This window comes from Epinephelus lanceolatus, chromosome 20, assembly GCF_041903045.1.
Source record: "Epinephelus lanceolatus isolate andai-2023 chromosome 20, ASM4190304v1, whole genome shotgun sequence".
NCBI lineage: Eukaryota > Metazoa > Chordata > Actinopteri > Perciformes > Serranidae > Epinephelus > Epinephelus lanceolatus.
In genome coordinates this window covers 36843887-36988065 of record NC_135753.1, presented here as the reverse complement: position 1 = coordinate 36988065, position 144179 = coordinate 36843887, and the positions used below count along the sequence as shown (strand labels likewise).

General features: G+C 42.8%; 2 protein-coding genes across 2 annotated transcripts; one reads left to right on the top strand and one right to left on the bottom strand.

The window, feature by feature from the left end:
• Window positions 1–11186: 11186 nt before the first annotated feature.
• On the bottom strand, window positions 11187–11927 carry LOC117264831 (gamma-crystallin M3-like). Its single transcript, XM_033639114.2, has 2 exons — window positions 11602–11927; window positions 11187–11508 (listed from the first exon to the last, which is right to left on the bottom strand). Exons 1-2 carry the CDS (start codon window positions 11869–11871, stop codon window positions 11230–11232), a joined length of 549 nt encoding a protein of 182 aa, XP_033495005.2. The 5' UTR covers window positions 11872–11927; the 3' UTR covers window positions 11187–11229.
• Window positions 11928–31116: 19189 nt separating this feature from the next.
• Window positions 31117–121607, top strand: tgfbr1b (transforming growth factor, beta receptor 1 b). Its single transcript, XM_033639338.2, has 9 exons — window positions 31117–31221; window positions 82385–82636; window positions 86121–86390; window positions 91533–91763; window positions 94410–94577; window positions 97271–97427; window positions 109892–110016; window positions 110161–110291; window positions 121052–121607. Exons 1-9 carry the CDS (start codon window positions 31158–31160, stop codon window positions 121175–121177), a joined length of 1524 nt encoding a protein of 507 aa, XP_033495229.1. The 5' UTR covers window positions 31117–31157; the 3' UTR covers window positions 121178–121607.
• Window positions 121608–144179: the final 22572 nt, after the last annotated feature.

Genomic DNA, 144179 nt, shown 5'->3' with positions numbered 1-144179 from the left:
CATGTCTGTGTCGTGCATACTAACCAGACCTCCACACCTGTCCACCAGCCCTCTCCATCTCATCAGATGACCCAGTCCCCTGCCCACCCAGCTGATAATCAGTATCAGTGTACTGTCAAAGAGGGCAACTATTAGTTATTGCCTTTTTCTCAGGGATTCTTCTCTGTAAATCTGCTGCTGTTACAATTTTACAGGAGGGACTGCCTGTGAAATATTCTGCTGTTTCATAGTCATGATACTCCACATTTTCCAAATCCACTGGCGATGTTCAGGGGTCTCATTTATAAAACAACGCGAAGGAACCACACTGAAATATACATACGTACAAAATCCAAAAATGGTGTACACCAAAATATATTCTCCGTCTAAGTGGCGTACGTCTTTTTGAGGACTCGTTTTGTGTGCATGCAGTGTTTATAATTGAGACCGGAGGAGTTTATCCCAGCATACACTGAGTGAGAGACAGAGTGCACCAAGGACAGGTCACCGGTGTGTCACAGGCCTGACACAAATAGACACACTTTCACACCTATGGGCAACTTAAGGTCTCCGATTCTCATAACCTTTGGACTGTGGGGGCAGGTCCCAGCCAGCAAGTGGATTTAAACTTGGGACCTTTTCATTGACCTTCTTGAAAGTCCTACTGAGGATTTAAACAGGCTGGTTAGATGTTGTCTTCCTTATGAATCAAGTTAAACAAAAGAGCATCAAAATTACATTGACAACCCTTCGCTAGTGATGGCCTCATGAAGCCTTATGAAGCCTTATGAAGCATTGTCTGAGCCCACTAGATGGCGCTCATGGTTTAAAGAGAGAGGCTCACACAATAGCAATTCAGTGTGCTTTCAACCTTTTGTTGAACAAAAAGCGCCATCTAGTGGGCTCATAGAATAAGGTAAGTGCTTCATGAGGCTTCATTTGGCCATCACTACCCTTCGCTCCATATTAAAGAGGTCTGAGGATACAGGTGAAGCGATTTCAGATGAATTACAGGTGAGTGGATTAAGACATGTTCCATTAATGCTGGACTTCAAGGTCCTTCAGTTTAAAGTCATCCATCGCCTGCATTTCTCCATTCCCTTCCTTGTCCGTTACATGTGACAAGTGTAAATCAGGCGTGGGGATCTTAGGTTACCTTTTCTGGTCTTGCCCCAAACTCAGGAATTTCTGGGTGGACATTTTTCAATTGTACAGTAACATAAGCCCCGTCTCCACCAAACCCTTTCAGTCCAGTACCTCTGGAACCAGCAGTAACCCTTCAGACGTGGTACCTAGACCCTCGGTGTGTTCAGACAGTCCTCTTAAATGTGGGCGGGGTTGTTGTCACTCACTGCTCCGTCCAGCACTCGCTGTATTTCCTCATCAGCGGTGACACAGATGGAAGTCTGCACCTGGTTTATCGTCCACAGAACGAGGCTGCACGCCCACATTTTCACAACAAAATAGAACAGGCTGCAGTGAGAGTCTCTCTCCATGGGATATTTAAAAATAGCAGCTTTGTGCATTTAGTCCTTCTCAGGCAAGCTCAGGGGTTTAGTGTTGCTGTAGCCCACAGGAACAACGCTCGACGGCAGCAAAACATCCTTTATCTAACAGTTAATGTCAAGGTTTGAATGTGATGTTCTGTTTCCTGTTTTATTTTGAAAGTCTGTTGTTTGTCTCCCCATGTCCTGTCAAGTTTCCTGCCGCTCTGATTGTCCGATTGCTTTCGCCTGTGTCTCATTATCTCCCCTCTATCTCCTCCTTCATGTGAGCTTTCCAGTGTTCTTCCCAGTGTGTATTCCTCGTGAGACTGACCTTTTTGTATTTAGATTTGGTTACCTCTGCCTGTGCTGACTGCCTTTTGTGTACCGACCCTGACCAGATTAAAAACCCTGAACTTTGGATTTCGTCTCTGTCTGCATTCGTGAGTGAGTCTACAATTGTGTCTGATAGTTCCAGCTTATTAATAAAACTCTCCACAGTATGAACAGTGGTTACATGAGCCTCAAAACCAGACTGCAGTGTTCACAGCTCCACATTTTAGTACCAGATCTGTGTGCTAGGTACCTACAGTACCTAACTGAACTGAAACGGACTGTACTGCTCTGTGGAAATGAGGCTATACAGTACATAGCAAACAGTTTATAAACTCTGACTCTTTCCCCTGCATTACAGCAAGCTCTTACGTTTGGTATCGTCATAGCAAAAAGAGTTATTTGGTTCCTGCTTTACAGAACGGCTAAATGACACGGTTTCTTGTCTACATCTTCAAGAAGTCTGCCACACTCTGTCTAACTCCCTCATTAAGTTTTCTTAAACTCTGCGACCCTTTATTGAACATATCAAATGGTGAGGAGTCAAGCTGACGAACCACATTGGACTGTACGCTGAGCTTCGATCTGCCAGGACACTTTGTCTCCGTTGGACCTTCCCAGATCGCCCATGGTCTTAACCTTCCTGTGGACATGGTACGAACTGGCGTGTATTTGTACTGTTTTTCATATCGCTGGTAGTATGTTATCCTTTACCTTATAATTTCTTACAAACATTAATATTATTACTTTGTTTCCGTCGTCGTTTTCTTCAGTTTTTGTCTGTCCTGTATTTCTTATGTCTGTGTTTTTGCATTGTTAAAGTGTTATAAACTCAGAAATAAAATCTCTTTAAAATAAAAAGCATCAAAATAAAGCTTGCCCATTGAAAAAAAAAGGATCCCAGGAGAGATCCCATCAGAACTCCCTACAGAAATCCGGAATAAGCCCCCAGCGTCCTCACATCCTAGAAATACCCGCATTATAAAGTCACATTCCTTGTATGTACGCTTCCTTTACCCTGCCACTTCAACAGATCCAGACTCAAGAACATAAAACAGATTTTTGATGAAACAACAGACCAGTATGAATAATATCAAAGTAAGTGTGAACATATTAAAGTTTCATTGATGTACAGCGTAGCTCTGCACACTGGAGGAGCATGTGGATATATCTTAACTTGAGCATTGCCCCTGAGGCCTGAAGAGTGAAAACAAACTTTTTACATCAAAAGAAAATATAAAATATTAATAAAAATAATACATTTTATCTCTGTAGCACTTCAAAAAAGAAGTGAGGGAAAATGTCTGAGCTGTTGGAAGAGAGAATTTAGAGGGAAGGAATGGAGAGGGCCATGGTGCTTGGGTGAGAGGGGTGAGAGGGGTGAGAGGGGTGAGAGGGGTGAGGAGGTTGGTGTCGGTGGATCTAAGGATGCAGGAAAGAGTATATCAGTGCAGGAGATCAGTGAGGGAGGACGGGACCAGGTTGTGATGGGATTTGTGGGTGAGGGGGAGAATTTTTAACAGGCTTCTTTGCCGGATGGGGAGCTAGTGGAGGTTTTGAAAGGACTGCGGTGATGTGATCTCTGGTGTGGGAGTGGGGGAGCACACGGGCAGCTGCATTTTGGATGTGTTGTGGTACGTTGAGGATTTTTGTGGATGTGCATTGTGAGCTAGTGAAGGTGTCGATTAGTGATTTAGCAGCTGAGAAGGCAAGGCCAAGAGGTTTTTCTTTTCAGATGAAAAAAGGCAGTTTCTTCTTGCAAAGTTTGAGTGGCGTTTAAAGGACAGGGTTTGACCAAAGATGGCACCGATCTACGGCTGTGTGTGGGAGCAGGAACAGTGGAGTTTCTATGAAGAGGGAGAAACTGGCAGGATTTGTTGAGGGATTTTGGGCCAGTGATGAGGATTTCAGATATGACACGGTTGAGCTTGAGAAAGTTTGCTCGCATCCAGGATTTTATATTCATGAGGCTGTTTGTGAAGGTGGAGTGAGTGGTGGCAGTAAGTGGACATGTAGAGCGGGGTGTTGTCTGCATAACAGTGGAAACAAAGCTTTGATTTACTTTATTTTCACAGACAAGAAACAATAAATTGTGAAGACAATAAAGCCTCCACAAAAATAACATTTTAAGTCCTGTGTGTGATTTATCCTGGCTTCATATGAGCAGAGGAAATCTCCGCTAGCTGCTAGGCTAATTAATGCAATGTAAAATGCCATAGGCTTGTGCTAATAGCGTTAGCATGTTGTATTTGTGGGGAAAATGTGTCCAGATAAAGACAAGTGTTTGTCTGTGAATGCTGCGAGTTATAGTGAAGCTGATTTGTGTTTGAAATTGTCTCTATTAAGCCATGTTTAATGTGTGTTTAATGTGTGTTTAATGTGTGTTTAATGTGTGTTTAATGTGTGTTTTGAATCAACTAAACTTTACAGCACTTCACTGAAACTCCGCTGTCGACTATTGTTTTGGAGGTGTAACTGCAGAGTGACACAGACTCACCACAGCACAAGTATAAATGCTCACAACAGCGTAGGCTACGACGAGGGTAGGGAGTGTTAAATCCCCCTTAAGGGAGTAGGCATCAGAGGAGAGGAGGAGGTCATTAGTGACTTTGATACGGGTGGTTTCTGTGCTGTGTTGGGATCTGAAACCAAATTAAAATGCTTCATAGAGTTGGTTGGATTCCAGGTTTTGAGTTGGGAGGCAACATCAGTAGAGACTGATCAGGGATCCAGCCCAGGTGAAGCAGCCAGGATTCAGTAGTTGTGGCAAGCAGCAGGCGGGCAGGCAAGTCAGTGGTGTTTGGATCAAGTAGTTCAGGCGACCGGAAACAAACACAGTAATATATGTGGAGCAGGGCTGGCCCAAAGTGTTCTGGTGGTTAACAGAGTATCACAGCAACAAAAAAAACCAAAAAAACCCATCAGGCAGCCAGAGCGCCCCACGTCCCCCCAACGTTAACCTTTCAGTGAAACCTGGAGAAGTACATAAACAACTGCTGGTTATTTTATTATTAACTTGCTTGATTGTTTAGTTTCATATTGCTTTGGTAAAGTTTTGAGGACTCTTGCTCACACAGAGTTGTTTCGTTCTGGAAAAGGGCAAAAATCAGTGGTTCTCAACTTGTTTTGAGCCAGCGCCCCACGATCCATCATCCAGGTCCCTTACCACCCCCGTTAATTCAAACGTAGGCTAATTGTCTGACCTGAATATTAATGTTGATTATTATTCTGTGTTAAATCATTCAAAAAGCATCTCACTGAATGCCACATAACTTTTGTTACTTTTACTTGTGATGGACAGTACTGGTAAAAGTAAGTGTTTTTTATATTTTGGTTTTGAGCGTGCAGTTCAGCCAAAAAGCCATTAAAACTGTTCCGAGCAGATGGAAACCCGAATAAACAATCTCTTGACAGCGCTGAGTTTGCCTTCAGCTATATAATTTGCATGCACCAAGAGTGAACAAACAAGTTGCGTATTCATTATTATATAGATGCATTCAGGCGCTGCAGGAGTTTCTGACAGTCTATAGAAATGAAGACAGATACTACGCATCACCAATCACACAGAAGTCTAACAATTCATATTTAATGTAAATCAGTTCTCGCTCTTACGTCAGAACAAGTCCTGAAAACTGAACAGTGAAATGAACCGAGGTGATGTCAGAACTGCAGGACTTTGCAAGTCGAATTAGCACTTGGACTCGACACGAGATGTGAAGGCTGTCTGCTGGAAGCTGAAATCTTGGATAATGATCGCCTGGAAGATTTGGTGTTGAAAAATAAATAGCTGGATGACTGAACCTAAAGAAAAACCCAGAGGGAATACTGATGAGAGGAGCACCTGCTGACCAGAGTCAGATGGTGGTTTAATTACTATACAGGCAAGACATCTAATAATTCAAGCCCTTAAAAACATGTTTCATTACAAAATTAGTACGGCATTAATGTAACTTGACATTAAGTCACAAACAGCTTTGATGAAAACAGACATCATCTTCTGGATATTAGATGAATGGATGATCCTCTGACAGGCGTGGAGTGTGTGTGTGTGGAGTGTGTGAGCAAAGGTGTCGGGATTTTAAAACCTTTCATTTTTTGTTTCAGGGAATAACATTTTCCTATTTTGTCACCAACAGTTTAAAGAGTTAAGATATACAGTGGCTGCAAAAGTCTGGGCACCTCTGGTCAGAATTTCATTGACTGTGAGTAGTTAAGTAGAAGAACTGATTTCCAAAAGGTATGAATTTAAAGATGACACATTTCTTCTGTATTTTAAGCATTGCCTTTTTAATTTCAGATTTTAGTTTCAAAATGACAATAAAGGAAAAGGGCCTGAAGCAACAGTTTGGGCACCCTGCATGGTCAGTGCTCAGTAGCGCCCCCTTCTTCTAAACACTTCTTGTGTCCAGCTCAGAGTCTTTCAGTTCTTGTTTGGAGGATTTTCAGCCATTCTTCCTGCAAAAGGCTTCTAGCTCTGTGAGATTCTTGGGCCGTCTTCATGCTCTGCTCTTTGAGCTCTATCCACAGATGTTTAATGATGTTTAGGTCGGGGGACTGTGAGGGGCGTGGCCAAACCTTCAGCTGGCTCCTCTTGAGGTCGTCCATTGTGGATCTGGAGGTGTGTTTAGGATCACTGTCCTGTTGTAGAAGCCATCCTCTCCTCATCTGCAGCTTTTTTTACAGATGCTGTGATGTTTGCTTCCAGAATGAATCCATTCTTCCCTCTACCTGTGAAATGTTCCCCGCGCCACTGGCTGCAACACAAGCCCAAAGCATCATCCATCCACCCCCGTGTTTAACAGTTTGTTCTCCAAACATACCTCAAAGTTCTGTTCTACCTTCATCAGTCCACAGGACTTGTTTCCAAAAAGCATCAGGCTTGTTCACATGTTCCTTTGCAAACATCTGACGCTGAATGTTGTGGTGAGGACACAGGAAAGGTTTTCTTCTGATGACTCTTCCATGAAGCTCATATTTGTCCAGGTGTGTCTGCACAGTAGAACAGTGCACCACCACTCCAGAGTCTGATCAATCTTCCTGCAGGTCTTTTGCAGTCAAACAGAGGTTTTGATTTGCCTTTCTAACAATCCTACGAGCAGCTCTCTCACAAAGTTTTCAGCTTGACCTCCACAGTTCCTGTTAACTGCCATTTCTTACTGACATGACCAACTGAGGAAACAGCTCCCTGAAAACACTTTGCTATCTTCTTATAGTCTTCATCAGGTCTTTTAGTTTTCAGAATGCTAGGCAGCTGTTTAGAGGAGCCCATGGCTGCTGGTTGTTGGGACAAGGTTTCAGGAGTCGGAGTATTCATAAATATTTTTAAATTTGCATCAGCTGGAGCCCTAACAAGCTCATTAATGTCTGAGACCCTGGTAAAAGTTGTCTGAGAGCTCAAATGTCAAACTTTTGCACGGTGCTCCTTTCAGTTTTTTTCACTCTACAACTGTACCAAACAAAATTAATGCACTAATCTTGCTTAAAATGTCGATAAGCAGACATCTTTAACTTCATGCCTTTTGAAACTCACTTCATCTTCTATTTAACTATTCACAGTAAACAAAATTTACCCAGGGTTGCCCAAAGTTTTTGCCACTGTATCCGGAGCTGTCAGTCCTTTTTACATTCAGACTTTATAATATCTCTGAACTGTAACTTCCAGATATACCTCAAAAAGCAAAGCTGTTAGAGTGGAAGAGGTAAAGCACACTACACGTGTCTGAGTGAGTGAAACTACAGCCGGAGCTGTCGTGTTCAGTCATCAGTCTGAGAGCTTGCACTTGACACGTTGGTATTCTCATAATTGTCTTAATGTACTAAAGTGGGATTTGGTATTTCTGAGTTAGAGACAGGGGTGGGGTGAGTTTGTCATGCGGTGACTGTGAGTGTCCAGGGTGTCATCTTCTCCTTCACGGTCCAAGATTTAAAAAAACAGCAGTAAATGAAAACACAGACGCTCGTGTTGTTCATTTGGAGGAGCCAAGTTAGCTCCGCATGATTTAATCAAGGCGCCCTTGGCTCAGCATGCATAATTAAGCATACTCTTCTGACCTAGAACCGAAACCTCTTTATCCATAGCATATCACTCAGTCAATTATTCAAACATTACTTGTCTTACTACAAATTCTGCTGCTGTTTTTCACTGTGGACTAAAAGGCGTGTATGACTTGAAGAAGAAGTATCTAAAATAGGTTGTAATATAAAGTATGATCTTGAGTGAAGTAGTTACATATGCAGTTGTTTTAGGAGGCTCTGTTGTATTGGCAAACTTCCCTTATGATGAAATAGATTATAATATGGTCAACATGTCAGTATTAAGTTGGATAGTCTGCAAACAGCTTGTGTAACAAGTAAAACATATTGATGATCTAAATGCAGGCGGCAGGGACCAGACTGGCCGACCCGTATGCTCTCACTCAGTGGATGGATGATGTCACAGGAAGCCAATCTTACAAAGGAGGACCACACTTGTTTGTTTTGCTATGGAAGCTAACGTTAGCTAATGTGCTAAAAAGTTAGCGTTGCAGAGAAATCCAATCTTCCTCTTAATCCCTCCCCAGTTTCTGATGAGGTGGACATGATAACCCTTAATACACATAACCTTATTCATCCCTACAACAGGAAATACTTTTTCCCTAACCTGATATGAAGTGTGCGCTGCACATGTGAGCATTTTTGATGATGGCCTCCGTCCAGTCCTTTGGTCTTATCACATTTAACCATAGTTGTCTTTGTTTTTGTTGACGGGCAGTGGCGGCTGGTTTTGAGCCATGACTCCTTCTATTCTGGCTCCCAATAACACAACAAGACAAACACATTTTAACACTCTTATGTAGCCTACAGCCCTGTGGGGGAGGGGCAGCTGCACCTCCAGCTGATAACATGATGTCATCGTGACATCGGCCCTAAAAGAGTCTATATTTTGAGCTGGTGTATTTACTGCTGTCATGTCATCGTGGTCAGGACTCTCCTCTAACAGGGAGTTTTAATCTCAGTGAGGCATTTCTCCTGTTAAACGATGTTACATAAAATAGATGCAGTTTGTAGTAAATGAGATACAACTCTGCTCTGGGCACCAAAGAGGTAAATCAGTCCTGAGTTAATGGCTGACAATTTTAAGAACTCACCTAAGTGGTGCAAGTAGTGATGTGAATGGAGAATGTAGTGTCTTTAAGCTTTTGTTGTGGTCTTTCTAACTTTGATTTGATATCTGATATTTGACCAGCGCTGCTTCCACCAAACCCTTTCAGTCCAGTACCTTTGGAACCAACAGTAACCCTTGAGACATAAGGCCCGTTTCCACTGAAGAAGTTCCTGGTACTATTTGGGGGGCAGGAACTACCACAGGAACGTCCTCTCGCTTGGCCCTCTCAACCGCCATGTCTCCACTGAGAGAGCGGAGTAGGAGGAAGGTTCCTGTAAAGTTACCGGGCTCTGGATGTGACGTAATCGTTGCGCGACCATTTTGACCGGGGCGACGTAGGGACGCCGTTAGCCAATAGTGGTGTCTGTAATAACTCACTAAATGGCCTGTGAAAAAAATATTTTTTTCCAGCGGATGTCTTAGTTCCAACATGATTGAGCTAACTGGAGTAGTTTCATGTCGTATCTGACAACAGGAGGCTTTTAACAGATGACGTCCTGATGTTAGCTTTGCTGCTGCTGTTAGCTGTCCCTGTCAGCTGATGCTTTCTAGACATTGTGATTTCCCAAAACTGAATAAATACCACACATAGCAACACAAAACTGCTTTGCTAGCTCAATCATGTTATAACTAAGATATCCGTTGGAAAGAATAATTTTTTCACAGGCCATTTAGTGAGTTTTTTTTACATGGCGGCGAAAGCTATATGAACGAGCTAATCCTCGTCTGCTGAGTTTTAAAAATGCCAGCTATTTTGTTGCTTTCTGTTGACGTCACATCCCTCCTTGAGTATATCCAATCAGCACCAAGTAATCCCCAAGCCCCAGCCAGGAGTCTCTCGGGCCGTTCTGAGTACCTACTGCGAGGCAGGGACTTGTTTAGCCCCTGTAAAAGTTCCGGAACTCTGTCCTTCGGGGGTGGTTCCTGTGGTGGAGACACGCACCAACCGTAAAATTATCCCGAAGTTCCTGCGGTGGAAACGGGCCTATGGTACCTAGACCCTTGGTCTGTTCAGACAGTCCTCTTAAATGTGGGCGGGGTTGTTGTCACTCACTGCTCCGTCCAGCACTCGCTGTATTTCCTCATCAGCGGTGACACAGATGGAAGTCTGCACCTGGTTTATCGTCCACAGAACGAGGCTGCACGCCCACATTTTCACAACAAAATAGAACAGGCTGCAGTGAGAGTCTCTCTCCATGGGATATTTAAAAATGGCAGCTTTGTGCATTTAGTCCTTCCAGGCAAGCTCAGGGGTTTAGTGTTGCTGTAGCCCACAGGAAGTGAGGATTAGAATATATGACCTTCACATAATCCGCTCCAAATTAATCTATATTTTTAAGTCACCTCATGCATGGAGTGACAAGTTTACTAATAAAACTCTCCACAGTATGAACAGTGGTTACATGAGCCTCAAAACCAGACACAACTCAGCCCTGAGCAGAGTGACCGTCCTCTACTGACCAATCAGACTGCAGTGTTCACAGCTCCACTTTTTAGTACCAGATCTGTGTGCTAGGTACCCCAACAGAGGGGGGACCAAACATGGGGACAGTATGGAACACTTCTGTTGGGACCATCCACAACTTTTCACAGTGGAAACAGAAAAAAATGTGTACCGAACTGTACCTTACTGTTGGGTGGAAACGAGGCTTCAGAGGCAGTAGGAAGAAGAGGAGGGATATGATTTCTTTCACAGACTGTCTGTCTCATACTTCTTTTAGAATGTAGTGACATTTTTAGCAAATGTGACTCTAAAGGCCTGAACATACTAGGGCGGAACGTATGCGGAGCGGACTCGGTGGAGGTCCGCCCGGACCAAAAGTGGACGTCCGCAAGCCCTATGCGCGCAAAGCTCAGATTTTACGACCACGTGGACTCTGCTCCGCGCACCAGTGACTGCTCAGCATGTATTTTTCACATCGACGCGCAAGAATTGTGGGTAATATAGTGTGCTTCACAGACATTTTTACAGGAAACTACAGCACGGAAGTGCGCTCGACTATGGAAGCCCGAATGACTGACTGAAAGTGTGGCTTTAAGGGCAAAGAAGAAATGTTGATTACAAACCCAATCACAGATAGTCATTTATAAAAACGTGAAGACTTTACTAATAATCTAAAAGTGATTTATTTTTGCTTTTATCTTATCTTACTAATTATATTTGATGAACTATTTTTGACAGAGGCTCCTGCGCGACATCAAGGACTTGCCTGACATTAAACAGAAAATGATCATTAGAGCAGAAATAGAGCAGAAATGAATTTATTTCATGAAACATTCAGTGAACATTTACATGCAGGAGTCCATGATGCGCCTCATGCTCATGAACCTCATGCCGCTCATGCCCATCTCCCTGAAGCTCCTGTACTCTCCGGGCCTCAGGTACATCATCCTGCCTCTGTAGTGGGGCTGCTCATACATCAGCCAGTGGCCGTCCATCACGTGGCAGGACATGCAGTCAGACATGCGGTAGCGGTCCATGATGCTGTCGCAGTCGTCCATCAGCTCGTGCATCTGACCACCAAAGTTCTCCCTCTCGTAGATCCTCATCCTGAACTGGCCTCTGTGCTGTTTTTCAAAGAGAACCAACACAACGTAATGTTTTAATATTAAGTTTCATGTGCGATGTCACCCTCAGTAGAGTGCTAGTTTTCTACCTACCATGGGGATCATACGGCAGGACCTGATGCAGTCCCTCATTCCCATCATGCTCATGTAGTCAGCGTACTCGCCCCTCCTCATGAAGTACTGGTTTCCCATGAAGTTGGGGCGGTCGTAGACCATGAAGCAGCCGCTCTCCACCCTGCAGGAGTGACACCTGTTCAGGTAGGAGCTCATGTCAGAGCAGTCGCTCATGCACTCATAGGAGCGACCCTGGAAGTTCCTCTCCTCGTAGAAGATGATCTTGCCCCTCATGTTCATGTTGCTCATGTTGGCTGAGGACGTGCTGTTGCTGTTGCTCCTGAACTGCCTGTCTACCTGCTTTAACCCTTTCCTTTTATACCTGACCAAAGAGTCACCACACCCCCCGGAGAATGCCTCCACTCAGCAACTTGCTATTGAAGCCAAAAGAATGCAGCGGTTACATCCATTTTTTGTTTTTCAGCGCCTGGGTACCTCACAGTCTTTAGAAACAGGACAGAAAACACTCCCCTCAGGGCTCTTAATGTGTGAATAGGGTTGTTGTTTGTTTGTTTGAGATAAACAAAAGGAAAAGGCAACAATGAAGACTGAACAATTAACAAAAGATTTTTCAGACAAAAAGAGAACAAGGTGTTAGCTGCTGGTGTTGTGTTGATTCAATGTTGGCGTATGTATGTGTGTGTGTGTGTGTGTAGGGGAGGTGGTTAACTGAGGGAAAGCGTAGAAAAAGAAAAGAATAAATAAAAAAGCAAAACCAAACAGATGTACGCTATTGAACCCAGCAAACATTCTTCTGTGGAAAAGAAAAGAACGACTGATAAGAAGAGGTTCAGAAAAGATTCAAAAGAAAAAGTTTGTTCATCGACTATTTGAAGACGTTGATTGAACATTAGACCATATTTCACTGTGATCTGCAACAGTTTGAGTTTTCATCCTCTACAGTGTGCAAATCGTACTCTACCCAGTGAGCACCAAGCGGGATTTCTAGTTGAAAACTGGTTGATATTCAGTCTGAACATCTAAGACCTCATTTCAAACAGCTAAAATGAAAACACAATGACGATGATACTGATCAGTGTGTGAGGTATTTCTCCAAATTCACATTGCACTGGTGGGTGAAACATGGTCTGCACAAAGACCTAATATCAACGTACTTAATGTTTAACATAAAGTGTCATAAATGTGGTCGGTAAAAAAAGAAGCTATCCAGCCGTAGCTACACGTAACGGCGATTCCTCCGATGTTCACATTCAGACACACATCTGAATTTTGGGGAGATACGCAATTACCAACTTTATGGGGTGTAACGGAAAAGTAATGTAACAAGTGTAACGAATTACTGTTGACAGGGAGCAATCAGTCAAGTAATTTTATTACTTTTGTAAAGAGTAATGAGTAATGAGTGATATATTACATTTTTTGAGTAACGAGCCCACCACTGCATTTTATACAGCGTCAAAACTTTTTTGAAATTTTAACATCCACAACTCCCGCCTCCCTCCAAAGGCCTACTCCCCCCTCCTCCATTACGTCCTCATTACGTCTATGATAGATGTAGCCATTGGCATGGTAACGTTAGATACACGGAAGAGGAGAGCGAGTGTAACGTTACAACCAAGACAGTCAAACGCAAAGTTTTAAAACTCAACCGGAGTCAGTGATGACTGATGAGTTTTAGAATAAGGTTACAGTAGGCTAACATTACAGAGTAGCGTTAATGTTACTAGTAAATGGAAACGCACAAGTAAGATATCGTTAATGTTTCAGAGGCTATGCTACAGTAGGCTAACGTTAGCGTTAACGTTACTAGTAAGTGGAAACACACAGGGAAGATAACGTTAATGATTCAGAGGCTACGCTACAGTAGGCTAACGTTAGATGGTAGCTTTAACGTTACTAGTAAGTGGAAACGCACAAGGAAGATAACGTTAATGATTCAGAGGCTACGCTACAGTAGGCTAACGTTAGATGGTAGCTTTAACGTTACTAGTAAGTGGAAACGCACAGGGAAGATAACGTTAATGATTCAGAGGCTACGCTACAGTAGGCTAACGTTAGATAGTAGCTTTAACGTTACTAGTAAGTGGAAACACACAAGGAAGATAACGTTAATGATTCAGAGGCTACGCTACAGTAGGCTAACGTTAGATGGTAGCGTTAACGTTACTAGTAAGTGGAAACACACAGGGAAGATAACGTTAATGATTCAGAGGCTACGCTACAGTAGGCTAACGTTAGATAGTAGCGTTAACGTTACTAGTAAGTGGAAACACACAAGGAAGATAACGTTAATGATTCAGAGGCTACGCTACAGTAGGCTAATGTTAGAGAGTAGCGTTAACGTTACTAGTAAGTGGAAATGCACAGGGAAGATAACGTTAATGATTCAGAGGCTACGCTACAGTAGGCTAATGTTAGAGAGTAGCGTTAACGTTACTAGTAAGTGGAAATGCACAGGGAAGATAACGTTAATGATTCAGAGGCTACGCTACAGTGGGCTAACGTTAGATAGTAGCGTTAACGTTACTAGTAAGTGGAAACGCACAAGGAAGATAACGTTAATGATTCAGAGGCTACGCTACAGTAGGCTAACGTTAGATGGTAGCGTTAACGTTACTAGTAAGTGGAAACACACAGGGAAGATAACGTTAATGATTCAGAGGCTACGCTACAGTAGGCTAACGTTAGATAGTAGCGTTAACGTTACTAGTAAGTGGAAACACACAAGGAAGATAACGTTAATGATTCAGAGGCTACGCTACAGTAGGCTAATGTTAGAGAGTAGCGTTAACGTTACTAGTAAGTGGAAATGCACAGGGAAGATAACGTTAATGATTCAGAGGCTACGCTACAGTGGGCTAACGTTAGATAGTAGCGTTAACGTTACTAGTAAGTGGAAACACACAAGGAAGATAGCGTAAATGTTTCAGAGGCTACGCTACAGTAGGCTAACGTTAGATAGTAGCGTTGACGTTACTAGTAAGTGGAAACACACAAGGAAGATAACGTTAATGTTTCTGAGGCTATGCTACAGTAAGCTAATGTTAGATAGTAGCGTTGACGTTACTAGTAAGTGGAAACACACAAGGAAGATAACGTTAATGTTTCTGAGGCTATGCTACAGTAGGCTAACGTTAGATAGTAGCGTTGACGTTACTAGTAAACACACAAGGAAGATAACGTTAATGTTTCGGTCCAAATGAAATGATTGGTCGGAGTTTTCTTAGAATCATATGCGAATGGTGTAATTATGAGTTTTTATTTCTAGTGGAATTCACTTATATTTCAGTGTGCCATCAGCTTATTAATATCATTTTAACCTAAACAAAGAAAAGCGTAAAATTTCCAGAAAGGTAAGGGTTGTTTTAAAACACAGAAATATATTTTATACAAACATCACATTTTAGACATGTAGTAGCCTCATGATGGGTCCAACATTAACCCCGCTACATTGAAAAGATGACCTCTACTAATTAACTAATACGTCATATTTAAAACGACCAATCAGAGTCTGTGAATTCAGCGGTGCATGCTGGGTGGTTTCTGTCCGTCAAAGAGATCATTGACTGCCTGTGTGATCAGCCAATTGAAAAGCAGCTGGGGGAACTGAACAGTTAGGCCACAGTGATGTATAAGTCCTTTTAGATTATAATAACACTTAACATTCAGCTGATGCTGTTTTACAGAGCAGTAAATACAAGCGCAGTGGAGTGAGCACAAGATCTGCAACTTTACGAGAGCAAAGGACACAAAACAGCACCATTACAGCAGAATATAGCACAGTTAAAGATAATAAAAGAGAAAAAGTTTAAAGTGGTCTTCCCAGAGTTTAAACCTGTGGATAAAATGTCTTATTAGAAAATAAAATTACTTGTTAAATCACGTATTTTAAAATACACAAATACAAGGTGTTTTTTTCTTTCCAGCAAAACAGAAATTACAGAACACTCTAAATTAATTAATTTTAAACACATTTAATTGAAACACTGCCTATCTCTGGTGCATTCATATATTCACAGTGTGAATCTAATTATTCATGCCTACCATGTAATTCACTGAACAGGTGTGAGTTGAAATCAAAGCGTCTCTCTTTAGTTAGCATATTTCCCCCTGCCCTGCTCACTGTTAAATACCTTTTACATTACAGCGTCTGAGAGCCATGCATAATGTAAATGGATATATCCTCCACTGTCGGCAGACTGATTACCCCCGCTGCAGTCCCATCTGGTAAAAGAGGTGTTAAGCATAATATGCCACTTTTAGCTTTAGAGGAAAATGTCATCTGGAGAATATCGAGGTGCTTTCAGTCTGCCTCCTTCCTCTGCCCCCTGCCATCCATCCACACTCTTAATATTCATCTTCAGGATCTGCACAGAGATTCCTCAGAGTGTCGTTTAGCGGGAAGGTTTGTGAAGCTCCCACCTCCCAGCGAGGTTATTAGTCATGAGGAGAAGTATGGAAGATGATTCCATATATCAGTTGCTCTTCAAAGCAAGTAACTGCAAAGGCAGCATACAAGGAACATGATCCGAAAGGCGAGGGCCCTGCCAGGGAATTAATGCTGTGCCATGAAAAGGTGTTAAATGCTCCGCCTGAGGGCTACTTTGGTACGGGACCCCTTTGCTGCCTGGTAGAATGTTACACAACACTGTTAGTTTGGATGAAATACTGCCAGAGCCACTGTATCTCATCTGTCGTTAAAGGAACGAGACAACAAATAAAGTCCTGCGAGCAGCTGATCATACTCATCATTCTGAGGGCGGCGATAGGCCCAAAGCTGTGAGGTTCATCCTCTGGTGATCAGCAAACTGTGTCAATCTTAAACTCTGATATTTACTTACATTTTTATATATTTGATAAGATGGCTCTATTCTGTGGGTTGCTTTTAATGAGCTTGTAACAGTGTTAGTTTTAGAGTTAGTTTTAATCTTGAGACCAAATTGCCTTTCAGCTTTAGTCACACAAGTTTTAGTCGAAATTAGAGTCCAGGTGACAGGTTGTATAAAATAATGTGTGTGTCATGTCTCCAGCAGTGTGTGACAGGTTTAAGGGCTGATTTACGAGCACACACTTAAGCCTAGGTCACATTACACAATTTTCACCATGATTTTGACGTCGCAGAGGATCTTGAGAGCCACCTTGGGTCGGAGGTGAGTCGGCAGATGGTCTGCTACGAGTCCTCACGTGTGAACAAGTCTACGAGCAAGTCGCCCCCTCGTCTGTGACTGGGACTGGATATCTGGCATGCTAGAAAACTGGAGAAGTGTGACACGACTGACAAAGGCGGGATACGTCCCACGTCAGCACGCAGGAGGACGGATGAAATGTGAGGACAAGCCACAGGGTTGCCAGGTCTTTAGCCGCGAATTTGGGCTTGTTTCTAAAGTGGAGTTGCTTATTTGGGCTTGCTCTCTAAACGTCACCTTCCTCTATATATATCCATCTAATAAGTTATTTAAACGCATGATAGTCGCTTCTTTTGGGCTTGTTTCCATAGCCCTGGTTACTTGTTTCTCTCCCAAGATCTGGCAACACTGACAAGCCGGCAAGCAACAACGACAACAATGGCGCCGTCCACAGGATCACGGGGAGTGCGCTGTGTTTGGACCCAGGACAATAAAGAATACCCATGCCTTTATGATGTGTCGCCTCCAAGTTTGGTGAAGTCACCGCGTTATCTGGGGCTCTGTTGGCGAGGGCTCGGTGGAGAAATCTTGTGGTGTGCACACACAGGTCGTAACACAGTTGGCGAGACTCCCGCTGTCAGAAACATACGTTGCCAGGTATGAACACTCAAAAGATTACGATAGTCTCTGCGACGCAAAATCAGGGTGACAATCGTGCAATGTGAACTAGGCTTTACTGATCATCATTTGAAAAGCTCAACATCTCTCTATTTATGCTCTCAACAAATAACTAACGTGAGCCAACTAGGATTTGTCCCCAGGTTCATTGTAAACTCTGACTTATCCATGTGACTGTTAAGAAGCAGAAACATAACTTGTTTCTTCATGTGCAACATGTTAGTCTGGAGGTTTAAACTGGTGTCCTCTCACAGAGTTGGTGATTCAAACTAAACTTTCATCTCTGTCAGAGAAAACTGATCTGAGTTCAGACTGTTTACTTACAGCACAGCTACACTCACAGATAACTGAGCCTCCTACCTGCCTGTCAAACACCATCAGCCCACAAACCTTCTCCAGTCTGGACTGAGTGGACTCCTGTGGGGTGAAGCTGTGAAGGCTTCAAGCGGAGCTAGCTGCTAACAGCCACCACTGCAACTAACAAACTCCACAGATCCATTCAGCAGCTCCACCATCCACAGTCAGACACACACGGCTGATTATTTACTGCTGAGTTACAGCTCACAACTCGCACCAACCCAAACATCCTGGTGCAGACTATTTACTGGAGTTTACCAGCCTGTTGATCATGCTGCATCTGAAGATAATTGCAAGCATGGTTGTTCTTGACTTCCAAAGTCCGATAGTCCAGCACTGACATTTCGTCTCGTCTCATCAACGAAAGTGAAACATAGACTTTTTCTTAGTTTTTATTATCTAGATCTGTTTTCAGCTTGTTGTCGTCTCATTTTCGTCACAGAAAAAAAGTGGTTGACATAAAGTTTTCATCATAGTTTTCATCAACAAGATGAACACTGGCTGGTAATTAGTGATGGCCAAATGGAGCCTCGTGAAGCATTTTCTTTATTCTATGAGCCCACTAGATGGCGCTTTTTGTTCAACAAAAGGTTGAAAGCACACTGAATTGCCATTCTTTGAGCCTCTCTCTTTAAACCATGAGCGCCATCTAGTGGGCTCAGAAAATGAAGACAATGCTTCATGAGGCTTCATTTGGCCATCACTACTGGTAATGTGAAATTCAAAATTCAATTAAAAAATGTTTGTTTCCAAATCTGCGGAGATGTCATCAGAATTCTGTTGGCACAGATTTCGTGGGCCTGCTGTTGCTATATGAAAACAATAACTGATATGAAAGCAAGAATATTTTTTAGTAGCTCTCTTACGCAGCCTGCACCTCTGAGCCGTTAGTTTGTTGGTGTATCTGATTCAGTCTCACACATTAATGTCACACAGACTGTCAATCAGATTTATTACATGACACATTTTTTTCAGCAGCTGGAATCAAGTTTGATGGCGTAACATTTCAGGTATCCAAAGCCTCAGTTGTAAATCACAAAGGTTCCCCACAGTGCACGGTTACTGAGCATATTGTAAGTTCTTATAACCTCCAGACCTCTGTGTATTTACACCCCACTTTCCACATGTAACATTTAAAGATATATAGTTAAATGTCTGACGTGTCGGCTGTTTATTTTATGTACTGTGTTGCTTTGCTAGTGTCTTTAAACCAAATCTACCATCATGGAAGCTGAGCTGTACTACTGTGGATGGGGCCACAGCAAAACGTACTTCAGCCACCTAAACAATCAATAACAGACACTATATTTGGGATATCTTCTCTGCTCTACCTTACACACTAACCAATCAAGACAGCGGTACACCAGCAGCTCCCCTGGTCTGCATAGTAAAATGATTTTGAGATTACGGCTTGAGACCTACAACACTGAGTGCCTGTCTTCGTTCCTCGATGACCTCTGAAGACTTGTGCCAGGTGGGGAAAAGGGGCGAATGAGGCATCCATCCCTCCTTCGTCTCTTTTCTGCTGCTCCTCCTGAGGGTTCCTCTTCCATCCCGTTCTCGATGAAGGGAAATACATTGTACGCATAAGTAGTGATGGCCAAATGAAGCCTCATGAAGCACTGTCTTTATTTTCTGAGCCCACTAGATGGCGCTCATGGTTTAAAGAGAAAGGCACAAAGAATGGCAATTCAGTGTGCTTTCAACCTTTTGTTGAACAAAAAGCGCCATCTAGTGGGCTCAGAAAATAAAGAAAATGCTTCATGAGGCTTCATTTGGCCATCACTACGCATAAGTATTAAGGTCAATCGTGGAAATGCTTGTCCATATGGGCACAGCCCTCCAACCCAAGGGTGAGAGTTACAGATAAAAACTAATGTCACGCAAGCTAAAATTCAGATATCGTGCTCTGCAGACCATAATGTTCACCTTTTGCTGAATAAGAAATATTGATGAACAGACGACCTTCTCTCTCTTTCCTGAATCAACAGTCTAAAGTGCAACACACACCGCCGCCATACGCCGCGCGTCAAAACGCCTGCCTCCATTATATTCTATGAACAAACCCACACTGGCGCCGCTCTGCTTCAGCCCACTGCTCTATTTCCAGCGCGGCCAGCTATACGAGAAAAGCCTTTTATGTACGTCTCGGCGGCCGTAGTATCAACTCTGGTTGCTTCAAATTTTTAATAAGACGATTTTGATAAGAAACTCACCCGTGAAATCCAAGTTGTTGTTGCCTCAAAGTTTTTCCTCTTCTTCTTCCATTACTAGCAGTTGGCAACCGTTGGCAACTAGTGTAGGTACAGCCACCTAGCGGGCTGGGGTGGGAAATACACTTTAGTGTTGACGGTGCCGCTGCGCTGCGCAGCGCTGCTAATGTGTGTTGGGGGGCAGCACTTGACAGCCACAGCGCCGCACCGGCGGCAGTGTGTGTTGCACTTTAGACCTCGATCACACAGACAAAGTTTTGCAACCTGCAAAATGCTGTCTACAAAAAAAAAAAGTTGCGTTTTTTGCCACTCAAACTGAGAAACTAAGAAAACACCTTTTATTGTTGCCAGGCAACCACCCCATCACCCCCTTACCCTAACCTTCCAGTGTAATCAATGTACCGATTACTTTGGCTAGCTAAATCAACCTAATTATTTGAGAGGCTGTCAGCAGATAAACAGAGATCTGTGTGGGTACATGAGACCCTAAAAAAGAGGCTGGATCATGGGGAGTACCACCAGTTGGTCCAGGAGCTTCTCCTCCATCATGGACGTTTACAGTACTGCACTTATCTGCTGTTTTCTATTGACATGGTGCTAACTGTGCTTTGTAAAGTCGTATAGCTCTGGGTATCCAGCAACCACTACCACCAGTTTCTCCTCCATTGTTTACCAACTGTAAACTTGTTGTCGGGACCAGCACAGAAGCCCCGCCTCTCAAATCATCTCATTGGACAATGGGGAAAAAAAGACGTGGGACACTTTTCCGCTCTGAGTTGAAGTTGTTTTCAACTCAAGAGTTCAGAGCACTCCAGCAAAAATGCCAGGTGCCTAGAGAACAGAAATGCAAGGCAAATAGCAACACAACAACAGTGAGCAAAAAGCTTCATTCTCATTAAAAACAATTATAAAAAGCCGCCTCCAGCTGCTGAAACACTCTCTGTGTGATCAGGGCTTAAGTGTAGAGAATGTTGTGTGCTGTACAGATTGTAAGGCACTTTGACACAAATGTACATAAACTGATTTCATCTATTTTCATCAAGTCATAAATTAACTCATGCAGTAAGAACAGAAAAATACAGAAACAGAATAATTTTAAAAGGAGGACCGGTCCATATTCACCCCATCCTTCACAATTCAGAGCTTAAATAGATTACAGTAAAACCTAGAAAAGTGCATTCAGTCGAGTGCAGCCAGGTGGCAGAGCGCCACCCACACTGATCGCAGCCACCGCAGACAATTCATGTAATTCCTGCAGAAGTGTCCCTTCCCAGAATTTAGATACACACCTTGTAAATTTGTGAAGGGGCCAACAGCACGTTGCACAGAGCAGATCGATTTCATTTTTAATAACCAAAACAAAGGCACGAATCTTTGATCCATTTCATACATAACTGGACTTTTAACAGAATTAACTTGTTTGTGGGCTACACCCCAAAGATATAAGAAATAACAGCAATAAACAAAATAAATAAATGAAAGCATTTAACTACATAACTTGTGTTAGAAGCACAAATATCACCACAGACACGAGAGGTCTTTGAGCATACCGTCATAAATGTGCACACAAATATTAGGCTTATTGTTCCACTAGTTTCCGTGATTATCTGCACACAGACAGATACACGCGCTCACACACACACACACACACACACACACACACACACAGCCAAATGTATGACCCCCTCCAGGCTTACGGCTGGCAGTGATAAAAATGGGGAAAAGGCGAGATTAAATTTAGCATCCAAGAAGAAGTCACATCATTCATTTAACTGCTGAGTGAAACGTTCAATATGTAGCTCAGCAGAGGAACGCTCAGCTCTTGCAGGGAGGCGGATATATATCATTTGTTTCCTGAGAGGAGATGGTGTCGGAGTCTTTCACAGGGCTGGGTCTGAGTCTAAAATAAAAGCGAGTGAGTGGTATGACTGGCAGAGCTCCATCCACACCACCAGATATCAGGGCGGAGTCCCAGAACGACCCCTGGACAGGGCACAGTCTGTTCCCTTTAGTTAAACACTGTGTGTGCGTGCGTGTGTGTGTGTGTGTGTGTGTGTGTGTACTGAAGCCGAGATCTGTATTCCAAAATGATAGGTGATTTTTCCTGTTCAAACATTTCCCTTTTTGCCCAAGATGAAATAGTATTTTCTGTATCTGATGATTCCAACTGAAAGCTCCTGTTACAGGATTCAGCCCAGATTTATAAAAATACTTGGACTCTAATCTGTCAATAATTCAACACAAATCTTACTGTTTTTTTGTTTTTCATTTCAAACCATCGTGCAACTAATTTGAACTGGAAAACAAAAACAAGCCTCAGATTGAAGTGCACAACACAGATGAAGTCATTCTGCTCCTCAAACATTTGGAAATGAAAAATATGGATTAAGCCAAATATTTACTTCCCAATAGTGATTGACGGTATGATGCATTTATGAGTCGACATCAAACCCTCGGCCTTTGATTTGGAATTTCTCCCGCTCTCATCGTCCCTCAGTCGTTTCAGTGTGTTGGAGTAATTCCTTATTGGACTTGCCTTTTTGTAGCTTGAGAATGTTGTGGCTAAAATATAGTCTGCATGTGAGAGACAAATGGTTTCAGCTCCACACCTGGTCCTGTGCAGGGACAGATATAAGTGGTTTAAAATACAAATGAAAGTAAAAAGAGGTGCTTGATTGAATGAGAGCAACGTCTCATCAAAGCAGAACCTCCAGAGGAATAAATTTTCTGACTGAGGTCAGCTGCATATGCACTTAACCAAAGTAGGACAGAAGTTAGTTTCAAATGGAGACTCCAAAAAAGGAAGTCAAAGTGCTCACAGAGACAGAGCTAATGTTTAGCAGGGTCACCATCTTAGCTAAATACAAAGTGCAGCTGATGCTGATGGGAACGTCATTAGTTCTGCAGGTATTTAATCATAAACCAAAGTGTTGGACACATTCAAATGTTGAACTGATGTCACCAGGAGAAAATGCTCTGAGGATTTCATCCCGGTACCTAACAGCAGTCAGGGTACTGTTGGCTATGACATGAAGGTCTGTGTGACCCTCCAAGGATCTGCCTCCCCAGACCATCACTGACCCACTGCCATACTGGTCATGTTGGATGATGTTACATGCAGCAAAACGTTCACCACGGCATCTCCAGACTCTTTCACACCTGTCACATGTGCTCAGTGTGAAGCTGCTCTCATCTGTGGAGAGAACTGGGCGCCTGTGCAACCTGATTGGGCTGCAGGTACGGCCTCATGCTACCAGTAGTGACAAGGACACTAGCAGGAGACCAAACTAGAGAAGAATCAGTCAGGAAGGATAAGGAGAGAGCAGCTGTCTGTGGACACCACATGTAAAACCATTCCTTTTTTGGGGGTTGTCTCTAACTGACTTCCTGTTACACTGTGACCTTTAAGTGTTCCCTTCATTTTTTGGAGCTGTGTAGATAAGCTGACTTTGTCATCGGGAGGTGGAGGAGATGGTGAACGGTACGTCACCAGAGCGAGACGTCTGGCAAGCTGCAGACCGTGGTTTGAGACCAGCAAACAGCAAAATCCGGTTGTTTAATTTGTGAGTCTTTTCTTTGTGTTCAGCAGCTTTTCAGCGACGCATTGGTGTTTTTCAGCAGAAATAGTGCCATAAAAAGTGGCTGTTTTTACTGAGATATCGCTGTGTTTCCTTCTGGGCCTCCAAAAACTGGGTATTTTAAGCTGAAACACGTTTTTTTTCCGAATCATGACCAAGCGATTTTTAACCCTATACCTTACCGCACGTTAACCAGAGCTTTGTTGAAACATAAAGTTCCAATGTGCAATGGACAATGCTAGGGATGCATGGAATTTTTATGGATATCCAACATGCCGATATGTAACAAGTCATTTGGCCGATACCTGATATCAATAATGATATGTCCACTTTTTTCCCCACCAAGTCGGGCGGGTGGGACGGATGGCGGATGGCTCCAACAACCACTGACTTTGACTTGGGAGGCCAGTGTTTGCTTCCTGTAAAATCATTGAGTCTGTTCTTTTTTCCCTAAACCCGACCACATTGCTGAAGGCAATAAAAAGTCAGTGTTGTACCGATGTAGTGCTTTTATTTTGAAAGAGACTGTATGCAAACTGTACATTTCCTGTGAAAACAGAAGTGTATTTTGAAAATAGACAATGTATGTAACAGGCTGAAGTTGACACGGCGTCCCAGAACGTCAACAACCAACACACCCAGGGTACCTTGCCATTGTATCTGGATGTAGAAAGTCCATGACCAAATGTTGATATGTGACGAGGTCGGAGTGAGGATGTGTTGGTTAGTCAGACATACTAATGAGGTTTTAAAGTCAAGACACTGGCATCATATAAAACTAGATGACCTCAGGCATCCATTGCTACAGACCATGTCATGCTATCTTATCGGTAAGATTCGGTATAACGCTTTAAAGTTTGCCTAAATTTTGGCGAGGGAACAACTGGCGTGGCCGTTTTTCAAAACAGTGCACTTGACTATTTTTGCAAATTTACGTCTCCTTTAGGAATTAAATATTTAACATATTAGATTTAGGCCTATTTGTTCACTGATGTTTTAATCTTATGATTTAATGCCTTGCAGTAATTTCTTCAATTAATATTTGATTTTACTTTCCTCTGATCTTTTATCAGAGGGCTCTATTTTTCTCTCATTTTGTTTTTTAAAGTACAAAGAGAAATAATTGTCTGTCTGGTTTGGGAGGAAATGTTTCTCTGTGTTTTGAAATCGCTGTCTGACCTTTTGTGATATGTAATCATATTAAAACAGCCTGGATGAGTCTGTTACACTGGATGTAGACATGGCTGTTAGCAACACATCCTCACTGTGACCTCGTCACATATTGACGTTTGGTCATGGACTTTCCACGTCCACATATGACGTCCAAGGTACCCTGGGTGTGTTGGCTGTTGACGTTCTGGGACGCTGTGTCAACTTCAAAATACACTTGTTTTTTCACAGGAAATGTACAGTTTGCATACAGTCTCTTTCAAAATAAAAACAACGTCAGTACAACACTGCGAATTAACATTTTTTTCCTTCAGCAACAAACACACATGGTTGGGTTTATGAAAAAAGAACAAGTTTGGCTTTAGAATCTTTCGGGACATGGACACCGCTCTCTTGGGTGAAAGTCAGTGTTTGTTGCCCCACTCAGAGTTTCGGCGCCTTAACTTTTGTCCTGGTCCCGCCAAGTTTCCCCCTGAAGCCGGCATTTTTCATTAGTTTCTGATGCCACAAGTCACTGCCCACGCGCCGAAATTCGCCGACTTCGGAGTGAGACCGCGCTCTTGTTATGTGGAATTTATACTTCTGCATTGAACTGATGCTGTCGCCTGACGTGCACCTCCCCAGAAATGTAACTACACGTCGTGGCGACGCAGACCTTTTGTCTGTCTCTGTAAGCTGAAACCATTTCCCTCAGTGGAAACAAAGCTTTGATTTACTTTAATTTCACAGATAAGAAACAATAAATAAAAATATGGAGATGTGAACGTGGATGACCCGTTTTCCGAAGGTGAGTGACAACCAGGATGGAGATGTAGATGTATGACAGCAGAAGATGGTGGAGGAATCGAGGACCCAATGAAGGACTCTAAAAAAAAAAAAACAGCCGGGAAATCAATTGTTTACAGCTCTAAACAGTTCTACGCCGTCCCACTTGAAGTCGGAGCTCGTCAATCGTCTCGTCTACATCTGTGTTCAAGTCTGTGTTAGATTTCTGACTTATGACTCTGTTTTTATCAACCAGTTTCTACCTGTTTTTTTTCCTCTTCTTGCATCTACACACACCACGCAGCATCGGTTGAGGGGACACGCAGAGAGAGGTATAAAGTTAAGATGATTACTCGTATCAGTTTTTATCACACTGAAAACAACACGTAACAACTGCCACCCGAATTAAAGGGACAGTAACACAAATAACCTGGGGTTTATTAACCCTGGATACAAAGACAATAAAGCCTCCACAAAAGGCATTTTAAGTCTTGTGTGTGATTTATCCTGGCTTCATATGAGTAGAGGAAAAGTCTGCTAGGTGCTAGGCTAATTTATACAATGTAAAATGCCATAGGCTTGTGCTAATAACGTTAGCATGTTGTATTTGTGGGGAAAATGCGTCCAGATAAAGACAAGTGTTTGTGTGTGAATGCTGCGAGTTATAGTGAAGCTGATTTGTGTACTTGTGTTTGAAACTGTCTCTATGAAGCCATGTTTAATGTGTGTTTAATGTGTGTTTAATGTGTGTTTAACGTGTGTTTCAAATCAACTAAACTGTAAAAAAAACACTCTGCCGCCAACTAGTGTTTTGGAGGTGTAACTGCAGAGTGACACAGACACACCATATGTTTCACAAGATGCCAGGTGCAGAGCAGAGACCAGGTGTACACTTTCATAGAGCACACTGTCCCACAAATAATCAGAGTAATTATTGATCTGTGTGAGCTATATTATGTGATCACATGTTGCAGAGGTGTTTCAATCATTCTCTGTCGGACTGTCGTGCACAGGAAATAATGAATTAATCCAGTGAGAATGCACCGTGGGTGAGATTCATCATTGACTGTTGACTCGGTCTCAGTTAGTTGAGGTGAGGCTTCAGACTAATGGAACACAGAGATCCTCCTGAATGAGGGTGCCAAAGCAAAATGAATGCGATCGTATTAAAATAACTAATGAAATAGAGCTTTTGTCATCTGTCCTTGCTCATGACCTTTAACCTTCCTGCTCCAGACGGAACCATCAAAGGGTGAAAATGTACTTCCTGAAGGCATTTTTATCTCTCCGATTAACCCTTCAGCCACGTGAGTTTATTCTGAAAATACGTTTTCTCTCTCTGTCCTTCACTTCCTTTCTTTGCACCTTTTTTTTTTGCAACATCATTTTATGTTCATAGCAAAATGCTCCCTGACCTTTCCACTACTTACTGTGGGTTGTTTGTAATTTTGTGATTAAAAATCAGAGCTTTCTCCACCATCGCACACATTGCAAGTCACTGTGGATGAATGCGTCAGCTAAATGCCAAAATTGTAAATGCAAATGAGACAGGTACAAGCATGAGAACACGGGCAGCATTTGATTACTGCTAAGAGCAGCTGGCGCCTTTGTGTGTGTGTGAGTGACAGTGTGTGTGTTTTAGGGGGGTGGGGTTGTCAGAGGTGCCTCTCCATTTAATAACATCTGTTTGAGTAAATATAATATTTAAGGGTTTAAATAAGTGTCTTTTAGCATCGCGTGATTCATCTGTCTCCTGTAATACGCTGCTCCGTTTGTTTGACCAGCAGTATAATTCTTATTCTCCATCTTTTAGGCAGAGCTACAATAAATATGCATGAGAGTGCACCAGTGTGTGTGTGTGTGTGTGTGTGTGTGTATGCAGGGCCATGCGGGGCTCAGTTGGACATTAAATAATAGGCCATCATCAATCTCTGTCACACTCTCCAGGGACTAAGGAGGGTGTGTGTGTGTGTGTGTGTGTGAGTGTGTGTGTGAGTGTGCACGTCGGAGGGAGGGGGAAAGAGGGCCTGGTCAAGTGTGTGTGTGTGTGTGTGTGTGTGTGTGTGTGTACACTCTGCGAGATGGAGTAAATGTGGATGAGACAAAGGAAGGGTTATAGGCTTTAGAGCTACGCACGAGGGATGTGTTCGTGTGTGTGTGTGTGTGTGTGAGCTGCTGGGATGGTGTAGGGCATCTGTGTGTGTGTGTGTGTGTGTGTGTGTGACTGACATATGGACCATGCACACAGGGTTAGCCACAGCATGTCATTGAGGATATCTTATCAGGGAGGAGAGGCAGCAGTGCGAGTGCTCTCTCTGTTTGCTGATGTTATTATTATGATATGTTTCCTCAGTCAGAGCCACGGTGACATGTTCTTTCTGTCTGGCAAAATCACATGAGTGTCACCTTCCTCGCTGTTGTCCTCTGGCACTAAAAGTTGTTCCCCCCCCCCCCTCACAAAGACTACTTCTCTGTGGAGGATTCTTTTTAAAGCGCAGCTGCGTGAGCGATGACGAGAGAAATCGTAAAAATCCCGTTGAGCCTGTGACTGTACTGAAGTTTTCCTTTGTGCTCCTGACGGCTGAAATGCTGTTAATCTCGTTTCCAGTGTAAAAGTTGTGGATGGTACCAGTGGATGCATTCTGTGCTGTCCCCATGTTTGGTCCCCCCTCTGTTGGGGTACCTAGCACACAGATCTGGTACTAAAAGGTGGAGCTGTGAACACTGCAGTCTGATTGGTCAGTAGAGGACGGTCACTCTGCTCAGGGCTGAGCTGTGTCTGGTTTTGAGGCTCATGTAACCACTGTTCATACTGTGGAGAGTTTTATTAGTAAACTGTAACTATAAAATGAAAGGATGTTTTGCTGCCTCTCACAGCAGCTGGAGTCTGAGAAAAAATAACTTCATTCACTGGGCCGACTGCCGGCAACTTTTAAGGTGGAACGTTAACTTGTAAGGTTACTCAATGCATGAGTTGATGACGTGAATCCATCAGCACACCTTAAATTTCACTGTGACAACTTTGACCATCACTTTAGTTTCTATATGACACACACTTTTAGTAATGACTTTAAAAATATAGATTAATTTGGAGCGGATTATGTGAAGGTCATATATTCTAATCCTCACTTCCTGTGGGCTACAGCAACACTAAACCCCTGAGCTTGCCTGAGAAGGACTAAATGCACAAAGCTGCTATTTTTAAATATCCCATGGAGAGAGACTCTCACTGCAGCCTGTTCTATTTTGTTCTGAAAATGTGGGCGTGCAGCCTCGTTCTGTGGACGATAAACCAGGTGCAGACTTCCATCTGTGTCACCGCTGATGAGGAAATACAGCGAGTGCTGGACAGAGCAGTGAGTGACAACAACCCCGCCCACATTTAAGAGGACTGTCTGAACACACCGAGGGTCTAGGTACCATGTCTGAAGGCTTACTGCTGGTTCAAAAGGTGCTGGACTGAAAGTGTTTGGTAGAAGCGGAGCTATTGTGTGCCTCTTGGATAACAGGTGAAACGTTGCCAAGAAACTCAAGCGAGTCCAGTTGCCTACGATGCAGCACTTACAATTTCCATGACCTGAATAACTGAGAATCTTCACCAACCAGCAACCAATCTGTATCCATCTGTAAAAAATGCCACCTCTGTGTTGCTATGTGCCAGCATGGATCAAAAAGCAAAAGGCATGTGAGGCCTTTATTTCTGAGGCATTTCTGGGTTTGAAAAGTATGAAAACAAGACTTGGTCAAATAGCTGTTGCGGTCCAGCCAGAAAGAAAGACACAGAAAAATCTGAATCGGCACAGCAAAAAATGTTTTTGAATATTTCCGAGTTTTGCATGAATACTGGCTGTGTCTGAAATCCCTCACCACTCACTACATACTCCATTATATGGTGCGGTCACCATTTTGTAGCGCCCTCCAAATGTATTATTATACCCTGTACAGTGGACTCAAAGTATCCCACAATGCACTGTGAAAGGTAGTGTACAACCGTCATTCAACAAGCAATTTTTTTGCCATGGAATAAACTGTTAGTTTCATACATAGTTTTCTATTTCATACTCCTATTCTTGCTTCCCATAATTCGAATATAAATTGTATGTATATAAAATATATGCTATTGTAAAATATTTCTGATTATGATTTTGATTCTGATGAATATATTCTGTCAGTCAGCCATTACACAATTCAACCTTAATTTCTGCTGAATGCCTCTGTGATTTAATGACACTTTGCATAATTATAGTGTGTGCCAAAGAAAGGCAAGCAAGCATATTACAGCATGAATTATGATCTTTTCTCTGAAGATGATTTTATTCAAGATACTAAACCCTCCTGCAGTCTGCACCGTATTTTTTGCTATAAAATTTTTTTTGCTGTAAAAAATACAATAAAATAAAATAAAGTAAAATAAAAATAAAATAAAATACATTTTAATTTAATTTAATTTAATTAAACTAAACTAAGCTAAATAAAATAAAATAAAATAAAATTAAATTAATAATTGATAGATTACTGTATGAATAAAAACAGGGACTTACTCATTAGCTTGAACACTTCTGTCCATTCAGAAGTTGTGATTATGGTTCAAACGTGGGCATAAACTGAAAGTCACATTCACAAAACATTAACAACGTGCAACAAATAATATATTCTCATATATAGTCGTTACTCAGTGGAACATACAGCATGCAGCTGTCAGTATGAACCGGTTCACTCTTGATTTGTGCGGCATGCCTGTGCCATTTAATGGTACTTTACATAGTGTGTGCCAAAAAAGGCAAGCGGGCATATCATATCATGAATTATGTCCTTTCCTCCAAAGACGATTCCTTCTGCACTCTGCACTTTATATTTACACATTTTTGAGATGCCCTGCTCAAACACAGTAAATAAAAGAACGTGCTCTTCATTCATTTTATAAAACTGGCCTCCTTGACCTGCGTTTGCAAACATCAACACAGAGCTGGCATCTCTTACAGATGAATAAGGACTGATTGCTGACTGAAGTGTTGTGCAAAGAGGTGTCACGTAGCTGCACTGAAGATTTATTACTGAGGTACAGTAATTTCTATCAGCTCTGAATAGCTTTGTTCTTTTTGTTTAATGCCGTTAATTCAATATTTATGAGATCTGTGCTGACTGTTGTGATAAATGAAAACCTGTGACACATCTGCAAGAGGGGACTTCTGCTGTGAGGAGGAGGTGATGATGAAGCTCAAGAGTCTTTTATTGTGTCTTAGCGATGGAGATAAACTGTGTAGTTGTGATCAGACACTTTCAGTTCAGGCCTGTGTGTATTTTTAAGATATGAAACCTAAATGTGTCCAAGCAAATGGGAGAAACTGTAAAATATAATTATATGTAATGATATGTAGTTTAAGGAGCTGTTAGTTCTGCTGATAAACTAAAAGGTGTCGTGTGCTGATAAATACCTGTGATATGAATGTGAGTTAATCAATGTGTAGTTATTAATTATAGTGAACAGCAACAGTGTTTGTTTACAGCAGTGCAAGAGTTGCTCCAGTGGGGCGGGGTGTGGCAGCTCTCTCCGCCAATCAGCATCGAGCTTCTCCCGAGAAAGCGCTGGAGAGGCGGGACTTGCGGCGCCATGAGCCAATCAGCGCCTACCTTCCTCAGCGCTGGGAGAAGTTAGCACTCGACTGCCAGTCTGGTCCGTAGCCACGATGGATGCAATACCATGCCTTCTGTTCGTCCTCCTGTTCGGGACAAGGGTACAAGAAAATAACGGTAAGTGTCCTCAAGCGGGAAACACTGAGTTGGGGTTGATATTTGTCGCGTGTTTCTCGGAAGTTACTCTCGCGGGTCCGAGCGGTGCCGCCAGAAACGCTCTTTGTTCAAGAAGCCTGAAGAAGCAGAGTGTGTCTAACTAAGATGGCGCAGGGTCGGCGGCCAGCCTGCTGCTGCCTGTCTGAGGAATGTTTATTGTCTGGGGGGGAAAAGGAGCACGGAGCTAAAAGTCACATCGGGCTCCAAAGGGCCGACGGCTGTAGCTCGGGAGCAAAGCTGGCCTCTGCTCGGCTACATTTCGGGCACAGCTTTGCGTTTGTGCTCTGCCAACAAAAGAGTCCCGAGGAGCGGTGCTCAGTTTGGCAAAAACAAAGTTGGCAGCATCACTAAGTCGATGTTTGCTTTTTGTCAAACACTGGTTGTTCATTTACTTTGCGGTCGGAGCGTGTCCCCGGGCAGCTCTCCTGGAGTTAAACTGTAGAAGTTAATGTTACCTGAATGCCTCTGTGTAGTTCACGGGTTACTGTTATCTCAACATCACGGTTGTAACTTAGTCATTATTCTCCTAACATCCCACGGCAGTGACGTGTAGCTCAGCGGGGTTTGTGTACAAGCTGTGGAGGAAAGTAGCCAGGTGAAGCCGTCACTGTTTCCTCCAGCTAGTATTTATGCTCGACTCTAAATGTCCCATCTGCATCCTCGTTAATGAGCAGTTGGAGATGTTAACTGGTGGTTTAACTTGCTATTTAATGCTCTGACACTGCAGCATCACGTTAGTCTGCTAGCTTTAAATCTGCTGCGAGCTGCAACAGAGTTTGGATATTTTTAGTCAAGGTTTGCAGCCGGGGGAATTATTACAGTGTCTCTCCTCAGCACAAACTCAAAATGTGGCAGATTTTAATGCAGCTTCGCCCCATTGAAGTCCTTAAACGCACCATCTAAACTGCACATCATTTACAAAACTCGACTTTGAGCATAGCTTTGCAGAGACAGTGACACAGTGTGTTTGCAGCTGAAATGATTAAAGCACTGTACATAGTCAGGAGTCTCCTAAAGATGGTGAGTCTTGTGTAATGGGGTGTTTATGGTCACAGATAAGCTGTATTGAATTGGATTCATCATTCACAGCCTCTGATTAGCGCTGCAACCATCCATGCTCAGTGCACTGAGGTTTTTATTTCTTATTCCTGCAACGGGAGCTGCGTCTCTTTGTTCCAGTGGTCAGCACATTGCAAACTGAGAAGCCTCTGTTTTATCATCGATAGCCGATAGTGTTTTCTTCCTATTGACTCACTGACTCACGCGTTTCCTTTGTGTGACATTCCTTTGTGTGTGTGTGGAGAGAGAGAGAGAGAGAGGGAGATGATGAGTGGAGGAGCATGCTTTTCAAACGGCATACATAAAGATCTCATCACAGCCTCCCCATGCCAAAATCAGGGTCGTGTCCTCATATACCCCGTCGCTGCCTCGGATGCAGGCTTGTTATTAAATTGATATGTTGGCTCAAGGACACACAGGAAGGGAGGGAATTCTGTCGTCTTTGTCCAGCAATGGGATTGTCATGGCGTGGGTCCATGGTCGGAGCTGCATCATTTACATCAGAAAAGAATCCAATATTTTACATGCAGTGGTGTGTTTATGTGTATAAACACAGAATCAGTGCAGCACATTTCAGATGAGTGAAATAAATAACCTAGGCTGCGTATCATATTTATAAACATCCACAGATGATTTAATCAAAGAGCACCAGGTGTTATTGACTCTCTAACGTGTCACGTTGCTGTTCGGCGTTCAGCACCACACCCCTGCAGCTCACACACACTTGCTTCAGCAGCAGCATTCACATACACAAAAGCACCCGCACACATCCGAGTGCTGGCAGCGGGCTAAATTGGGTGGTGTCACTATTACTCTCCTCATCCTACCAGCCTCAGTCATCCTCCCGCCTAATAGGCTCTGTCCTCGTGCTCTGTCACTAGTCGTCCCCCCTCGCTCCCTCAGCCCTCCCACCCTCCAGTTTCATTTGTCTGCTCCGAGTCTTGTGCTTCTCCCCTGCCCCCTCCAGGCGTAGTAAGTAAACGGGCCGCATTTAGCTGGAGTGGCTGGTCTAAAAGATGAGTGTTGTGTCAGCACTCTCAGACTAATGCAAGCCACGGTCGAGGGAAGGGCTGTAATGGTCTGTGTGTTTGTGCCCGACCATCGGGGTTCACGGTTTGGTGCACGTAGCCATACACACAGAATGCATGGTACGCAGATTGATGTGTATAATGCTGAGCTAAGTTCACAAGTACAAGCTCCACCTAGAAACTTTTATGCCGTTAGCAACATGTGCTGAGGTTAGCACAACAAGCTCATTGGCGCGCAAGTCAGCCACGCTACGGCAAGCCCAAATTTAATAGCAAAAGTAGAAGACCTGCCTGCGGGTTTGAGGCCATGAATTTGCATTTCCTATGATTGCAAAGACACGACACACCCTACTCTGCTATACTCTGCTTCTGATTGGCTCACCCTGACAGTGTTACCCAACCTTAACTAATCTCACTCCCCATGTCCAAAGACCCAGACACACCAAACTGACTCCAGAGACTTAAACGCCTCAAAAAATTGCACATGAACACACGGCTAAGACTGAAGCTGACCAACCAGCACGTTTCTGTGCCTGCGTTAGAGGCAATAACTTTCCACGCCAGCCGACGGCGGTAGTCTGTATTCTTCATTCAAACAAGGGAAACAGGAAGACCGTCTTGATGCTAGTTAGCCAGTTAGCACATGAACCACGCAATACAGTGTTGATAGATTCATGTTTACTGTGTGCCAGCGAACAACACAAACCATCATGAAATGTTCAATGGAGGCTAAAGAGAAGTAATCTGACCTTATGTAACAAGTTTGTTTCGACCTCACTCCCTCTGGATATTAGCGCTTCGTTTACTTTCCTCACTTCAGTGTCTTTTCTCGAAAAAAGACGGCAGTGGTGTGGGTTTTGGATGCTCAGTGAAGGCCCAACGTTCACCGATGGCTGACCAACATCTTGGGCCTTTAACCTGACCAATCAGAGGGAGAGTAGGGCGGCTCGTCCCTTTGCAATCCTAGGAAACATAAATTTCCTTCCCGGTCACCTACAACAGCAACGTAAAGAGAGTTGTGTAGAACAGGAGGACGGTGTGTCAGTGTTGCTCCACCGTTGAAGGTCTGCCAACGGAAACACATCCAACATGTTAACGCACATTCGACTGCATCACTCAGACGTGACAGTCAACACTCCTCCTAATGCACAAGCTTTAATTTTTTTCATCATTTTGTGTTTTTAATTTAGTAGAATAAGAGATGCTTTTCAGTTTTAAAGCCTATTGTGACCTGTTACCTTGAAAGTGTGTGTTCAGTGTTCTATAGAAGTGTTGCTTATTTTTCTAATTAAAATAGTTGACCTCAGTTGCCAGTGGGCAAAATGTCGCCTCAGTCCCCCGACAGAGGATTTTGTCTGTCTGCTCTGACACTGGCACTGCTGTCTGTTCATAATAGATTTAAATAAACGTATCCTCATGCATTTGGGTTTTTCTTCCCGCTGAACTGAACTTGCACTGATCCGTGACTTCAGTGTGCCGTTAAAGCCGTCCCAGTCTGTCCTGACTGTCCCAGACAACAGAGGATGTGACGGATCGCTTTGGGATGTCGTGTTTTTTGGCTCCTCTTGCTCTGGTGTTGCTACTGGTCATGAAATTGCCTGGTAACTTTTATTTTAGGGACATATATCCAACAGTGTGTCCCACTTAGGATGCTGCAAAGTGTACACTCTAACAAAGATGGTGCAATGTTTTGGCAGTTTGAATGCAAGAAAGGAACAGGAAGTGACACGTGCAGAAACTGCAACGAAGTGCGTCACAGTCATGGGAAACACTTTTCTCATTTCTAGTGTCACTTTTCCTCAAAAAGTTAGTCCAGTGTTTTTCAAGAGATGCATCACTTAATTTAATCTCCTCTTTTTTTTTTATTGTGTGTTAACATGTGCTGTAGTAACCCAACAACGATCAGGTTATTGGTGAATCACTGTCAGGTGTTGTGGTTGTAAACATGTCCCAGAAAGCCAGATGGGCCCTTATTCCAGTTTTGGGATACGCCACCTGAAGTATTAAACTTAAAACTGAAGGGATTAGGCAATTAATCGATTAGTTAGTTGACGTACATTTACCTGGCAGCTCATTTGTTAATTAAATCTCCAGTTTCCGGCAGCATTTTTTACACTTAATAGTAAACTGAATGTTAAGGATGCACCTAGCCTTGCGTCACCAGGCTCTTCACGTACGACGAGGAGCCTGGTTTTCATTCACTCTGAATTTTGTCTGGATTCTGGTCCCGGTCTAGAGAGCGGATCCGGAATTCACCAAATTCACCAAAGTAAAAGTGTTCACCAAAGTAAAACTTTAAATTCTGGCGCACCATCGATTTACAATAAAAGAAAAAGGTTAACTTAATGGCTTGGGGCTTTTCTTGTAAATTATATTCTTTAAATTAAAACGTTTCACTGCATTTTTATTAGGTTGGTACTTTTATTTTGACGGAAAGGTGCATCCATCGAATTCCGGATCCTGTCTCTCTCGCCCTGGTTCCGGTTCCTTACCAAAACGGCCACTAAACGGCCCCAGACTAGGATGCACCATATGACTTTTTTGCAGACTATGCCAATATGTAACAACTCATGACGGATAACTGATACCGATATCCACATATCCACTTCTTTCCCACCTAATTTTGAAGTTTCTTTTGTAGTCTCAGGTACGATCATATTCGGGTGATGGTTTACATGAGCACAGAGAAATCAGGTTATTCATATTTCCCGTACACATCCCAGTTTCTTTCAGAGTATTCCAGCATTGTATTCAGGTTTCTCATAACCGAAATGTGGTGTTTACATGCCCAAAAGCCTGACCATAAACTCATAACAACATGTCCATGTGACCTCACTTACAGTGATTGAGTTTTGTGATTGATTATTTGAGAAAAGAATCAGCAGACTGATCTGTGATGAAAATAAGTCGCAACCCAACTCCACTTCTTCTGATAATATAAAGTTTCAGGTGTATCGTCACTCTTTGTTTTCTGTTCCTGGTGACCGCATGCATCGATTCAAGCAGCCAGAAACCAAATATTTTGTTTATGAATCAGGTATCTCAGTCAGTGTAGACATGAATGGCTGAGATGTTGAATCGGGCAGGTTTTTCATCTTCAAGTTAAATGTCATGTCCCACATACGATTAAAACAAAGGCGCTAACGTACGTGTTAATTCATTCATCGTGTGTATCGTGGCCCGACTAAAAACCCTGCATTTTTCGTCGCATACTGTCTTTTTGAAGCGTCTCTTTTTTGTCTTTCTCCAGTAGCATTCAGAGTGAAGTTAGCAGTAGTTTAAAGTGTCAGCTGGGGATCACGGCCAGTCACTGCTACTTTGAAATGTATTATTAATGCAGTAAGATTCATTGAATCCTCCGGAGATGTTACTGTACGCTGAAACTGCAAAGGAAAGTGACTGATTGATGCAGCTAAAAGTGGTCTGTAGCCTGAGTAATTGAAACCAGAGGGTTTTCTCCTTCAGAAAAACAGCAACAAATCAGGAAGGAATATTTTTCAGTGAGGTAACGGTCAGGGGATTTTTCATCAAGGCCACTGTGGGAGCTCTGCTTTCTCTTTTCTGTATGTTGTGTTTTTTATCTTGATACTGTAAAAATCCCACAGAGACTGCAGAGAGTCCATCTTTTGCACTTACTTTCATCTGCACCATATTCTCCCGAGCTGCTGGGGGCCGTTTCTGTGTCTGTTTTGTGTCGTACAAAAATGCTTGTGTAGCGTTGTTTTTCTGGGTGTTGTGTGCTGCTGCTGTCAGTACTCGCGGTGGAGGAATGCCAGGCATGCGGGTGACCCTGGACGCCCGTTGTCCCGGCCCAAGGAACCACGACTAATTTGAGAGGTTGTAGCCATGCCAGTGACCATCGGATTCAAAGGCACCAACGCGTTAATGAATGGCCCCCCACTCTGCTCTCCTTCATGGGGAGGCCAGGGAATCACAAGCTGTACTGCTGATTCTATAGGGGTGGGAATCTCTGGGAACATCACGATGCGATTTGATCCTGTGGTTTCTAATCTGATTCAAATTCTTGATTTAGTGAAGAGAAAAAGGGCGCACAGATTTCCGTCTCCTGCTCCGGTATCGTGTGTGCCACTGAAATATGAAGCATAAATGGCAATTAATATAAATGGTCTGCACCCTTTTTATTTTAAAAATCATGAAGTAATTAATTTAAAGCACCTCACAGTAAGAGAAAATACAGCGAGGAGCAGGCGGAGCTGCTCTGTGTTGTTATTAACGTTATGCCTCCAGCAGTGGAGAGCAGCCTTTCTGCTGCACTGAGCGGACGCAGGGTTTTCAAGGCCAAGCTCAGCACAGTTATGTTTTTCTCCCCTGTCATTTTTGTCAGGCTTGAATTGATCAGCCATCGATCAATATATGAAAATAGTTTAGTTTCAGACTTTGCTGTGGCCTCTTTGAGATTGTATTCAGCATAATAGTACCTTATTATCAAAGTAAAATGAAGTGAAACAAATGTATACGTGGCACAAAAAGGCAGTTTAGATTTTGACCGTTACAAAATATGCTTGGCTGATGGATTTTTTTCTGTAGCAGTCCCCTTGGCTGGTGAGTCAACATGTGCGTCCAAGAGCCGACGCTGTAACCTCCCCAGAAATGTTAGTACGTGTTGCGTCGAGGCAGGCGTCCTATGTTTATAAGCTGAAAACCATTTCCGAACAAATCTTGTATTTACTTTAATTTCACAGATAAGAAACAATAAATTGTGAAGACAATAAAGCCTCCACAAAAATAGCATTTTAAGTCTTGTGTGTGATTTATCCTGGCTTCATATGAGCAGAGGAAATCCCTGCTAGCTGCTAGACTAATTTATACAATGTAAAATGCCATAGGCTTGTGCTAATAACGTTAGCATGTTGTATTTGTTTGGAAAACGTGTTTAGTATCAGACAGTTGTTTTGTCAGTGAACCTTGTGAGCTGTAATGGAGCTGAATTTTGTAACGATGCCTTTGTTAAATGTTGCTGTTGTCCCTGGCTTCATATGAGTAGAAGAAAAGTCAGCTAGCTGCTAGGCTAATTTATACAATGTAAAATGCCACAGGCTTGTGCTAATAACATTAGCATGTTGTATTTGTGGGGAAAATGTGTCCAGATAAAGACAAGTGTTTGTCTGTGAATGCTGCGAGTTATAGTGAAGCTGATTTGTGTACTTGTGTTTGAAAGTGTCTCTATTAAGCCATGTTTAATGTGTGTTTAATGTGTGTTTAGCTTTGTTCACTATAAATGAGTATTAGGCGAAGGTAAATTATAATTTCCTCATGATGTGTTTAATGTAATCCTGTAAAATGTAGTTTTTGGGGAGAAACTTAATACAGTTGTTTTCAGGGGAAATTTGTTGATGCTTTCACAACAATATAAAACAGATATTAGTGAGGGAGTTATGATATACATAATAAAAAGCAATTATTTATTTTTTATCAAGTGAAAGGTTGTTTCATAAATTTGTATGATTGAATTTGGGCCCAGGTGGTGTAATGAAGGGCTTAATTAATTAGTTCAGTTATTGTTTTATAGTGTTCATGTCTTTGTTTCCCTGGCACAGAAACAGGAATAAATAACAACAAAAACAAAGCAGACATCAGTGTAAAAACACAGGTATCAGCTTTGGGACAAACTGTCATTTTAAAAGTCGGTATCAGCCTGGAATTTCAAAATCGGTACACCAGTATTTCCTGGTGTACTGTCTGTGCTGCATGTGCTGAATGCACCGACTTAAAGCTCAGTGATGTATTATTGTACTTGTGAGCTCAGTGATGTGAGACGGGGCAGCAACAAAGAGAAGTCGCTGGAACATTTCTTTTCTAGATTTGGATTTGTGTCAGAAAAAGTGTCCCTGTCTCAGACATGAGGGCCGAAGCTCTCAACCAAACTATAGCACAGGATGTGACCCTGCGTGAACTCGTTTGCTCAAATGAAGCGTATTTCACTGAATGTCATCATGCGGCTAAGTGTGATGCATTTGTGCAACAGTTTCAGTTAAGTGGCTTCATACTGAAAAGAGCCCTCTAAGGATAAAGGCATATAGTTAGCCAGTTTCTGTATTTGTATTGATTCCGTGAGCGTTCTAATTTTTGTGGCTTTTCAGGCCGTTTAAAGGACAGCCAACAATGTTCTGCAGGTGTTGCAGACATTCAGCCCAAAATGTTGTCAGTGTCTTTCAAAACTCAGACAGCTCTGCACAGAGGTGAAGGGTGCAACCTTGAGTTCAAAGTCCCAATATTGCTTTAAAAGAATCTTCCACAGGGTGATTTGTAATCCAGACACATACTCACAGTGGGATCTCGTATGCCAGCTCCCAAACTAATGTAGAGGTTACAGCTGAGATTGATTGCTGAATGACTCAGGTTATTACAGTAAGTTTAAATGCGTTCTTTAATTTCTTACACTAAGCTGATTCATGTTAAATTAGCGATGGAGGCGACTCTCTTAGATCGGCATGGTTTCGTTTATCTCTTTAGTTTCATACATGAAGAGAATCAGGAGCCGACAGCACCACTGTAGAGCAGAGCAAAAGAAACACCAAGTGCATTAATGTCAACAGCAGCTTTCAGAATTTCTTTCCTCTTGATAAAGTGGTCAGACAGACAGACAGACAGACAGACAGACAATCACTGCCACCATTTTCCTCCACTTTTAATTTAACAGCTCTAGCTGAAGGCGGTCCATTCCATTAACTTCTCTGGTGCTCTCCTCCCCTGCCTCCTCCACTATCCCTGCTTCAGGGCTTCTCTCTGTACGTGTGTGTGTGTGTGTGTGTGTCTGTATATGTGCGCCTGCCTGCCTTGGAAGTGACGTAGTCATTTATCTGAGACTGCCCCGCTGCCTGCTGGGCCTGTTCAGCTTCAACCGTGCTGTGTAATGTGCTGTGTGTTCTCCCACCTCCCTCACCACCTGCCTGCAGGACATCATGTGTTGGATGAGCAGCAGCTTTTTGAAGCATCCACGTCCCACACATCAGCATCGATAACTTCCCCGTACCCTTTCCCCGCCAAGTCGAGAGAGTCATTCTGGCCATCACTCTTTCATTCGAACTCACGTCACGTTATCACGATATTTGCAATATTTCGACTTGTTGATATTATGACATCATACTGTTACCCATGGCAACAACGAGCATGGCTGGAAGCAAAATATTTCCGACCCTGCAGTAGTTCCAAAGAGGAACCGCTTTGTGGCGTCGCTCTGCTGATAACAACCGGTGGACGATTGATTGGAGAGCCTGTAGTATGTTCGAGTTTGGGTGAAATGGAGCTTGTGAGAACTTGGCCCAAGTCCAAGACAATTATAACCGAACCTGACAGACTTTCTGATTGTTAAGTCCGAACCCGACCCGAGCCTGACGCAGTTTGTTACCTGACGTAGTTATTATGGACAGTGTGTAAATGACCATCAGAAGGCTGCTGTTACACACATTCAAACACAACTCGCACAGCAGCGCAACACGGCACAGTACACACTGTTGCGTTCAGGCGTTGTCACGTAAAAAACAAATTCCAGCACTTGAATAGTCCACAGCAGCATGTCAACTGGGCCGAACCCAAACAAAATGTTTGATTTGTTATCTGATTACTAGCCACGCACTGGTCCATACATGTAATCCTAATTAACCAAAGCGCTCTCTGTGTGCTCGGTTCTCACCAAAACTGCCATAGAATCCAATTGAACTGGTCACCGTTCGTTTGGTCAGCAAATCTGCTGTGTCTGTACTGTGTTCTGGTGTCATTTAGGAGCACACTTCGGCTCCGCTGCTGTCTGTATCGGATCGCACACAATCTACAGATGTGTTCACATGTGCGTGTGAATGCTCCAACTTTTGCGGCACCGTTTACAGTACAGGATGTCAGCTGATGTGCTAAAATATCACTTGCTGACTGCTCACCAGAGGGAACTTATTCTCATGCTGACACTGTGGTGATGAGCTGCTCAATATATTGTAATCGCTCTGCTTCAGATTTTGGTTCGGCATCTTCTTTAAGTTTCTATTCAGCCCTGAAACCTCATTATATCCATGAAATCTACTTTGTTCTTCTATCAGGCCCTTTGGCTGGTGAGTCAAGAAGTTAATTTTGGACGCTGCGCATTAAGGAGCGAAGATGAAGTCATTTAAAGTTCCTGTGTCGTCTTTCGGCTTGTCTCAGTGAGCAGAGATTGAAAAGGGAAGCCACACGTTTGTTTGTCGGTGAAACCCACCAGCTGCACCACCAGATGACTGAGAAACAAACTGAAGGCTGGAAGAGGAAGAATAAACAAAGGAGAACCTTCCTAGGGTGTGTAAAGGGATGCTGTTGTACCTGCAGTTCTGCATCCATCGACATGTCACAGTATATCATGATATCTGGTTCTCAGGTGCATCTGTGTTGGAGAGTGTTCTCAGAAACGCCCGATTTGGGGCGGTGTGGACCACACACAGGTGTAAACCAGGCCGTCCTGTATGAGGTGCCGTAACAATGAGCTGGAGCATCCTTTCTGTTGGAGTGTGTTCGGCTCATATTGAAGCAGAGGCTCATTGTGACAGACACAGCCTTGCCCTGTCTTGCTGGCAGCTTCGTAAGGAGAGAGAGGCTGTACAGTAAAGTTGTCTGTGTTAGGAAACAGTGAAGAGAGAGGACATTTGGGAAATGATGAGGCCGATTGTTTTGTTGGACTCCTTGATCAAGGACTCTGCTTTGAACTCTGTCTATCGTAACTGACTGTGCGTGTATGATTGTGGGGGTGTGTGTGTGCATGGTGTCTGGATGGAGCAGCTGGCAGGGTGCTGGCTGTCTAACCTTTAGATCAGGCTGCTGCATATTTATAAGAGCAGCCGCCCAGACAGATGTACGGCCTTCTCCTCCCCTCCCATTCTCAATCTGTATGGTAGGAGCAAAACGGTGCCACAGATTTATTCCATCTTTTGTGATAAACAGCCGGGCTGCAGGCTCACACACGGTGTTCATGTACACCGTATTCAGACGGCGAATTGCAGACGATGCAGCTGTCCGCAAATTCTGCTTATGCTCAAGTGCAAATGCAACACAGGAGCAACACTGAGCGCCTCTGTGATTTGTGCATCAATTGTTAGGCTCCCTATATTATTTAGAGAATCAATGCACACACACACATGGAAGGACACACTAATACCTCCATGTCAGAGTCACACCACCATCCTGTCCTGTCCTGAGAGGGTGGCATGTTGCTGTACATCCCTGGTTACCTCTGCACTTCCTGTCTGTGATTCCCGTGCAAAACTGGCAGTTGATCCCCAGTCTGCCCAGTGTCAAGGACAGTGTGTAGCATCTGTTATAGTGCGAGCCACAGTTTGGTTTACACCACGTCGCTGAGCTTTGGCCCCAGCTTCGACCTGCGAGGACAAACAGTTCAGCGGGCCAGATAGCAGCCTCTGTGTTTGTGTGAGGGGGAGGTTCATCCGGGTCTGGGGCAGTGGGCCCCTTCACCCAACACACACACACACACAGACAGAGCTCGCATCTGGTGTGGACAAAGGGCTGGCCATAATGGAGGTGGAAGGCGGTGGGGTAGATGGAGCGGGTGGGGCCATGACCTATGGAAATGACTCTGGGAGCTGAAAGGTCCGCCTGAATGAGGAGGAATCAACTCACATAAAATGATCTAAGGAACGCAGTGGGGGCAGGGCAACATGTGGACGGTAACGTGTGTGTGCGTGTTGGTATATTTGCTTTTACAGGGGGTCTATCATCTGGAGGTGGATATATCAGGAGATATCAAAACGATTGCTCCTAAAGGTAGAGCAGTGTCACCAATCTGTCGTCTCACCTTAAACACCACCCAGTGCAGGACACTGCAGTGAAGCACCTCCAAGATGACAGTCAAACAAGCCCTCACTTTTTTTTTGCAGTGCATGTATATACTAGGCATTACGGTAAGAGTTTGTAAGAACTGCCTTCAAAATAAAAGCGACCTTCCTGTGAACAGAAGGCATTTTAACATCCACTCAGTAACTCAGTCAGTCTGTCAATAAGCAATAAAATAAATATTAAATGATAAATAAAATGACTGATAATGTAAGAACTACTGCTGACAAACTATCTCAGATAAAAGTTGAATTGAGACCAATCTGACAGTACACCACCTCAGTGTCACTTGTACCCCCCCCCCCTCTGTTAAATGGTATCTCCCAGATGCACTACGTCATCAAACCATGTGATGTTTGGTATTGCCGGATTCAGGAAGCTCTCAACTTTTCAAAAATAACATCGTTTTTCTTTTATTTATTCTGTATTTCGCACCAGAGCAGCCTAAACACACAAAGTCCAAAATCGCGATGAGTGGTGACAAGTCATGTTGTGCCATTTATTGACGGGAAAAGTTAAAGGATTACTCGCAATCTTATGTGGAGCTGTTAGTGGACACGTAGATCTTTTATAAAAGGTAAGAGTCTCACTCCTACCACTATTTTTGGCTGAGATAACCCGTCTAGAAAGTGGGATCATAACTTTCACGTTTCATATGGCTTTATTTGGTGATATTTTATGGTGTTTCTGTGTCATAAACAACATCAGCTATCATAATCACACCTGATTTCAATAAGGTACAATGTTTGAAGCTGGCTACTGGCTGGCTCAAAGTACTGTTTTGAAGCCGAGAGACCGACTTGTCATTTGGAGCTCCGCCTGGATCTTTTCATGGTAAAAACACTGTAGAATGGTCATACTTTGAGCAGTCTTCTTCAAATTTGAAACAAGTGTTCATTGATAGTGTGCCTACAGCCCCACAGTGTCATTTACCTGCTCAGATGAAGCCACAGACAGTTATTCATCCTGAAAAACATTTTTATTTTATTTTAGTCAAAATCTTCAATTTTGTACTGACTTCAGAGGCCCATTACTCTGTCTCTGTATCACCTAGAGTGTTTCTGACACTTTCACAAGAAACTTCAGAGAGTTTTCTTTCTGGCAAGACCTCATGCATGCATGTAGTCAGAGCGGTTCAGAAGCTACAGTCGTTTTAATTTGGGTTTTGCTCCAAAATGGGGGTGGAGTGCAATTAATAACCTTTTTTCTGGCCTGTCTGTGACGTCAAATGTGACACACCAGTTAAAAACAAAAAGTCATGCTTGTGCTGCAGAGCAGTGCACGTAGCTGTCACGTAGGGCTGCACGATTAATCGTAATAAAATTGTGGTCTCGATTCATATGCATATGCAATCTAATTTTTCAGTGACCGCGATTCTGCCGGCCCCGCCCATGCCGGGAGTCGGGACATCATCTGCATGAAAACAAGCGCTCCCAACGACACAGCGTTACACCATGTGATGCAGAGCTACAGCCGTCTCCCGACTGCTACTACAGTCTCTGTTTGTGCCTCATACAGATCTGCTGGTAAAGTTAACTTAGCGTTAGCAAGTGTGATAAAAGACGGCAGAGAGGCGACGTTGTGCAAATAAACCAAAGATTTATTAATTCTCTGTAGCAGTAAACACATGGGCCGATAAAAAAAATGTGTTAACTAACTATGCTAAAGCTTTACAAGCTATTCAGGGCTGCCGACGATAACATCAACATGACAAACAGCAAGGCTACGGCAAGTTAATGTACTGACACTCCTCAGACACACACACACACACTGGACAGCCTCTCAGTCCTTAGCCGCTAACGTTAGCTCATGTACAACACAGGAGGTACTACACAGAAACTTTTACAAAGGGTCATAATGTGCTTCTAGTGACTGTCAAATCGCCAGCGAAAGATGTTTACACTGCGGACACGGAGAACAGCATGTTGCCTGCTCTCATGGGACAAAGATCCTCTGAGAAGAAAGACGGATCACTCTGCTCTGCCACCAGGAACAAAGTGGGGGGCAAAGATCCTCTCTGAGGAAGAGGGCTCACTTTGCTGCAGGGTTCACCAAAACGTTTTTTCTTCTTTTGTTTTTTCTTTTAATAAATTGAACACACATTAAAGAACATACAAGATCCTGTAGAGAATTAATACATATAATACAATACAATAAACATTGTCAAATTAAAGGAAGAGGATTTTTTTTAAAGGCAAATAAAATATTGGGGATTTATGTAAAAATATACATAGAGACATATAAATAATTATATAATTAAAGACATGTAGGCTATGTTAGGTGAATACTCCTGTCAAATGCATGGTGTTGAAACATTTAATTTTGACTTAATTCCAGGCCTGGAATACCTACCTCAGAAAAATGCTGTTCAACATTGATATTATTGTTAAAATTGTTCAAAAGCTGTAAGAGAAGACAAGAGACTAAAGCTAAAACAGGAGTGTTCCCTCTCTGCTGACCAGAGTTTATGTGCCTTGTGTCTCCTGTATCAGGCACAATCATAGGCTTTGTTATTTAATGATATTTTTTATTATTTATTTATAATTTTTGTTACTTTTCCTTTTGTATCAGGAAATAAGCACAATATATCTTTGTGTTGAAAAAAATTGTGATTCTCATTTTTTTCGAGAATCGTGCAGCCCTACTGTCGTGTCAGCTTATTTTGGGGGGATTTTCCGGCGTTTAAATAACCTGCATACACCTGCTAATATTTGTGGAAAAGGTGTAATAAACAGGTGAACTTGTGAGTCTTGTTTTCCATCAGAACTGAAGCCTGCACTCAGGGTCCAAAACTAACACTCGCCACTTGCCAATTATGGGTAGATTTTGTCTCTGGCTGGTAAATTTTTAAGACGACTCGCCACTCTGGCGAGTTATTTTTTTACCAGCGGAAAATGCATTTTTTGTTACTGTAGAACGGTGCTGGTATCGGCTGGTTTCCTGGCAGAGTAATGTGTATTTCAGGCAGAGACGATCTTTGGTCACGTAACGCCAGGGCCACACCGCACGCTGAAGCGCTGTGAATAGCCTCGGAGCGCCGAGAAGCAAAGCCAGTTTCCTTGCGGCGCCCATGTTAACCGATTGTGTCATCCACACCGGCCACAGAGCTGCCCTGCAGTGATCGTTTTGGCGTCTGGTCTATTTTCTGCGCGAGCCGCGAGCGAATGTGTCAAGCTGGGCAGTTACCCATGATGAAAAAACAGCCCCAAATGTGACGGAGACAACAGCTGGGAGCAGAACCGCTTGTCGACCGGCGTGGAGAAATGCGCGTCTGATGTGAACGGGCTTGTGCGAGAATTTCGGTGCGCTGCGATTGCTGTCCAAACGTACCTGAACAGCCGAGCACACAGGTATGTGTTGTGTCACATTTCTCTCTTTGTGGCAGGTAACCATCCACAAACCTCACCGCACTTTAGGGACTGTTCTTTACTTATGAAGGGACTGTTCTTTACTTGTATGTTAATCAGTTGGTGCAGTTTCACTTAAGTAAAAAAAAAATGACTAAACAACTTTCACTTGTATTGGAGTAATATTTGACCAAGAGTATCTTTACTTTCACTCAAGTCATGTCGTTGAATACTTTGTCCACCACTGGTCAGACATTCATGTTTATATAGGGCAGGCCCTGCTGTTGCAGTCTGGTCGAGCTAAAATCTTATGTCTCAACTGTCCAAAGGAGACTGAAGTCAGTGATTCATGTAAAATTCCTTAATGAAAGATTCTTTTTACACTGTAGTAAGAATACTACAGAATTTATTAACCCAAATATTACACTTAACTGTTGAAACAGTTATTCATATTTTAGCATACATTATTACTAATATTAGTGCACACTATTAAAATATTGATTGAGAATCACATACAAGACCCAAATGACATGCTAAATAATACTGATAGCAAATTACAACACTTAAAAGCAATTTTTATTTGGTTGGCTGGTAAAATATCTGCCTGGCTGGTAAAAAAATTCACTTACCAGCCAGCCTGGCTGTTAGGTGAAGAAGTTAGTTTTGGACCCTGCCTGCACTGCAGAACCCCCTCTCACATCCTCCCTGAGAGTTTCAGGATTTACATCACCTATTGTTGTCAAATACAGTAAAAGATGGAGTGCACTGATTTTAGTGAAGCACAGAACATGATGTAAAGGTCGTATTTTTCTCGTTGTTGCAGAGTATCTGTAAGTTTTCTTGAAGGAAGAATGAAATGTGAGGAAACTAACCTAAAAAAAAATGGCGAGCCGATCCGTCACTGTGAAAGCAGGCCTGCACTGTGTAATAACAAAAGTTCAAATGAAAAAAAACAATGGGGCTTTGAAGCATAATTCCATACAGGAGAGCCAATCTCTTTGCAGAGATTGTGGTTACCATGGTGATAAAAGTAATTAATTCAGCGCACGACCGGGGTGGAGAGAGAGGTGTGATGTGTTCATGTGACTGCACATTCACCAAGGTGTTGCTTGTAGCGCAGAGAACAGATAGCGTGCCGTAGGTGAATGAGACGGTTGCTGGCTGGAGGCAGAGTGTTCATGGAGGATGAGACGCTGCAGCCGCCACTTTATTTATTAAATTTATTTATTAAATTTATTATTTATTAAAGACAGTATTATGGTGTTGTCATTAGGCTTTTCATTAAAGATACTCAGCAAACGATTGATTGATTGATACAGGATATAATCCACCAGTGAAGTGTCCCACAGCAGCGGGCTTCCTGTGGAAAGCCTATTTCTGGTCCATGTCATCATGTAAACAGGTGTGTGTGGTGACGTCTCTATTGAGCTGGCTAAATTTTTAAAATGCTGTTTTTGTGTGAAATTAATTTTCGTCCATGCCAGCATTACCAGCTTGTTTTTGTACAGACACAAAGGCCTCTTACATGGGTTGGAAAACCACAGTTTTTGTCTGAAAGCTGCGCTAACATGCAGACAAAAAGATGGGTTTGCAAATGCAATCTTCTTAATGTAGACCCATTCTGTCCACTGTCTTTCTGCCTGTTAGTATTTGCATGACAAAGACATGAGACAGAGAAAGTAATGCCTTAAAAGCAGAGCTGCAGGGCGGAGAAAAATCAGTACACAAAGATGTGTCTTCACATTCACAATTCAAAACTGAGACATTTTGTGTCTGACTAGTTTTAAAAACAGTTTAGAGAAGATTGATCTGTTTCTAAAATTCAGACACAAATGCTCTGGAAGGAAATGTTTGATAGCTTGTGATCAAGATCTCTGCAGGATACCTCAAAGCAACGTTACAAAGGAAATTATATTTTTGTGATTTGGCGCCGCTGCTGCCAACAAAGTTTGGGTTTCTGTGCACTTTCACCACTGTCTAAATACAGATTGACCTGCAGATTGCAGACTGTTAACAGTGCCCCAGTATAAGCTGTAATGATCTGTCTCACAGTTATGTTATCTATGAAAGATTGTGATGTAGGCTGTAACCTTATCGGCTCTGTGTAACAGAAAGTTTGTGTATTTATGATGTATTCATGACATGTTTCAGATCCCAAAAACCCGTACACCCTAAGCTAAAAAGTTGTCATTGAATTTGAAAAAATAAACACAGAAAACATTTATTCTAAAGATCTCTAAATGTAGAAACGTGATTTACGTATTACTCAAAGCTCCATAACTTATTTGAACTATATACGTTTTTTAGTTTTTAAGATTTACTCATTTTAATTGCAGAGTGGTTTAAGGTATAAAGAGAGGTTTAATATCCAATGATGGGGGTGTTGTCTCTTGTATAGTGGGGCTTTTTCAATGCCACTTTAGGTAGTGATGGCCAAATGAAGCCTCACGAAGCATTTTCTTTATTTTCTGAGCCCACTAGATGGCGCTTTTTGTTCAACAAAAGGTTGAAAGCACAATGAATTGCCATTCTTTAAGCCTCTCTCTTTAAACCATGAGCGCCATCTAGTGGGCTCAGAAAATAAAGACAATGCATCATGAGGCTTCATTTGGCCGTCACTAACTTTAGGCTGCACCAGGTCAAACCACACCACGCTGAAATGCATTAACATTGTCAGTTTGAGCATGACAAGCTGCGCCACACTAGGCCTGGGCGGTATATTGATTTTTCACAATATGTCGATATATTTTCAAGCAAGAAATTGAAATATGTTTATGACCGAATTAGCGGAACTTTGTCAGCGGCTTTTAACGTGTATCGCCATTTAGTTGGCGTTAAACGTCAGAAAGAACAAAAAGAACTCAGTCTAAGTTGCATAAACCCAATAAAATGATTTTGTGAAGAGCAGTCTTCGTGGTCATGGGAGGAAATTTGCCTCATTGATGTTTTATTTATGTGTGTAGAGAAGTTTGTGTGAAGTTCTCTCTGTCTTATCTGCCTCTGTTTATAATTAACAAACCTGTCAGCTTGTGTTATTTGTCCTGGTGGGACAGACTTCAGCTTCATCTGCAGGGGAGACGTGTTCCTTAAAAGTTTGTCAAGTTCAGAGGCTTCCTGTGATGTGAGCGAGGTGACGGTTCAGTTGGGACTGTTGTTTAATTCAGGACGGGCATTTGAAATGTGTAATGGCGCTGCTCGTCCCGATGCCGGGGAAAGCAAAGGACTGACAAATTTGATTCTCCTTCAAAGTGCCTCATGTCAAACTCTGGTTCTGTTGTTTGTGGAGCCCCAAGACGGGACTTTGTTCCAGACTCTCACAAACACCTCGCCTCCCTCCGGGGACAATGTCTTTCTAAGTATTTAAAAACGCACGATATCTGCTTCTTTAAAATTCTGTTACCCTCTTCCAGACAGGTTTTAGACTCTTTATACTGTGAACTGAGACGATGCAAACTCTCTTGGTGCCAGTTTGACTCTTAAGTGGAAACCTCTCTATATTCATGTCTTTTATAACAGTGTATGACTTCATGCTACATCTCAGTGTAACAGGAAAACAGAATACACAACACAGACTTATATGGATCCTATTTTTTAAAACACTGGAGCCTGCAGTTAATTTATTGCAACTCCATAGAGCACCTTTCAAACTCAGTGTCTCCAGTTCGGCACACAGACTTAGCAACCTTAACCCTTTGCCCTAGAAACGGTCCACCACTTACTGTGATGTCATTTCTGGGAGAATTTTTAAATGCTTCATGTTTCTAAAATGTTTACAACCAAAGCTAAAAGGTTATGAAAATCAATAAACCATTTTAATTGATAAAAATTTTGAAATTATGCCATGAATTAAAAAAAGAGAGATTTTTTAACTGAATTTCAAAAATTAAACACACAAAACATATCGATTTAAATATTTTATTTGAACTATGTGCATTTTTAAGTTTTTTTTTTTTTTAAAAGATATGCTCATTTTAATAAGCAGAGTGCAAAGCTTTTTTGATATTTTAATCTGCAGCAGAAATATTTTCGTAGTGTCTACGTTGGTATTTTTTGGTGTTTCATATCCCTAAAATCTGTACAACCTGAAAGCTAAAAGGTTATGTAAGTCATTAAACCATAAAAAACGATTAAAGTATTGAAATTGTGTCATAAATATATATATATATATATTTTTTTTAGGTCAATTTTAAGCAGGCTTATGAAAACAACAACCGCCCTAGTGATGGCCAAATGAAGCCTCATGAAGCATTTTCTTTATTTTCTGAGCCCACTAGATGGCGCTTTTTGTTCAACAAAAGGTCAAAAGCACACTGAATTGCCATTCTTTGAGCCTCTCTCTTTAAAGCATGAGTGCCATCTAGTGGGCTCAGAAAATGAAGAAAATGCTTCATGAGGCTTCACTTGGCCATCACCACCCACGGCCACCCGTGAGAGCACCAGTTTTAATACCAGGGTTAATAATTGCAGTCATTTTAGAATTTAAAACGTTAATAAATAAGGCTTGAGCTTCAGGTTGTCATTGTATGACCAAGAGGAAATGGCTATTTTTTGTGATTTACCTTAAAAAAAATGCTCATTTTTAACATTACGTCAAAAAGTAACTTCAAAGTTTTGTTTTTAAATTAGTGTGTTTTAACTTCAAAATAAGTTACAAATATTTTACTTACTCTGACAAATTCTGACTAATGGGGATAAAAAACAGTTAGGGAACAATTCTACAGTTTAATCCAGTCACAAAAAGACATACTAACCCCATTTTAATGTGGTCTTACTTTCATGTCCACCTCACAAAAAAATCTACGTTAGCATGATTGCATACTTAAAAGATGTACGCTTCTTTTATTTTAAAAGGGCTGCTTCCCACCCAATCATGAGCGACTCCTCAAATCAGATCCTTCCAGTTTTCTCCACTGCTGAAAATAAATGAGCGTTGACACACGTTGGCATCAGTGGGGAGACATCAGAGCCTTTTAACAATCCCTGAGTCCTTTCTATAATTACTGCTATCAGGCTGACAGCAGCTCAGGTGTACAGGAAAGCATACCTTATAATTATGTGTCACACAAGGTGCCAGTAATTGGGCATCAGTCAACTGCCCACAGGTTTACCACCCAGGTGATGTGTAGGGCTTCGTACCACCTGTGTTTGATCCTCCCTGAGAGATAATGAGCTACACCAGGTAAATACAGGTTAGCGACCGGGGCCGGCTCAGTAACTGTTAGTGACGAATAAACCTGAGATCCAAAAGACAAGTAAATGATACTGCTCAAATATACACTGTAGTTTCAATGTTAGTATGTAGTCGCAAGAAGTATGATGTGACAAGTTCAAACCTTGTGTGATGCAGCATGGCAGATTCTGGTTAATAAGGCTGTCATTTTATGTTTGGTATGATGTCCAACCAAATATTCAGTCGGACAGTCGCTGGTGTTGCTTTAATAAGGCTGTGTCCACCAAAGCGTCTCTTTTCGCAGCTTAAAACAGCAGTAGTTGTTGTTCAGCACTTATATAGTGATGGCCAAATGAAGCCTCATGAAGTATTTTATTTTATGAGCCTGCACTGAATTGCCATTCTTTGAGCCTCTCTTTAAACCATGAGCACCATCTAGTGGGCTCAGAAAATAAAGAAAATGCTTCTAGAGGCTTCATTTGGCCATCACTACTTAAATGTCCTATGTGACGGTATTTTACTAAGGTGTTCACACCGCGCAAGAATAAATTACATGTGAAGTCAATTTAAAGACGCGATAAGACTGCATTTCCGCCAGGTGGCGTGATGTGAATGATGCGAAATTAGCTAACTTAGCAGCGCAAATGAAACAAGTAGCGCAATTTCGCATCATACGCTTATTTGCAATAGTTGAAAAATCTGAACTTCAGCCACCAATTCGTGCCGCGATGGCCAATCACCTTTGAGATCCTCTGGCCATGTCGAGGACATACTGGTTAAGTTCATGCTTCGATTCAGCGATTTCATGCGCGTATGACGTAAGTCAACACAAAATATTCTAGCGCTCAAACTTATGAAACATCAAGCCTGGACTATAAAGCTTGTGAAAGGGATACGATCACAAAGGAGCCCTTGTTGGAGTAGCACGATGGCTAACGTTAGCTACTGGGCTAAAAGCACTAAGTCTGTTTCACATGCAGTGTTACAGAGATATTTAACATGAGTAACGTGTTGGAAATGACATCGTCAGTGTCCAGTATGTCTGATTTTTATCATCAGTCCCCTTCACTGCTTTGTGGTGAGACCACCTCGTGCCTGCAGCTCGGCTGGACTCTCCCAGTGTCACAGTGCAGTTGATTTCCAAATAATATTACAGGAGTGGACATCCCATTAATGTTTCACTGGATGCATTCCACTTGCCTGAACACAGTTAACTTGCCCGGGGTGAGTGTTGATGTCGAGCTCTTTGACAGGAGAAAAACACGTAGGTAGACACACAGTGCTACCAGACTCTATGCACTGTGGCCCATTCGGTTGATCTGAAGATAACATGCAGAGTTTTTTCCCCATCGACCAATTGTTTGGTTGAACAGTAGGTAGAATTTCATCCGACCAAGACTTTTCTTGGTTGATTACAGCGCTACTGGTGAAGATGTTTCAGAAACTTCAGCTGCAAACAGTCATTCAGCTCTCACTCCCACACCTTCCAGCATTCAGTCTGCTGAGACTCCACTTCAGACATGCATATTCTGTGTGCCTGGCAGCAGAATAGGAGGCTCTCTGAGTACACCTCCAGCTTCCAGTAGACTGGTAGTAGAGCCCACACATTCACTGGAGTGTGCAGGCTCCATTCTGTTTCACTGACGGCCCAATTCAGAACATTATTCAACACAAACAAGGAAGTAGAAGTCTGCCATTTTAGTAGTAAATGGCCATATCATACTTCAACAACAGCAGCTTGAATATCTCACCTTGAGCAGGGATGGGAATTAAGATTTTACTGATATGAATGTCATCATTGATTTGACTTATCGGTCAGGTACTTTATTGATTCTCCAAATGACTCCTCATCTTTTTTCTGTGTGGAAAAAACAGTAGGCTAACTCAGGTTTTTAACATCAGTGCAACTGTTTTATTATCTCTGTGTCTGAACACAGTGTACCGACAGTCTGTCTGTCATCATCTAAAATGGTTGAAAAAAATGTTTTTACAGCATTCTTTTCTTTTCATTCAGTTCGGGTTTTTAGTCAGAGAAAATATCTGCTAAGCCTGCCCGCAAGAAGCTTTTGTTATTATAACATTGGGTATTTATCCTCGGTAACAGACATGTCAGATATGTGGCATTCCCGGAATTTAAGCATGTGTTGCTTAGAAAGACATTTCAGCATATAACTGGTGTTTCCACCCTCACGTAAGATTATAACTTTACAGACTTTACAAGCAGCACTGTTGTGATCTTTCTTCATGAAAAGAAGCCCCGCTTTGGACCTTTACTTTCTCTACGACATGACTCCTCCTTGCTGCAAGTTTTCAGCATCGTAAACCTATGAGTTTGATGTCACTGGTATACCGGGTACACAAAACACAATATTAGCCTGATTATAGCCCGACGCAGCGACGTACGGTGTCGGCTCAGATCGTGAATGACAAGTGTTGTACGCTATAGAGTGTGCCAGGGCTGTTTAGCATCGCGCTGGTTCCCGGAAGAGAAAGTGAATGTGATTTTTGCATTGCGTTTTGGATTATGTCCGAAAATAAGCTCTGTGGCTAACACAAGTTTATGATACTTACAGGTTTTGTTCAGCGAGATAATCTTCACATATGAACACCTTTCATACCGCATTTGAAGCTTAAATACGATCGCCAGAAGTAAAAAGCCAATGTTAGGCTTTAACGGACTACATGACTACTCCACGGTCGCATGACTCTTGACGTCACCGCCACTAAGCTTTCAACTGATTTCGGCCGCTTTATTTTAAAAACATTGTATAATAGGGAAATCGGACTGTTTAAGCTAAATAAGAAGCTGTAATGGCGGACTGCCAGCACTCTCGCCTGTTCGGGGGTGATGACGTTTAATGTCCCCGACAGGGTTTGTAGTCGTATTGAGGAACTTGTTAGCAACCGCCTTTTTTACAACACGTAAAAGCTTCAAAATTCACAAGTAGGGTGTTTACTGACGTCTTCTATGTCGTAGAACAAAACCTAAACCTCGCTTAAGGTTTTGTTAACCACAGACCTTATTTGAGGCATTTTACCGAAATCCCATTCAAAAAATGTATTGACTTTTAGTAGGGGTGTAACGGTTCACAAAAATCACGGTTCAGTACGTACCTCGGTACACAAGTCACGGTTCATTTTTTTTCGGTACAGTAATGAAAAAAATAGACAACTATTAAATATCTTTTACTTATTGGTAACCTTATTAAAACATACCACCGCAACAGTTAACTCTTTTTACACAATTTTTGAATGAAACAAATATATATAAAATCCTGCTTTTTCACGTTGTTTGAATGAAAATAGAAATATAAAAGTGAAAAAAAGTAAAAACAAAAAGTAAAATCCTGCTGTTTTTTTAACACATTTTTTGAATGAAAAATATAAATATAAATTCCTGCTTAAACAGATTTACTCAATTAAAATAAAAAGTACAGTGCAGCTGGTCAGCTTTAAAGCCTGCTCAGATTCAGTTTTACTAGGAACTTACTTAGCTTTCCCACTTTGTTAAAGTGCAGTAAACAAAACATATATATACAAAACTTTATATCTAAAGTGCAGCTTAAACAATTTTACTCAACTCCAATGGCGTTGGTTATTTCTTTAGTGCGATGGTCAGAGAAACGCTCTTTCTTTTTAAATGATGACGATATCGTAGTTTGCACCAGATTGCTTTTTCTAGTCGTGCTGGTTAACGTTCAAACTCGGGTGGTGTCGTTTTAGATGCGTTAGCATGTTAGACGTGTTTCCAAGTACATACCCGACCGCTCTTCTGCAGTGTCGGCACACTGCTTTTGTCTTGTCCACTTGTTTATTTCCATCTTCGTATTTTACCCTGAAACCAAAGTGTTCCCAAACGGAGGACCTAAGGTTTGCGGGTGGGTCTTCAGGTTCGTCAGGCTCACTTGCCATGTTGTCAAAATGTGAGAATGTCAGACTCTGTCCGTCACTCAATTATGTCCGTCGGGGAACTAGATATTTTAAATGGTTTGGCTCGCAAAAACGGAATTAAAATAAAACAAAATAAAATAAAATAATATCCTGCGCCCAATAATTCAGTACAGGGTCGTGCCAAACCAAAAGTCGCGTACCGAACAGTTCGACACAAATACATGTACCGTTACGGCCCTAACTTTTAGACGAGAGAACCGGAAGTGATAAAAGCGCTAACAGAGTTCCGGGTTTACTGGCACACTCTATAATCCGTTGTTTCATCTCATGTAGTGTGTCATAGTAGACGACAACCGATGCCACGTCTTGGACGCCTCACGACTTCCCAACAGAAAGTCTAGCATGTTTGATTTTCTTTTTGTTGTTCACAACTTCTCCCGTCACAGCCGTCACTTTGACCAATAGGAACACAGAGCGATCTGCTGCCGTGGAAACTGTACGACAACAACAGCGCAGCCTTTTAGATATTTCCTGTAGGGATGTTAGCACACAGAGTAAAAAGGAAACAGCAGAGGCACTTTATCAACCCGCTGAGTACTGCCATTAGCATCAAGCTAGCAAAGAATGTTCTTTCTTCATAATGGAGGATATAAAGAAAGAAAATGTGTATGTATTTGTATTTTTACTTTGCTCCCGTTTGCCTTGATAAAGTTAATGCATTGCGCTGTCATTTTAAACTCAACACTTCCTGTTTCTGTTTAAAATCAAAAGCCCCTTATAACTTCAGCTGAGAGAATCCCTTCATTTTCTAAAAAGGCTTTTATTGTGAAACATTTGCAGGAACTTGTTGTGGAGGATTCAGTGACTGTCATAGTTTGCATGTGGTACGTCAGATGTTGCTCCACCCATCTGCTGACACTTTTTTACGTTACTACAGCAACAGTTCAGCTGGCACGTGAACAGACGCAGTGACTGAAATAATAGTATAATAATAAAAATAGGACAAGATTAACCCGATGACATCACACATATCGTGAAAGATGAACAAGGGTGATTGGTGTGGACCATCGTGTAGTCTGTCACGTCTGTTGGCCAAGTAACGACAAGATGTTATGACTCCACAATCACCTAATGTGACATAGTGAAAATGTTGTGTAGTCTGAACCCGGCATTAGAAAGACACGCTAGCATTGATAAAAGGAAGCTTGGCGCGCGCAGTTCTGATCGAACAATTTGGATCTGTTCTTAAGTCATGTTGTGGTGTTTTATGAGGAGTGAGCACTGCACTGGACTTTTTCAGTGATGTCGTAAACAGCATAGTAGTGGACTTACTGTATTCAGAATATCTCTGTAGCTTTGTAATCCAGCATTGGAGCAGCAGAGGCTTTATTAAACTAATAAATCCAGCAATAAATGTCGTCTGTGATCACGAATCACGTACTCCAAGGAGACCTTCAACAGTTTTTCTCCTTTGCCTCTGCCACTCATCTCCTCTGATTAGTCACTCTCTTCAATAGATTGGCTCTTTCTACAGGTTGTTTTTAGGATGTTTGATTTTAGAAGTCTGTAAAGAGGTGATTCTGCTGACTTTTAATTAAATAGGCTGCATTGGTTGGATTGTAGCACTTGTGTTTTATTGCTGTTTAAATATAGACTGTTATAGAGCTATTTAAAACATATGTCTGGCAATCATTCACCATGGATGGAATTCTGTAATATTAATGGCAGGGCTGGGTGATATGGATTAAAAATATTATCGCAGTATTCTTAGGCTTTATCGCAATATTTTGAATTCTTCTCCCAAGTACTGTCGACTACTGAAATACAAATAATCAAATAAACTACAGTTACAGTTAAGTTAAAGTAGCTGCTGTCATAATAAAGTTAAATAAAGTCTTGTTACACGACCAAAACAGAACCAGTGATGCTTTTATTTTGAAGCACCCAGCTCTTTTCAGGCTAAAGTGTTGATGTTTTGGCTGTAAACGTGAAGCTTCTGGTCCACAGTCAGGTGTTAGCAGTTAGCACAAAGCTAAACCGTTGCCGCTGCGCCTTCAAAGATGAGGATTTATTCACTGTGAGCTGGAAACACACAAACAGCTCTCCAGGTAATATATTAATAGTATTTGCAAGTTGCACTGGTGCTCCATGGTCGCAAAATGTGACTAACTAGTTGCAATCTGGAGCCCTGCAGATACAAAGACACCCACTTCCTCTGCTTACACTATTGTTATACTCATTAATTTTAACTGTAAGTGCAGTGCTGTTAAATGTGACGATTATTCTTTTTCCTATAAGCTGGAAACCAACAGCTCTCCAGTCCATGTATAAATAAAATTTCTAAGTTGCAGTGGTGCTCCATTTTCCCATAATGGCACTAAATAGTTCTGGAGCCCTGCAGATGAGTAACACACCTCGCCTGCTATCGCTCAGGAGAAAGTGATCTGGATGGCCGGAGGAGTGTGTGTGTGGCACGTGGAGTATATTCAATTAAGCGCCCACTCCTAATTAATGGCCATATTGGCCGTCAAAAGAAAACGTAAACTCTGCTCAGACTATTTTTATTGCACTGTTACATTTAATGAAGAGCTTCAATAATACGACGCATCGATAGCGAGATTACTGTGTCCTTTCAGGAGGCAGGGCGCGTCCCTAACATCATGACTGCGTATGATGATTGAAGCCGTGGCCAAATTGTGGCCAAACAGTGATGGCAGTGAAAGCTTGCAGTGGTTTGGATGAATGGAGCCGAGAGGATTGGCTCTGTGTTTCTCTCTGCAGCACTTCATCCTCTTCTCTCTGTGCTGCAGAGCCTGAGCGCTGAATGCCAGATAATTCAATTACTGCCTTGGACATCTCAAATGTGTGTTTGTGTGTGTGTGTGTGTCTTTGCCCAGGTATGTGTAACTTTAAGGTTTTTGCTAAGGGGTTGTGGAATTAAATTGCTATTGATTTGTGCAATGCGAAGCCATTGTCTTTTGCCGTTCCTCTTTCCCCGCTGCCCTCCGCTGTGAGTCAATGTATTAGATTAAACTTTATCCTCTCTTTTCATTTGGAGTGTCTCCTGGGGCGTCCTCCACGCTGCACAGTAGCCACTTAAAGCCTGGCCACGCCGATCTGTCTTTCTTTCCTTCACTTTTCTCTCCCACCGTCTTGTGTTGGAATAATGGCTCATTTAGCTTTAATCCAACTGTCAAGAGTGGCATCAGGTTCATTTAGAGGAAGTACAGATGTTCAGTGACGGCGTGCCATCTGCCTCCTGGACTGTGTTTTTATATCTATGTATGACACATGCAGACTGTTTGTCAAAATGAATCGAGTTTTACTGCATCTGCATCTGTACTGGATGTTTGCAGTGCCTGTGTAGAAGTTTCATTTATTGAAGAGTATTTTTCTGTCCTATTGAGGCACAGCAGAAAACACTCCTCTTTCCAAACCAAACATAAATTAGTCACTTTGCTGCTCGGCGGAAAATTTCCTCTGGATACCTGGCCGACAGCGGACGCCGTGGCACTGCACTCTCAAAGTACAATTTCATAATGTCTTGTGGTTTTGCTATCTCTACTTCTCTCTCCACCTACACATGCGATAACCCGAAACCGAATGAAATTACTTTTCAGATGAGTTGTTTGTTCAATATTTTGGAATTGAAAACACAGGCAGTTTGGTTTTGTTGCACCCCAGTTGGACTTTCAGCGGTTGTTTGCAAGATAAAGAAAGCCACCCGGGAAGGGAGGCAGAGTTTTCCTGCAACTTCAATATCAGCATTTGAGCGTCATTAAAATGTTTTGATACTCAACCTTGGAAGAAAAACAAAAGTTGAGTTTGATGTAGAGCTGAAAAGATAAGCCTATTAATTTAATTCCTTAAATTGATAATCAGCTGATAAACAGCTTCTCAGACGATCATGTCTGGTGTGATGAACAACGAAGGCGACATTTTAATATTTTGTCTTGTAAGTGCCTTTTATTTTATTTTCTGTTGGCTTTACTGACAGACAGCACGTCTTAACAGGCAGAAACATAGTACCCTCGGCCCACCCTCCAGTCTCCACTGGTTGGCTAACGTTGCCTTGTCTGCTCTGCACTGTGCACCACCTTGGTTGGGTGAAGCTAACGTTAGCTAGCATGCCGCTCAATCAGCTATTATTGCTGGTAACGTCTTGGTGAAGGCACTGCTTTGCTATGGTACATGGTAGCCACCATCCAATCACCCCTCCCCCAGGTCACCCCGGTAAGTAATCGGCCTCATTTTGAGCCACAAAACCCGTTAGCGTTGTTAACTGTTAGCACCTCTTGCCGTGGTGACACTGCTGATGTTGCTAACAGAGCTAACGGTAGCCATTAATGCTAAAGGGTTCAAAATTGAGCCATAGTTGGATTGGGACAGCATTACAAACGGTAATCACCAAATTAGCAGCGCAGCTAGCTAACGTTAGCTCCCACCAGACCATCAGTGGTGTGCAGTGCAGTAAAGTTAAGAATAGAAAAAAATAACCTATGGACAAATATACATAACCAATCAAATGTGAAATATTCTGGACTGATGATGGGTCAACCAATGACATCCCTAGTTGAGCCCATAGTTTCCCACAGGTAGCTCTGTCAAAAATGTGTTCTTAAGAATTGTTTGTATGGTTAAAAATACGATTATCTCCAAAATATGAAACACAACTAATATTGATTATCAGTACAAAACAATAACTTGGACATGAAATTTCACTGCTACTTTTATTTAGAGCTTGAGCTGCACTACATAACAGGGCTGCAGCCAATAGTTGACTAAGAATGGCCTGGAGTCGTACGCTTTCAACATGAAGTCGACTGTGGAGGATGAAAAACTTGCTGGCAAGATAAGTGAAGACAACAAGTAATTGTCAAGTAATCTGATTACATTTCCATTGAACTAATAAGTTGTTTTGCCTGTGGAATATCATAAAATAGTGACATATGTTCATCACAAGTTTCCAGAGTCCGAGGTGACGTCTTCAAATGCCTTGTAGTGTCTGACCCACGTTCCAAAACCTAAAGATGTTCAGTTTACAAAGATATAAAATCCCCTGACTGCAGAAGAAGAACTTTTACTATTTCTTCTATTTTTATTTATTTATTTTTTTTACTGTTTTTTGGCTTGAAAATATTCCAATTCAGTCAGCGATTATTTTTCTGTCATTCATCAAAAAGATAAACTGACAAAACATTTTATCCTCCTATTGTACGGTGGATGTTTTCTGCCTGAATCACACAGTTGATTCCTAAAATAATTCCAAAACGCTTGTGTGTGTGGGAGTATTTTATGTCAAGGTCACCATGTTAACTTGAAGTGGCGTTTTTGACGTTCTTCCTCTGCTTCCTCCTCTGCTGCACAGTGTGATTTACATTTCCTTTGTGTGTTGACACAGTCGTCTGGTGGAAAGAGATTAAGTTTATATACTTGATCCACTCGTGTAGAAAGCAGTGTTGTTCTGCTGTGTGTTTAATCAAACATAGGTCGTTACTGTCTGTCCAACATGTGTCCTCTCCCTAAGACAAAAGCAGCTCCTGTCCCCAGTGTGCAGGTCAGTCTGACACTAAACAAACTTATTATAACTTTAAACTTATTGACGTTTCATTTGCAGAACTTTAAAACAAAGGATGCAATGAAAAGCTTAATGTGCTAAAGCGTCGCTCTTGAAACGGCCCATTGTTTCTCCTCAAGGTTCGTCTTTGCAAGCTCCTCTGGCTGTGTGATTCGCCTCGTCTTTGGAGAGGAGCCTTTTGATTGGCTGCCCGCTCACACTGAGCATAGAGACCGATTAGTGGTGAAAGGCTTTTAAGGCCTCAACTCATGTCTCTTTTCTTCCCCCCCTTTGAGCACTCTTTGAACAATGTGACAGACAGGCACCAAGGCAAGAAAACAAATAAGCCCCAGTGTATATTGTGTAGTTTACTTCAGATGCCAGCCGAGTATAGCCATCAGACATCAGAAAAACATCAGCCTTCCTTTGAAAACGTCTCTTATTTGGCTGTGCAAGTGCCAGCACTTGGCTTTAGAGTGATTTGTTTTCATTATTAGTTGATCTGCAGACAATTTTCTTGATTAATTAATTGTTTTTAAAGTGTCACCAGACCTTACGTCCAATGGGGAGATGTCCTGAGTTCAGGATCTATGACCTTTAAGGCCCCTCTCAGCTCCACAACAACTATTAGCTGTTCGCTGTTAACAACATGTGTGGAGGTTAGCACACAAGCTGATTTCCATGTGAGTAAATCACACTAGCTCCTTTCACACCATTTTGCTGCCTCGCTAAAACGTAAAAGGGACATCTGGCATGACAGGGGTGTGATGTTTCAATGATGTGTTAGATAATGACAGTGACTAACAGCGGATATTTAAAAAGTAGTTAAGTCAAAGAAGGACAGCGGTCGCAAATGTCTGCAAATTGGGAAAGCGCTGAGGTTTGGGAGCTCCTTACCCTCCGAGATCAGCCGCCATGTAACCGAGACAGTAAATGATTATTATTGTCATGTTAATGCCAGCGCGTTTGTTACACGTCACGCCTCTTGCACATATTCAGTGGGTCGCATACTGCAGAAGTAAACCTGGGAGCCAGAAAACCTTTCATGACATATGAGCAACTCCACTGGAATGAATAGACGCCATCTTGGCATCCGATATTTAGTTATTATCATACATCTTCCGAACTCACACCGTGACTTTGATGTATCGTTACACCCCGACTGTACAAAGATCTAATCACCGTCTCACCACTTCAAGCTCGGTAAGAACGAGAGATATGTTCACAAATCTTCACAGACTAAATGCTCAAACAACAAGCGATATTTTGGGCCCCAAATTCATTGTTTGTGATGTAGACGAACAGAGTTCAACTTTTGAAATGCAGCAGCACACACCGCATGTCATGTGACAAGAGCCAATCAATCACAGCCTGCAGATAATTTTGTCTTCTTCTGTAAATATCAGTCTGTGGTAAATATGAAGAAGTTAAAAATGTTACTGCAGGGCTGCCAGAGCCTTACATCTGTTCCATGGACCATATTTTTGGCCTTATACACACTCAAAACAGCGCCTGGAAGAAGATCAGCTGTGCCTAGCAACCTCAGACACAACCTTCCTCTGCGCCCTTGAAAGTTGGCATAGAGTAGCACCCAGCGCCCAACCTTGCGTCTTCCAGGCGGTTAGAGACGGGGCATGTGTACGGCCCCTTACAGTTTGCACGCTGCAGTCAGGGTGCGTCTGCAGTGAAGCTGCGTCGCTCGCTGAGCTGAATTCAGGAATGTTGCTCTAATGTCACAGCCAGTATAATTACCATCAGCTGTGACAGATGAAATACGTGCTCTGGCATCAGTGGCAGGACCGTGGCAACACACAACACACAACACAAAAGCTGCGAACACTGCAAACAAACAAAGCTCTTTCACAACATGGTGCAGATATTGATATGTCTCTCTCAAAGCCCCTGGAGAAATTACATCTTTCTGGCTGTAATTTCTACCTGCACACATGGGCAGTCTCACACTCTCACTATTAGGTTTCTATAAGTACAACTTCGTGACAAAAGCCCCTGATCGATGAGGCTTTGCACACATTCCTCCTTCTCATCCAGTCCAAGGCCCTGGAAGAAGAGAAATGGCTGCCTCCTTTTGTTCTGTGTGCGTCATAGTTAATGCACAGCTCCATCAGCAGGTTGGTGGGAGGTGTTGATATATGACATAAGGGTTCATATCAGCTGTTTGATGAGATCACATCCTGTTCAGTGTTTAGTGAAAGCAGGTTTCTCCTGACCACAGCCAGCCTGGGTGCTGCAATTTATTGCAAAGGACTGCCTTAAGCTTAACCACTAGTTATTGCATTTTCTTTATACAATACAAGCTCTTTATTTGTTTTTATTTCGGACATTTTTATATCTTTATTTAATAGCAGCAGTGGAAAGACGACAGGAAATGAGGGAGAGTGATGCAGCAAAGGCCCCTGGCTGGATTTGAACTGGGGACGTTGCAGTTATTGGTTGGCGTCTTAGCCCTTAAGCCACAAAAATCACTAAGTAGAAATGTTTTGCTGCATCTCTTCCTCAGTTTTGTCATTCCTCTGTCTTGTTATGACGTGCAAACAAAGAAATAAGGTCAGGAAAAATGGCTGTAGAGTGGAATGTCCCCCCCAAGGGGACAATCTTTGGTGTTCAGCAGCACTAGTTTGATTAATAACCTGACCCGTCCACTACTCATACCTGTCAGCTGGACGTGGTTACAGTAGCACACACCTTCCTGACCAGAGGTGTTACTCCAGCTCGGTGTGGTGCAAGAGACTTTTAGTAAAGGGACAGTTGAAAATAGAACCTGCCAAACTCTGCTGTCAAGTGCGGCTGATCACGTAAGCTGTCCACTCATAGGTGTAGTAGTTTTTTTTTAAAATAGAAAGGCTTAGAGTGTTTGCTTTCCTCCTAAGTGCACCACTTCCAAGCATCGTTTACATCTCAATGAACCCTGCTGATGAAGCCGCCTGTCCTTTTCAGCAGTTAAATAAATGCCATCTAAAAAATCTGTTAAGGCCAAAAATCTATTATGTCAAACTGTGTGACTTGCACAAAGCCGGCGGTCGGCTATTGGTCAGTGTTGGGTCGTGGTTAGGGATGGGAATTGATAGGATTTTATCAATATCAGTGCCATTATCGATTCTGCTTATCGATCCGATTCTTTATCGATTCCTCCTGTGAATTAATGATATCACGTCCTGTTGTTTGTAACCCAATACATCTGCTTTCAGAACGTTTTATTATGAACCTTAAAGCCATGGTCTAGTTTAGAAAGATGATGAGAAAGATCATCCTAACGTCACACCTCCTGCCGCATAGAAATGTTTCGACGCTGTCTAACTGTTAACCACACAAAAAACTAATGGCAGCTTTCACAGTCATATGCCAGCATTGGCACAACAGTTATCTGTGTCACAACAGCCACAATGAGCTGTCATTAATGTTACTCCTAGCTGGTGCTCTAGTGATAAATCCCGGCTCACAGCCTGAGTGTGTCAACACCACGCAGCTAGTGCAGCTAACTCAGGTGAGGCAGCTAACACAGCTAGCCTAGCATATTATAACAACAAATAGCGTGCAAATCAACTCAACTGCCCTCATCTTACCATCCTTGGTGTTCCCATGAAATCCGACAACAGGAGCGGGGATGCGCCGAGGCTCCACAGCGGGCTAGCAGCTCCAGTGAGGCTAACAACAACAGCGCCCTGCCTGCTGTCCACCTGGAGCGGGGATGCGCCGAAGCTCCACAGTGGGCTAGCAGCTCCAGGGAGGCTAACAACAGCGTGAAGTGAAGCTACGGCTTTGACTGCTTCTGTCTCTCCGCCATTACATCTTCTTTGTTGTTGAACGTGCTGCTGACTGACGAGCATAGATTCGACGTAATGAAAAGAATCGATAAGGGAATCGTTAAGGATAAAGGCTAATGATGTCGATGAATTGGACCAGTTGGAACCGGTTCTTAACAGGAACCGGTTCTCGATTCCCATCCCTAGTCGTGGGTAAACATCTGTCACCCTTGTCAGTGCAGCGTGTCCCACATTGTTGCCCCTCGTTGGGCCCCCTCTGCTTTTTTTTTTTTGTTGAATTAGCATGTTGAATGGGCGTTGACGATGGCAGAGCCCATTGGTGAATGAAATCACTGTGGTTGGCGGTTCAGCTCAGTGCTAGAAAATAGAAATGGAAGTGAGGAAAGTAAACAAAGCTAAAGTCAGGTTGAATCAACCTTGTGACATAAGGTCAGATTGTTTTTCTCTAGTAATTGAACCCTTGGCAGAAACGTTTCCTGATTGTTTGTGTTGTTGTTAACTGGCACACGGTGAATATGCTCTGTTCTTTCAACATTGGATTGTGTTGCTAACTGGCAAACTAGCATCAAGACGGACTTCCTGTTTCCCTCTTTGAATGACAATTACAGACTACTGCCGTCTGCCGGTGTGGAGAGTTCCTTCCTCTCACACAGGTGCAGAACGTACGTGCTGGTTGGCCATCTTTGCGATGTGGTCATGTGCAACTTGAGGCAGGGGGCTCTTGTCGCCGCTAGTTCCCTGAAGTCTGTATGAAGTTCCCATGGCAGGGATGTGTCACCATCTCCATTCAAGCACGGGTATTTCCTAAACATTCAGACAGTGCCTGGCAGATAATGACAAGCAGCCAAGAAAAAGACTGTGAGGATATTTACTGATATCGCCTCATATCGATCACAGGCTTCAGAATTGAGTCTGACCCAAACTGTATTGTGGCAGACTTTGTGATGTCAGCAAATATCGTATCGTTGTACAGAGAACTGTCATAATATCGTGTCTTGATGAAACTTGTAATTGACAGTGTTAATAATTATTTGAATAATACCATCACCATTGTTAAGCGGAAGGAAGAAAGGTGATTTAAGTGACTTATATAAACATGTTCAAAAATTCTATCAAAGGGCCTTTGTCTCGACATTTTGGGGCATTGAATGCAGATTCAGGGCAAAAAATGCTATTTAATACAGCTTCTTATTTTTAGCAAGTGATTAGTTCTGAGTGCTTTTACAAGCTATGTGTGTATGTGAAGCAGTTGCTAAATTTGCCTCCATTGAACTTTAAAAGAGATGCGTAAGCCTTTTTTTGTGCCACAGCAGGACGGATTCGACCCACCAGGAAGGCAAAAGGCAGCGTCTTTATCAAAGCTCAGATGTGCTCAGTGTTTTAGCAATTTAAACACTCCTAGCCCACAGGTCGGCTATATGGGAGTCAGTCAGCGTAGCTCTGCTGCGCAGGGTTGAAAATAGATGGAATTAATTGAAAAATGGCCTCTATGGAAGCTGCCTTGACTTTATATAAGATATTCATAGCATTCAGCCACCAAATACACAAGCCATAGATTTGAGTGAGTATCACTCAGATACATCCATCCATTAGATGAAGCTGCTGGAGGGTTGTGTGGAGGCCAATCTCAGCTGACATTAACCTAAAGATGGAGGAAGACAACCATTCACGCTCACATTCACTGCTACAGGCAATTTAGAGCTGCCTGTAAACCTAACCTGTCTTTGGACTGAGCATCTGTGGGGAGAACATGCAGCCTCCACTCTGAAAGGCTCGGGCCCGTCAGCAGGTTTGAATCCAGAGCTTTCTTGTTGTGAGGCTCGACCACTGTGCTGCCCACAAAATAAACCTTATAAGTTTCCCCAAGAAGTACTGCAAGCCTCCATTTCATCACTGTGGAGTGTGTGTGTGTGACCGTTTTCTAATTTTAAGTTGGAGCCAAATGGAAGGCGTTGCAATAAAGAATCTGCAGTTACTCAAAGGGTGATGTCGGCAGTACTCGGGGTGCTTTTCCTGCCATAGACGTATGGATATATTAATCCAACTTTTTAATGTGCAGCCATGATCATTCTGTAGCTGATAATCAGATAAGTTTTCTGTCATGATTCTGAGGACTTGCAGCCCTCCTTGCAGAAGTAAATGCCATATTTAATCTCATTATCAACATACCTGCCCTGTATACACTGTGATTACCTGCCATTACTCTCAGCAGGGAGAGCTTCATCAGAAATGTGAGATGACAGGGGTTGACACCATGCTTCACCATGACTAGTTAGCCCGTAGCTGGCTGTAATGAAGGTCTATTTGCAGCAGTAGGTTTATCTCAGGTCAGGACTTTCTCTCTGCTGGACCACCAGCAGCTCTTAAGCATCAAACACAGATTATACATTTATTTTAGATGATGCATATTTCAATATTAAGCAGAATTAGATGAGTACAATAGCAGCCTTACCCTTCGAAATGTGTTGCCTTTTGACAGTTATCAATGAAGTTGAAGGAAAAACAACATGCTGGTTGGTTGTTGAGCTGCAATGGGAGCAGATAGCTGCCGGGATGTGTGAGCGGAGAGGAAGTGGAAAGATGCTTTTTTTAGGAGCGGCGAGGCTGAAAATAGGATGGTTGCATGAAATTTCATGGGGCAGCAGGCTGTTGCCTGTGTGGAAGTTGTACGTAGAAGATAATAGGGACGGTCATTGTGACGTGTGCTGATCGGCGGCAGTTACTCTCCAGTTGTTGGTCTTGTAATGGATACTAGAGGGAATCCTGTTGAAACCCATGAAGCCTTCCGGTAGCAGGAGCTTCAATATCAAATGTGCTTATCATAGGGCTGGGCAATATGAAGATATATTGTTGTTGAGAAAGGAGACTATATATCATGCTTGATTTTGGATATTGTTGTTGTCCCCCTCATTTTAAAGGCTGCATCACATTAAAGTGACGTAAATTTATCAACTTACCAGACTTAATTTAACGCTTGCCTTAACCCACTTAGTCGAGAGTTAGAGTACTGATCTGATATCACTACGTTAAAGAAATGAACAGCTTTGTACCACAAACCTTGTAGGAGCATTAAATGATTGTTACAGTGAGCATTTTTCATACAGCGATTGCGCGATAAAACCACTACAGAGTCCCTTCTTTATGTCACCTTTGCATTTTTACACATTTTACACAGCATGCAGGCAAAATCAAAAGAGCGTGATGGGTAGTGATGGCCAAATGAAGCCTCATGAAGCATTTTCTTTATTTTGTGAGCCCACTAGATGGTGCTCATGGTTCAAAGAGAGAGGCTCAAAGAATGGCAATTCAGTGTGCTTTCAGTCGTGATGGCCAAATGAAGCCTCATGAAGCATTTTCTTTATCTTATGAGCCCACTAGGTGGCGCTTCTGGATCAACAAAAGGTTGAAAGCACACTGAATTGCCATTCTTTGAGCCTCTCTCTTTAAACCATGAGCGCCATCTAGTGGGCTCAGAAAATAAAGAAAATGCTTCATGAGGCTTCATTTGGCCATCACTAGTGATGGGCGTGACATGTAACACAACAGCGTCAACCTCTAGCGTGGCAACATACAGCGCTTTATAAACAATAACAATGGCATTAACAATCATTTATCGTCTCTGTTACTCATCCTCTGCTCAGACCTCATTGTTTTCCCAGTTTGTGGACATTTTCGGCATCTGTTTATGAGTTAGTCGCTAACTGCTAGCACCTACATTTACATCTCCCGTGATGGGTCACACACATGACATATCATCAAAACATAACACCAGTCCCAACCATGATCCCGCCCTGCCAGCTGTCCTGTTTATACAGACATCATTTCAGCTCTGTTACTAATATGTCAGCACATAATGTAGCTGATACAAATGTGAATGTGCACTGTTGCTGAGATACTTGTATATGTTTCAGTTACAGAAACAGCAGTCCTGTTGAAGTGCAGTGCATGATAAGTGGCGCCAAGCTTTTTGGATTCTCAGGCTCAAGTACCATATGATACAATCGTTTTTACTACTTGATGTTTTGGTGCTCAAGAGCTGGATGTATAAACCACAGGAGCAAATCTCTACAGGAGTGAAATTCTGTCAGGACTTTAAGGTTTGAAATATCAGTGTTGTTGTTATTCTGATTGCGGTGTAGAGTTCAGCCAACACAATAGGTGAGACTCCCCATGTCACGTAGCACCAGGCTACAGACACGGCAGCAGGAGATCTTCGCTGACATGCTCAGTCTACACTGAATCAAATTCCTGGGGGTCACACGTCTAATTAGTCATCAGACCTTCTATGATAGAGACAGACAGGTTTAATGTGCAACAGGAAGACACTTACAAGAAAAACTGTAATCAATTATTGATACGAGCTCATTTTGTTCACCCAGCCTGTTGAAACGCCTCAGCCTCTGGCTCCCTCGTGCCACAGATGAGTCAGATTGGAGTGAACTGCACAGAGACATGCTAATCATTGAAATGGCTCTTTAAGTCGTCCTGATAAGACAGAGAGGGAGAGCCAGCCGGGAAAGAGCTCGATAAGGACGGCCGTATTAAAACACCATGGCTCCAATTCTCTGTTTGATTTAGCATGAAGCGTGTAGGCTCAGTTTCTCCACCATGAGATATTCTTTTTGTTGATGTACATGATAGCCCGCTCTGTTACCTTGGACTCGTCCTGCATGACGCTGCTCTGCATTCTGCTGGAGCCACAGCTCTGTCCTTGTGGCAGTTCAAATGTCCAATCCAAGTGTTGGAGAAGTGGAGCGTCTAAAGCACTGTGTTGTTTTTCAGCAGACAATGTTCCAGTATAGTGCAGAGCTGTTTCTGTGCACAGTGGATATATCTGTGCAGCTCATTTATAATCAATGCTGTAACAGATACTCTGCGGCTGTGCTTTACTCATGCACGCTGTCTCAGCTACATTTTCTATCCTTATGTACTTAATTAGCAGAAGGAAGATGACAGCATTACAAGAGAGGCATGAACACAAAGAAAAAGCAAAAATACTGTGTAAAGGTATTCACCAGTCTGGGGTTAAATGGGCTCCTTATATGGGAATAACACAGTCAACCATCATGTGTGTTGAGATAAATATCCTTCTCATTACTGTGGACTATATAAAAAGACTGGTCCTCACCAGCGACATGAAGAGAACTGCCTCATTTTTATTTTAAAGCTCTCCTGTAGGAGCAGCCTCAATACATCATTTCTTAAATATGAAAGCACTGCTCAGTAGAGCTGATTTCGGGCCTGTTAAACAGTGTTTATCCCTCAGGTAAACACTGAACCTGGACAGACTGCTTTCTACTATTTGCACTCTATAAATGGATTGAATCACACAGGATTTTAAAAGTTAGACATCTAATCTCACTGGTTGATTTCAGACTTTTAGCTTCCAGTGTCTCTGATTGGCTCTGAGGCTGAATGTAAATGTTTGTTTTTCGTTCTATCTGCTGTACTCGGGTCTTTCTTGCAAATGAGATCTTGCCATCGCAGAGTCAACAGGGCGTGATGGATGTGGCATGTAACACAGCTGCGTTGGCCTCTAGTGTGACCTGTATACTGTCTGTTATATGGCGGCTGATTTCGTCCTCTGTTCGGAGGGTGAGGAGCTCCCAGACCTCATTGCTTTCCCAATCTGTGGATATTTTCGGACGATGTTCTTCCTCTTTGAGTTAGCCGCTAACTACTAGCAGCTGCTTTTTAAATCTCCCACTGGGTCACATGCATAAAACTACTTCAAAATGTCACACCCATGTTGCCCATGATCCCGTCCTTCTCGCAGTCCCATATATAGACATTGTTTAGGCCCAGTTACTACCTCCATACCACAGTCCTACCTTTTATGCAGAAAGGCGAGGTAGCATAACAGCGTGATATTTCTGCCTTGATCAAGCAGTGTAAAAGGAGCTCATGTTAGCACCACAAGCTGTGTTGACACTGCTAACGGTGCTAAAAGAGCTAACATATAACATTGTGATAATGCTAATGGGAGTTTGTGGTTTAAAATGAAGCTGCTTGCTCATTGGGCCGATGTACGGGGCAATTGGAGAGTGGGCACAACAGCGCCGTCCCACCACCATGGGTCAGCGTCACCAGCGGTAATCCCTGAATGAGAGGTGCGGCTAGCTAGCTTCCAACCTACTTGGGTGGTGCACAAAACAGCAGCAGCGGCTAATGTCAGGTAACCAGTGTAGCATCAATACCGTATTGGCCTTGTTTTGGTTCAGCATAGCTCTACTTCACTAAACAGACGAATAGCAGTGTTGACTGATGTAACCGACATGTGTAATCGATCAAAAATGTTCTCTGCGGTTAAGCGGGATAAAATTGAATCATTACCCACAGTGTAAATCAATCCTCCTCAAGGTATCAAATTCAAGAGCAAGTTTATTTTGCAGAGCAGTTTCATACAAATGCAGTGTAAACATAGACGCACACACCCAGAAATCAGATTCCCCAGACCTCACTCATAGACCCAACACCAGCGTATCCTTTACAAATCCTCCCTGTCAGCAGTCCACCCAAGAAACATCCCATCTCTTCTCCTGCAGTGTTGCCCAGAGCCCCATGAACTTTGGAGGTGCTAACACAGCCTCCAGAATAATTTCTTTACTGCTGTCGCTGTGAGCACGCTCTGTTTCAGCCCCACACCAGGCTCGCATACAAACACAACCATGACCAGGCAGATTACACTGAATTCATTTCATGCTTGTATCTCGGAATATTGACTTGTACTGTCCGCAGCTTGTAGATTTCTTTTCTTTTATTTGTTCTCGACACTCGTCTCAGCATTTTCCCTTTTATTGTTGCAAGAATGAGAGGGACGGAGCAGGGAGGGAGAGGGTCAGAGAAGGGGAGGAGAGGGGAGGAGGGAGGGAGGATGTTAAAAAGGAGGGAGCACAAGGCGAGGAAGAGAGAGGAGGGGTGGATAGAGGGATTAATGTGGTTCGGCCCCTGCTGACGGGCGGCTTTGTAATGTATTGTTCCTCTGTTGCCTGGCTACTACACAGCCAACAATGCACAATGTGTAACGTAGCTATAAAACGGTGTTTTCGTGGATCAATGTGGTGGGAATGAAGCGATAAGGGTGCAGTATAGACTGAGCCTCCAGATAGGGCCGCAGTTACTCGAAAAATAGAGACTACAGAGAAATTCTGGGCCACTTAGGAAGAAGTAAGAGGTCAGAGAGAAGTTGATAAATACTCCACTAGTCAATTAGTTGCCTGACAAAAGTAATCTGCAACCACGTTGATAATAAATGAATCATCATTTTATTTATCCAAATCCAGTCATTCTGTTTCAGCCTATCTCTTTGTAAGCTGAATATCTGTCTGACACTGACATGAGAAAAACTGAGTTCAGCTTTTGGAACGCAGCAGCACACACTGCATGTCATGTGACGAGAACCAACCAATTACAGCTGACAGATATCTTTCCCTTCTCCCGTAAATATCAGTCTGTGATAAATATAGAAAAGTTGATCATGTTAGTGCAGAGCTGTCAGAGCTTTACATCTGTCCCACAGATGACAGGCCGACACACTTATAAACAGCTCTTGGAAGAAGATCAACTCTGCACTCAGGATTTCAGGTAAATAGGCTATGATACAGTGCTTGTTAAGCAACCCGCCGCCGTGCTCTTGAAAGCTGGCACAGAAAAGGCACAACACCCAGCGCCCAACCTCACGTTTTCCAGGCGGCTAAAGACGTGGCATGCATGCGGCCCTTAGGCTACATCCACTCTAATGTGTTTTTGTTGAGCATGTCTGTAAAGGCATATCACATGATCATTCACATACACTGGGTGTGTGTACACAAGTAAAGCCAGGAAGGAGACTGTCTACTCATACCGCGGAGATGGCGAAAAGTAAGACTAGAGATTTATTTACTTGGACAAGGAGGTGAAGGCAGCGGGAAACAGGTTGGGAGTCAAGAAACGCAAGCAAGTCCAGCTGCCTACGATATTACCACTTACGATTACCATGACCTGGATGACTGAGAGTCTTCACTGACAGGTTGGGAGTCGTTGCAAAGCAAATTCAGTGATATATAATCAGGAAGCATCATCCATTGCTGGAGGAAGTCATGGCATTGGGCAAGAATATAACCCACACAAGGACGATAAAATCAAATGTTTGTAGGCTTAGCTGTAATGTTCGCTGCAACTCATAAGACTCAATCGGGAAGTGAACATTAGTGTTTGAATCATCATTCCCAAAAGTCTCAGACTAGAACGCAACCCTGGAGTTTCCAAACTGAAGCGGTTTCAGCAGTTTTCAAAGTTCTTCCTCTAGTTTTAGGGGTTCCACATCACCAGAGTTCGGACGCGAGGCGTAAACGTAGCAATAGTTTTGCATTTTAAAGCCTATTAGTTTGGATGTAGCCTTAAACAAGGTGAAGACAGAGCCATTCTCTGAATTATCTGAAATTCTTCAAGAATGAACAAGTGGCCTACTTTCCCACTCTAGTCTATTTCACAGCCTAGTGAACTTAAAGCATGGAGGAGGGGAGGGGAGCTGGCAGAAAAGGCTCAGCCTGGCTTGTTCTCAGCTTTAGGGCTCCAGGATTCTTGGTTCGAGGTGGAATTCGGCGTGTTTTCAGAGGCTGCCAAATGCGGCGCTGGGTGCAAATAGCAGGTCGCCGGCTGTGGGTGGAGGTCTGTCCTGCCACACTGAAAGGTGAAGATGATGCTGCAAGAAAACACAACCGTAAAATCCAAATTCAGACTGATTGTGCTTGATTTCACTCTGGGATAGAGAGCTGTAAGAACTGAAGAGCACTGACGGTTGTTTTGTCAGGTATCTGCTGGTATCTCCAAAAAAATTTATTTATTGTTCAGCAGCCAGATTTGTCTTGTTCCTTCTTCCTTGATATCACTAACTCAAGACAGTTTTTGTGTTTTACAAGCGCACTGAAAAGACTTGCTGCTCATTTCTGATTGATGTGGTGACAGATGTGTTGTGGCTGTATCCGTGCTGGCGAGGCACAAACACACCCGTGCATAAACACAACAGAACGGAGACTTTACAGTGTGAACACACACGAGTGACTCGTCCTGCTGACACTGGTGCACACACTGGAGTGGCAGTGGATCTTTCCTGGCAGGCCGAATGTGACACAGCTGCGTCCAGAGGACATCGGGGTGATAAAGTCGCAGTAACAACAGATTGCATCGGGCAGTAACCAGGTTACTTTACCTCACAGCCCTGTCGAGATGCTCGGCATGAGACACCAGACATAAGAGGAGTGGGGACAGATGGAGGAGGATCGCTGCACTGCTGAATCAAACATCCGGGGCTAATGACAAACGCCACGCTTGCATAGATACCACACTATTCACACACATAGTGACAAGCCCCCTGCCTTCACACCTCACTGACTTGTTGAGAGGCAGGAACTTGCTCTCAGATGCACGCTGTGTTAGTACAGCTCTACTCTATCTAAACACCTCCACCTCCCAGAGGAACACACACACACACACACACACATTCACACTTCATATTAAAGTAGGCCGGAGCAGCCTTGGGAGCAGCGAGGCAGGCTATTGGTCCATGTTGTGTGTGTTTAGTCTGGCTGGCTGCCTGGCGTCATCTAAGCAGCGTCTCAGATTAGTCAACCGCATTCAGTCTGACTACATCCTAGTCGCCTGGCCTTGTGTCTGTCTGCCCTCTCATACTTCCTTTATCATATCAGAGACTGTGTGTGTGTGCGTGCGTGCGTGCGTGCGTGCGTGTGTGACTGTCCTGATTACAACAGGGCCACACAGGTTTTTTCAACAAGTGTCAGATCTTTTTAGGCCTTAATTAGAAGCACACTGTCCTCAATACTGATGTTCCACCACCTAACAGGTTTTGGGGAGGTCTGGGATTTCTCAAAGTGTCACAAGTATAATATTAGCAGAGAACAATGGTATAACATGTACATACACACGCACTACAAATTTGTTTTTACGCACATGTAAACGGTGGCGCGAGTTGATCATCTCGAGCGCTCCTATTTTTCTTCAACCAGCCCCTTTTAGTCGGCGAGTCAAAAAGTTAATTTCGGAGACTGTTTCTAGAGAAATCATTTTGTCGGGATGTCACTGGTGTCCTGTGTTGACCTGAGAGCTTGTTCATACTGAAAGTAGCACTCAGTTAATCAAAGTGTACAATATTTCTGTCACTTCCCTGACTTCTTCCCTCATTTATATTTGTCTGCGTTTGGTAATATATCTCCCTTCACCCTAATGAAGGTGAATCAAATCTTGTTCGTGGTAGATTTGTGGTGGTGGTATGAAGTGGGATGCAACTCGTGCTGCCTGATCTGAAACTTCTTTGAAGGAAGTCTAAACAGGGCTGCACCTAACAATTGTTTTTATTATCAGTTATCTGCCAGTAACTCACTAGAATGTCAGGATTATGTCCTTGGATGTCTTATTTTGATGCCTCCGCGTTGGCAATAGCTGTTGCTGAAGCCAGTATGTTTTCTAAAGAACATCCTGAGGGGATTTCTTCAAAATTGGCACAAATGTCCACGTGGCCATAACAGTTAACTGATAAGAATTTGGTGGTGAAAGGTCAAAGTCACTGTGGCCTTGCTTCCATCTCATTCTTGTAAAGACACTATCTCAAGAAGGCCATGGGGGAGTTTCCTCAAATTTGGCACAACCATCAACTTGGACTCAAGAACAAACTGATTATAATTTGGTGGTCAAAGGTCACTGTGACCTTGCTTCCATCCCATTCTTGTAAACACAGTATCTCAAGAAGGCCATGAGGGAGTTTCCTCAAATTTGGCGCAAACGTCCACTTGGACTCCAGAACAAACTGAACTGTGCTGATTGTGTAGATCGTCTGTGCTGCAGTGTGAAGATGTGTGTGAAGCATCCATGTTTCCACAGATGTGGGTGTAAACTTTAAGTGCAACTTGACCGGTACGTGCAGGTATACAACCACTGAGCGGTAATTCTAGGTGTTGTCAGTTATGTGTTAATAAGTCACTGGGATGTCAGGAAATGGAGGGAATAGATCATCACAATTATCCAGAACTCAAGACTACTTGCTCAGATGTTTTTTTGTGATTGAATAGTCCAGACGCCAAAGATATTGAATTTCACATAAGGACCGTTACTGACTTCTGCAAAAGTGGTCATCATGAAACTGCTGACCATGTGATTTTCTTCAGTTTTGTTTTTGTGCTCGCCATTTGTCAATGCTGCAAGCACCACAATTGAAATTCCAACGAGAGACAGATATCAGAGACAGATATCTGAGAGCGTGCTCATATCGTAATGAAACAAAGTACAGGGCGAACATCCACAATCACCTCGCTCTGCAACTTCTGTTAAGAAAGCATAATGTCAAGGTAGTTTGGTGCCTTGTTCAACTCAAGCCGAGCCAAACAAACAGTTACTGTCTGACTGAGGAAATACAGGCAGGGGGACAACGTTCTCCAAAGTGGCCCCTTACCCTCCTTCTCAAAATCAAAGAATAAAACGATTTCCCTCAAAATGTCGTCGAATTTAGTCATTTATTATTTTTAATACCTCAGTGTGTCCTGGACTGAAAAAAGCTCTTGAATGAATGATTAGAAAAAAGTAAAATCAAACACTGACTGAAGAAATGACTGCTAGGTATTAAATTGAACAAATGAATTATTTCTTCTTTTATTCAGTCTTTAGGGCCACAGTAATCAAATATTGGTCAAATTGTGTGCTGAACTGAAATAGTATAAAGAGTATAAGGCTGTCAACTCTCTGTTTTCCAGTCGCACCCAGTTTATGCAGTTCAAAGACTTATCTGCCCTCCTTTCTGACATTCATTTCGGAACTTTGTGAAACTAATTTGAGCGGTAAAACTTTGAGCCGGTGTTTGTTTTGGCCGGAAAATGAACAGTGGAACACTTGAAGAATTAATGTTATGTTTGAATATGTTGTCTCCTGTTGGGTTAAGCATTTTCAAAGGTATATTTTCTCCGCCTGGCGTTTCGTTATATTAACATTTGTCAGTGTTGTGTTCACGTTTATCGCAGCTTCCTCTTGAATTTGTGCTGCTCAAGGTTTGCCACCTGGTCGCTAGTGATGGCCAAAAGAAGCCTCATGAAGCATTGTCTTTATTTTCCAAGCCCACTAGATGGCACTTCTGGTTTAAAGAGAGAGGCTCAAGGAGTGGCGATTCAGTGTGCTTTCAACCTTGTGTTAAACAGAAAGCGCCATCTAGTGGGCTCATAAAATAAAGAAAATGCTTCATTAGGGCTTCACTTGGCCATCACTACTGGTCGCTACCTTTTCATTAAGTCCCAACCTCAGCTGCGAGCTGTGCCCAGGCACGTCCCGAACACAGCAAAGTAAGAAGAACATCAGAAAATACACCGTCACACACTGAGAGTGGATCATAAGTGAGGATTTAGAGGGGTTACGTCAGTGTATACATTGGTTTTGAGGAAAATCTTGCAGGGTATAGCGTAGGATATCATTTTGCTTCGTATATTAGTTGCATGCAAAAGCCGTCCTTCAGAAGCACGACACATGCATGTTGGATTTTTGCCGATATCCAATTGCTGGCCGACTGCCGATGCAGGTAACAGTATGCACGTGTTTTTCCATCCAATTGCAGAGAACATCAAGTCAAGACAGTCCTGACAGTAGTCAAAACCACGGCAAATTTGACCTGTTTCAAGTTGCATAATTAAATCGTCATCTTACTGGCCTGTCATTTTAAAGCCATTATCTGCCAGTACCGATGACGTGCTGATATTATGGCGCATCCCTACTTAAACATATTGTGTGTGTAATTTGTGTTTCATCCTGAGCATTGGTTATCAGTAAACTGTGTCCCACGCACTCACATTTCATTCTTCTAACCAGTGGCATTGTAAGCAGCATATTCTCTCTGGTGTTGTACAGGCTTATCTGCAGATGCTTCATATACAGAAGGGCTCTAATTAGCCGCTTGCACACATGGGGACACTCGCCATGCTGCTGAGAGAAAGTCTTGATATAAAGAGGGTGGCTGCCCCCTCAGAGGACAGGGCTGCAGGCGCCTTATTATTTCCATAATTGTTCAGTTGTTTTATTGAAGCGTTCAGTTGTGTGTTTGGGAACACATTGAAATTCAAAATCTCAGCAGGTGACTGCTTCATGAACTTTTCCTCGAACTCTGCTGCTCAGACCAAACCAGCTACTAACTTTATGATGGAGGGAAACGGAGGGAAAGAGGAAGACAGAATTATCAGTTGCCCCGTTCAATATCAGAAGTAATGGGTTTGTTCATCTGCCGCTGACTCGTCTGTGTTGTTGACTCAGAAACCAGTAACCACCGTCTGCATCCAAAGACCTGTTAGTCTGGTTAGGTTTTCGTCTTCGTCCACACACCGGCTGATTCATGATCTGCTGGAGGAGCCCAGTTAGGCCCAATCTTTATCACTCATCACCACAAACTGCATGTCAGAACCTGTGTGTGGTTCACAGAGATCCTCCCAGGGCTTCTCCTGCCGCTCTGCTGAAGCGGTAAAGACAATGAGCTCATACAGTGGCTCTGTTCAGACATGGAGTACCTAATATTTGTGGCCTCATCAAGTTAATGTTCCTCATGAACAACATCCCTCTGTCCTTGGATCCTCACAGTGGATAAGGAAAAACCTTTAATGGGGAAAAATGGTAGAAACCTCAGAGACGTAAATGAGTAACTGTTATAGACCATAACATACCTGAGGTGGACGGGGTAACAGGAGATGAACTACGAGCTAGGCGGTTGAAAATGATGCATTTGTCGCTGTCGTGTTTCTGCGCTCAATTTCGAAGGAGTTGTCGAACTTGTGGCAACAAGCAGTGTCGGCATCAACTCTTGTGTAGTGACGGCCAAATGAAGCCTCGTGAAGCATTTTCTTCATTTTCTGAGCCCACTAGATGGCGCTTTTTGTTCAACAAAAGGTTGAAAGCACACTGAATTGCCATTCTTTGAGCCTCTCTCTTTAAACCATGTGATAGTGGGCTCAGAAAATAAAGAAAATGCTTCATGAGGCTTCATTTGGCCATCGCTACTCTTGTGAAGTATGACCATAACCTCAGAACGTTTTGCTCTCTCTGCCATTGTCACTGAGAGCAGGGCCTCTGTGTTTGTGCGGCCCCACCCCTCGCACACGAATTGAATAGCAAAAATGCATCAGTGACGAATGTCTTAATCTTGATGCAAATTCACGACTGAGTACGGTCTTTAATAATTTGGCCCCTTGGCCCTCATAATACTGGGTTTCGGGGATAAAATAACAGCATGATAACTTTCTAGACTTGTAATTAATCTTGTACTTTGTCGTATAAACCTCTGATAAGCCTTTAAACACATGGATCTGGAACTTAAACTAGACTTTCTGGATCATATTTCATCCTCTCAGTGCATCCTGAACCAGCTCAGCTCCACAACAAGAGTAACTCAGTCTGCACGCCCAGTAGCAAACTCAGAAAACACGCCTGGCCACTCCAAAACTACTTGTTGCTTGATGAGATCTGTCCGTTGAGTATCAGCACATCGCTGCTTACTGGCAAACAGCAGGACTTTGAACCACCACTTCTCATATTTAATAAATCCAACACCACATGGAGCAGTGTGTTTGTGTTGTTGTCTAGACATGTGAAGCTGACACAGTGCGATGTGAGTGTGTGTCGGTGGGGCAGACAGATCTGACTTATCTGCTCTGAAGCTGAGTCAGAGGAGACAAGTGTCAGCTGGCTTTTATTTCGCCGTCTCCTGACGTCCGCTGCTTGGTCTGGCGTCTTTTTTCCTTCTTCTACACACACGCACGCACACAGTCTTTGTTGTTGTTTTGCTGTTGTAATTATATCCACCTCCTGCACTTTGTCTGTCTGGAATTCACCTCCAGACAATTCCTTGAATTCCTTGAGTGAGCGCTGAGATGATGTTTTAACATTCTCAGACTGGTGCTGTTTCCCTCTCAGTAGTGTAATGGACTCTTACTGGCATTTACTTAATAATTCATTGTATTTAAATTCTTACATTGGCACTTTGAAGATGTTGCACCATAGGGTGGATTTCCACTGGTGTTCCTTTGATACTGTTAATACCATCTGCCCATGTGTGTGTGTGTGTGTGTGTGTGTGGATGTCAGACACTCTCTTTACTCGGCAGACCGTGTGCCTGCGCTGTTAATTATTCACAGGTCGTGTCTTAGAAGGTGCGTGTTGCTTTAACCTGGCCAGCCATGCGCGATGTGCTTCTGAGTTGCATGATGATGATACCAGACTCGGCGCCCCCTGTCTGCCCTGTGCTGGGGCAAGGACACTGTGGAGACACACACACACACACACACACACAGACAGTAACACTGTGGAGACACACACACAGAGAAAGTGACCTGGTTTATTCATACAGCTCCATAACACCACTACTAATGGTTTGGAGCCTGAGGGATGGCTGAGCAGACTATCGTACATTAAGCACATCTCTGACTCTGCTAGTGTTTAGAGGTGATTAAAGATGTCCTCCTGACCTGTGGCACCAACATCTTTTCAGAAACAGAGGAAAACAGCCAGGATAACAAGACATGCTTCACATTCTCTGAATGTCTCTGAATAAGGCTCAGCTCAGTTGAGTCGAAACACAAAAGAAAAGTGTGTTGGCCTCTTTTTTTGTTGGATTTGACAATGGGTGGCTGTAAATCAACAATTCTACGAGTCAAATATTGTTAAACTAATTTATTCTGTGATGATAGTGTGCAGTAGGACCCGTCGTAATAGGGTGCTACCTTACACCACTGCCTATAATATCTACTGATTGGAAATGGGGGGTCATTTTAACCTTTGTTTCCTCTCACACAAAACACTTTGGCGTGGACTATCAAAAGCCATGTTTCCATCAGCCTGTTTAGATGCGCACCTAGAAGTATCTCATCAGAAAATTATGATGGAAATGGCAAAATTAAAATTAAAATCCCCTGATTCACACAAACTAAAATATGCTCGTTTTAGCCGGGTTTTGGTTAATTCGAAAAAATGTTGATTCGAAAAACGGGGGATGGAAACAGTTATGTTCAAATTAAGTCTGACGTAGTGCACCTCTCTCCATGGTGATATCCACACTCTGGGTCGGGAAGGCGGTAATGCATTTACAAGCTGGTTGCCAACCGCCAGAAAACGTAGAAGAAGAAGAATGCGAGACTTGTTTTGTTTCCGGTTCTGCGGAAAACTCACGCAAGTTCATAGTTTTCACCAAAGTCTGTACATTTAATGGAAACACACAGGATTCATATTTCTTTTAATGTGCATTTCCCAATAATTCAAATCACTTTTGGATGGAAACATAGCTATAGTCAGTGTGTGAGCTATGAGCATGTGCAGAGGTGTTTATACTCAATATGTTGGTCACTACAATATCCTCCAAACGCCAGGGAGCATACGAACAAAATACTCAGATGATGAGCGAGAAGTCAACGGGTGTTACCGAAAATAACTGGTAGTGACGGCCAAATGAAGCCTCATGAAGCATTTTCTTTATTTTCTGAGCCCACTACATGACACTTATGGTTTAAAGAAAGAGGCACAAAGAATGGCGATTCAGTGTGCTTTCAACCTTTTGTTGAACAAAAAGCGCCATTTAGTGGGCTCAAAAATAAAGACAGTGCTTCATTTGGCCATCACTAGTGAATGGTTGTCTGTCTATGTGTCAGCCCTGTCAGCATTTGTGTAGTGACGAATCTGTCTCAAGCTTTTTGACCTGTTAAAGCAGCTGATCACTGAGCAGTTTCCACAGTGTCAATAATGAGTCGTTAACATGTGACTTTTGCGACACAGTCCCATGGAGGGGACGACTGAAGGGCCCAACGTACATCCTGACCCGTTTCTGATGTCAGCCATGTGCTCTCCAGCTGTACCACAGCTGTCCGTCTGTCTGTCTCACGCACAGGGCGCAGCAGCAGAGCAAACATTCAGAGGAAAATAAGTCTGTGTGTGTAAAGTATGACTGGAGTGATGTAACGTCTCACATGTCCTCAGCGAGAATCGCTGCAAAACGCCCACACAACACACAAACACACAAACACAAGCTGGAAGTGGTGTGCAGATGATGGGTCTCAGCCTTGGATCTAAGTGCTGAGATTCAATGAAAAACAGAAACGGGAAAATAAACATGTTTTGAAACTTTCCTCTGAAGCAAAATGAAAAGTGCACATGAAGCTGGGTATTTGTGTTTCAAAATGTTCAAAGGTTTAATTTTCTCTGCTGCCAGTAAATATGTGGTGTCAGAGGACTGGCCATGGTGGAGTGTTACTGGGAAGCCATTGTTCAGATGCCACTCATCACTACCAAACTTTGTTTTGCTGCCAGATGACTTTGGTGTAATTACATGTCTGAAAACTAAACGAGCCGCTCAGTTAATATCGTAAACCTTCATGACTTGTTACGTTCGTGTCTTCTCCGACATTTCAAGCCTCAGGTTTAACTCTCCATCCCTTTCTCCTCTCCTCTTCCTCCTCCAGCCCTCCAGTGTTACTGTGACCGCTGCAGTGCCAACTCCAGCTGCACGACAGACGGCGTCTGTTTCGTCGCCATCCGCAAGTCGGGCGGTCGGCTTACCACCGAGCAGCGCCAGTGCGTGCACGAAAACGAACTGATCCCACGAGACCGGCCCTTCATCTGTGCCCCGTCTGTCAAACATGACACGGGCATTTTCCCCATGTGCTGTACCACGGACTACTGCAACAAAGAGCCCAACCTCGAAGTCTTCCCTGGTAAAAACACACACACATACTTTAATACACCTTTGAGGGCCTATTATTGGCTGTGTTTATATGCATACTAATATTCCGAAGGCCCGCCTCTCTAATCATCCGATTGGACAATGAGGAAAAAAGCAGAGATGATGTCGGGCGCTTTTCTGCTCTGATTTGAAATGTTTTTTAAAACGCCAGGCAGGTAGCGACGCAAAAACAGTGAGCAAAAAGCATCATTCTCATTGAAAACCATCACAAAACGCCGCCTCCAGCTGCTGAAACACTTTCTGTGTAATTGGGGTCTGATTCTGTTTGAATTCAAAGCAGGTCCACTGGATTTTAATGTTGAGTCATGGCAAAAAAAACACCAGTAGAAACATCCTTCAGCAAATTCCTTCTCTCTGCTGTTGATCTCCATGTTCGGTATGTTCCAGCAGCTGAAGTAGTGCACCCATCGTACTGCAGAACAATAATATTACATACTGACTTTAACACCTGTGATTTAACTGCAGTCCATTAGAAATAACCACAGGCCCAGTCAGCACCTTTCTGACACGACCACAACTGAGCATTTGAAGTTTGACATTAATACTACTTGTGACAGAGAGGTTGTGTGAAATTATATTTTACACTGGATTCTTTTCATCTGGTTTCTCAGTGTATTCAAGGACACCCGATAAAGGTAGATGAAAATTGGATGAAACACGAGTACTTTTTTTGTAACTGTGCCTGGTGGTGACAAAAATGTGACAGCAAGTTTGAGTCGTCCACAGTTACACAGATATCTGTACTCACAGGGAAGGCGATGCAAAACAACTCAGTGTGACATGTCTGTAAAATGATTTACGGTTGTCCGTCATCGGCCGTCTGTGTCCAGCTCTTTAACCGGTGTTAGCTGTGTGAAATATGTGCATCAGAAGTTTGACATTTAGCACCACATTTTCACCCACCCTGTCCATTACTGAGGCTTTCTGTCACACATCAATCACTTTCTGACCTGAGCTCCTTTTGATTTAAACGAATAATAATGTGACACTCATTTCAAGAGCAAATACAGACTCCACATCAGTCGCACCTCTTTGCTAAAGGCTTCATTCAGTCAAACACTTTACAATATTCCAATGGCTTCAAAATACACATAAACACCTTCACTTGGCTTTGCACAACACTTTTCTACTGACTTGTGCTTCCTCATGTACTTTCATTTTAGTTTTCTGTTTTACAATCATGTGATGATAAAAAAGGGAGCAGTAAAGTAATGTTTTAGGTGAAACAGAAAATCATAGACAGCATTAAGGATTTGTGTGTTATGGAGAATTTATACTTCTTGAATCTACACTGTAGCTACGACGGAAGCTCTAGGTCCTGTGAAGTGTAGTAAAGTTTAGTTGATTCAAAACACACATTAAACACACATTGAACACACATTAAACTGTCTTAATAGTGACAATTTCAAACACAAGTACACAAATCAGCTTCACTATAACTCACAGCATTCACAGACAAACACTTGTCTTGTCACTCTGCAGTTACACCTCCAAAACACTAGTCAGCGGTAGTGATGGCCAAATGAAGCCTCATGAAGCATTGTCCACAGTCGCCACAATGAAAGACAGGAAACTGACATGTACTGTACCTTTAAGGAAGCATGTAGATTTCAAATAACATGGGTCCAAGAATTGAGCCTTGGGGAACCCCACAGATCATTTGTTTCTGAAGCAATTTGGGGTTCAGTATCTTGACCAAGGATACTTCGACATGCAGACTGGAGGAGCCGGGGATCAATCCATTGACAGTCCGATTAGTAGTGATGGCCAAATAAAGCCTCATGAAGCGTTGTCTTTATTTTCTGAGCCTACTAGGTGGCGCTTTTTGTACAACAAAAGATTGAAAACACACTGAATCGCCATTCTTTGAGCCTCTCTCTTTAAACCATGAGCGCCATCTATTAAACGCACATTAAACACACATTAAACATGGCTTAATAGAGACACTTTCAAACACAAGTAGACATATCAGCTTCACTATAACTCGCAGCATTCACAGACAAACACTTGTCTTTATCTGGACACATTTACCCACAAATACAACATGCTAATGTTATTAGCACAAGCCTATGGCATTTTACATTGTATAAATTAGTCTAGCAGCTAGCAGACTTTTCCTCTTCTCATATAAAATCAGGGACAACAGCAGCATTTAACAAAGGTAACAGTATAAAATTCGGCTCCATTACAGCTCACAGGGTTCACTGACAAAACAACTGTCTTATACTAAACATGTTTTCCAAACAAATACAACATGCTAACGTTATTAGCACAAGTCTATGGCATTTTACATTGTATAAATTAGCCTAGCTATGAGCGGAGATTTCCTCTGCTCATATGAAGCCAGGATAAATCACACACAAGACTTAAAATGTTATATTAGTGGAGAATTTATTGTCTTCACAATTTATTGTTTCTTATCTGTGAAATTAAAGTAAATAAAAGCTTCGTTTCCACTGAGGGAAATGGTGTCAGCTTACAGAGACAGACAGAAGGTCTGCGTCGCTGTGATGTGTAGTTACATTTTTAGGGTGATGCATGTCAGGCTACAGCGTAGGTTGCGGTGTCCAACTTCAAGCCCAGCAAACATACTTTGGGCACACTGGGAAACACATCGAAAAACTCTGACACAAGAGATATCACTTCTAACCAACCAACTTTGAGCAGCATTCTTGCCTTTTTGGAAACCAGGAAGTGAAACAGGAGTCCTTGTGATATCGTGAACTCCTCTTATGACTGATTGAATATTGTCTTTGTAGAAATCAGGCGTGCCGGCCGCCATGTGCTGTATGTAGCACACTGGCTGTAGATAAGTACCTCATACAGCCCCATTTTACAAAGTCTGAACCATCGCAGAACTCCTGGAAACTTCCTCCACGTAGTCAGAGTCACTTTTATAACAGAGTCGTAAGTTTTTAATGTGACGTTGAGCGACGCATTCAGCTGAAGTTTTAATGACAGAAATGGGAGGACTGGGAGGACTGCAGGGTTACCAGAGTGCATGCACAGGGGCAGCATCTTCAGGATGAATAATTTAATGTCAAGTGGCTCATTTGTTTACGACAAGCACTCACTTTTTTGGTGTCTCACCCACACACACACACATACTGATGAAGACACTAGATGCCTCTTTGGCTTGTGTGTGTGTGTGTGTGTGTGTGTGTGTGTGTTAGCTACAGGCCAAATCTCCCATCAGCCTAGCAGATGGAATGTGCCCCTGCACCACTTGGCCTGTTAGCTTCCTGGCTGGTGGCGAGCACTTCAGCCCCGCCACTTGCCAGCCCTCAGTGTGCTCGCAGTGAACCTTTCCAGCAGTTAGCCACCTCACTTGATCTCTTACGTTGATCTCAGGGCCAGGTGTGACCTGCTCCACTCACAGGTCATAAACCCAACTTTGGAATCCGTCATATGTTCTGATGATCCCTGTGTGTGTCTGTCTCCTCTCTGTCCCACAGTGCCCACAGTAAAGCCTCCTCCACTGGGCCCCGTGGCCCTCGCAGCAGTGATCGCCGGCCCGGTGTGCGTGCTCTGCCTGCTGCTGGTCTTGGCGTTCTATGTTTGCCACAGCCACAGGGGTCTGGGGGCCGGGGGAGCTGGGGCCCATCACCACCACCACCACCGGGTGCCCAATGAAGAGGACCCCTCCATGGACCACCCCTTCATCACTGTCGGAACAACGTTGAAGGACCTCATCTATGACATGACCACCTCGGGCTCTGGATCAGGTACAGTGCTGCACCTCAGAGTCCACGTGTTTCTGGACAGTCTGTGCCGATTGTGTGTGCGTGTGTGCACTGGACTTCAACTAATGATATCATCTTGGGCTGGGCGATATGGAGAAAATCAGTTATCACGATATTTTTGACCAAATACCTCAATGTCACAGGGTTGACTCATGGTGCATTCACAGAATATTTATGCAGCGAGGTAGCAAAGGTAACAGAACACACCTATCAGCACCTCTGAGGCTTACCTATCACCTACATCTCACATGTTTAATCTGTACAAACATGAAGTGTAGAAAGCACAAGGTTTGGTTCCCGGATTCTTTGCTGGTCGCCAGGTAACCTCACAGTGGTGACAAGACTGCAGGAAGTGACTGCACCTGGGCAGGAAACCGTCTTTGAGGGCTGTGACGTGAGGCTTGTTTGCTGCGGTTCATTCACAAGGTGTATTTGTTAACATATAAAGGTCAGAGTCTACCGCTCAGTGCAGCACAGCTGTGCTTACAGTCTCAGGTTTGTAGTTTGTAGAGCTGTGACTCACTGTGCGTCGCCATCCTCACAGGTCCACCTGGTTCCTACTAAGTTAGACCTGACCAGTCGGGACAAGAGTCCTGTTGAACTCTGTCTCAGATCTGCTGCTTTTCTCTGCAACGTTCTAAAATTGTGTCATCGTCGGGACTCTTTGGTCTGAACTGGGCTTTCAGAAAAATAAGTGCAGTTTCAACAATATGTCTCAGTTTTTCCACATTCAGCCAGTCAACCACTCACTGTCATTACATGCGCATTTCCCCAAATATTTCCACTCCTGTGTAGAAACACTTCAGCACACCACACTAAAGAGGAAGCTGTTGAGGAAGCAGGTGACGTTATCCCCTACCTTACAAACCGCTGACAAATAAAAAGTTGTGGTAGCACCTTAGCACAGGGATTTTACTAATGTCGTCCATGTTTAAAACAAAGTGTTGCATTAACAGCATTAAATATAGACAGAAATTCAAACTGGCATTGATGCTTCAGTATTAAAGGCAGTTGTCAGTTTGTGTGATCCTGTCTTTGTGAGTGTGTATCTCCATTTGAAAGGACTTAGGAGCACACACACTGTCCTCTCTCTGTGTGCACACATTTACAGACTCTGCAGCTGCACACATCTTAAAGTACAGGTCTCTTATAAAGAGTGGCTGGCCCAGATTCAGGCTGTGAAGCTGCATAAACACTCACACACAAAGACACACAGCACTGGCAAAATCTGTTCTTTATGCTTGCCATAAATTAGCACCTCTCTGTGGAGACTGGCACCTCCGACATGCTGCCAAGGAAAAATTTGGACTCGGTTTTTCTAGCTATTTACACCATATTGCACGATATGCGATTGTGTGTGTGTGTGTGTGTGTGTCTGTGTCTGTGTGTCTGTGTTGTGTGTGTGTGTGTTGGCAGAACTGTGTGGGCTGTTTTAATGACTTTGCTGACTCAGAATATGTGTGTGTGTGTGTGTGTGTGTGTGTGTGTGTGTGTGTGTGTGTGTGGTGCCTGTTGAAATCGGAGGAGGATTTTCATTCCACTATCATTTTGCGTTTCCTCATCAGCACGTTGGCAGACTAGTGATCCGAAAGAGTTACAGTTGTTGTGCTGAAGGTCCAGGTTCCTCTGAATATGCTGAGTTATTGAGCAGAAGATAAAGGTTATGTTTACCTCCCACCAAACTAGTAAACATCAGCTGTTCAAAGGTGAGGAGGCTTGAGAAAGATGCACCGCTCAGTTAAGTGAGAGATGAAGCGCTCAGACTGAGAATGTCAAACAGTGGTAGAAGAGCGGAGCATCTTTCCTTTAATTCAAGGGGTTGAGTCAATGGTCCTGAGTATGGTGCCATGTTAGGGCCACTTTTAATAGAGAAAAAGAAGGAGATTTTGAATATGGAGTTGTAATAAAGTCAGTTTATTTTGGGGGGGGGGGGGGGGTGTACTCACACTTATGATATTTAATCGTAGGGTTGAGTAACAAACTTGGTACTTTTAAGAGTACTGACCAAATATTCGAGCACTGATTCACGTTAAATTATTTTGGGTACCTTGAGTGCATCTGGGTGAGAACACCAGGTCAGACAGGAGGTGGAAGCGCCCCAAGCCAGGAAGCCGGCCGTGGAGCTCCTGGCAACAGAGAGCGGAAGAGACGAGCAGACACAGACAGAGCTAGAGAGCTAGAGAGAGAGAGAGAGAGACAGAGAGAGAGAGAGACAGAGAGAGAGAGAGACAGAGAGAGAGACAGAGAGAGAGACAGAGAGAGAGAGACAGAGAGAGAGAGAGGTTACCCGTGATGAAGCTCAGCTCTGTGTGTGATCAGAAAAGAGCAGAGGAGCAGAACTGCCTGTCATTCATTCATTCAACCTTTATTTTAATCTGCAGCTATTACTGTGCTCAGAGAGACAGCGAGACTGCGTCAGCCTGCAGATTGTTGGACAATGATAATACAGATAAAAGGAACTGTTAGCTACCAGTGCTGAATTCCAGGCTCTGGTAGCAGTTAAAAATAAACGGTACCCAACACTATTAAACAGTGACGTAACACTAAATTCACTTTTTTGAGTTGTATTATACCATCACTTTATTACACTGTCACTTGTGGAGAATATTGCGTGTTAAAAAATACGCCCCTATTATTTTCTATGTACAACCCCACACCGGTGGCAGCTCCTGGACGCACCGCCCCGCAGCACTCCATGCCATGGTCCTATTTCCAGCACCCAGAATTAAATGCATTTTTCCCTCACTCGCTCTCTGCTTGTACAGACCAGCTCCTGTGGCAGCTCGACTCCTCTCCTCACCATTGATGCATAAAGAGAACTCGGCATCTGTTGCCGTGTCACGTGTGTGACGAAGACTGGATGAGGAGAGATTCGTTGTTGAGGTTGAGAAATATCTCGAGCTAAACGTCCCACAATTCTGTCGTTAAAAAGACAGTGCCCAAAAGATATTGCCTGGCGAGTCATAGCTCTGGAGATCAGCTCTTCGGGTGAGCTCTTCATGTGATTTTAAGCTAACGCAGCGGTGGAAGAGCTACAAATCTTTCAGTAAAAGAAGTAATAACTTTGGGTGGTCAACTGTAAACGGGCTGCAGCGCAAAGCGTCCTGTGTGTGCTAGAGGCAGCACGTGCTGCTGTGGCACCCGCTTTAGAGTAAGCCGTTTATTAGTGATGGCCAGATGAAGCCTCATGAAGCATCGTCTTTATTTTCTGAGCCCACTAGATGGCGCTCATGGTTTAAAGAGAGAGGCTCAAAGAATGGCAATTCAGTGTGCTTTCAACCTTTTGTTGAACAAAAAGCGCCATCTAGTGGGCTCAGAAAATAAAGAAAATGCTTCATGAGGCTTCATTTGGCCATCACTACCGTTTATATCTACATAGGGAGAGGGTCCTCGTCTATAGAGATCGCCATGTTGCACTGCCATGTTTCTACAGTAGCCAAGAATGAACAAAACAAACACTGGCTTTAGATATGGACATTCACATTTTTAAGTCAGCCAACATAGTGAGCAGCGGGTCCGTTTGTTCGGGGAGGTAGAGATCCCGGAATAAAAGAATTCTGACTGGCACATGGGAGAAGGTTCAGCGGGTTGCTGACTTACCTCACTTTTATCTTTTGTTTATCATTACGTGACTGAAAAACAGGAAATTAAAATGAAAGTACATAATAAGTTAGTCAGCAGAATAGGGCTGCAACTACCGATTATTTTCATTGTCGACTAATCTGTTGATTATTTCTTCGATTAGTCGACTAATCATTTTAACGAAAAATGTGTTAAAATGTTGAAAAATGTCGGTCTGTCTCTCCCAAACCCCAAAATTTTGTCATCTAATGTCTTGTTTTGTACTCACGCCAAAGGGTTTTAGTTCACCGTCATGGGAGAGTGTGTAAAGCTGCCAATATTTGAACTTAAGAAGCTGCATTAAGGGTATTTGGGGTACTTTTATAGTATTTTACTATGAAAACCTATTATCCGACTACTAAAATAGTCACCAATTATTTTAATAGTCGATTAGTCATCAATTAGTCGACTACTCATTGTAGCCCTACAGCAGAAATGTGTAGTGTAACGTCACGCAAAGGTGTAAAGATTTTTACTTTCTATTTGAATGCCCCAGCTTTCCTCTGTAAATGAAACAATGCCACCCTGTCGACCACTAAAGACTCATGTGAAGAGTCTCTCAGACACTCCCAGGCCACTCGCAGCTCTGTCAGATGGTTGCTCCAGTGTTCCACTTCCTGTCGTCTGAACTGACACGCTGGACATGGTGTTCCCTCATAATATATCCCAGGGAACATCACAGACTTACACAGATTTGCAGGGGTCAAGAGGACACCACTACTAGATGTTCTCTGTAAAAAGAAAAATAACTGTTGCAAACAGCACCATCAAATGGGACCAGAGAAGTGTAAATAAGTGAAGATTTAAAAGTTAAGATTTAGTGTTGAGTCACCTTTGAAGCTGCAGTTGAAACAAGCCCATCTGAGTGTGTTTACATGGCCGTGAATAATCCGTTCATGATCAGGTTTTGGAGTATTTGAGATCCTGTTAGCCCTTATCCCATTTATAATAAACCCAAATATGCTACCTGGAGTACTGTGAAATTCTCTGTGCTATGTTCGCACTATACCCTGAGTTTGATTGTAACTGTGTTAAGCCTCATAAATAGGTTTTTGATGTCCGTGTAAACACACTCCCTGATGCAGTATTTTCAGGTTTATGAACTGAGTCTTCTGCCTCCTCTTAAATTTAATGTCAGGGTTCTTTTAACTGCGGCATTTTCCACAGACTTTCCTCTGTATTTCTTTCCACACACTTTTCCCCCAAAACAAACGATATGTTCCCTATCACCAACTTGCTGTCAGCTTTTTAAATGTTTTTATTATGCCTCTGAGCCGGCGATAGGTGGTCAAAGGTCAAGATCACTGTGAGCTTGCATTTGTCTCATTTTGTCAACCTGATATCTCAAAAGCTCCCTGTGGAAATTTTCCAAATTTGACACAAACGTTTTCTTACACTCTGGTTAAAGGTCAAAGTCATGGGTGTAAACTGTGACTGCACCCTGATGGGTTCGTAGAGGCAAACAACCGCAAGTTGGTAATTCTAGTTTCTGTCTGTCTCCAGGTCTGCCACTGCTGGTCCAAAGGACGATCGCCAGGACCATCATCCTCCAGGAGAGCATCGGGAAGGGCCGTTTCGGGGAGGTGTGGCGGGGTAAATGGCGCGGCGAGGAGGTGGCAGTGAAAATCTTCTCCTCACGGGAGGAGCGCTCCTGGTTCCGCGAGGCTGAGATCTACCAGACGGTGATGCTGAGACACGAGAACATTCTGGGCTTCATCGCTGCCGATAACAAAGGTGAGAAACCTCCAGGAGAGCTGTGAGAGGCTGGATTCAGAGCTGCAGAACAGAACATACAAGAATAGCTTGACAAAAAGAAATGAATGAAACCAGATGATGAGGCTAATTCAAGTGCAGTCAAAGACTCAAGATTGATTCAAGCATATCAACCAAACCCTGTAAATGAGATGTTCTCGGGGCTGAGCTGTGTGGGCTGCTTTAATGACATGTGAACCTTGAGCTGTCAGAGCAGCAAAGCAGCTCTGCTGAAGGTGAAGTTAGTGCAGACGAGCCTTTACTGTGAATAGACTGGCTGATAGACAGTGTGGGGGAGGAACAGTTCACAGTGAAGGCCAAACTCACATTATCACATTGGCGAACAACTCTAATAACACACACACGCAGGAGTTTAAATGGGTTAGTGTGTTCGCACAGTTTGACTGATGGGCGGTTTCTCAGGCTCTTATCTATACATGGTATGTAGGACGTGATGAAGCTATGGTGGCGCTGTCTGAGGAAAACGTGTCTACAGAAACAACTTCATGACTCAGTCAAGTTTGGACGTACAGAAATAGCCGCGATCACGGTGACTCACTCTTTCCAGGGTGATGTCCATCTCAGATTAACGGTTAATCTGCTTAGAAATCAGAAAAAATGCCCTCCAAAGATCTGACAGTCATCATGTTTAGATGTTTTTTCTACTATCAACAATAATCCAGTGATTGCTGTCTGTATCCATGGTTACAGTGCAAACAGAAACTGCAGCAGCCAATGCAGCATTTTATAGGAAACAGATTCATGACGACATTTACTCAGAGTTTCCCATACACAAATTTATTTGTGGCGGCCCACCACAATTTTTTACCGTTTAAAATCTGAGTGCCAGTAAAATAGATTAATTAAAAGAACTACAGAGTGCTCCAGAGATGAGTTACCATTTTAGCGCTCTCGGTTCCCTCGTCTTGAAGTCAATGGGTTTTTGGTTTGAGGCCTGAAATAAGGTCTGTGGTTCACGCAAGCTGAAGAGACTTTCATGGTTTGTTCTACAACATAAAATATGACAGTTGATCACTCTACTTGTGATTTCTGGGGCTTTTATGTGTCTTATAAAAAGTTGCTAACATGTCGCTAAATGAGACTACAGAACACCATCACGCTGAGCACGGCTTTACAGGCTCATTGTGGTGGTGACATTAAGTCATGAGACCAAAGTGGAGTTCGTTTATAACTCAACGTTAGCTTTTTACTTCTGGTGACTTCATTCAGGCTTCAAAAATCCTAAGTATTCCTTTGTGAAGAAGTTTCATAAACTTTTGTCGGCTTATTTTCTGCAATGATTAAAAATCCAATGGAAAAATCCCAAAGGCTCTTTGACGAGGGAACTAGTGCGATGCTAATTTATACAATGTAAAATGCCATAGGCTTGTGCTAATAAAGTTAGCATGTTGTATTTGTGGGGAAAATGTGTCCAGATAAAGACAAGTGTTTGTCTGTGAATGCTGCGAGTTATAGTGAAGCTGATTTGTGTACTTGTGTTTGAAACTGTCTCTATTAAGCCATGTTTAGTGAGTGTTTAATGTGTGTTTAATGTGTGTTATGAATCAACTCAACTTTCCAGCACTTCACAGAAACCCTGTCACTGACTAGTGATGGCCAAATGAAGCCTCATGAAGCATTTTCTTTATTTTCTGAGCCCACTAGATGGCGCTTCTTGTTCAACAAAAGGTTAAAAGCACTCTGAATTACCATTCTTTGAGCCTCTCTCTTTAAACCATGAGCGCCATCTAGTGGGCTCAGAAAATAAAGAAAATGCTTCATGAGGCTTCATTTGGCCCTCACTACTGCTGACTAGTGTTTTGGAGGTGTAACTGCAGAGTGACACAGAGGCACCACGGCACAAGTATAAATGCCACTTAATAGTAGTTAGAAGATGTAACTCCAGTTCTATGAGCACCAGAGCTGCGAGGAGAGGAAGAGGGAGTGAGACTGCACCTGGATGCAGTGAGCGGTGTGATCCATGACCTGATGATCATAGTTTATAAAAATGGAGTGCAGTGTCAACACAGACACATGCAGACCAACTTCGGGTGGGTCATATGAGTCAGACTTCAGTCTGCAGTGTAGTTTATACGCTGTACTGACAAAGCAGAGGATTATACAGCAACTTTGGGCTTCGTGATCAACTGAAGTTTTTGGTTCGTATCAAATCTAACCTAACTGTGACCCACCCAGCAGCTGACGCCACGTGGGAAACACTGTATGCTCAATGTCTTTGTTACCTACGTTTATTTTTCTTCTGTAATCCCTGGTAGGAAAATCTTAACATCTGTTTATTTCTCAACAAAATGAGAAGAAAAACAGTATTCACTAAATTTGTCTTTGTTTTAGTTTGTTTCTTTATGACACTTCTAAAGTTGCGAATGTCTGGTATGGTCGTTATATCTCTGACACACAGAACACTCTCCTCCTCCGCCTGTGTCTCTCCAGAGACAAATATTTGTGTTAAACTGTGGGTATGTAGGCAGAATCATCCCAATTAGATCAAACTTGCACTGTGGCATCAGATTAAATCAGCCAGGCTCTAGTGACATTCCCTCTGGAAGATCAAAACCACCTTCATCTTTAACCCTTCATGTCCTCGCTCCTCTTCCTGTCTGTGTGTAGATAATGGGACGTGGACTCAGCTGTGGCTGGTGTCTGATTACCATGAGCACGGCTCGCTGTTCGACTACCTGAACCGCTACACAGTCACTGTGGAGGGCATGATCAAACTGTCCCTGTCCACAGCCAGCGGCCTCGCCCACCTTCACATGGAGATCGTGGGAACACAAGGTGAGACACACACACACACACACACTTCTGTTTATCACAGACAAGTAATACACTCTCCTAAATTAATGTCTGATTCATCTTATTCGACAAGCAGAGTCATATCTTCATAACACTGAATTGGAGAATAGGAGGCCTGTTATAAAAATGTCCTCATGAAGAGGAAGACTAACAGCCTCACCTTGGTTAGACAAACCAAACACCTTAAATGGACATGTCCACTTGAGCTGGACACACGTCAGCTGGAGTAAAATGCTGTATGAATGTCCAGAAAGGAGAGAGTCTGGAGCAAGATAACAGAGACTGGACTTCCTCTAATTGTTATCATCTGTCTCAGCTGTTGCACACAAATGCTTGTTGTCACAGGAAATTACTAGGAGCAGTCCCTTTATTGCTTGTGGCCAAAAGATACAACCTGAAAAATGTCTCCAGCAGTCAAAGACCCCATTTACAACCAGCCACTTCATGTGTCCTGGGTGGATCAGTCATCTGATGGAGGAAGAAAAAGCCAAATGAAGATTCATCCAAGAAACTGTAGAGGCGATGTAGACGTACCCATCTCTGCAGACACACAGGTCATCTTTAATCCTCTCATTTAGATTATTATTAAATAATTTCCGCGAGATGGTCCATCGCAGACAAAATAAATTTTCACCAATGATTGGAAGTTGTGTGAAAAGGGTGCCCAAGAATTTTTTTGAAATATATATTTGTGGCATATCCTCCTTAAAATTTAGGTCTTATTTATACCAAATTCTCTGTGGGTTGTTACTGGACCAACCTTGTCAAAAGGTGCACAAGGCCCCGATCACACAGAAAGTGTAATAGCAGCTGGAGGCGGCTTTTTGTTATTGTTTTGGATGACAGTGAAGCTTTTTGCTCACTGTTTTTGCCTCGCTACGTGCCTGGCATTTTTACTGGAACATTTGGAACTGGAGTTGAAAAAACCTCAACTCAGAGTGGAAAAGTGCCCGTCATCATCCCCGCTTTTTTTCCTGTTGTCCAACCAGATGATTTGAGAGGCGGGCAACTGGAGAAACTGGTGGTAGTGGTTGCTGGATACCCAGAGCTATACGACTTTACAAACCACAGTTAGCACCATCTCAATAGAAAACAGCAGGCGTGGAAGCAGATAAGTGCAGTATGTGAAACGTCCATGATGGAGGAGAAGCTCCTGGACCAACTGGTGGTACTCCCCATGATCCAGCCTCTTTTTTAGGGTCTCATGTACCCACACAGATCTCTGCTTGCAACCTCCAAAAAGCTTTCTATGTGATCGGGGATTAAGACTTGTTGATATCTCATCATGTTTTAAAGATATTTAGCTAGTGAACTTAAAAAGGGGCGTGGCTAAGCACATTATTAAGCCTAACCTGCCAGTCAACACGAAATGGCAGGAAATGTCCAATTAAGTATCTGTAACATACCCTGAAAGTTTTATTCAAATTGTCCAAAGAGGGCGTTACAAATACAGAAAGTGGGCGTGGCATAACACAGATCAGACTGTAAATCAGAAATTGTTTGTCCAATCATCACAAAACTCAAAGATATGTTTTATAACAAGGTTGAACCACATGTGTAACATTAATTTGTTTTAATCACTCAATAGGTAGTGATGGTCAAATGAAGCCTCATGAAGCATTTCCTTTATTTTCTGAGCCCACTAGATGGCGCTCCTGTTTTAAAGAGAGAGGCTCAAAGAATGGCAATTCAGTGTGCTTTCAGCCTTTTGTTGAACAAAAAGCGCCATCTAGTGGGCTCAGAAAAAAAGAAAATTCCTCATGAGGCTTCATTTGGCCATCACTATCAATAGGGGGCACCACCAGTTCCAAGTGCATTGGCCTGATGTAAAATTTGGCCATGAATCAATGACAGTTTGTCTGAATATAACACTACTCGATGGATAACCGTGGACTGTATAAAAAAGACGAATGACATGACAGGTCCCTAAAAGTGAAGCCAAAACATCTCAGTCGCCCCCTGGTGGCTGGCTGCAGTACAGGTCATAAACCCTGCCTCCTCCATGTTAGCAGATGGGACATGGGCCAAACTAGAAACTCCAAGTGCACGTAAAAAAAATGCGTGTTTCTCCAAAAATGGTTTCTCTAATTTTAGGTAGTTCTTATCAAACTGATGTTTGTTAAAGGGTTCATTTTTCTGCTCAGTTTGGTTTTATTTAGTTTTTTTGATGCTACGAAAATCTGTGTCGATGTCATGATTGACAGCTGTGTGTGCTAATTGGTGTGTTCGCGATAAACGGAGCTGCTCGTGATTAGTTGGGTGGAGATTGCTACTGTGCCGACTCTGACACCAGCACAAGATGGCAGCGGCCATATCGAGGATATTTTGGCCTCATTTTTGTACAGCGAGATGCTTCGTCCATCTTTATGATACAGTCTACGGTTGAAGCAGGTCCCCAAAATGTTTCTGCAGTTGACCAGTGGGGGGTGACGTTAGAGAAGGGTGTGGCCTGACACAGATTTGGTCGTAAACGAATGAGCATCTGTCCAATGGTCATAAAACCTGTAACTTATCTTTCATGTAGATGTCGGAAACTGTCAAAGGTCTTGATCTTTGGCAGTTTGACCTCTAACTCTCTGTGTTGTCTTGAACTCTGTGATCACAGCTCTATTTCCAACTGAGTTTCAGTGAGTGTGGGCCCTCTGTTGAAAGTACGACTCTCTGTCTCCCTCCAGGGAAACCTGCTATCGCACACAGAGACCTGAAGTCAAAGAACATTCTGGTGAAGAAGAACGGGACCTGCTGCATCGCCGACCTGGGTCTTGCTGTCCGCCACGACTCGGCCACCGACACCATCGACATCGCTCCAAACCACAGAGTGGGAACCAAAAGGTAACTGCATGCTGTAGGGACCCCTCTTTAACACGCTTTTAGAAGCAGTCAACTAAGAACATCCTCTTCTTCGTCTTCCTCCTGTATCCACTGTGGTTCTGTCGGGAGTAACTGGAACTCTCTGTTGGCTTTCTTTCATTATGACACGAGTATTCTTTTGGGATAAACTCACCTCTGTTTCACTGTAAATGAGTGTTGTGGTGCTTCAGCACATCTCTGTGCTATAAAACCCGTCACAGCAGTGAATTGGAGGTGTAAATAAGGGAGTCAGGCCGTTAGAGTGTCAGCCTCTCTGTCTCGACCGTTTAGACTCACAGAGCTGACTGTGGTTCAGCTCTGAGGTTTATCACAACTTAAATCATCTTGTCACTTTTGAGTAGCCCGTCATCGCAAAGGGTGGAAACAGTGTCAGCTGGTGCTCCGACTAGCAGAGATAGCATTGTGTTAGAGTGACAGTACCTGAGGACGTCACAGACCTTGAAACGAATCCTCTGCTAACTTCCCAAACACTCTTCCAAGGCCGCAACGTAGCCTCGAGGCTTTGGTCTCTTCTTCATTTGCAACTCAAGGACTGTAAAAACCAAACCGGGTGAACTCAGGATGATTTGTGGTTTCTGTTAGGATGTTGTGACGGTGCCAGTATCTGATGCAGCGCTTCGAGAGAGAAAAGTTGTTCAATACTGAAACCTGTCAGCCAGTGTGTGGCTCACTGCTCACTGTGTTTAACAACAATGGAGCTCTATGGCACAGAGGAAGGAGATACTGTATATCAGGCCTGTTCATGTGTACTGGTGGCGACCAAAGCTGACTGTTGTGTTGCCTCACGTCACCTGTGTCCCGGCCAAAAGTGGCCCTTGAACACACCACAAGTACTTCAGCCAACAGCGACCCAGCATGAACGATCTGCGCCTGCGTGAGAGGAAATAACTCCGTACCAGGCAAACAGGAAACCCAACAGGACTGATTCAAGACGGTAGTTAGCCAGTTAGCACATTAACAACACATTCAGATAGGCCGCAAAACAGCTGGTAAGGGTCAAGCGCCCACAGTGCGGGACACAGTGCAAAAACTGGGGTGACAGATGCTCACTGACGGCCTGACATTGACTGACAGCCGACTGTGGATTTGGTGTGTCAGGGCCGTAAGAAGAATGTAGAATTTCACCCAAATTATCCTTTAATAAAAAGTTGCCGATCCAACAAAATCATAAAGAAGAGTTGAGCGACTGACGTTGAAAACTCTCAGTGGAAGCTGTGACTGTGTTACAGCAGCTTCCTGTCCTTCTACCCAGTTAGTAATTGTCCAGACTGCAGGTGGCTGCTCACCATCACTGTCCCTTTGTGTGTGTCTCTGTCCACATGTCTCTTGTTCTATTATGTAGACGTGTCTAGCTTCAGGGTTGGAAAGTGAGCAATGCATTGAGGCCATAGTCAGCACTCTGTCCCTTCCTCCTTCCCACAGTGATATCAGCATAGCTTCAGCCCGCTCTGTTTGTTTTTTTGTCTTGTTTACGACTTTCTCCTGCCTCCTGCCTCTGAGTCTGGGAGCTGGTTTGATGTTGCAGGCCTTTTCCAATGCCACTAAATGATTAAGTAGGCCTCGGGTCAGTGGAGACCAAAGCTCTGGCCTTGGCTGAGATCCATGTCATATATTGATGTTCTGCTCTCACCAGTGTGTTTTAAACTCCTAATCATAATACCTCACGTCCAGCAAAGACTCAGTGTCTTTGTAAGATCTGTGAAATGTGAAAGCATGTTGCTTTCATTAATTAAATCTGTATCGTTTCATTTAGGCATCTTTTTTTAGCACCACTATATTTCAGCCTGTCCTCCTTTCTGACGTTTGGCCTTTTCTAAATATAAAGCTGTTTGACTTGGAACAGAAACACGCTGATATTTTGTGCTGTCAGGAGTAAGAGCTCTAAAATCCTCTGCACTTTGTTAGAAACAGTTTCTGCATTTCCTGTCGAGGGCTGTGTCTTCTTTTGGAACCATAGACAAGTGTAGTAGATTACATATTATGCATCTTAGAATCACTCACGTTTCTCCTCTGATGAGACACATCACTGACATTTATCAGTCCCTTCAACGTTTCACAGGCTTTCTTGAGGGGGATTTGTGCGGCTTAAGATGCCGAATTTCACAGCAGCTTTCCAAAAACAAAAAAAATTGTGAAGCATGTTTTTATGCAAGGAAATAATGGGAGCGAGTGAAAATTGACAAATAGTTGTAATTTTTTTTGATGATTCATTAAAAAAAATCAAAGGCAACTTGTTCCAGTGAAAATAAAACTGCAGTTTTGAGTTTGTGATTTTAACGACACTGACGTAGCACCATAGAATGAACATAGCTACCATGATGTCACCCATTGGTTTGTGGACTCCTGTTTTGAAGCCTTGAGTTCGACATTTTGGTTGTCACCCATCTTGCCAGAAGTGAGCATATTAGGACGAGAGGCTGGCGCTGTGGAGGAGCGAGGGGTGGATCTGGCTGAGAAGATGAGGACACTATGAGCAGACAGCCTGTCACTCAAAGCCTGCCCTTAATTGTGCCTAACTTTAAGCCTTAATGAAATGTAAACAGGTGAGTTATATAAAAATCCGCCCCCTGTGCGTTTGTCATGAAGGAGGAAATTAGCTATAGAGACCAAAACCTTTTTTTCTTTATTTCCACTGTAAAGTTGGGTATTTTAATGGACGTCTGTGAGGACTGACCAAGCTGCAACCTCCCAGGCTGAAAAATGACGCCAATGTGGAAGTGCCAAAAACTTTACAGCAGAAATAAACAGCCTGGTTGAAAAAAATAGTTTTGGTCTCTATTGCTAATTTTAACATTTCAAACATTTATAAAACTCACTTGATCACATTTTATTGAGGTCCATATTTACGCACATTTAATGGCGGGGCCGCTTGAATGACAGGCGGTCATTAGTGATGGCCAAATGAAGCCTCATGAAACATTGTCTTTATTTTCTGAGCCCACTAGATGGAGCTCATGGCTTAAAGAGAGAGGCTCAAAGAATGGCAGTTCAGTGTGCTTTCAACCAGGGGCGGAAATCCCAGGGGGGACGGGGGGACATGACTCCCGCTTCAGTAAAGCTGTACCCCCCTAGAATAATTTGAGACACAGTTAATAATTTTTGAACAATGCAGTAGTATTTATTGAAAGCACAATGTAAGCGGTGCTCATTATAATCGCGCAATAATGTGCTATTTAAATCTTAAAAGATTTAGTCCCCCCCTCCCATTCCTAGTAGTGGTATATCCCACACTCTTTCCAACGGGCGGAGCTGCTTGGCAGCAGTAGCAGCGTGTGACTGGAACCGCTGCCCACATCGCACATCGCAGGGTAAGATGTACTAGGGCTGCTCAATTAATCGAATTTTAATCGTGATTACGATTTTGGCTCCAGACAATCTCAAAATTCATATAATCAAGGAAAAACAATTATTTGGTGTTTCCGTTCTGAGACGCGCATGCGCAACTCAACCGCTACGCCCCCACCCCCGCGTGTGTGGAGAGTGGAGATCCAGGCCGGCGATTTAAGCACGTGTAAAGATGACAGAGGGTGAGGCTGAGCAGCGTCGCTTGGTTGATAAAAAAGGTAGAACCACTGCATTTATTGAAGTATCTGTCTCTTATTGTATTTTATTTATTTCTTGTTTTCAAAAGATTGAGTGCAGTAGCCTACAACAGTTTAGGGTCCGACATTAACGGTTGCCCGAATGCCCGAGGCAAGTAAAAATATCCGGCGGGCCAGCAGTCCCTGCACAGACATGCCCGATCAGGCAAGCAGCTCGGATTTTTTATGTTTTATTATTTCTAATTGCAGGGCAGAAATTATACCACGGCCAAACGGCCAGTGCCGTGGAGTCCCCGGTGTGTGGCCGTAATGCCCCTCCTACCCATACGGCCAGTGTAGCATGCCCTGTTTTTTATGACAAACAGCATAGCAAGGCTACGGCTAAGTTAACGTAACGTTACTGACACTCCGAGACACATGCACACACACATAACGTTACCGGACAGCCTCTCAGTCCTTAGCCGCTATTGTTAGCTCATGTTAGCACAGTTACCACACAGAAACTTTTACAAAGGGTCATAATGTGCTTCTAGTGACTGTCAAATCGCCAGCGAAAGATGTTTACACTGCGTACACGGAGATGGGACAAAGATCCTCTGAGAAGGAAGATGGTTCACTCTGCTCTGCCGCCAGGAACAAACTGGGAGGCAAAGATCATCTCTAAGGAAGAGGGCTCACTTTGCTGCAGAATTCACCAAAACGTTTTTTTTTGTTTTTTCTTTTAATAAATTGAACACACATTAAAGAATGTACAAGATCCTGTAGAGAATTAATACATATAATACAATACAATAAACATTGTCTAATTAAAGGAAGGAAGAGGATTTTTTAAAGGCAAATAAAATATTGGGGATTTATGTAAAAATATACATACAGACATATGAATAATTATATAATTAAAGATATGAAGGCTATGTTAGGTGAATACACCTGTCAGTGACCCTGACCACTGACAGGTGAATACACCTGTCAGTGACCCTGACCACTGGCATTGTCAAAAGAACTGGAGTTGGTCCCCGGATGCTGCACTGCAGCTGCCCACTGCTCCCAGTGTATACAGTAGGATGGGTCAAATACAGAGGTCAAATTTCGTTTCAATGTATGTTATGTGCTGAGAAAGGACAATAAAGAATCTTATTCTAATAATAATTTCTTAATAACTAGGAGATAACAAAAGAATAAAGAGATTTCAAAGACTTAAAAAATAAGGGACATGAATCAAAACAACAAGAAACGAGATATATCCCCAGTCATGCACACCCAGTTTTAGTAAACTCAGTGCTGTTTTGCAACACACATATTGTTTTGTCTTCATTCAATGTAATTAGCACATATTGTTATTGCGCCATTTGTTTTGGCCTTGGTGCCCCACATTTTGGCCGTGATGCCCCAATAAATTTGTATTTATCAAAAGGCCAAAGTGGCCTTGCCCTAAAAATGACTTAATTCCAGGCCTGTAATCGTGTATTTCCTCTCCTGTTTCTGTCCTCGGAGGGGCCAGTTGCAGTGTGCTGCTTTTTTATGTGCTGCTGCCTCCATTGGCTGATCATCTCTGCTGACGTAAGATATAAGTTATGAGCGAAAATATGCACCACACAGCCAGAAAAAGAACCTCTTAAGCAGGGCAAGTAAGAATTTAGATGGGGCAAGTAGATTTGAGAAGGCAAGTAGGAAAAAACCTTAACGTCGGACCCTGCTACTACATTATAAGATATTTTTATATATTTAACAGGAGAGTGTTTTTTAACATGTTCAATAAATGCTGTTCCAAACATGTTCAATAAATGCTGTTCCAAATTCAAAGACATAATCGTGTAAATAATCGTGATTTCAATATTGACCAAAATAATCGTGATTATGATTTTTTCCATAATCGAGCAGCCCTAAGATGTACGCTCACACAGACACAGTTTAACTTAGGCTACACAAGTTACAACACATCCCATTTACTGTTACAACAAGCCCCAGGCCCAGGCTGATAATATAAACTGTCTGCAACATTTCTCCTGCATTGTTCAAAAGCCTACTCAATTACGAGCGCTGCTAAGCTAAAAGCTAATGATTAAGCTCAGGGTTTAGTGATAGAGAGGACAGGACAAGAGCAGTCAGTGGCGGAGCGGCTCGTAGCTAATGGCTACCTGTCTGTAGGCTCTCCACCTGTCAGTGAGACAAACATGAAAGACGTGCAGTCTAACCAACGAGGAGCGGTCATTACGCGCGACTATTACGCACGGTTGTGAGGTGCGCAGCAGCAGATCTCACAGCACACTGTTTATAAACCACTTTACCAGTTTAATTGCAGGAAATATTTAGTTTTAGTTTAGTTAGTATAGACATTCACTCTGCCTGTTGGAGAGATAGAGAGAAGATTAAAGCGTCAAATTGCGGTAAAAGATGCTGTATAAAAGACAGGCTGCAACTTTTTTTCCTTGTCCCCCCCTGGAATTATTCTCTAAAATTTTGCTGTTTATTGTCCCCCCCCAACTATGAAATGGGATTTTCACCCCTGCTTTCAACCTTTTGTTGAACAAAAAGCGCCATCTAGTGGGCTCATAAAATAAAATGCTTCATGAGGCTTCATTTGGCCATCACTAGCTGTCACCCCTCGCTCCTCCACAGCACAGGCCTCTCATCCAAATGCGGTCACTTCTTTCTCCAAAAACAAGATGGTGACGAATGAAATGCCAAACTCAAGGCCTCAAAACAAGAGTCCACATACCAATGGGTGATGTCACAATAGCTACGTCCATTATTTGTACAGCCTATGCGATTGAGTCACTTCTGGCGCCAGCCTCAATCAGCCATTCAAAAAACTGCTGCTTTGGCACTTCCGTGTTGGCTTCATCTTTCAGACCCAGAGGTTTCAGTTTGGTTACCACAAACCAATAGGGGTGGGAATCGCCAGGGCCCAGTATTTCAAAGTTATCTGATAGGATTATCCTGGCCGGATTGGATTAAATCCTGATCTGATCTGAAAACTGGGTATTTCAACACAGATCAAGAGGATCCTGATCCTGAGGATCAAGATTCAGCTCTGGTAATCCAATCCTCCCTTTAATCCAGATAAAGGCTGCATTTGGGTGTTTCAAAAGTTAAGGCAGAGATCTGGATCAATTTGATACCAAATTTCAGGATTATTTGGATCCCACCTCAGAGGTGGATTTGACAAAGCCTCAGCTCCACTTCTCCTAGATATTGATACTCAAGATGTTCATTACACTTCATCTAAATTAGTGTTTTAGTTGTAAGTAATTTCAAGCATAGAAAAATATTGTTTGGCCATACTTCCTGAAACTGCTGTAAATAAGAGTAACAAATACAGACCTATTTCTCAACGTCTAGTTTCACCTAACATTATAACCTGTTTGTACCAAAACATCCAACATATGTTTGTGGTCAGACAAAGGCAAGGAAATGCAGTGCAAAGCAAATTTATTTGTATAGCACATTTTCTTTACATAGAGTGCAAGAAACAACACAGGGATTAACATAATAAGCACATGGCAATTCAAACAGAGTACTAAAAAAGCAATTAGAAACAAATGATATGTGTGCACTTGCATTTTTCCAATGTTACATCACATCTTTGAGGGGGGAAAAGTAATAGCTCAACTATGTCCTGAAAAAACATTGCTGTATGTCTCAATTTAAATCACATTTAAGCACTTTAAATGTATATTTTCATGCTTCTGATTTAATGAAGATAAATTTTACTTAATTCAGACATGCTTGAAAATGCACCTTTAAAATCCCTGGGAAGTGCTTGACTGTGATTTTATAACATGCAGCAATGTATTTCAGGAAGTGGTTGTGTGTACAAACTGATTATTTTACTTCATCAAATCAGATGCTATAGTGCTATATGTTTAGTGGGAGCCTTCTACAAAAGGGGATACATTTCCAGGGATTTCCAGCATTCGACCTGTTGTCTTCATTAGCAGTGGCATTGCTGAGTGGTCCATGGGTGTGAGTGTATTCTGAAAGTAGAAGTAGAGTGTGTATGAGCATATCTTTATCATTGTCAGGAATCGACAATAGCCAGAGAAATTGTTTAAGTAACGTTACAGAAAAGCATATCACCAGCATTACTGTAGCATAGCCAAACTCAATCCTCTGACACTTTTGAATGAACCGCATCATTCATACTAGTACTGTGTATTTTTCCTATACTGAAGCAGTCTGCTCTGCACACAAAAATAAAAAGGTCTGCTGTGTTGGCAATAATGTAACGTTAAACTCGGAACAGGTTGATGTTTAAAGAGTTGATATATGATGTACTTCTGATTAATTACCTTTTAAATTAAACCGTAGACCGCAAAATACATCAACAAAGCCAGTTACCTCGCTAGCCTGCTAGCTACTTAACATGCAAGTCAATGGAGCCGCGTTAGCTACCGTTAGCATGACCTCGGCTCAATTAGAGATTGGTACGCCCACGTTTTAAGTAGGTGACAATTCAAATAGCTGGCTCACATGAGATGGTGAGTGGCCTTCGTATGGTCTTAAAAACACTACACATTAGACAACGGTATACTTACATTTTGATGCAAAAGCTGTGCTACCAACTGCTCCTTTCGTGAAGTACTCCGCCGTGGAGACAGAGCACAGCGGGTCATAATCTGAAAGCCATGCCCCCAAAGGGGAAACGTTTCAGATCCGGGGGCGGAGTTTTGGAGATTTGGAAATCCGTATCCAGTCAGATTGGGATCAAAGGGATCCACCCTGCCAGTGTTTTGAAATACCCAGATAAAGTCAGCAGGATCACCTTGATCCCTGACTGAGAAAAGGAGGATTTCATTATCCGGATTATTCTGATCCGGATTACAAGTTTTGAAATACTGGGCCCAAAAGATCCACATACGATATTATCAAGATACTTAAAGGGATAGTGCACTCAAAAGTGAAAATTCAGCCATTATCTACTCACCCATATGCCGAGGGAGGCTCTGGTGAAGTTTTAGAGTCCTCACAACACTTGCAGAGATCCAAGGGGAGAGGAGGTAGCAACACAACTCCACCTAATGGAGGCTGACGGCGCCCCAGATTCAAACGTCCAGAAACACATAATTGAAACCACAAAATATCTCCATACTGCTCGTCCGTAGTGATCCAAGTGTCCTGAAGCCCCGACATAAAAAGTTGTTTGGAAAAACCTCATTTGAACTCTGTTTTTAGCCTCATTGTAGCCTGTAGCTCTGACTGCCTCTCTGGACACTGCACTCACGTGTAAAGGCTAAAAACAGAGCTCAAATGACGTTTTTCCAAACAACTTTTTATGTCGGGGCTTCAGGACACTTGGATCACTACGGACGAGCAGTATGGAGATATTTTGTGGTTTCAATTATGTGTTTCTGGACGTTTGAATCTGGGGCACCGTCAGCCTCCATTAGGTGGAGTTGTGTTGCTACCTCCTCTCCCCTTGGATCTCTGCAAGTGATGTGAGGACTCTAAAACTTCACCTGAGCCTCCCTCGGCATATGGGTGAGTAGATAATGGCTGAATTTTCACTTTTGGGTGCACTATAAGTGCACTTTAAGTCATGATACAATATTACTGCAATTTTAGATATGCTGCAATATGGTGACTACTGCGATATATTGTGATTTACTTTTCCCACTATAAATTTTGTCCCCAAAGGAAAACTTCGTCAATATCTGTTTTATCTAATAAGGTTAAAGTTTTCAGTCTGATTCATCTCACTTCAACCATTTTTTTGTAGCAGCAAAATGTATGTAAATGTGAGACGTTTATGTCGCTCACGGTGGTGTGCAGGGGACGATCGGTTGAATTTGCAGAAAAGTTGCGGTGATTGGACGGAATTTCAAGGTTACAGAGAATTCACTGGAATGTGTTGAATAAATAGTTGCAGTTGTGGCATTGCGACATCTTGGAGGAGCTGAATCATTCTGAAATGACGAATTCTCACAAGATGCTCTTCGTTTGTCTCAAACACAATGGCTCCAAGGTTAAATACACTGAACTTGAAAATGTTCAGACCCTGGCTTTATTCAAACACAGTCTTGAATCAAAAGCCCCTCCTACAGACAAATTCTTTCTGTGTGTTTATAAATTTAAATAAAGACAGCTTGTTTTTTAAACTAATTAATTTGCTTCCTTGCCGTTCGCTACATAATTAAAATTTCTCTGAGGTTTTTTTGAAAATATTGACGAAGGTTTTTTGTGTCGAGCCAGAAGTGTTTTCTGTCTCATTTATGTGAAGCAGCGGCAGTTTGCTACCGGAGGCCCTCTATTCATTATTTGTTCACCACTCAGTCAAAGAATTCAATTAAGACTATTTGATTACACTGTGGAATCCCATCTCGTTACAGATCACCATCAGTGCCGACGGGCAAAGACGGAAACTCAGCCATTTGTTGTGGTCAGTTATCGGAGGTTTCTGTGCAGAGCCCTGGTGTTATGTTCACATGATTTAATCAGGGCCATGTGTAATGGGTCATAGCAGCAGTGTGGCACTTGTCAAATCGGAGGCTGTAGACTCATCACTCACATTTGCCCTGCTGCCTTTAGATGGCTGCAGGGATTTAAAGGGACAGTTCACCCCAAAATCAAAAATACACGTTCACTCTTACCTGTGTGCATCTCCTGCTGGCTCACCCAGAACCACGGATGTTGAGCACTGTGAGCCGTGTGCCATCTATTTCCGTTATATTAGAGAGACGGCAGACATCTCTATGACTGATATCTCCAACACTTGGCAACTCACACCAAAACAATGTAGAGTGATAAATTGCCCCACAGGTAGGAGGGAAAATATGTATTTTTGATTTCTGAAATTAGTACTATCCTCATCAGTCCCACTCATCTCTTTAAGTCTTTAGTTTGCTCTTGTTGACAGAATAAAGAAATGAATAAGAGCCAGACGTGGCTCCCCTTTTCCCGTAACCATTACCCAACTGGCCACCAACACTGTTAGATGTTGATATGTGGTTGAATTCAGGCTGTGACATCGGGTGACCAAAATTCAGTGTCGGGACGTATAGCGCCTTTCTGTACTTTCAACCACTCAAAGCGCTTTTTACACTATGGGTCACATTCACCCATTCACACACATTCCTACACTGGTGGCCGAGGCTACCACCTGCTAGTGACAGCCAAATGAAGCCTCATGAAGCATTTTCTTTATTTTCTGAGCCCACTAGATGGTGCTCATGGTTTAAAGAGAGAAGCTCAAAGAATGGCAATTCAGTGTGCTTTCAACCTTTTGTTGAACAAAAAGCGCCATCTAGTGGGCTCATAAAATAAAGAAAATGCTTCATGAGGCTTCATGAGGCCATCACTACCACTTGCTACTCAGTTTTTAACACACTCACACACCGATGGAACAGCCATCAGGAGCAGGTTGAGGTTCAGTGTCTTGCCCAAGGATGCTTCAACATCAGGACTGGAGGAGCCGGGCATCAACCCGCTCTACCTCCTGAGCCACAGCTGCTGTTGGTGTAATGGCAACGTCAATTTGATTTAGAATACTGGCGACAAATTACATTGATATTTTGTTGGTTTCAAGTTCTGTTGTTGAGTATGTGTGACACGTCTAATGCCAGTGTCACCCTGACGTAGGAGAAAGACATTCAGTTGTGAGGTATAGAGAAAAAAACGTAACGTCTGCAAAACATCATAATGTTAACGTCCACACAACATGAAATTCTAACATCGTTAGACATTTAAAATACAGTCAACCCAGTTTTCATCCCAACCAAAATTAAACGTCTGTCTGACTAAAGAGTCCAACGTATTTCTGGCATCATACCAGTGTCCGGGTTCAGCTGGGTTCATCAGAGATAAAAGTTGTCCAAGAGCGTTAAATGCTTTCACACACAGCAGCATAAGAAAAGATGTGGAAATTGATCAGACAGAGGAGATCAATTAATCAGGAATCAGCGAGTTTGGGACAGATGATTCAATCACTTGTGATTATTAAGCTTTAAATGGATTTCATGATCACTGTAGCCTTAAAGAATATTTCACCTGTGAAATGAACGTTTGTATATCAGTTACTCACTGCGTGTTAAGCTGATGTCACGAAGAAAACGTCCGTCCACATTGAACCAAGAATCCAAAAAAGGCAAACCCTCTTCATGATGGTGACCACGCTCAACAACAGCAAAACTACATCAAAACATCCGTTTACAAACTCGAGCAGTGTAATCCAAGTATCATTTTCCAACCGTATGCTCAGAACTTCCCAAACTGCATATTTGCTTAAACATTGGGATGAAAACACTTCAGTACAAACAGTCTCATGCAGCGCCAAGTACTGTGTCTGGGAACTTGCTTACGTTTAAGCTCTGCTCAAACACACACGTCCCCAAGCACACTCAGGGCGCTCTGCTCGTAGGCGGAAGTGTTTTATAATGTAATGTTTTAGAGAAAATACACCTGTTTGGGAAGCACCGAGCAAACAACTGGATAGGTGAGACTTTGATTATTCTGCTCGAGTTGTGTGAGAGTTTGTAATCAGATACTGTGATGTAGTTTTGCTGTTGTTAAAGCGAAGCTCCCCAGTGACGTCAGTTCATCAAGAATGTTTCGCTTTTTTGGATTTTTTTTTGTTCATCTTGGAGGCACGCCACAAGATGAAAAACATTTTCTTCACAAATTCAATATAACAATTGATTGTTTTCCGAATGAAGTGTTCTTCAGGGGAGCAGGGTGATGGTCCGATTGATTACTGTACACCAACTTTTTGCTTTGCACTCACATCTCCACTTTGTTCAGGTCTTGTTTTATTTTCCCAGACATTAAATTTCACCACTGGTTCCATGATTATTCTCTCCCTAATAAAGTGTATGCTTTTATCCAAGCACAATGCCATAACTTAATTGAAGTTATAGTTTGATAGCAGTGCGTTATCTTTCTGCTCAGGTATATGGCTCCGGAGGTCCTGGACGACTCCATAAACATGAAACACTTTGAGTCTTTCAAGCGAGCTGACATCTACGCCATGGGCCTGGTCTTTTGGGAGATCGCCAGCCGCTGCTCTATGGGAGGTGAGGATCATATGAGAGTTGATCGTGGAAATATTTACACACAAGTATCTGCATAGATTGTGGGAAGATGCATAATCAGATACACAGGTGAAAACATGTAGCATGAAAACACCTCAGTGTATTTTGACCTCATCTTTCTGTCAGGCATCCACGAGGACTACCAGCTGCCCTACTACGACCTGGTCCAGTCAGATCCATCAGTGGAGGAGATGAGGAAGGTTGTGTGTGAGCAGAAGCTTCGGCCTAACATTCCCAACCGCTGGCAGAGCTGTGAGGTAGGACGCACGTCAATGTCTCAGTCTCTTGTCAAGGATGTTTGATGTTTACAGGGACAGAGCAGGATTCTTTCTCCCCCATGATGGTATCAGTGGTGAGACTGTAGGCTCCAGTCCACACATCACAGAGAAAATGAAACACAAGTCTGAACCTCGAAGCCTCGGAGTCCTTCTCAATAACACCGCTCAATCACATGATACACACAGGCGGGCGCGCTCATTCCCACAGTCCCCAGAGAGGAAGCAACCACTCAGCCTGGAGGAGGAGAAAGTGTGTGTGTGACTCTCGTGTGGTCTCTGGTTTCAGTTTTAACAGTAAAGTACTCTCACACATACACAGGCACACGCACTTGTGGTCGTGGTTTGTTTACCGTGGGAGTCATTATAGTTTAATCTTATTCAGGGACATTTAAGCAGCAGCGCTGTGTGAAGGCGGATCCATGAGCATAATGTTTGGAGTCTCTGCAGAGCCTTTATTCGATTATTTTAATGAAAGCTTTGATTTCATTTTACTAAAAATAGCAAATCTGATTCTACTTTTTGCTGCATTTTGTTGTAGTTACTGTTTTTATGCCTCCGCACAGCAATAGCAGTGGCTGGAGTATTATGTTTTTGACTTGTCTGTCTCATTCTGGCACAAACAATTTGGCAAGAAAGTCCACTTGGACTCAAGGATGAACTGAACTAGTTTTAGGTGGTCAAAGGTCAACGTCACCGTGACCTTGCATCTGTCTTCTTTGTAACGTGATGTCTTAAGAACAAATTGGGGGAAGTTCCTCAAACTTGGCACAAACGTTCTCTTGGGCTCAGCGATGAATTGCCTAGACTTTGGTGATCATAGGTCAAAGGTCCAGGTTGCAAAGACTGTGTCTGTCTCATTCTTGGGAATGCAATAGCTCAAGAACACCTTGAAGGAATATTTTCAAATTTGGCACTAAGGTTGCAGCGGTATACCGGTTTCAGGGTGTACCGTGATATGCAAACTGACAGTTATCATACCGTGTACTGTACATTTGTTTATTTACAGTATTGGGGAGAGAGAGATTCTTGCCTATACATTTTCAAAAAGGAGACTTTTTATGCATACCTCCATTTTATCTATTTATAAGGGTCTTACAGTAGTGAAAAGGCGATTTTATTTTTATTTATTTATTTTTTTATTTTATTTTTTTCCTGAGATGGCTATCGTACTGGCAAAATCTCATGCCCTATTTGGCACAAATATCCAGTTAGACTCAAGGATGAACTGATCAGATGTTATTGATCAAAAGTCTAGGTTCTAGTTCTTTTAAAAGCATTATCACAAGAACACCTTGAGGGAATTTCCTCAAATTTGGCACAAACGTCCACTTGGATTTAGCTATAAATTATTCTAATTTGGTGGACAAGAGTCAAAGGTCCAGGTTCCTGTGACCTTGTCCGTCTTATTCTTTTGAACGCGATGTGTCAAGAACTTGAGGGAATATTTTCAAATTAAATTTCTGATGGATATCATACCGTATACATTTTTTTATCTGCAATATTGGGGATAAAATGCAACTGGACGGAGATTCTCACCTTAAAATTAGCTTCTTTTTTTTTTTTTTTTTTTTTTTTAAAAAGGGACATTTCTTACGCACACCTCCATTTAGGAAAAAGTGGTTTAACCTAAAATAACCCCTCCGCTTTCATTCCTTTATGGGTCATTTTGACTGATACTAATTCTGTTATACCATGATATTGTGATACCGTGAAACTGCAATTTTGTTGAGACAGATATCATCCCAGGAAAATCTAATACTGTTGCAACCCTATTTGGCATAAACATCCAGTTAACGTCAAGGATGAACTGATTAGATTTTGTTTGTCACAGGTCAAAGTTTAAGGTTGCCGTGACCTTCTCTGTCTCATTCTTTTAAACGCAATATCTCAAGAACACGTTGAGGGAATTCCCTCAAGTTTGGCACAAACGCCCACTTGGATTCAACGATGAACTGATTAGAATTTGGTGACCAAAGTTCAAGGTCAGTGTGACCTCATACGACATGTTTGTGGCCATAGATAGCCAAGATTTCACACAAATTTCTATTAGGATACAATGATGAAGTGGGGATATCACTGTGACATCATAAAACACTTTTATGATCATTATTCAACGTTGTAACTCAGGAGCAGAAGGGCAGACACTTGGTCAGATACTGAATTGGTGACTCTAATCTTGAATCTGTGCCGATTGTATGGACCTTCTGTGCTGTCGGTGGGGAGACGTGTAGTATCCATGTTTTCACAGACATGGATGTAAACTGCAACTCGATGGGTTCGTGATCTGTAATTCCAGTCTCATTCAGTTTGTATTTTCCTACAAGCCGTTTTTTGAACCACATGTAGGCTTACCACAGACACACGGAGGAAGTGATTGTTTCATCGTGAGGATGAGCTTGTGGCTGATGGTTAAACACTGTTTGATCGGGTCCAATGTAGGTGAGCACTAGCAGAGAAGTAACCTCAGCTCTGCTCTTAAGCTATTCTCAAAACGAGCCAGTGTTTAACTGCCAAAAATCACACATCTCCACTCATTGCAACTGTTGTTAATCTGTAAACAAATACACAATAGCTGGATATCCTAGTGCCTCTAATCATGTGCATCACCTCAGGCCAGTCTCTCTGATTTTCTTTTAATGACCCTTTTTTCTCTCTCCTCTGTGGACTCGGCACGTGCAGGAAGTTATTTTCATTGTTATATAATCACACAACTCACTTCATTTGTCTGCTTGCACTGTTGCTGTTGTTAGCACTGCACTGCTAGCCACTAGCATTTTGGCTCAGCTACTTCCATTTTTGCTCATAACGTCTAAGGTAAGAGCCGTATTCAAATACAACCAAGACTGTGACGAAATGTTGCACAGTGCAAGGTGTAAAATAATTTCAGTATCCACCCTGTTGTTTGGATCTGCTCCAGAATTTAATGGGTTCTTTCATGGCTCATGCTACATGCTAAAACGGGCCAATAGTCTTTCTGTAATCCTGCTGATAAATTACAACACACAAACTGAGCTGAATACGTACTCTCCTTGGCGAAGGGAAAAATCCAAACCATAGATATGTATTTAACTTTATGGTCATAATGCGACATTGGACATTTTCCTGACGGTGAGTTTCTGCTGCTGTCAGTTCGCTGCACATCTACCACTGTGAAGCTGAAGAGTGAGTGAGTGAAAATTTATATATGGTTGTACTTTAGATTTGCAAATTAAACATGAGAAAATCTTTAAAAAATGATTGATCCGAAAGCACAAATTAGTGCTCCCACTCCGCACATATAAAACCTCTCTTGTATTTATGTCCAGTCGCACTACATGTTTGTGTAATTTGTTGTCCACACAAGTACTACAACTAAGTAAAGCATGATAGCAGATCCAGCTGCAGCTCCAGTCAGTTTGCTCAGAGTCCGACCGGACCACACAGTCACCACCTCTCTGCTGTTCTTTGTAAACAGACTCTGTTATGAGCAGCCAACTCTGCTGCCCACACATGTCTTAAAGCTGGGTGTAAACGTTGGAACGGATCAGCGCAGTCCTCATCACGCTACATCAGCACTCACATTCTGCTGTATATTTTGACCTCGGCCACCTTTTGTCTGACAGCACCCAGACGGCTGTGATGTTTGTGATCTTGGATGAGTCTGTCTTCTTTTATGGACTCAAATCTTTGTTTGTCTTCCATTTTAATGCAGAAGCCTTGTTTGTACCAATCATGAATCTTCACCTCTGACCCACTGAAGGTCCTGGAGAGCGCTCTCACTGAGCATATTGATTTTAAACTGCACCTGTGGCTTGTTTCTCTGCCCAGGTAGTTTCTGTGTACGCTCAGCATCATCATGAATGTGTGGTGTAACTGTTTGAATGAAACCAGTGGAGGGTTCGTTCCTCTCCCTGTTTCATCTGCTCCATCTCGGTGAAATCTGATGTTCAGGGTCAGTATTTGTCCCTCTGGCTTTAAATTCTCTGTGAATATATCATCAGAGAGTTTCTTTTATAACTCTGAAAAGCTGCAGAACAATACTGAGGTTTTCATCTAAACTGCATTGCATTGATCAAGGACCAAAAACAAATACATCATCAGTGTGCTCTAAATCTGAAAGGCGGATTGTCTGTCCAAATGTTCCTACGACCATCCATCCATTCATCCATCTGTCCCTTTCTTGTGAACGCGATAGCTCAAGAACGCCTTGAAAGAATTTCCTTAAATTTGGCACAAACGTTCACATGGACTCAATGAGGCACTGATTAGATATGGGTGGTCAAAGGTAAAGGTCACTGGTATCTCAAGAACACCTTGAGAAAATTTTTTTAAATTTGGCACGAATGTCCACTTGGACTCTGCAATGAACTGACTTTAATGAACTAGCTTTTGATGGTCAAAGGTCAAGGGCACCGTGGCCTTGCATCTCTCATCCTTGTGAATGGAATTTCAACAACACTGTGGGGGAATTTCTTCAATTTTGGCACAAATATCCACTTCAAGTCAAGGATGAACACTGATTAGAATTTGGTTGTCGAAGGTCAAGGTCAGTGTGACCTCGTCCATGGCTTTCTTGTGAACGCAGTATCTTAGGAACACCTTAAGGGAATTTCTTCAATTTTGTTAGAAATGTTGTCTTGGACTGAACAATGAACCGATTAGATTTTGGTGGTCATTGGTCAAAAGTCAAGGTCACTGTGACATCATTTGTGTCATTGTCATTAACATCATATTTCAAGAACAACTCAAGGGATTTTTTTAATGTGGTACAAATGTCAAATTGGACTCAACAACTCACTCTCGTGAATGAATACTTTAAGGACAGTTTTAGGGAATTAATTCACATTTGGAACAACCATCCACTTTGAGTCAGGGATTAACTAATTAGTATTTGGCAGTGATGGCCAAATGAAGCCTCATGAAGCATTTTCTTTATTTTCTGAGCCCACTAGATGGCGCTTTTTGTTCCAGAAAAGGTTGAAAGCACACAGAATTGCCATTCTTCGAGCCTCTCTCTTTAAACCATGAGTTCCATCTAGTGGGCTCAGAAAATAAAGACAGTGCTTCATGAAGCTTCATTTGGCCGTCACTAGTATTTGGTTTTCAAAGGTCAAGAAATTTCTTAAAATTTGGCACCATGAGGCAGTATAATTCTAGCTTTCTTTCTAGTTTATTAACTTATCTCCCTCAAACTTACACCCTCATAACTCAGTCAAATCGGAACAAACCATTAACCACAGACCACAGCACTGATACACATCCAGACAGACAAACAGGTTTAACAAGCTGAAACTAGACAGTTCCTGCAGGTGCAGAAACCAGCCCCGCTCAGTCTATTATTAGCAATAAATGCATGATGAAGAGTGCTGGTGTGACACTCTTCCTCCCTCCGAATATCTGACCCCAGAACCCCCAGAATTTGCCATTTTATAGTTTGCCTTGTCATTTCGTTAAATCGCTATTAGCTGTAGCGCTGTGCTAATGCACTCTGTCAGTTAACTTGTTTTTGCTGTGTATTGTTTGTTGATAAAAACAGCAACTGTGACCTTTGGCAAGAAAAACTGTCTTAATGAGCTGCCAGACTTTGGCAAGGATGTAGAGGAAGTATAACCAGTGCCTGTCATGTAAAGTAATTCTAACAGCGTGTACCAAATGTTTTAGTATTTTAACAAGGATGAACTCGGTGAAGTGCAGACAGCACCAACACTTTATAATCTCTACACACAGACTTTCACTGTCGGCTCGTACTGGCGACACTGTTAGTGTTCATCAAGCAGTTGAGTAACAGACAAACACAAACTGCTGCGTGCTGGAGGAAATAATAAGTATGTGTATTAACAATATCAATAGGTGTTGTTGATGTTTTTCTAATGTTTAGTTTTCCTCAACTATGTAGGAGTCAAATTAAACTGTACACACTAAAGCATAAACACAGATGCTCATCTGCTGTTCCTGATTAATTGTATGTTTCACTCTCTCTATTTTCTATTCTTATACTGTGCAGCCACTTTTACAAATCAACAGCAACAACTGAAATGTTCCTTTATGGGTCCTTGTGACTATGGCTTCATTATAATACACCCCTTGCCCCTGACACTTAGCCCCTACCCCTCCATGGTGTTAGGGCTACATGACCCTCTTAACGGGGCGGTGACCTCCAAACTGAGCTTTTTGAGAAATCATTCATAAGATGGCTGCACAAGCAATAAAAGAAACCCACAAGAAATTTATATTTATACCTCCGCGCCGTGGCCTGAGGCATTATGTTTTAGGGTCGTCCGTACCTCCGTAGGTTTGTCCGTCCTATTATAGTAAATGTAGTATCTCAAAAAAGCCTTGAGGGAATTTTTTTCAAATTCGGCACAACTGTCCATTTGAACTCAGTAATGAAGTGTTACAATTTTGGTGGTTGTAGGTCAAAGATCAAGGTCACTGTGACCTCATCTGTCTCATTCTTCTGAATGCTTTATTTTAGAATACCGTGAGGGATTTCTTTATATTCTGTACATCCACTTGGAATCAGTGATGAACTCTTTAGAATTTGGTGGCCAAAGGTCAAGGTCACTGTGACCTTGCATCTGTCTCATTCTGGATATTTCATGAATGCTGCGAAGGAAATTCCTCAAATTTGGCACAATCGTCCACTTGGATAAAGCAATGAACTCATTAGAATTTGGCGGTAAAAGGTCAAGGTCACTGTGACCTCACAAAGCTGGTTTAGCGGAAAAAAACTCAAGAATTCATACACTAATTATGACAAAGAAATGTCTAATAGAATAAAGTTATGAAGTGAATAAATTTCCTATCCAAAAGGTCAAAGGTCAGCTCCACTGTAACATCATGATGATCTGCAAAAACATTTTTCTGACTATCACTTAACATCATATCTCAGGAACAGAAGAGGAGACATTTGGTCAGATGTTAAATTGGTGACACTAATCTTGGGTGTCCACCTTGAAACGCAGCTGATTGCACAGATCTGTGTGTGAAGCATCCATGTTTTCTCAGACATGGATGTAACCGTACCTTAAAGTTGGCTGGTGTGTGGAGGTTTACAGCTTATCTTGGTTTAATGTAGTTTAGTGTATCATGGTTTGTGTCGCAACATTGTGAGATTTTCACCGAACAACCGTCTCAGAAAATATTGCGATTTTGCGGTATCACGGTATTTAAGAATGTATATTATCATCAGTCAGATTGATCCTTAAACGAATGAGAACAGAGCGGGTATTGATGCTTGAACAAACGTTTTATCACTATAATTGAAACTTGAAACTATTTTGTTGATGGAAGTTTGTGTAAGAAGTCTGACCTTTGAAAATAACTAAAATAAAGGGGAGATTCTTTGTGAAGTTGCTTTTTTTTAAAAAAAATATATCGTACATAAGCAAATGTACATGGTATGATAACCGTCAATTTTTATATCACGGTATACCTTGAAATTTATATATCGCTGCAACCGTAATCATGGTCCTTTTCTTTATAACGTGTAACAAATAGAAACACTATTAGGAAGCTGATATCTTGGTAGCTAACTAGCTAGCTCACTAACGTTACATTGTAATTGCTGATTTCTGTCTGACAGTCCCCCATTTTGACATATTTCCATATTGCATTCCCACCTCTGATGGCATATGACGCCCAAAATTTAACTTAAGTCCAGAAGCGAAGTTGCTGCACTTGTTACTGTTCCTCTAGTATCATCAGTTGTGTGAGTTGCTAATGTTTGCCACTGACTTGCTAATGAAGTGGTGTTCTTTTTATTTGATGACAAGGTTGATCGATTTATATCGAGAAACTTAAATTGTGAACGAATTACAGTTTATGTCACCATCAGATAAAGGTCAGATGTCATTGTGATGGCACCATTGTTACCACCATCGTGTCTGTTACGTATACGCCATTGACAACTACTGATGACATATCAGGGTCTTGACCGGTTGTCCCATTTCATAGGGAAGATTTCAACCACTTCCGCTTATAGAGCTGTTTCAAGGGGCAAAGGAGCACTTGGAAATTAGCGGTAGGGGTAAAAATAAGAAATTGGATTGGGTCTTAATACAATCAAATGAGACTCCATGGGGTCAAAAGTGGAGCGTATTTGAGGATTCTTGACAGGCGCCCTGGTGCAGGAACCCATCATTTAGAGTCAAGTCTTGTAGAGGTGTTAGTCTGGGTTGCTGTTCGAGGCGTGGTAGTCCCAGAAGGGATTGTTTGTCAGCTGGCACACCATTCCACCAACTAGCCTGTAAATCAGAATGGCAGGTTAAAGTAAATAAAGCCACATCTGAAAGCACTGGAATCTGAAAGCCTTGACATAAGAAATGAGCTCCAGCTAGCTCGGCTGAAGGAGACAGTGGTAATGTGAAGTGTGTGTGTGTGTGTGTGTGTGTGTGTGTGTGGCAGATTGCAGTGTAAAGTTGGCACTAATCCACCTGATGAATGGAGGACTGGAATGTGTTGGCTGTCTTAATGAGCTCTGTAGGAAGTTCCGTAGAGGGAGCACCAGCATCTCAGCAGACAGACGCTGTGAGAGACTGAGGCGGAGACACACACACAGAGACATGTTGACTCATACATACCAGATGCTGTTTACAGCCCCGCCAAGGGAGACGTGGAGGAATTAGTGTAAACTCTGGAGGCTCCAACACTATTTCAAAGCTTATTTGCAAATTTAGTTGTAAGTCACCACCTAAGTGAAGCATTAGAAAAGACTCGGATTGTCGGTCGGATTCATTTTCCAGAACATACAAAATCAAACCATGCAGTGATGCAGTAAGAATAACTAGAAAAAGACAGATGCATATTTGGCTGTTTGGACCACGTTTGGAAGCAGGTAGAGGTGTCAGGAAACAACAGCTGATAAATAACTGATGAAATGATTTTATCTTCAACAATTTCATACCTTGGAAGTATTTAGTCTCTTATATCAGAGATCTTGTATCTTGAGCCACAAGATTCTAGTCCTCTTCATTTAAAACAGCAATTTATTAAAACCTCCGAAAGACAATCGAAACAATTCAACAAATCAGCAAAAGTATGTCAAAGGTAAGTTGCATCTCACCACAAATGTCCTGGTTTTAATGCTGACGGTACAGGCCAAACTAAACGCTACTAAATTTCCAGACCAAGTGAACACCAAGAGGATCCCACAACCTTTTTATTTTCTAAAAGTCCATGGTACATGCAGGCAGTCCAAAAGTGCATCCAAGGCACTGACTGGAGTTAAAAATCCGTTCTTGACAGATAAACCAAGTTGTTTTTTGTTTTGTTTTTTGTGACTATTTGCCCTATCCATGAAGAGCACCTGATTTTTGTTTTTTAACAATTTACTACACAGTGCAGCACTCACTATTTTTTCTTAACACTCTCCTCTTTTACATGAGAGTTATTTGTGGACAACACATAGTAAATACTGGGACATAAAGAAACACTTCCCATCAGCAGATATTAACCTTGTCTACACAGTGGTCTAAAAGCTTATTCAGTCTATTATTTTATTTAACAGGGGCCACGCACAACACAACTGTTGCGCCAGAGTTTTATCTATGTAGCTATACACAGAATAACCAATTCCCGGATGGAAGATGGAGCCAAGATAGTAATTAGAGGATTGTTTAATTCTGTGGGACCTAGGAAAAGCAGCTGCTGTTCTGGTGACAGCTAATGAGGATCCAATAAACACGCAAATCCAGTTCAGCGAAACCAGGACAGACGATTAGCTTAATTACAAATGCGCAAAGCGGAATCTCATAAATGTTAGGACACTAAAAGATAAGATAGGATAAGGTAATCCCAGAGTGAAATTTGCAACCTCTCAGCAGCAAAGGGACAGTGCAAACAGGAAGTACCAGTAGAGGCAATTGTAAATGGACTGCACTTGTGACGCGCTTTTCGCATCTTCCGACCACTCAAAGTCATAATTCACTCGTTCACACACTGGTGGCTGAGGCTACCGTACATGGCGCTACTCGGTAACAATTCACACGCACTCATACAATGATGGAACAGCCATCAGGAGTAATTTGGGGATTAGTGTCTTGCCCAGGTATACTTCAAGATGAAATATGATGAAGATGAGGATGCAAGATGAAGATGTTTAGTGGACAATGCTGTCTACCTCCTGAGCCACAGTCACCACAATGAAAGACAGGAAACTGATATGTACTGTACCTTTAAGGAAGCATGTAGATTTCAAATAACATGGGTCCAAGAATTGAGCCTTGGGGAACCCCACAGATCATTTGTTTCTGGAGCAATTTGGGGTTCAGTATCTTGACCAAGGATACTTCGACATGCAGACTGGAGGAGCCGGGGATCAATCCATAGACAGTCCGATTAGTAGTGATGGCCAAATGAAGCCTCATGAAGCATTGTCTTTATTTTCTGAGCCCACTAGATGGCGCTCATGGTTTAAGGAGAGAGGCTCAAAGAATGGCAATTCAGTGTGCTTTCAATACTTTGTTGAACAAAAAGCGCCATCTAGTGGACTCATGAAATAAAGAAGATGCTTCATGAGGCTTCATTTGGCCATCACTACCGATTAGTGGACTACCTGCTCTACCTCCTGACTCCAGGTTTAGTCAAGCTTTGCTCAAATACAGAAATAAAAAGTTTTAATTCCACATTAAACAAGTCCACAGCCACAGTCTTGTTGTTACATACAGCAACAGAGAAGTGTATTCCCCATGACATCAGACTGAGCCAACAGCATGTTGTAATTAAGTCATATGAACTCGTGTCTTCTCTCTCCTCTGCAGGCCTTGCGGGTGATGGCGAAGATAATGAGGGAGTGTTGGTATGCCAACAGTGCCGCCCGACTCACCGCTCTCCGAATCAAGAAAACCCTGTCTCAGCTCAGCCAACAGGAAGGAATCAAGATGTAGACACAGCTACCAAACACACACACACACACACATGCACACACACCTCTGACTGGCATCCATATCGTTAGCATTACAGCATTACTATCTTCATTATTATTCATCGACTGTTCCTCCCCTTTGGGTTGAAGGGAAGCGAAGACTCCCCCCCCCCTTGTGCTCTTTTTATTTTCTCATCCCATTTCATTCATCAACAAACTGCTGAGTCCTGCACATGAAACTGAGGAACCGTGTGTGTATGTGTGTGTCTCACTGGGCTGCCACACACACATGAATGGCTGGATGGATCTAATGAGGGATGGTTGTGCCTGAAGGGGATAACAGAGGCATTAAAGGAAGCCTCCCCTCATTATCCTCCATCTTCCTTTACTACATTCAACACATGAAGTCTCTGAAAGACCCATCGGGGCGATTGGTGTCCATCTCAACTCCCGCCTCCACCACTCATTACATCAGCAACCAATAAGAGCTCAGACCCCTCAGGTAGAGATAAGGCCAGCCAGGCAGCTGGGAATCACCTGGGAGGCCTCTGAGCTGCCGGATCATCTTCACCATCACCCGCTCATTTGTATATTAGCATTTCATTCTTGTCTTCAGAGTGTTAAGCTACTCTTCAGTAGGGCTGCAAGTTGCTCATTTACATCTCTAAATAATGATTTGAATCATGGAAAATCTCCGACCATTGGAGTCACTAAAATGTGTTTAAAAAATCCAAATGGAACTTTTGGATTGATCCAAGCCATGTGATCTGTCAGTACATAGTTTATTGAATGTAACTATGTGCACCGCCCCACACTCACTTACAGTGAGGGGTGTACTCACATGCAGTTTAATATCAACATGTAGAACATTTCCATACCAGTTAACCTGTTTGTCATGTCTTTGACAAGCAGGCGTTTTTCTTGGGAAGTACATTTTCCATTTTGCTAATGTGCGCTGCACATTTGGTTCAACATGCTTTTGAAATACACAGAACAGTGGAGAGATTTTTCTCGCAGATTCACCTGAAGCAATTGTTTATCTTGGCCACTGGTCTACTGCTAGAGAAGGGAACAGCAGAAAAAAGCTCTGACATTTACCGGCTGTCAGAATCCTCTTAATCTCCGAGCTGACAGTGACTCGGCCATCATCAAAAGTATTTCAGAGATTCGACAAAGAAAACTGATGTGAAGCTGTTTGCAGTCCTACTCTGGAGTTGTGTTACAGTAGCATTGGGAACTGAAGCTTGGACCTGGGGGTCATGGGACAGTCTGTAAGCCGCCCTGTGGGGTCCAGACAAACAACGGCTTCATCTGTTCTTCGTCTAGTCAAGTTGTGAGCAGAACCTCTCATCTCTGCAACAATTTTGCACCTGTTTTTTTTTTTGTTTTTTTTTTTTTCATTTGTTACTGTTGTGTGTCCCCGTCTCCCTCCGTACGGTCAGGGAGGCGGACAGGTCAGTTTAATTTATTGTGTTTTTTAAATTTTCTTTCTGGTGGCAGGGGATCTTTTTTGCAAGACTAAACTGGACATGATGACCTCATTCATTTTTGGCGAACATGCTGCAACATATGCAATATACAGTAGATAAATGTGTCTATTTTCTATACTCTGCTCTGCTAAACCACAAACAGCAAGAACTACAACACCAACAACAATCAGCTGCCACCATGCCTTCCAAGCCAGCTGTTACCGGAAAGTGCCAGTGCTTTAACAACCCAACTCCTCTCATGTCGGCTGCTGTGGAGTGTTTGCTCTCACGTGTATGCAGCTCTGTGCGCGTGTGTGTCAAGAGGAGGCCTGCGGGAGCCATGCCGAGCATACAGCAAGCTCGTACTATGCACACCCAAGAAGTAAGGACGGGAAGCAAGGAGGGACACACACCGCCTACACAGCACCCACAACCCAGCCGACTCTCTGGTGCCATTTTGTCAAACCCTTCCCCCCTCACCACCTGAGCACCCAGCCACCTCAGCAACAACTCATCGTACAGCTTCTCCTCCCAGTGGACTGAGTCTGGAAACTGAGCTCCAGCACCTCAAAGTGTGTTTAGTTGGAAAAACGATGCCACAAACGCTCACGGCGGCTTTGGAAACAAAAAAAAAAAAAAAAGACACAAAGACTTTTAAGCATTACTGATGTTGCCCTATAAATGTAAACTCTTGGATTTCTGATTTTCGTTCTTTTCACGTGTTTTGCGCCGTTGACAGCGCAGCAGCGTAAAATCAACCTTTCAAGCGTTTTCTTCTTTGTAGGATAATCAACAATGAGGTACATTCATTTAAATATAGCAAACGGAGATTTACTAAGCCATAGATTTTCCAGGTTGTGTATTATTTTTTTCCTTTTTTTTGTGGCAAGGTCTTTTTCTACTAGAATGTACATTTACGAAAAACAGAAGACGAAAAAACATGCGTAAAAAAGACAATATTGTCATTTCAGCTTAGCAAGCCTTAAGGGACCAACGCATAAGAGTCATGATCTGCTCTTATTATTTTCTTTATTTGTTTGTAATTACATATATATATATATATATATATATATATATATATATATATATATATATATATATCCATGTATATATATTTGATTACAATGATGTCTATCTAAAGGACAAAAAAAAATATATGTAGCACCTGATTTAACACTTTGTTTCAGTCAAGTGTTCGTCCTGTTGCTGAAATTGCCATACATCTAAACCCATTTGATCTTATTTTACAGATTTGCTTGTGTCCACTGAAAGCACTTGTCAACACAAGTCCAAAAACAAATCCATTATTAGATTCAGTTTAAACGCAAGTGTAAAACCGTCAATAATGAACACATCCAGTAAATTCGACCTGCCAGACAGTGATTTGCTCAAAGAAATCCCACAGAGTCTCTTGATTGTTCAGCAATAAGTGCACTTCTGAACCACTGCGGGGTTTACCTGTGTGGCAATTTGGATGTCGATGAGTCCGTCTGTCTCCATTGTTTTTCTTTATGGATACATAATGTATTGATGTGCTGCTACTTAGTTGTCCACCTCGCTTTCCGAGTGGAGGTGAGAGCTGCCGTTGGATGTAAATACCCTCAGATTGCCTGAATCTGATCATTCTGTGCCATGTTGCTCCGACACAAATCCAGCCCATAGTCACGTTGTAGGCAGTCCTCTCAAAGATCTGCTGAAGTGTGTGTAAGAGTTGTCGTCAGCCGTGGAAGTGCAGGGGTCCGCCCCGCCACCCACTGCAGCAGCTGCTGAGTTCTGATCAGTGCTGATCAGTTCAGTGAGAATGGGAAACCGCAGCTTCATGGACCATGGTTGAAAACCACTGTGCCAACCTGTTGATGAGCATGGGCGTAGCTTGTTCTCTCTGCTTCGATGCCCACTCATTAAACACAGTTGGAAATGCATTGATACATATTTCCCTCGACTAGAAGCTCAAATGTAGAGGAGGGGGGGGAGCAAAGACATCCAAGTTTTGAAGGGTTGTGATGTGTAAGAAGCTGCTGCCCTTACAGTAACTGATTGTGTAAAAACAGGTGGATAAATTCATACAAACGTCACGTAAAACCAAAAACCAGAGTAGCAGTGATGATGCACCTCTTGCAAGGCAACGATTACCAGTCAGAGGAAGCTCAGTGCTCGTTACTTGCAGACAGCACTTTTTGTTTGCCGTTCATGGTTTCTTAAAGTCCATCTGAAATTATTTTACATTTTTATCAGTTTTTAAAGCGCTGAGTTCAAACAAAACCACTCCAGATCAAATTGAAACACATGAAAGAAAAGTAATTTGAGCCTGACGGTTCGTTCTTGAACATGGAAACAGCAGTTGACAAAACAGTCTCCAATAATGGTCCACTTATTTGCTTGTTCTGGAGCTTTCAGCTGTATCACATGGTCTTCATCAGAGGGTCGCTCAGTTAGCATTAAACTGTGGATGTTCAAACTTTACCTGATTCTGCACCTTGGGCCATCAAGGACTAAACGTCTAAACATCTGGGCCTTTCTGCTGTCACGTTTGAACGTGCCAGAAAATCCAAAATCCATGTCAACGTGTTAGTCTGACTGAAATCTTACTAAATCGAATTTCTCAAAGTCGGACTAACACACCCAGATAATGTGATTGGAAGTTGAATTCCACCTGCATGTATACAGTCAATCAGACCCAAACTGGCTGCGGGCTTTGACCCAGAAGTCGAAGGCATTAAATGCGTAACAGAAGAAGCCGGTAACAACATGGCGATGTCTACATCCAGAGCTGTGACTTTTTAGACGGATGCAGAGACACAGTTCATGCTGAAAGAGCTGAGTATTTTAAAATACACAGATGGGAGGAAAACGGAAAAATGTCCAGTACTAACAAGCTGAAAGGGGGCATATCTCCACCTATCGTAGCAGAGTCGGGCATACTTGGGTCAATAAATGATTCCCCTCCTGTGCCTGTATACTGGGACAAGGACAGTAGGCCAGTTAAATGGCCTAGTCGAGCTGTAACTGTAGCTCCACTTAACTGTGCATGTCAGCCAAAAGCTCCAGAGCAAATGAGTAAGAGGACCTTGAGTGGAGAAACCCTTACATTTAATGAACATTTTTAAGTGCTGTTGCATCTCTGAGGACAGAATCTGCTTATATTAAATAAACATTTATCCCGTAGCTTTTTAAACTGTACAAAACATTTCTAATGTAACATATCCATTCTGGGGAAAGTGACATAATCAGTTGTTTCAGGTTTTATTCTGTGATTCCTTTGTCATCCTTTGAGAGACTTTGGTGAGAATAAAAACTCCAAAGTCTGACAAAAAGCAGGCAAGTTGTGATGTACCCACCGGTGTAGTTCCACTGTTCAGAGTTGTTCTTGTGAATGAAGTATTCTTAAATATGTAGAAATGGTCGGCAGTGGCAGAATAGTGACGTATTATTGTAAATATCTCGTGGAGTAAACAAAAGAAGAAAGCTGTCCTGATATTCGAAGAAAGCAAAGTGGATATCGCTGCTATTTTAAATACAAAAAGGGTGACAGACTATGCTGAATTAAATGTTTAATGTGTACAAAAGTGGCCAAACTAGGAGGGAAAACTGGGGCTTGCCAGGGAAGACCAGGGCCAAGGATTCATCTCTCGAAGCCATGTGGGTTTGTGGGGCAGCAGGGGGGGGGGGGGGGGGGTAGCTGTAAACTGAATTTCAAAGTATTCCTTTAAGTAAGCCCTGGCTTGACCTGCTGGGCCTTTGGGTGGGATCGAGACTGGATAGTATGTGTATTCCATTAGCAGTGTCATTCTCTGGGACATTAGCAACAACAAAAGCTCAACTCAACAGCACCTCTGGTATGCCTCTACTGGGACAACCTTCATTCTGTCTTAAAGTCACCAGCAGCCTTGTACTTTTTCCTTTCAAAACCCAAGATGACTTAACTGTAAAAAGACGTTTGCACCCAGCTGTTTATCTCTTGTGGTCTTTATACAGCAGTCTCTCTGTCATTGATTCTTTCTTGCCTTTCTTTCTTGTCATTCCATGTTCTCTAATTGACTTAACAGATATCTCCGAGCTACGAGGGCCACGCTTCACTGCAGCCGGTTCCCCGGTTTCACAGCTTCATACCGGGTGAACAAACTCACATCCATCCCTGCCCACTTTTTACCTCTCTAAACTCACATTTTGAGGCCGGCGTATGTTTGAAACAAAACTAGTTGGTTCGACACAATGAATCGTACTAAAGTGGATCACAGCTCGTTCGTTCAGACAGTCCTTCCTCAAAGACGTTCATGGTGTTGCATGAACTCTGCTGTACACGGATTGACCAGTCACAGAGAGCTTGTAATGTTCTCACTTATGTACACCTGGCCGATCACTGAAGTGGATTTTGAAGATTCTCAGTTAAAGATAGTTACAAAAATTGTTGGACACAACTCGGACAAGCACTTCGTTCAAAGCATACAGATGCCTTTAGAAGAGAGCTCCATTAATTTAGCGCCGCACTCCTTTAACATTGTCTGATAAAGCCCAACTGATACTGGACTTCTGGGTCCGATGTCGATATTAGGGAGAAAAAAACATCCCATATTGGTTGTTGGTGTGTCTTCCTCAAGCTCGGGTCCTCTACCAGAGGCCTGGGAGTTTGAGGGTTCTGCGCAATATCCTAGCTGTTCCTAGGACGACGCTCTTACGAACAGAGACCTCAGATGTACCTGGAATCTGCTGGAGCCATTCTCCGAGTTTGGGGGTCACAGCCTCCAGTGCTGCGATCAGGTGTTGAGGAACCAGGGCTACTGAACCAAGACATTATGAATGTATATAAACACGCTGATTTTATCGGCCGACCTATATCAATAACTGATATACGGGCCCTGTTGTCTGGCTTCAGTAAACAAAAAAAAAAACAGAAGGTATATTCAAAATTGACGCCGCAGAACCACCAATTGTTATTCTGCACATTCGTCCTTGTCAGTACCTGGCGCCTACATTACCCACAATTTGACCACCAACAGTTCAATCACAGATTCCAATGTGTTATGCTCGTAGCAGCAAATACATCCTGGAGCCTGCAGCAGAGTTGAGCAGTGGGCTACAGAGGTCTGCTAAGAGCACTTCTTTCTAACACATCTCCAGATTATCAAACTTGTGGTCTTCAAACCCAACTACGCCGACTCAAATGCCACAACCTGAGGACCTTAAGTGCTGCATCATAAGCAACTAGACTTCTTCGGTTCAGAACTGCTTCAGAACTGAAGAAGCCTCTCAGTTGAGAGGGGTAACGTCTTCAAGACATTCAAGCAAGTCCAGTTGCCTATGATGTAGCACTAAAGGTTACCATGACTTGGATGACTGAGAATCTTAATCTACACATTACTTGAGGACATTGGTCAGACTAAGCTAAGTTCCTCTAAAAGTCTTGTCTGGAGTGCTTGTTGGACGGCAAAATGTGTCTGAAACTCCTTTCATACATCTTACCATTGTTGAATTTGTACATTTCTGAAAAAGCTGATCAGACGAACACCATGAAGGACTGTCTGAAAGCGTACGCCATTATCTCCGTATATTCACAATCATCTTATCTTGCCTCTCTGTCTGACAGCAGGCTTTTCATCCCTGCTGCCCTTCAGGCGGAGCTGGGCAATACAAACTAGCGTGTTTGAAACATACATCTGCCTTCAGGTCACAGAAGGGGCCATGCTGAAGGCCGTCTCTGCTTTCGTTTGGAAAGATTCAAGTGGAAACTGTAAATGCTGTTTTTTTTATTTGTGGGTTATTTGGGTTTGGTAAACAGTTTTTGCTTAGGTATTTAGATGACTCTGGGGGCCGTGACCCATTTTAAAACTCTGCGATAAAAACCCGCTTTACCTCCTCTTTGAGAATCTTACCTTGCCTTCTCTCTCCTTAGCTCAGATTAAAGAGGGGAGGAGGTCTCTGTACACTGTTGATATGCAGCCACCGTGCAATTTCAAACCTCGGTTCACTGGTCAACACAGTTGAAGGTTGTGAACGGGAGCAGCAACGCGGCTGAGCCCTTTTGTGACTCAAACCAAATAACAGATGCACTCTGTTTGTCCAATATGCAGCCTTTTCATGCATTTCTTTTTACGCCAGGAGAAGTAGAGGACGAGCAGCTCTTGTCTGCTCCGTGTGCAGCGATGGAGGGCCAAAAACAGGGAGGTAACACAAACTATGCCAGCAGCTCTACGGCTTCGAACCACGCACTGAGAAATTCCCACAGCTGTGAATGTATCGGCCCTCTCAGAGTCTCCAGCCAATCCGAGCACAACCTGCGTAACTCAGCCCCACCGTCGCGGCAGCAACTTTGTGAGCATGCAAATATCCGGGTCTGTTTCTATCTATGTCTCTTTCTCTTGTTATGCAAAGTCCGGGCCAATCGTGTCTGCCCACTCAGTCCCTCTGGATCACACAGGTTGAACAACCTATCTATGCTAGCATGATCCACACACTGTGACGAGGAACGCGTCAGGGCCAAAGGATTATCACGTTCTCCCTTCACGGTCGCCCTCCATCGTCAGAGACCCGCTGTACGGTCTCTGCTGCAGTGGTCAGAAGCCGGGGGAAGTGTTGGGGCGGATGTGACGAGTGGTTTGAGTCACTTTAGGGTTCGGTTGTCTCCGGTTCGATGCTGCAGTGAGGCCTCTGTGGCAACAAGGGTAGCAGAAAGCTTTATCACGTTTTATTTGGTGCCTAAGTTTGACAAGATTTCTTTTACTTTTCACCTCGAATGACAAGACTGCATGTGATTGTGTCTGCATTGATGTCTGCATTACCTGCTTTATAGATGTCATCCAAAAGCTGAGAAGTATCTTAAAAAGCATAATTAACATATTAAAAAGGTCACTTAATCAAAAAGAAAATACCTCCTTTTAAAGACCAATGTGTTTTACCTCACTGTATATATATTCTCAATTTGTTTACTCCAAGTTTGCAATTTATCTTTCTCTTTTGTTTCTATGAAATGCTTAAAAAAAGTTGAAGAGAATATTTTCTTTTCTTTTCGACTGTACTTTTTTTGTCAGATGGCATTGTATTGTGTTTGTGTTGTGCCCAAGCAGTATACTATTCCTCCTTTACCATGCTCTGTATATGACCTGTTGGTTGTGTTCTGCGTGAGCTGTACAGTCAAAGCGCTTTACAAATGTCCAAGCCCCCTTCTGAGCTCTGGTACAAATGCCTTGTTCAATATGTTCTTTTGTTAAATGAAAAAAAAAGAAGAGAAAAGAGAGTCAAAGTGGAGGTGGAGGAGGCTGGAAGTGAGGGAGGGACTGTAAAGCCAAAACCCCTCAACAAGCGCTGAACCCTCCTCACCTCGGCACTCTTGGATTTCTAAACATATTATAATCTTGACTTTTTTATATAGTGTGTACAGATGAATGAGAGATCAACATAGGAACTAGAGGATTGACACTTATGTTAACTTCTAACATAGCTGGAGTAGAAAATGGTGTGAATAAAGAAACAAAGTTTCACTACAGGATTTGTGTTTGTCTGATTTGTTTGTTATTTGCTGACAAAGCTCTGTATGATAAAACCCGACAGCGTCTAGGGATGGGTGTCGCTACCTTTATCGGTACTCCTTGTCGATTTGGTACTTTATCGCTTCTTTTTCTTTTTGAAATAATTGTTTTTTAGAAAATATATATATTAAAAAATAATTTGAATATGACTAAATGTTTTTAGAGCAGCTAAGGTCATTTTTACAACAGCAAAATTCTTTGTGTCATTCATTTTCTTTAACCGCTTATCCTGTTGGTAGTGATGGCCAAATGAAGCCTCATGAAGCATTTTCTTTATTTTCTGAGCCCACTAGATGGCACACATGGTTTAAAGAGAGAGGCTCAATGAATGGCAATTCAGTGTGCTTTCAACTAGTGATGGCCAAATGAAGCCTCATGAAGCATTTTCTTTATGAGCCCACTAGATGGCGCTTTTTGTTCAACAAAAGGTTGAAAGCATGAGCGCCATCTAGTGGGCTCATAAAGAAAATGCTTCATGAGGCTTCATTTGGTTATCACTACCTGTTGGGGGTCACGGGGGGCTGGAGCCTATCCCAGGTGACTTTGGGGGAGGGGCGGGGTACACCTATCGTAGGGCTGACACATAGAGACAGACTGTACGTGTTTCTCAAAGTTGAGGATCCTCAAATGGCTGAATTTGAAGGAGGCTACATCATTGAACCCCTCCAGAGGGCTGTTCCAATGTCAAGGATCCTTCCGAGTTTCACCGAGGACTAAGTCCTTCATTCAGAGGAATTCCAAGGATGCATGTGTGGATCCTCAGCAGGTACAAAATCCCCATTTTGTCATACAAGCGTTTAAAAACTAGACCGAAACCTTTACACTTTCCAATGTGTCCACTGCCGAATAATGACATTTTTAAAATAACGTGATTCTGATAAAACATTAAAGTTTTAAATGAAACATTTACAGCAGAGTTGGAGCGCTTAGTGTCCCCCTCCTCTTTGCTTTCATTGTGTCAGCTTCAGTTGGTGGATTTTTCAGGGGAATCGCGGTGAGAATGGCCACAGTAGACACATTAGAATATCCTGCAGGTCATTTGTTCTGAGGTGAACAGCATCATGTACAGGCAGCAGGTCAGCTGTTTCAAGTCACATCTGTTCATATCATTGTAGCGCAGTGTGTGGTGTCATAAAATCTGGAACACTTTGAAATGACAGAGTGATTCTGTGAGTGTGTTCATACTGTTAATGATCATTTAAAAAAAATTCAGCTGCTGTCTTTACTTCATTACTTCATTATTCCACTTACTCTTAAATATGATCCAGAAATATAATCTCCCTAAAAGTCACGTGACTCTGACAATACTGATACACGTGTTTAAAACTGTCCAACAACATTAAAGAGTGTTAAAATAATCACAGTCACTGAAACCTCTTCAGTCTGCTGAGGGTTAATGACACACACCTGGGGACACTTGTTAGTCTGTTCCAATGTGTGTTCACTGAATGATAGGAAGGACTCTTGCCTTGCCTCTGCAGGATCCTTGACTCTGAGAAACACCCAAACATTCACGCTCACATTCACACCTATGATTTTATACACCAGAAGAACTCTGTGACGACCCCTCCGCTCCACCAGGTGTGCCTGTAATCCTGGCTGTTCTTCCTGTTTCAGGATGCAGGTCAAAGCAGAGGGTCGTCATTGACCTCATGAGCCACCTGGACCCAGTGTGCTTCATGATATAAAAGCTCACCGCCTCGCCCTCCTGCCTCACGACGCAGCTGCTGTTCTTTGGTGACTGATCACTGACTTCACCTTTTATCCAGTTATATATCAATATTTTGTAAACCAAAAATCTTTTAACAATTTGTACCCTCATCTTCTCACCTATCGTTGCAGCCTAAGAGCCGGGTTGTAATAACTTCTAATAAAAAAATGAACTGCTCGGCAAGAGTTTATTTTTTAAAATGTGCAGCCACACTGAGCCGGTAAAAGGGACTTAGGACTAGGCTTTTAATTTAAGTTTTATAGTATTCACCACAAATTACTTAAAGGTCCAGTGTGTAAGATCTGAGTATGAATAAGTAGTGATGGCCAAACGAAGCCTCGTGAAGCAGTTTCTTTATTTTCTGAGCCCACTAGATGGCGCTCATGGTTTAAAGAGAGAGGCTCAAAGAATGGCAATTCAGTGTGCTTTCAACCTTTTGTTGAACAAAAAGCGCCATCTAGTGGGCTCAGAAAATAAAGAAAATGCTTCATGAGGCTTCATTTGGTCATCACTATGAATAAGTTCCCCAGATAACCCCACCTTAAAATCAATCTGGGGTCTTATTTATAAAACAGTGCTTAGGATCCATACTAAAAATCAACTTATGGACAAATCCAATATTTATTTATTTGAATCCCCATTAGTCACCACCAAGGTAGCAAATCCTCCTCCTGGGGTCCACAAAAAATGGAGTGTGCCAAAATATGTTCAACAATTTCTACAATCAGGCTTCAACCTCACCCTCTGAGTCGCCAATTTCTCAAAATGTTTGCATGGGTCAAAGTTTCTCCCAACAAGTCTGTTTCCTAGAGATGGCCAAATGAAGCCTCATGAAGCATTTTCTTTATTTTCTGAGCCCACTAGATGGCGCTCATGGTTTAAAGAGAGAGGCTCAAAGAATGGCAATTCAGTGTGCTTTCAACCTTTTGTTGAACAAAAAGCGCCATCTAGTGGGCTCAGAAAATAAAGAAAATGCTTTGTGAGGCTTCATTTGACCATCACTACTGTTTCCATAGATCATAACTTTCAACAACCCTTTCCAGCTCCTCCTGGGGGACCCCGAGGTGTTCTTAGGCCAGACGAGATATGTAATCCCTCCAGTGTGTTCTGGGTCTGCCTACTCTGAGCTCCGTACCCTGTCTCTGAAGCTGAGCCCAGATACCCTAAAGAAAACATACTTATTCCATTTCTGTCATTATATCTCCCTAAATCCTGCACACTGGACCTTTAAGAAAATATGATGGGACTATGAGAGCACCTCTGCTAACAGGTACGTATCAGTGCTATCATTGATCAGGAAAAGGGGGCTGTAAGGGGGGCGGAGGCTAGAGGGCTGTCTTGATTATGTTCAGCAGCCAGCACTTTGACTCTAGATACCAGGTTTCACGTCCTGGGTGCCACACCAATACTCAGGCAAAGGTCAGTGACAGATCATTGGTTCGATTCCTCCTGTTCTACATCCTCGCTGCAGGCTCTGATCCAGATGCTCATCATATCCTGGCTGGACTGCAGCTCCCTCCTCTCTGGAGCCTCACAGTCTGCCATCAGACCTGCTGCGCTGGGCAGCTTCCAGGTGTGGAAATGTGGAGCTGCATGTTCCTGGAAACAGATCATTTGTGCGCCGCCCAGTTAAATAAAGGTTCGGAGTGACGGTTATGTCCCACCAACATGAAAGCAGCAGCAGCGCCCAGAATTCGGAGTGCACTTCCTTTGTGTCATCTATTAGTTCCGTGTAAACGGTTGATGTGCATTTATTAGGCCAATGAAGCATTAAAAGCGGAACTTAATCCCAATATTGATTCCCACGACACTGACTAACCTGCGGCCAGCGGCTCATTTGTGAGTGGAATTGACTGTAGGTTGTCCCGAAGCTGTGCTCTGTATCCAGGCTCATTCTGATCCATCAGCTCCACTGAGCTCACTGACAGAGCTGATTAAGAGCAGCCAGCAGACAGCTCTGATTTACAGGTCGGCAAACAGAAAGTGACGCTGGAAACACACACACACACACACACACACACACACTTTTGTTAAAAAGGATGAAAGTTTAACTGTGTTTCAGGTTTCATCCACGTCGTCTTCTTTTGCTCTATTTTTACCTCTCTGCTGCTATTTCAGTGTCTGTCTTCTTCTGTCCACCCTGACTCTGATTTACCTCTTTGTTCTCGTTACCTTGATCTGGATCCACATGACATCATGTGTCTGTTTAAGGTCACGTGTTTTGCCTCTGTAGCTGCTCCATCAGCTTCTTCACACTGTATCCACCTTATTCCTAGCGCCCATGATACCTTGCGTGAATTATGTGCGCAACTCCTAGTGATGGCCAAATGAAGCCTCATGAAGCATTTCCTTTATTCTATGAGCCCACTAGATGGCGCTTTTTGTTCAACAAAAGGTTGAAAGCACACTAAATTGCCATTCTTTGAGCCTCTCTCTTTAAACCATGAGCGCCATCTAGTGGGCTCAGAAAATAAAAATGCTTCATGAGGCTTCATTTGGCCATCACTAGCGACTTCAGGCATTGAACCGACACCGGAGATTTCCAGTGGTAACAGTTTGTTTACAGTGTTCTATTCTTCTTTCCAAGAGCGATTGGGAAATAAAAGGTGGAACACACCACCTGTTATAACTCAAACAGGATCATGTGATCATACCTCTGACTAGTGATGGCCAAATGAAGCCTTGTGAAGCATTTTCTTTATTTTCTGAGCCCACTAGATGGCGCTCATGGTTTAAAGAGAGAGGCTCAAAGAATGGTAATTCAGTGTGCTTTCAGACTTTTGTTGAACAAATAACATGAGAAAAAGAAAAGCAAAATATAGAAACAAGGAGGGGAAAAAGACATAATTTGCATTTGTGTAAATAAGTTTATCTCAGTCTGAGACCTGTTACAGAAACCCTGCTAGATTTTCCCCACGTTTAAATTTCGTTTAAATCCTGTTAATAAAAGCATCTCTCCTTTTTCATCAGAACACAATATATATCCTTTACAAATGGAGCATTACGTGTTATTGCCAGCTCAAGGATGTCATCTGGAAGAACCAGAATAACCTCATCAAGTGAAAACCTTCAGGGGTGAAGAAAAACGATTTAAAAAAATAAATAAATAAATAAATCATCCAGTCATAATGAGACTTTTTATCCATAAAAACACTGCTATTACTGAGCAGCTAGTGCTTACCTTGATTTCAGAGAACATAAAAAAATAATAATAATAAAATACCCACGCGAAGAACCTTGGTGAAATTATTGATGAAGATTTCAGTCTCAGTGGCCCCATTAACACTGGAGCAAAATCATCATCCTGGCATCTTAGAGCCAAAGCTAGCACAAGAAACTCTGAGGTAAAGCGAGATTTAGAAAATAACGCTGACGCTTTCATTGTGTATGTTTGTATTGTATGTTTGGTCCCCCCTCTGTTGGGGTACCTAGCACACAGATCTGGTACTAAAAGGTGGAGCTGTGAACACTGCAGTCTGATTGGTCAGTAGAGGACGGTCACTCTGCTCAGGGCTGAGCTGTGTCTGGTTTTGAGGCTCATGTAACCACTGTTCATACTGTGGAGAGTTTTATTAGTAAACTGTAACTATAAAATGAAAGGATGTTTTGCTGCCTCTCACAGCAGCTGGAGTCTGAGAAAAAATAACTTCATTCACTGGGCCGACTGCCGGCAACTTTTAAGGTGGAACGTTAACTTGTAATGTTACTCAATGCATGAGTTGATGACGTGAATCCATCAGCACACCTTAAATTTCACTGTGACAACTTTGACCATCACTTCAGTTTTTATTGTCTCTCTTGGATGACACACGTTTAGGTGACGATGTAACAGGACAGATGTGGCATGAAAGGGGCAGAGAGGGTGGGGATGACATGCAGGGGCTGCACCCTACCAGTCAGCAAGATTTCATTGGTTGCAAAGTTGCAGAAAAAAAAAGTGAAACTAGTCAAAAAATAGCAGCTTTGTGCATTTAGTCCTTCTCAGGCAAGCTCAGGGGTTTAGTGTTGCTGTAGCCCACAGGAAGTGAGGATTAGAATATATGCCAGTTGAAATTCATATATACATTTTTCGAACCCTTAAAGATCCAATCATGGGGCGCCCACTTACTCACCTGGTAGAGTGGGCGCCCCATACAAAGGCTGTGGGTTTGATTCCAACCACAGCCCTTTGCTGCATGTAGGGCTGCCCCCCTGACCAAGAATTTTCCTGGTGGACCAGCAGTCGTCATCGTCTTTGTGTCCAGCATGTTGCGTTTTTAATAAACTTGCTCTGCCTTCAAACCTGTATCGTCTCTATTCAGTGCACCTTCCTGCGGCCCTCCTCTCCCAGCGTCTCCTAACACTCAGTGTGTGTGCTGTATCTCTCCCTTCGCTCTCTTCTCTGTGTGTTTTCCTGAGTGTGTGTCACAGCAGAGGCTCGGAGCAAGCGCTGGGAATGAAAGGTCAATAGCAAAATGAGGAAATCAATGCAGTGAATCATTAAGCGAGCCTCCTGCACCCCCACACACTGCAGTGCTGCGATGTGATGCTCTGCCTAGGAGCCATTGAGCTGAGGACTGCAGCAGCGTTTTCTTATGGAATAAAAGTGCAAACTACAGTAGATCCTGAGCCGGGGGGGGGGCTATATGCAGTCACATATATACTCTGTACAGGATGTATGCTGTGTTGCAGAGGCTGCACAGATTTCCCAGGAGAGTGTGGAAATTGTGCTGCAGCAGGTTTCTCCGTGAGCGTGGTGTGAAATAAGATAATATGCAGTAACACGTCTCGCATGTGTACGTGTGTGTGTGTGTGTGTGTGTAAGGTACACATGAGTGCGTGATGTCGCCATCCCTTGGTGAAACTAACCAGCACCAGTTCCTCCCGACAGGGCGCTGGCTGCAGCAACAGCCATAAATCATTCACAAATGGTCTGATTAGAGCTCTGACACGCTGAATCATCCTCCAGGAGCTCCTCTGTACTTTTGGTAATGATGATATTTCACCTGCATTGCATTGCAACACTGACTACGCCCAAGGGAGGGGATGGACTTTGGTAAGTTGCCTGTGAAGCAGGGAGTGGCACTGTATTTTCCTCCTCGGTCTGTTTGTGCCGAGGCTAAGAATAGTTTGACAGGCTCTCTGCAGATCGACAGTGATGTATGGATGTTGGCCTGCTGCTGCTGCTGCTGCACACAAAGAGCAGCATCTGTCAGCAAGCTGAGGAGCTGAGGCCTGACGCCTCCCTGCAACAGTTATGAAAAATGAATAAGGTGTTTAGTGGATGTTGCTTCAGCTAATGCATTAATAATCATTTTTAAACTATAGATTATTTCCTTAATAAAGAGTCGTGTGCGGTCGGACAGACACAAATATTACACAGTGACTCTGCACCGTCTGAACTTTACAGTTTTGCTGACCATGTGCTCATAAATATTAAAGTAAAGCACTACACATTCATGGATTGATTTTTGGACCTGATAGAGATGAACGGAAACTAATGGACGCCTGAATGGGAGAAAAAGTACATTAACATTTGTGAAGCAGCGGAGCAAAGTCTGTGAAATGATCACACTTGATGTGGAGTCGATCAGACTGTCAGTGTGTCTCGTCTTTCTGTTTGATCATCAGTGCTACTTGTTTTATCCTCCTGAGATCTGAGCTTTTGTTTGGTGTTCATCTTTAATTTCTCACAGCTATCTGGGATTAGTGATGGCCAAATGAAGCTTCATGAAGCATTGTCTTTATTTTATGAGCCCACTAGATGGCGCTTTTTGTTCATTCTTTGAGCCTCTCTCTTTAAACCATGAGCGCCATCTAGTGGGCTCAGGAAATAAAGAAAAAGCTTCATGAGGCTTCATTTGGCCATCACTATCTGGGATCAGTAGGACCTGATTGGTATAAAAAAAACTAAGCATTGTCTTTCAACAGGAAGTAGACTTTGAAAAAAAATGATGTCCTCATGTGGGGACGATGGGTGTCATCATCCTGGGTTTGTGTTTTCTGATTTGCTGCTTTTGTTGCTCTGTTTGAATTTTCTTTACTCCATACCCCAATCAAGGAATGTCCTCTTATCAGTAGGAACAGTCTGACACATCTAATTGGCCTGTGTTGTGTTATGTTGCAATAATACAATAATAAAGTCCCAATGTCCTTAAACGAGTACTCCCTAATAGTGATGGCCAAATGAAGCCCTTTATTTTATGAGCCCACTAGATGGCGCTCATGGTTTAAAGAGAGAGACTCAAAGAATTGGCAGTTCAGTGTGCTTCAGTGGGCTCATGAAATAAAGAAAATGCTTCATGAGGCTTCATTTGGCCATCACTACTGCCTAATTATTAGTCTCTCAGCTTGTTAATGTTGCTAAAATTGATTAAATTTGTTTGACATATCAAACTACAAACATTATTAGGCATTAATTAACAAGTTTCAATCATAACATTTGATCAGGGTTTGTTCCCTGTCCACTTCTGTGTTGGGATCAGCCGTAGCCTAATTTGGCAGAGATGGCAGCCATCTTGTGTTTTTTACACAGATTCGTGTTTTGTGCTTTTACCACCACTAGATGGCACAAAAAGTGTCCAAGAACGAGGACAGCAGGTCTAAGTTAAGCAGAATAAGGTTTAAGATGCTGCAATCCCAAAATGTAATGAGCTCATTTGAGGCCGCAGGGTCGCAGGAGGTAATGATGTTGTTGTTGTGCGTATGTATTTATTCTTAAGACTTTTTATCTTATTGTATATCTGTTGGCATGTACGAAGAGTTGTGTTAGCAATAGTGATGTCGGTTTGATTTGATTTGGTCAGAGCTGTGGAATATTACATCATCCATGCCTTCCTTGCCCTCAGGTGTACACAAACTAACTTCTTTTTAAAATACAAAAATGTGAAATTATCAGTGCATCCCTAATATCTATGATTATTTTGTTCAGTATTCCAATTATTATTATTCGACTGGCCATTAGTTACTTGTGGCGTCAGAGACCAACGAAAAAAGGCATCCTTTAATATCTGCATGATACGTGGCCAGTCGCTGTTATAGTTTAACGGCCTCAGGGTGAAACTTGGCCAGACAAGGAAAGTTAAAGAGGTGAATGTCCAAGTGGGGTGCAGGAGCGGTGGTGGATGGTTCCAACAAACACCAACTTTCACCCGAGAGAGCAGTGTTTGCGTCCTATAAGATTCTTAAGCCAAACCCTGTTCTTTTTTTCTAAACATAACCACGTCATATAGATGTAGTGCTTTTATTTTGAAAGAGACTGTATGCAAACTGTACATTTCCTGTGAAAACAGAAGTGTATTTTGAAAACAGACAATGCATGTAACAGGCTGAAGTTGACACGGCGTCCCAGAACGTCAACAACCAACACACCCAGGGTACCTTGGACGTCATATGTGGACGTGGGAAGTCCATGACCAAAAGTCAATATGTGGTAATAAACAAATAAACAATAAACTAAACTAAACTAAACTACTGCAAAATCAGACCGGATGTAGTGGAACATCCACACTGCATTTTAGCTACTGTGTATTGGGACGTACTAAAACTCTTTCTGGCATACTGTGTAGTCTGGTTTTACTTCCTGTCTTTGTGTGTTTTCCCGCCTGTTTTCTGTCACACCTGTCTCGTTAGTCCTTCCCTGTTCCCAGAGTCTTCCCTTCACACCTGTTCTGTATTAGAGGCCGTTTAGACGTACACGGTGATTTTGATAAACGGAGACATCTTCCTTCGTTTGTGCCCTTCGTTTACACGCAAACGGAGATTTCTCCTCTGAAAACGAGTCTTTCTAAAAACTCCGGCCAGAGTGGAGATTTTGGAAAACTCCGGTTGCGCGTTTGCATGTAAACTGAGATAAACGCAGATAAACGGAGTTATAGGCAGCCCACGTCACAATATGCGCCGGAACTTGCGCCTGTGTAAAAAGTGCGACCTATGTTGCTATGGTGACAATGGATACATGGAAGGCTTGAGCTTCTCGTTACACTGCCACCTACAGGTCTGGCATGCTCTTGTGTATATATACACGGGTAAGTGTAAATGAAGATCTTTTTGAAAACGGAGACGGTGAAATGTCCGTTTATGAAAATAGCCGGCAACGTGTAAACGGCCTCTTAGTCTTGTTTGCTCCACCCTAGTGTTCCCCTCCACACCCTTGTTGTCTCCATTTCCCTCCTGTTGCCTGTGTCTTCCTCCTCCAGCTGTGTCTCGTTCTTGTGATTAGTTTTCTGTGTATATATACCTGTGTGTTTCCTTTTGTTCTTGGTGTTGTTTCCTGCCTGGTGTCTTGTGTTCTGTTTGGATTTCTTACCTAAATTTATCATATCATCCAGTTGGTTTTCAGTTAGTTTTGGTTCTTTTGTCATTTGGACTTTGTTTTTCCTTCCTGTTCTGGATGTTTTTCATCAGCTGTATTAACCTCCTGAGACCCCAGCTTTTGTTTGGTGTGCATTTTTAATTTCTCCCAGCTATGTGGGATCAGTAGGACTCAGTAAGTATAAAAAACTAAACATTGTTAACGATAATTGAGTCCCAGTGTCCTCAACCAAGACGATAATAAAGTCTGAATGTCTTTAGACAAGTACTTTCTCATTAACAGTGTCAACTTGTAAGATCGGTAAAATCTCACAGTCTCTGGGAGAATATGAATTCAAGTTAGAATTTAAGACAAAATATTAAGAAGAAGAAAAATATTGTCTAATTTCTTTCCAGACATCGAAGGACAGAACACTTTGTGGCCTCGTCGGCACAGTCGAGGGCAATTTGCTTCAGTGCAGCTCTCACAGACAGAAGACACACATTAGTTTTTTAAATGTGTAAAAAATAAGAGGCAAAAACAGAAATATATTCTAATGCACCTCATATAATAAACATCATGTCCTGAAGTGAATATTCATTTTAGAGTTTCTTGTGCTGCAGCCTGCCCACTGTTAAAGTTCTTACTGGCTCCTGGTGTCGGTGCATCAGAGTTCAAGCACGGCGCTGCCTCAGGATACGTGCTGCTCCTGAGGCGAGATGTCCTACATCCAAAGCTCTGGAATCTCCTTCCAGACGGGAGGGATTTGAAGAGGAAGCCGACAGGATGAGAGGAGTCAGGGATCATTGTCTGCGTCTGATACCTGTGGCATGTGTAGAGGAGACAGAGGCAAGGTCAGAGCTTTGATGCTGTGTATACAACTCTTTCAAACTGTCTCCTCTCAAGGACAGCTGTGCTGCCTCACCATGCAGCTGGGAGACATTTCCTCGAGGGCTTTCTACCAGAAACGGAGCTCTTAGCTCAGATGAGGAAAAAAGTCGTGGTTAAAATGAATAGATTCCTGTCAGAAAGGGCTTCTTGGAGAAAGTGTGAGAAACTGTGACTGAGAACCACTGACTCCCAGACTGTTGCTACAGCTAGCACTCAGGCTGCAACTCAAAACGCCCATCAGTTCCCTCCGTTTCACTCGCTGCACAGGAAGAGAAAAAGAGCGACGGAAGGGTGAACTAGTGATGGCCAAATGAAGCCTCATGAAGCATTTTCTTTATTTTCTGAGCCCACTAGATGGTGCTTTATGTTCATCAAAAGGTTGAAAGCACACTGAATTGCCATTCTTTGAGCCTCTCTCTTTAAACCAGTGGGCTCAGAAAATAAAGAAAAGCTTCATTTGGCCATCACTAGGGTAAACAAGTGTCATGGTACAGTGAGAAAAAAATTGTTGCGAAAGGTTTGTTTTGTGTCTGCACAGTGTTCCGACTCAGAGGTAATGAAACAGCTGTGCTGATGCTGAGAGGCTGTGTAGGCTGACTTTTTTCAACACAGAAATGTATCAGGAATCAATAAGCAGTGGTGGGTGGAGAGCAGACAATCTATACTTAGGTGAAACCACAATTTTCCTCAAATGATGCAAGTAAAAGTGAAACTCTTCTTAAGTTTCAGTAAACAAGTGCCTGGTTTATAAATCACTCAGAGTACAAGTTGCTTTTATTTGTTCAGATGCAAACAGCACCTTTAAAATTATTATTCAGGAGGGCAGGTCAGCTCATCTAACAAATAAAGACAATCTTGTAATAATAATAATAATCTTTCATACAAGAAAGTCTGTTACAGTAAGGGCAGTATAAACTCTGAGTGCTTCACATGAAAATAGAATAAACATAAAACAGATCCATCCATTTTCATCCACTTATCTGGGGCCAGGTCTCGGGGCAGCAGGCCAAGCAAAGCACCCCAGACGTCCCTCTCCCCAGCGACACTTTCCAGCTCCTCCTGGGGGACCCCAAGGCGTTCCCAGGCCAGACGAGATATGTAATCCCTCCAGTGTGTTCTGGGTCTGCCCCAGGGCCTCCTACTAGTGATAGCCAAGTGAAGCCTCATGGAGCATTGTCGTTATTTTCTGAGCCCACTAGATGGCGCTCATGGTTTAAAGAGAGAGGCTCAAAGAATGGCAATTCAGTGGCTTTCAACCTTTTGTTGAACAAAAAGCGCCATCTAGTGGGCTCAGAAAATAAAGAAAATGCTTCATGAGGCTTCACTTGGCCATCCATACCTCCTACCAGTTGGACATGCCCGAACACCTCTAAGAGACACCCAGGAGGATCCTGATCAGATGCTTGAACCACCTCAACTGACCCCTTTTGACGTCAAAGAGCAGCAGCTCTACTCTGAGCTCCTCCCCCTATCTCTAAGGCTGAGCCCAGCCCCCCCTCACGGAGGAAACTCATTTTGGCCGCTTGTATCCGTGAACTTATTCTTTCGGTCCCTACCCAGAGTTCATGACCATAGGTGAGGGTTGGGACGTAGATGGACCAGTGAATCAAGAGCTCCTCGCCTTCCAGCTCAGCTCTCTCTCTTCACCACGACGGAACGTTGCAGTGCCCACAAAACTGCAGACGTCCCACCAAACCGCTGATCCATCTGACGCTCCATTCTACCCTCACTCATGAACAAGACCTCAAGATACTTGAACTCCCTCACTTGAGGTAATAACTCCCAACCCAGTGGTAGTGATGGCCAAATGAAGCCTCATGAAGCACTGTCTTTCTCTCTGGAGAGAGACTCAAAGAATGACGATTCAGTGTGCTTTCAACCTTTTGTTGAGCAAAAAGTGCCATCTAGTGGGCTCAGAAAATAAAGAAAATGCTTCATGAGGCTTCATTTGGCCAGCCACTACCATGGCTTCAGATTTGGAGGTGCTGACTTTCATCCCGACTGCTTCACTCTCAGCTTCAAACCGCCCCAGGTCATGCTGGAGGTCACAGCGTGATGAAGCCAACAGAACCACATCATCTGCAAAAAAAGGAGATGCAATTCTGAAGTCCCCAAACCGAACCCCTTCCTCCCCCGGCTGCTCCTCGAGATCCTGTCCATGAGAATCACAAACAGGATCGGTGACTAGGGAGGACCCTGGCGGAGGCCAACAGGGTAAAACAGAGTTGTAAAACTATAAATCTTAAAATCACTTAAGATTTAAAAGAGTTGCAGCAGCGTGAAGCGTAAAAAGAAAGAGTTTCAGGTCTGTATCAGGAAGTCAGAGCATGTTAAAATCTAAAGTGAAAGATACGTTTTTAGCTTTCTTTTGAAATATTTAGCGAGCTAGCTTCCCTGATATCTATTGGTGGTGTGTTCCATTGCTTCGGGGCGTCACTGACAAAGGCTACATCCCTGATCTTCTTCCAGCTGTTTGGTGGGAACCTCCAATGAACCAGCAGCAGATGATCGCAGTGTTCTTTGAGGCAAATATAACTGTGACATTAACAGTCTCCCACTCATGCTCCATCTCTTCCTCCCTCTTTCTTATCATAACATCACAGATCAACATCACATGGAACAGTAACATGGCTAACGTTACCACATTTTCACCCACAGTATATGAAACGTACTTCAGTGTTCTTGCAGAGGTCAGAAGAGGCGTTAAAAGCAGAGATCTCAGTTTTGAGGAGACACAGCAGCACTTCATGATTTGGTATAAAATATGAGGCCTGATATTGGCAGGGATTGTTGCTGGAAGCTGCTTCTTCTTCTGGGTTTTGCTCTGTCAGCATTTCAGTGTGGTTTAAAGGACAGGTGATGCTTCTCTTTCTTCCCTGCAGCTGGAAGCTTCACAGAGTAGTTGTAACCAGGCCAGCCGTTTGGAAATATGGGCAGGGGCCAACATTTTCTGAAGACAGCCCTGTGTGAATTTTTCACCAAGCAAAATTTATATTTCCATGTGAATTTTGTATCTACTGTTATTTTCTTATTTTGAGAAGGAGACGTGGTCACGTGGCTGAAAAAATGTCCTCCAATGAATGATCAGAGAGTAAAATCAAACACTGATTGAAGAAATTAGATCAGATCATGAGTGAACAAATATTTTTTTCATCATT

Excerpts from the sequence above, each read along its gene's own strand:
- LOC117264831 (XM_033639114.2), bottom strand. The coding sequence starts at position 11,871 with ATGAGCAACATGAACATGAGGGGCAAGATCATCTTCTACGAGGAGAGG. Across the intron at positions 11,509-11,601 it reads CCTGCCGTATGATCCCCATG|CACAGAGGCCAGTTCAGGAT; the intron begins GTAGGTAGAAAA and ends TTTGAAAAACAG.
- tgfbr1b (XM_033639338.2), top strand. The coding sequence starts at position 31,158 with ATGGATGCAATACCATGCCTTCTGTTCGTCCTCCTGTTCGGGACAAGG. Across the intron at positions 31,222-82,384 it reads AAGGGTACAAGAAAATAACG|CCCTCCAGTGTTACTGTGAC; the intron begins GTAAGTGTCCTC and ends TTCCTCCTCCAG. Across the intron at positions 94,578-97,270 it reads GGAGATCGTGGGAACACAAG|GGAAACCTGCTATCGCACAC; the intron begins GTGAGACACACA and ends GTCTCCCTCCAG.